The following is a 144,179-nucleotide window of genomic DNA, read 5'->3' on the forward strand; positions in this document are numbered from 1 at the left end:
CAGTGGGTACACTGAGTTTTAAATGTGATGAGTAATGGTGTAGTGTAAGGTGCCAGGGAAATACACCATGGGGAACTCAACCTATTCCAGGGGTCTGAGAAGGTCTCCTAGAGAAAGTGATACTTAGGTGAAATGTGAAAACCAAAACTGAGTATCCTGAGTTATATTTAGGAAAAAATTCAGTTCTGAGACAGGACAAAGATCAACACACTGCAGTGAGTGGATATTGCTTTATCAGTGTTCTAGTTTACACTGAGGAAACAAGGTTGTTCAAGAGGTTTGTTACTGGCAAAGAAATATTGCACAAACTATGTAGGAACTTGAATATCTCATACAACCTGGAAATTTTCTCCAGCTCCTATCCCCTTAAATGCACCACAGTGCCCTCTTATGAACATAGCATTTCAGCCCTGAGGTTGAAGAGCTCCACAGAAAAATGTACCTTGATTTTGGACTTTGAAGCCATTACAAAATAAATGTTGAGATGCTTTAAATAGGTCTCATTAAGGCTGGTGTATGGTTCTGTGCCTTTCTGTCATGACTGTGGTTGTGAAGGATGGTTTTAGATGTATAATTAAAGTTATTCCAGAAAGCATGATGAATCAGTCACCAATTTTATGAGAATTTCAAGAACTTGGGCATAGACCTTCCTTTGCCTTCTTCCTGCTGCCACTCCACTGAAATTTATTTTTTCTTGAATATTTTCCAGCTGAATCTTGATGAAGATTCTATACTTTGTCCAACACACTGACTGCAGTGTGTTGATCTTTGTCATGCCTCAAAACTGAATTTTTTCCTAAATATAACTGGGCATACTGAGTTTTGGTTTTCACCTTTCACCTAAGTATCACTTTCTCTAGGAGGCCTTCTCAGACCCCTGGTACTTTTATAGCCAGGTTGCGGTGTCAAAGTGCTCCTCCCTCCTTGTAGACTAATTGTTGTTTAACTTCTGCCATGAGCTTGTGGAGACCTGATTCAATAATTATTAATCTTAATCTTCTAAGTTGACATCTTCCCTACAAATTTAGCCATTCCCGAATAAAATCTTATGTGACTAGTGAAAGAAGATTCTCCCTGTGCCTCTCCTATAAATAGTAAAAGTCCAAAAGAGCAAAGGAAAATATTTCTTGTAAATATGAAATGCAAATTACTTTTGGTTTTATGTCTGTCTGTGGATTATTATAATACGTAACACCTATTATCTTTTCTATTTACGTCTCTCCACCTTATCTACGCATTTTTAACACTCTGGATGGGCTGTGACCAGTATTTCCATTTCGTATGTCAGGGTGGTTATAAGTGCCTGTATCATATTACACCGCCCAAACTGTGGACTTTCTGTTCAGAGGGACAAGCAAGCATAATGATATCCATCTGGGAGGGAGCTTAAAATAGTGCCCATGCGTCATTTTGCAGTTAGGAATCTGGATATGGCTAATGGGGTGTTATCAATCAGGAGATAAAATTAAAATCCTACGTTAGGAACCGCTCCTGCCAGAAAGAGTGGATTTTGTAACAGCTGTTTTCTATTAGACACTATTGTGTTCTTTAGCAGCAAATTATATAGATTGGAAACGTATGGCTAACAGTTTCTCCAAGTGAGGTTGTAAATGAGCCTGTTGTCCTCTGATCAAAGATATTGCAGGGCAAGAAGAGGAAGCTCTGAGCACAGCCTTGGTGGACTTAGTGGGGCAGTTTTCTCCTCCCCTTGGAGACTAAATAGCTCCCTCAGAGGGAATAAATATATTTTTTGCTATTCTAGTGTGGGGAAGCGACCTTCTGAACTCTGAAAGAGATGGTGTTAAAGCTTTTACCTGTCTAGTGTCTCCTAACAGCCTGCTTTTGATTGGTTCCAGAATTTATTAAATCTTAAGAGGGAAAAAATTAGCTGGGGGTTGGGTAGAGGGAGGAGAAGGAGAGGAAGCATGGTACTCAGCAAGCACCAAGTGTCTCAGCTCCAAATGAAGATAAGTTGTTTGAAATGAACAGCTAAGAGCCAGTCCGTGCATTCTCCTGCTTATTGCGGCTCAGTAAATTAAACTTAGTATGCTCAAAGGCTGGCTCCATACTGATGTTCTTGCCTTATGGAAAATAACATGCTCCCTCCTGCTTTTTTTTCTGTCTCTAACAGATGACAGTAATAATGAAGACTAAAATCACTCAAGTCAGCGTATGAAAGGGAACTATCTATTTAAAAAAAAATAAAAAGACATCTCTTGTACCATCTGCTGAGGTACAATAATGTTTTGTAACAGGTTTTGGAAAGCACATTAAAAGGCTTCATCTGTGCTTGTCCTTTCCAGTTAGTCAAGATGTAGTTGTGTCTTTCCTGTCTGATGTGGATTCTTGAATCATGTAATTATTTCTAATTTATCTCTAAAATTAAGAGTCTCAAATACAATTTTAATTGGGATTTCATTAGGTACTTATTATATCATGTGTCAGATGATAGTTGATTATTCTGAGCATGGATAGAAAATCTGAAAAATATAGTGGGAGAATGATGGGTACCTCTGAAAGCTGATGGTGCTCAATAAATATGTCTTAAAAATAATCAGTTGATATATAATTAACGTAAGTAATTACTGCAATTAAACTCTATTTATGGAAATTTGCTGTGTTGTTTCCCATCATAAGCTTAAACATGATTGTTGTTCTTTTGCTCAAATAAAATTGATGTAATAAGAGAAAAACATAATAAACATAGGCCTGCATAACAGAGAGATGAAACGTTTTCTTTTCATTAGAGAGAGATGGCATAAAGGAAAAGGTATATGAGGCTTTAAAAATATTCTCTTTACCTAAAGAATTAGGAATATGCAATGCACAGTGTGAAGCAACAGGACTAGTAGGTAGGGTAAAGGTGTGTGGAGCTGGGTGAGGGAAGAACAGAGTGCTCATCTGAATGATCCAACACTGAGAAACTAGGACGGTGATTCTGGCCACAGATTCCTTCAGCATGTGGTTGTATTTTAATTTGTGTTTATATCCTCAGCACTTAGGGCAGTGGCTGGCTATAGTAAGTATTAAAAAAATACATGTTGCATGATTAAGATTTGGTCAAGTGACAATTAACATGAATGGTTTACAGGAGGATGATGGAAAAACAAATTAAGGAAAAAAAAAATCAACAGACTCAAGTAAATGTGTTCCCTTGATCAAAATAAGTATTCCTGACTTCTGAGAAAGAAGGGATAACAGGCATCAGATTTTCCCTCCCACCTGAATCAGCTTAACAAAATAACAGATGAAATATATGGAACAATGGTTTCAAGATACTGAACATCAAGCAATAAAAGACAATTTCCTGAGAGATGGGATGCAGATGAAAAGAGCCATATGATTACCCTAGGCTATTGCCTGGAGAGAGTTTCCAGATTGTAGCATGTGAGGGGGAACTCATGTGGAGTTGTTTTCCTGAGTTAAGGAGACAAAGCTGGGAATCTGGGGAGATGAAAGTAGCTAGAGTTTGTCAGGCAAGGGACCATAGAGGAGAGATCTGCATAGAGAAAGAACTTCAGCGATCTACAGAGGTCTCCCTTGAAGCTTTAGCTGAATAATTATCAGTACATGCTATTAGGGAAACTTCCTGAGGCCATGGAAAGAACCAGCTGAGAGAATTAGAACGAATAATCACCAGAACACACACAGGCTGGGAATAGTTCCTGTTCTTACCAGCTAGAGTAGAAAAGCTGACAAGAGAAAGTTATCAGGTGGAGTGTTCAGAAGACTTTAAACTCCGTAATGTGACAAAATTAGCTGTAGCCTAAAACATTGCCCTTTTCCCACCTACCAAAGCTTAAAAGAAAGACACAAAAGGAACAAATTATTTACAATCAACTATGTTTCAGACCAAAGCTCAAGAATATGTATAGGGATATACAATCATCTAGCACCTAAGAATGTAAAATTCACAATGTTTGGCTTTCAATTAAAAGTTACTAAACATGCAAAGAAGCAGGAAAATCGATCCATAAAGAATAGAAAAATCAGTCGAGAAGCCCAACTTCTTTATTGTAGAATGAGGAGGGAGGCAAGTCTTCTTTCCCCAAAACATGGCCCTTGAAATCAATCAAAGTAAAAAACAAATTGAAAAGCATTTTTTTTTAATGAAAAACTACTGAACTCCAGATAAAAACATTGGGAATCTATTACATTGTTGACTGGACCTTTTTCCCTTCTTGCCAGCTTGATTAGTAGGGTAGTTCTACTGTGCGTGGCAAGCTATGAAAGCCAGAAGCTTTGTTGCCAGAACAGATTCACTTGATTTTGTATGAAAGATGAAAAACTCACTTTCAAAAGCATTCTCAGTAAAAGTACTGATCTTGGAAGCAAGCATATCAGGAAGGCTAGCAACTTCTCATCTGAGCTGTCAACCCAGTTTGACCAAGCACCAGACCAATGAGCCAATTAGAAATAAAACAGGGAGATCCTAGCTATAAGACAGCCTTAGAGGGGATGGATACTTTTTTCTGTACATTCTTCTAACTACATTGTATATGCAGATGGGAGACCATCAAGAGCTCAATCTCTCTACATATCCTTGGCTAATTGGGAGGCTATATACCTGTAGAGTTGATCTACAAGAACCCAGCAGAAAATAAATGCTGGAGCATGACTGAAAGTTCTTAAACTTTGAATGAACCCACACACAGATCCAGTGATTAACAGTATAAGGTTTATTGGTTCAAAGAGTTTGATTAAAACCACTGATGAATCATTGGCGGACTATTAAGCTAAACAGACACAGGGATGACCTCAAGAAAGCCAAGCTTAAAAATAAAAACAAGACTTAAATTACTGAGCAGACACACCAGGAGCCACATGTGATAGGGGAAACAATTCTACAGATTTTCAGTGATAAGTTTCTAAAACAAAAACAGCAACTCTAACTCTTGGGGAAAATATAAGAATCTAGAATTACTATAATATATTATCTAAAATATCAAATTTTCAATAAAAATAATAAAACATACAAAGCAACAGGACAAGGCAAAACATACCCAGGGGAAAAAAGCAGTCAACAGAAACCGAGTGGGTCCAGATTTTGGATTTAACAGAGAAGGATTTCAAAGAAGCTATTTTAAATGTGTTCAAAGAACTAAAGGAAGCCACGTTTTAACAACTAAAGGAGAAGTATGGTGACAACTACTTAGCAATTAGAGTATATTAATAAAGAGAGATACAAAGTGCCAAAAATAAATATATGGAAAATTCTGGAGTTGAAAAGTACAATAAATAAAGATTTATTGAAGGAGCTCAGTAGAAGATTTGAAAAAAAGAAAAAAAACCAGAAAACTTCAAATAAATCAGTAGAAATTATCCAGTTTGAAGAACGGAGAGAATAAATATTGAAGAAAAATGAACAGAGCCTTGGAGACCTCTAGGTCAATAGCAAGTTTATCAGTCTACATATAATGGAATTCTCAGATGGATAAGAGAGAAAGAATGAAATAGAACATTTTTAGGAATAATGACAGAAAACTTCCAAAATGTAATGAAAAACATGACTCTACAGATTCAAGAATCTCAACAAACCCCAAGTAGGATAAATAGAAAGATTCACACATAGTCATGTCATAGTCAAACTGAAACATGAAGATAGAAGGAGTCTTGAAAGCAGCAAGAACAAAAAGACTCACCAAGTACAGAACCTCAATAAGATTAACAATTGATTTCTCATCAGAAATTATGAATGACAGAAGGCAGCAAAATACATATTCAAAATGCTGAAAGAAAATAAAATACTCTCAACAAAGAATTCTATATTCTAGGAAAACTTTTTCAGAAATGAAAGTGAAAAAAGACATTCTCACATAAACAAAGGCTGAAATAATTTTTTACTAACAGACTTGTCTTACAAGAAATACTAAAGAAAATCTTTTAGTCTGAAAAACATTAGATAGTAACTGAAATCCATGTATTTATTTACAAGAATAAAGAGCACTGGAAATAGCTAAATATATGGATAAATATAAAAGACTACATAAATATTTTTCTCTTAAATTTTTAAAAAGGTGTTATAATATATAAAGGTATTATGATATATAAATTATATATATAATATATAAATATATAAGATATTATATATATAATAATTGTAACTATTGTTGAGTTTATAACATAGATGTAATATGTATTACAATAATGGCACAAAGAGAGGATACAGGACAGTTTCTATATTTTACCAGAATTAAGTTGGTGTAAGTTTCAAATAGATTATGATTACTTAAAATGCATATTGTAATCCTTACATCAGTCACTAAGAAAGTAACTGAAATTATATAGTAAAAATATTAACTGAGGGACTTCTGCAAAAGATAGAGAGACAGGGACTACATTTACTCTGCTGCCTAAAATAACCAAGAAAAAACCCACTCAGACAAAATATGTGAAATGATGATTCTGAAGATGTAGGACACATGAAGGAGAAATTATAAGGGAATATGAGAAACTTTTAAGAATAATGGATATGTTAATTACCCTGCTTGTCATGATTGTTTCACATGCATGTACATATTTTCAATCTTACCAAGCTGTACACTTTAAATACATGGCATTTATTATCTGTCAATAATATCTAAATAAAACTGTTGAAACCATTTCTGTAAATCATGGGTCCATGAACTTAAAACATACACATGTGTAATACACAGAATTTTTTGGAAGAGGGGTTATAGAAGTAACTCATTTTAACTTGGAATTCTCCTTCTGGAATAATTCTCTAGATTTGGAAGCAATGTGGAAAATATTTTAAAAATAGATTATTTGAAGGATGCAAAAAAGTAGATTCAGTTTTTCTGGCCATAAGTTTGCCCTTTAAATTTAAGAATATGTTGAAAAATATCACAGAATACAATTTGAAAATAAAAACTATGTAATAACTCCACTGGCTTTGTAAAAAATAAACTTCTCTCAGACTCATGTAATCTCCTTTTTCAACAGAATAATATATGCAGGAAGAAGGAAGGGCTGACCTATTGTAAAATATTTCAGGTAAGAGTTTGTACTGGCTATGGTAGTTGAGGTTGGGGAGTAGTTTCAAGAAGGATATGAAGAAAAAGAATTTCCATGACTTAGTAACTAATGATAGTTCCAGTGGTCAAATAGAAGGAATCAAAAGTTTCTGACATTTCTATCTTGGATGACTGAGCAGGTGTGTTGTCATGAGATGAGATGATGATTAGAGGAACAGGGGTTGGACAGGGGAAAGGGGATGATTTGGTCTTAAGCATAATAGAGATTTTCTTTTGCATTACGTATTTGAGAAATATATAAGCACCGGTTTCTCATGTCTCTCCCCTGAAGCTGTTCATTCATTGAAAAATCTCTTTACGCATTAAAGCATGTTATGCCACATCCTGAAAATAGTATTCTCTTCTATAGCAATCATGGAAGTTTGAACTCAAGAATGAATTGTCTGGAGGCTTTAGGAATCAATCAGTTAGCATATATTTACTAAGACCTTTTCTATGCTGGAAATAGTGCCAGTTTCAGAACAATGAACAAGATAGATAATGTTGCTACCTTCATGGGCCCTTTTCCTGGGGACATGGAAACTGCAGAAGCATTATTCTGAATGTCAGAATGGAACATTTCACCCCTTGTTTTTACAGTCACTGTTAGAAATGGAGACTAGTTTGGAGGCAAGAGCCAGGAATACAGAATTGAGGCACTTCCTGTGGTCAAGAATTTAACTCACTGGGGCATATGACAGCTGTGATTCTACTTCACTCAGCCTTAAAGTTTGCTTCATTAAACTCAGGAAAATGTCTAGATTTCCTAATTACAGAAAGCAGGAGAGAGTATGTGGAAATTCTGGGTACATTGAGCCTATTCTTTAGAATCAAATTATGGCATAAGTTCTACCACAAAACCAGGCTATAGTTACAGCAATTACAGTGACAGTTCTTTGAAAGGCAGAATAAATGTGGTATTCTTTGGTTCTCTGCAATAAGATCTCCCTCCACATTACAGACTTGATATTTGTTTGGTATGAATGGTATTGATGTTAAACTTGTGCTAGAAAACCAACTTGAATTTGTGAGATACCCAGTTCTAAAGTGGCCTTTTCCTGAGGCCTTCTTGAATTTCATGTAGTAAACATTCACTCATGCTTCTTATTCTCGTGGGAGAAAGGTGATGGTATCATTAAAAATAATACACTACTTATTGCTCTATTAGTAGATTTGATAGCACTGGCAGGAATTATTACAACATTTCTTTTGCATATTTTTGACTCAATGATTTAAAAAGTAAACCATTAAATTGCTTTAAATAGATTTAATCTAGAATTTAAATTAGGTAAAGCAGGCTTTAATTATTAAGCAATAACTAATTATTTCAAAGATATTTTGGTTGCTTTAAGAATCGTTGCATATGATTACCAAAAATTAGTCAGCCCACACTAAATCTTGAAAACAATATATTAGCTTCGAGTTTATCAATGCTTTTTACAGCTGCCCTGAATTTAAAGGTATTTAAATAAATGAGATTCTTTTGAAGATTTGAATACTTCAAAACCGTAGTGATATTTGGCAGCAGTGAGAGGGTCACATATATGTATTATTTTGAGAGTTAATTTAGGGTAAGCTTTGAGATTTAGGTCACAAGTTTGAACCACAGTCACTTTCATAATGACCAATGTTTAATACCATCTGAGAACTACTTGTTGGCTCTTGAAATGATTGAATGGTCTCAAAGTAACTTTTATAATTATTTCTCACCTATTTTTTAAGTAAAATATTCTATCTGAAAATTGTTTAAGGCTGACTTAATTTTTCTCACTCTCTAAAGATCACAACTGTAACTTATAGAAAGACAGAAGAAATAAGAATGATTTATTTCTTACCTGAGAAAGAAATGTAAATAGAAATGTTATTTAGCCCAACTTTTAAAGTTTGATATTTTATTGTGTTGTCCTTTGCTTTTAGTTAGAGAGAGGTCATATTAATAAAATCTACCTGTAGAGGAGGGAAATACACCTAATTTTTTTTCAGTAAATGTTATCATTTTGTTATGGTTTGGATGTGTGTCCCCTGCAAATCTTCTGTGGAAATGTGATCCCTAATGTTGGAGATAGGGACTAGTAGGAGGTGTTTGGGTCATGGGGGCAGATCCCTCATGAATGGCCTGGTCCTGTCCTCATGGTAATGAGTTAGTTCTCACTCTATTAGTTTACAAGAGAGCTGGCTGTTTAAAAACGAGCCTGACACCTCTCTTCCTTGCTCCCTCCCACCGTGTAATATGCTGGTTCCTCCTTTACCTTCTGCCATGATAAGTTTCCTGAGGCCCTCACCCAAAACAGATGCTGACACCACACTTCCTATACAGCCTGCAGAACCATAAGCCAAAATAAACCTCTTTATAAATTACCTAGTCTGAGGTATTCCTTTATAGCAATGCAAACAGACCTGTACATATTTCATCCCCGGCTCTTTGAAATTTGGAGATCTAAGGGTGCATGTGTATAGCCAAGAAATCTTTTAAAGCTTTGCCTATTATTTGAACCACAGTTGGCACCTGAGTAATTTGAGACTTAATAATTATTGGCAGAGGCCGGGCACGGTGGCTCACACCTGTAATCTCAGCACTTTTGGGAGGCCGAGGTGGGTGAATCACTTGAGATCAGGAGTTTGAGACCAGCCTGGCCAACATAGTGAAACCTGTCTCTACTAAAAATACAAAACAATTAGCCAGGCGTGGTGGTGCATGCTTGTAATTCCTTCATGGGCCCTTTTCCTGGGGCTACACAGGAGGCTGAGGCAGGAAGATCACTTGAACCAGAGAGGTGGAGGTTGCAGTAAGCTGAGATTGTGCCATTGCACTCCAGCCTGGGCGACACAGCGAGACTCCATTTCAAAAAAAAAAAAAAAAAAACAAACAAATAACAAACAAACAAAAAAGAACTGTTGACAGAAAAAATAAATCTTTGGGCATAGCTACACCAAGTAGGGTAGCCACTTATGGCTACACAGGTTGTTCACAGAATAATTCCAGGGAGAGCCATTCATACAGACTAAGAATGGCACTCCTTTCTTAGAGTTGTTCATTGCTGTCAAATGTTCAGCTTCCACAAAGATATACCCAGTAACTTGTAGAAGTTTTCATTTTAGATTTTGTTTCATTTCTGTTTATTTTTCTACACCTTATTCAGAGAGTCAGAATCCTTTTACTTAGCATTATCAAACAATAATTATTTGCATCCCCATTGCTTCATTAGATCTGAGTTTGGTTTTTCACACAATGCCTGAGGTAGTGAGAATACCTTTCCCCTGCCAAAGCACTCACGCACACATGAGCAGGAGTTCACTTGTGCGCACACACACACCTACCCCAAAGACAATGTTAGTGTTTCTGTAACAAACATTAACATTTAAATCAGTGCTTTATTCCTATAGAACTGTTTTGTTTTCTTCCTCCTATTCTTTTTCTCTCTTGGTGCCTAAGAAATTTATGACAACCGAATAGTTAAATATTGATTTGAAATCATTATATGTGTTATATGGACAAGGTCATAAAAATGGAATTTAAGAAATATTAACCTACACTTAACCTTTTTTTCTTTTGATATGCTTACATTCCTAGTGTTTAAAGTTGCAGCTTCCCAAATTAGCATATTACATTTCATCTGGAGTCTCTTTTGAAACTGTTGGTTTCTAAAGCTTCTTTTACAGATGTAATATTAAAATAATTTTATAATTGCATAATTCATTTGCCTTCAAGTAAGGAACTTTTGTGTGTACATTGAGTGATTATTTGTTTGTATGTGCAGTTACAAGAGATACAAACCTAGAGAAAAATGCATGAAATTCTTCATTGTCAATTTCAATCAGTTCTCAGAACTTGAAACCCATTCAGAGAGTCTATCTCTGCACTTTCCCACTGTCAATTTTCTGTATAAATTCCTCACATAAACTGTAAACTTGGTTGTTCTCATAATAATTGGTTTGGTCTTTCTGCTATAATTTTTGTTATTCCTTTTTCTATTTGTCTAGAGTTATAGGTAGCACTTTTCTTCTTGGATTTCCTGCCTATAAGTTAGAGGTTTACCTTTTGAGACTCAAAAGAAATCACACTTGTATTCTTTTTCAATCCTTTTTAAATACATCCATACTCCTTTGCTGTTTTATGATTCATTCACCATTGCTTCCAATAGATATTGATGCAATTCAGCAAAACCACTCCCTTAGGTTTGCTGAGTTCATGTTTGGATTCATGCTTTTATCAACTGGGAGAGTTGACTGTAAATGCAGTGCTTGATCTATATGGAATGGCACCAGGCTTTCTGGAGAGTGCAGTTTCTAGAAATCATGTATGGTGTGTGGTTGACTAAGGCAAGTCAATAATATCACAACTTAAACATAAACAGCAGCATGAGCTCTGAAAAGGCATTATGACTGTAATTCATGTTAGTTATCATATTTAGTATATTATTACTATGAAATTTACTAGTACAGAATGTATTTGAGTGAAATTCACTGGCCAGACTTGATATCCCAATAACATAATGAGGGAAGAATTTGAGTAAATTAAGGAAAGATGTTCACATTAGAGCAGGAGTCCAGCTTGTAATCGCAGCTTCAGCCACAGCAGGACTTTCTTTCTAATCCTTTATCCCTCTGTCTCTTGAATATCCCTGTTACAAGCTAGTTGTTGGAGATAATTTAAGCTGTGGCAGCTGGATTTGTCTAAGTTGGGAAAACAGGCTAAATCGGGGAAAGCTGAAGGTTGTGCTGTTGCAAACCGTTGTCTCTCACAAAACTCTATCTCTATTACAGACATTTCTTTTAACTTATAATCCTTTATCTCCTATTGCCTTCAAGGTGGCTCTATGTGGATAAATGATGCCATCTCAAATTCAGAATGTCAAAAATAATTCACTGTGCTTTTTCTGCAATTGACTTTTCCTTGACTGCACTGTTTCTATTAATGATGTAATAATTGTTTTTCCCAGGAACTGAACATTAAAATCTCTCACATGTAACTCCTCTTTCTTTTTCAGTCATGATATCTAACCCCCTTCTACTGCATACTTCACATTTCTTTGCCAGTCAGTTCTTTATTTCTGGCCTTTAATACTTCTTACATGAAACTGTTCAGTAGTTAGATCAGGAATATCAGCACTCACTCACCTATTTCCCTTACAATCCATAATATACAAGTAGGTACATTAACCTTCTTTACTAAAACATGGCTATTGTCATGGCACCTCCTTGTTCAAAAACATTAAAAAATTTACAATTGCCTACCAAATTAAGTGTTAGGTCTCTAGTCTTGCATTGTAGACCCCAAGATAAAACTGCAGCTTATCCTTCTAGTTATATATTACATTTCTTCCCTTTATTAACCATGTTTTCAGCTAAAACAGACACATTTGAGGGGCTGTGTGATTGATTATGTGGGAACAATAAGGAGATGGATGGCGAGGAAATGGAGGGAGAAACTAGAGCCAGAATATAATCAAGTTTATATAATCACATGAGTTTGTTTTTATTCATCATCTACTAAATACAGGGCAGTATGTGTCAGTAAATGCTATGTGATAAGAGAATATAAAGGAATATAAGGTAGATTTTTCTGCCCATGAAGGAGCTATATTTTCACTAATAATATAAGATTGCATGAACTATTAAGCAATAATAAAACATTTAAATTGACAACAAGAAGACATGTCACAATGCAAAACATAATTGCTTGCCTGATGAATTTTACAATTTCTATACATTTTAAAGGACATAGAGATTAGACCGAGTGAGCTTTGTGGAACAGATGGGATTTGAATGTTTCAGAGGCAGGGTATTTTGATTTGAGTGCAGGGTGATAATAGAGATTGGTAAGATAAAGCAGGAGAGGCAGGTAAGGGCTCCTCATGATAACTATGTATGGAGCAAGTGCTTTTCAGCTAGTTGCATGATCATGAAGGGGATCCAGAGTGGGAACCAGGCCCTGCCCTGTGGAGGAAGACCCAGGTGAGGTTAGTAGTTTGCCGAGGAGATATAATTAGGAATTCACGAGAGGAACTTAAAGCAGAAAGGTTAGAGGAAAGAACTGAAATCTGGACCTTGATATTTGCTTTTATATCCCGCATTGAATCTTTCTGTAAATTCCATTGACTCTTTCTTCAAAAGATGTACCCAAATACTTTCTCCCCTATTTCCTAGTCCAAGCCAGCAATATTTCTCACCTGGGCTATTGCAATAGAGCCAGTATGGCCTCTGTCCTTTATTCTCACCTCCACTTCTACTCCCACTAAGCCGTGGTCTGTTACCACACTTGGCAGCCTCAGTTTATTTTCAAAAAGAGAGATCATTCTACTCCAGAACCCTCAGGATGATTCCTCATCTCACTAAGAATAAAAGCCCAAGTCCTTACCAGGGTTCACTGGGCTCCACCAGATCTAGTTCCCAGTTACCTTCTTACCTATCTCATTTCCCACCAGTCTCTACCTTATTCACTCTCTGCCTGCCACATTGGTTCCTTTTTTTGTTTGTTTGTTTGTTTTTGAGACAGAGTCTTGCTCTGTCGCCCAGGCTGGAGGGCAGTGGCACGATCTCAGCTCACTGCAAGCTCCGCCTCCAGGGTTCGAGCCATTCTCCTGCCTCAGCCTCCCAAGTAGTTGGGACTACAGGCACCCGCCACCATGCCCGGCTAATTTTTTGTATTTTTAGCAGAGATGGGGTTTCACCATGTTAGCCAGGATGGTCTCAATCTCCTGACCTCATGATCTGTCTGCCTTGGCCCCCAAAGCATGCTCCTCCTCAGGGCTTTGACATGTGGCTGCCTGCAGTGCTCTTCTGTCAGTTACCTGTTTGGCTCTTTCCCTCAATCCCTCAGATATTCCATGATCTTCCACCAGGGCTTCGTGTCCACCAGCCCATCACTTTCTACTCTCTTATCCTGCTTTAATTTCCCCCTCACAGCACTCATATGTCTAACACGGTAAATATTTATTCATTTGTTTATTAAGAACTCTTTGCAGTAATATAGAAACTTCATCAAGGCAGAGATTTGTTTTTCTCTACTGTATCCCAAGCACCTAGAACAGTGTCAGATACATATTAGGTGTCCAACAAATATTAAGTAAGCTGAGGGTAATACCATTGAAACAGATGAACTAGAAGAAATAACCCTGGAGCCATGATAACTTTCAAAGGAGTAAGAAGGTACAAATTAATTTAAAAATGTATTGAGTGTCATAAGTGCTCCAGGAACCATTCTAGATGTTGGGAATATAGTGTTCTGCTTTCATTCTCCCTGAAAGATACAGACCGTAAGCAAGTAAACAAATATAATTTACAGGAATTAGCCCTATGAAGAACATCTTAAAAATTGCGAAACAATAGAAAGTGATTGTGGAGTGTGGGGCATTAGATGGGGCTAGTTAGGCATACCTTCTCTGAGGGGATAACATTTGAGCTAAGACTTGAATCATAACGTTCCAGCTAAGTGACTTTTAGGGCAACAGTGAGCCAATGTTTTAGAGTTCCCTTGTAGTGCCACCGTAGGGTAGTCTTTTCTCTCCATGAATGACCCTTGCCCGTTCATGAGTATGCTAGCAGGGAGGGGCAGGGGAAGCGAGTACTCCTGCACTTTCCTTTTTTAATTTAATTTAATTTAATTTAATTTATTCATTCATTTATTTATTTTATGCTTTAAGTTCTGGGATACATGTGCAGAACGTGCAGGTTTGTTACATAGGTATACACGTGCCATGGTGGTTTGCTGCACCCATCAACCCATCATCTACATTAGGTATTTCTCCTAATGCTATCCCTCCCCTAGTGCCCCACACCCTGACAGGCCCTGGTGTGTGATGTTCCCCTCCCTGTGTCCATGCGTTCTCATTGTTCAACTCCCACTTATGATTGAGAACATGCAGTGTTTGGTTTTTTGATCCTGTGTTAGTTTGCTGAGAATGATGGTTTCCAGTTTCATCCATGTCCCAACAAAGACATGAACTCATCTTTTTTGTGGCTGCGTAGTATTCCATGATGTATATGTGCTACTTTTCTTTATCCAGTTTATTACTGATGGGCATTTGGGTTGGTACAAGTCTTTGCTATTGTATATGTGCCACATTTTCTCTATCCAGTCTATCATTGATGAGCATCTGGGTTGGTACCAAGTCTTTGCTATTGTGAATAGTGCTACAATAAACATACCTGTGCATGTGTCTTTATGGTAGCATGATTTATAATTCTTTGGGTATATACCCAGTAATGGGATTGCTGGGTCAAATGGTATTTCTAGTTCTAGATCCTTGAGGAATCACCACACTGTCTTCCACAATAGTTGAAATAATTTACACTCCCACCAACAGTGTGAAAGCATTTCTATTTCTCCACATCCTCTCCAGCATCCATTGTTTCCTGACTTTTTAATGATCGCCATTCTAACTGGCATGAGATGGTATCTCATTGTGGTTTTGATATGCATTTCTCTAATAACCAGTGATGATGAGCTTTTTTTCATATGTTTTTTGGCCACATAAATGTCTTCTCTTGAGAAGTATCTGTTCATATCCTTCACTCAATTTTTGATGGGGTTGTTTGTTTTTTCTTGTAAATTTGTTTAAGTTCCTTGTAGATTCTGGAGATTAGCCATTTGTCAGTGGATACATTGCAAAATTTTTCTCCCATTCTGTAGGTTGCCTGTTCACTCTGATGGTAGTTTCTTTTGCTGTGCGGAAGCTCTTTAGTTTAATTAGGTCCCATTTGTCAATTTTGAGTTTTGTTGCTATTGCTTTTGATGTTTTAGTCATGAAGTCTTTGTCAATGCCTATGTCCTGAATGGTATTGCCTAGGTTTTCTTCTAGGGTTTTTATGGTTTTAGGTCTTACATTTGAGTCTTTAATCTATCTTGAGTTAATTTTTGTATAAGGTGTAAGGAAGGGGTCCAGTTTCAGTTTTCTGCATATGGCTAGCCAGTTTTCCCAACACCATTTATTAAATAGGGAATCCTTTCCCCATTGCTTGTTTTTGTCAGGTTTGTCAAAGCTCAGGTGGTTGTAGATGTCTGGCATTACTTCTGAGGCCTTTGTTCTGCTCCATTGGTCTTTATATCTGTTGTGGTACCAGTACCATGCTGTATTAGTTACTGTAGCCTTCTAGTATAGTTTGAAGTCAGGTAGCATGATGTCTCCAGCTTTGTTCTTTTTGCTTAGGATTGTCTGGGCTATATGGGCTCTTTTTTGGTTCCATATGAAATTTAAAGTAGTTTTTTCCAATTCTGTGAAGAAAGTCAATGATGGTAACTTGATGGGGATAGCACTGAATCTATAAATTAGTGTGGGCAGTATGGCCATTTTCACCATATTGGTTCTTCCTAGCCATAAGGATGGAATGCTTTTCCATTTGTTTGTGTTCTTTCTTATTTCCTTGAGCAGTGGTTTGTAGTTCTCCTTGAAGAGGTCCTTCCCATCCCTTGTAAGTTGTATTCCTAAGTATAGTTTATTATTACTTCAGAATCACAAGAAAGATCATAGGACTGCTAGAGTTTTCATGGAAAAGTCAAGGGAAGGATGACTTCTACTAACTAGGTTTAAAGAGATAGCAGGAGACAAAAATAATGATGATTTTAGGAATACCCTCCGTTAGCCCTATAAGCTCATTGTGCTGGTGAAAACTCTCTTTCCTTAGCAGAAGGTAAGCCACAAGACAGCAGAATTCTTTACCATCTTACTCACCAGTTTCCATGGCTGCTGCATTTGTGCAGATTGTATGCTACACAATGGCACCACAATTCAAGAGGATGTGATTAAAATCACAGACATCATAGATGTGCATGTTTATTGCCAAAATTATTCAGCAAAGGCAGTACAACACTCTCTTTCAATAAAATCAGGATATACAATGATTTCCAAACAGATATAAGTAAAATATCTTAAGGAAGTGAATTCTTAAAAAATACCTCCCAAGCTAATGATGGCCTGATATCTAGAGCCTTGAAGATTTCCTGACATATAGTATATACTCAATAAATATTTGTGAATGAATGAATCCAAATTTCCTACTAATTACTTTTCTATAAATCTATATATTAACATGATGGCTAATATTTTTTAAAGCTCCAGAATTATTATATACCAATGAGGAAATTTGCAAAGTAGCTAGTAACATAATTAATATACAGAAATCAGTAGTCAGTAGACAAATGGAACAGATTAGAGACCTGGGAAATAAAGCCACACATCTACAGCCAAGTGATCTTCAACAAAGCCAACAAAAATAAACAATGGAGAAAGGATAGTCTATTCAATAAATTGTGCTGGGAAAACTGGCTAGCCATATGCAGAAGAGTAAAACTGGACTCCTACTTCTCACTGTATATAAAAATTAACTCAAGATGGATTAAAGATTCAAGATGGATGTCACAATCTCAAATTATAAAAATCCTAGAAGAAAACATAGGAAGTACTCTTCTAGATATTGGCCTAGGCAAATAATTTATGACTAAGTTCTCAAAAGCAAATGCAATAAAAAGAGAAATTGACAAGTGGAACCTAATTAAACTAAAGAGCTTCTGCCCAGCAAAAGAAACTATCAGCAGTGTAAACGGACAACCTACAGAATGAGAGAAAATATCTTCAAAGTATACATCTGTAAAAGGACTAATATCCAGAATCTGTAAGGAACTTAAACAGATCCACAAGCAAAAACTAAATAAGCCCATTACAAAGTGGGCAAAGGACATGAACAGATACTTCTCAAAAGAAGATATATATGTAGTGGCCAGAAAATATATGAAAAAATGCTCAACATTACTAATCATCAGAGAAATACAAATTAAAACCACAATGAGATGCCATCTCACATCATTCAGAATGGTTATTATTAAAAAGTCAAAAAATAACAGATGCTGGTGAGGTTGCAGAGAAAAAGGAATGCTTATATACCCTTGGTGGAAATGCAAATTAGTTCAGCCACTGTGGAAAGCAATTTGGAGATTCCTCAGCATACTAAAAATAGAACTACCATTTGATCCAGGAATCCCATTACTGGTTATATACTCAAAGGAAAATAAATTGTTCTACCAAAAAGACACCTGTACTCATATGTTTATTACAGCACTATTCACAATAGCAAAGATGTGGAATCAACTCAGGTGCCCATCAGTGGTGGATTGAATAAAGAAGATGTGGTACGTATACATCACAGAATACTATGCAGCCATAAAAAAGATCAGCATCATGCTCTTTGCAGCAACATGGATGCAGCCGGAGGCCATTATCTTAAATAAATTAACACAGAAACAGAAAACCAAATAACTCATGTTCTCATTTATAAGTGGGGGCTAAACGTTGGGTACACAGGAACATAAAGATGGGAACAATAAATACTAGGGATTCCAAAAAAGGGGAGGGAGGGAAGTAGGGCAAGGGTTGAAAAACTACCTGTCTGGTACTATATTCACCACTTGGGTGATGGGATCATTAGAAACCAAAGTTTCAGCATTATGTATTATACCTGTGTTACAAACCTGCACATGTACCCCCTAAGACTAAAATTAAATAAAATTTAGAAAGAAAGACAATAAGCTTGGGAAATCTTCTCTGAAGGAAATGTAAAAGTTTAATTTTATGGATTGAATTGTGCTACTCCCACCCGCATTCATATGTTGAAGTCCTTATCCCAAGTACCTCAGACTATGACTTATTTGGAAATGGGGTCACTGAAGATTTAATTAGAGAAGATGAAGTTATACTGGATAGGGTGGACCCCTTATCCCGTATGACTGATGGCCTTACGAAAAGGAGAAATTTGGGGACAGACTTACAGAGAAGGAGAATGCCATGTGAAGATGAAGGCAGAGACTGAGGTCATGCTTCTATAAGCCAAGGAATGCCAAAGATTGCTAGCAAATCTCCAGAAGCTAGGAGAGAAGGATGGAACAGATTCTTTCTCAGAGTCATCAGAAGGAACCAACCTGTTAATACACTGGTTTCAGACTTCTAGTCTCCAGAACTGTGAAAGGATATGAGAAAATATATTTCCATTGTTTAAGCCAATCAGTTTGTGATACTTTGTTACAGCAGCCCTAGCAAACTAATGCAGTAATAATACATGATAGAGAGCGACTTTAGATTAAGGGGTCAGGGAAGGGCCCTTGGAGAAGTTGACATTTAGGTGAGACCGGAACAATGAGAAAAAAATCAGCCTTGGAAGGACCCTGGGACAGGTATTCATTCAGAGGGAACAAGAGCAATCACTTAGAGGAGGAGAGTTGGGAGTCTTGTGACTGGTGGACTGGATAAATGACATTTTTTTTCCTGAATAAACATTTATTGACAAGTATTTTGGAAGAGTTAACACAGACTGAAACAGTAACCATGTTACCCCCAGAGAGTAACTTGAACCTTTTGGTGTTTCTGTGATAGGTCAGCATATGTCTGTTTTGATAGTTCCACATACCCAAGTACATAGGACTGAATTCAGTAGTTGTTCTCTTAATAGTATGAAATTTCAATTCAATATTAAAATGGCAATTTGAGGGATTTCTGTTTTCTACTTTTCAATTAATTGCTTTGTACAAATAGCAAGCACAGTGCCATGTGACTAAGACCTCTGCTAGTTATAGCTGGAAAGGAGAAAGTGAGATTATTGCAGTTTACAAGGGAACAGTCAAGAAATATGGAGGAGTTAAATCAGGGATCACTAAGAAGAATGAAGACCCAGGAGTAGAACTCACTTTTTCTAATCCCAGTTGCATGCAATTTCTGCTGGTCCTGCAACAGCCTCCTCCAGAATCTTCGTGGGCAGTGAATGCATTTTTGTTGATGTGAGAACATCAAAACAGTGCCTTGATTTGGAAAATATAAAGCAAAGGGGAAAAGGCAGTTTCTGGTAAGTGGAAGTAATTCTCGGCAGGCAAGTCTTATCCAGTTAGCGCTAAGGAATTTTGTTCATGTAGTGAGAATGAAAACACATTGAAACAAATAACCGAAGTTTTCCATAGCAGTTCCAGAAGACGAGGATATGGCTTGTTATTAATATTCTCCGCTTGATTGTTCCTTTCTGTTCTGCCCTGTGGCCCTACTCAAAGTGCCCTGTGGCCCTACTCAAAGTGCCCTGTGGCCCTACTCAAGCAGTTGTTCATTAATCTCCAGACAGGGCTGGAGGAGCAATTGGAGGAGCCCAGCAGGCTGGACACATGTGGAGCATTGGTGAGAAGCCCATGAACATGCCAGCCAAAGAGTGAGGCAGGCAAAGCTCCCCTTTCATGCCCTCTTTGTTTCCTTTTCTGCAGATGCCTCTTCTAAGAAGAAAATTTATTTTTAATGATGATTACCATGCATATTCACATGGAATTCTCACAACATACCTGGTACTTAAATATTTTTATGCCCAGTTTTCTGAATTGAACCTTGGGACTCATATACACAAGTGTATATAAGCCTTTTTTTTTGAGATGGAGTTTCACTCTTTTTGCCGAGGCTGGAATGCAGTGGTGCAATCTTGGCTCACTGCAACCTCTGCCTCCCGGCTTCAAGTGATTCTCCTGCCTCAGCTTCCTGAGTAGCTGGAACTACAGGTGCCCACCACCACACCAGCAGAAATCCTACTTTATGGGGCATCATAAACTTAGTACAAAGTTTGTTGAAAACGTGGACTTTTTGATCCATTCTGGTCTGGATTCACATTCCAGCCTCATCCCTTACTAGCTGTGGGAAATTGGGCAAGTTACTGAAAACTTTCTGTAGCTTGGCTGGGCGTAGTGCTTCACGCCTGTAATCCCCGCACTTTGGGAGGCCGAGGTGGGTGGATAATGAGGTCAGGAGTTCGAGACCAGCCTGGCCAACATAGTGAAACCCCATCTCTACGAAAAATAAAAAAAAAAAACTAGCCAGGCATGGTGGCGGGCGCCTGAAGTCCCAGCTACTCAGGAAGCTGAGGCAGTAGAATGGCTGAACCCAGGAAGCGGAGGTTGCGGTGAGCTGAGATCGTGCCACTGTACTCCAGCCTGAGCGACAGGCAAGACTCTGTCTCAAAAACAAAAAAACCACCTTTCTGTATCTCAGTTTTCCCATCTGTAAAATGGAGATAATAATACTAATAGTTCTTTTGTCCTAGGGTTTTTGGGAGGATTAAATGTATCACAATGTGTAGTGGTATTTGGAACACTGCCTGGCAAATGATGATGAAGTAGGAGGAGCATGAACTCAGGCCCATTTCACTTTAAGCCTCCAGTGCTGTTTGTACTATGCATAAGCTACTTCTCTTTTCAGAAGCCCAGCTTCTCTCATGACACCTGACTATTCTTCAGACATTTGCCTTCCTTCCCTCCCACCATAAGTTACCTTCCCTAAATGCCAGTTCTTCTGGAACTACCAGGTGTTTGGATTACTTAACCTGATGACTCACTGTAGGCTGAGATGTTACTGAGTGCTCCTGGCTTGATGGTGTGCTTTTTATTATGCTGGTGGTTTGAGTTGTGCAGGCTTGGAATAGGTTGTTTTAGAGGTTGAACAGCAACTGGTAGAGAGAGTGGACAGAGGATCCATGAACTGGGCAAGAGTTGGCTCTACTTTTCTGTGTAAAGGGAAGACCAATGTAGGAAGTACTGTCATTGCAGGAAATTCTAGATGACAGATCTTTGTGCCACCAGGCCTTTACTTAACTCTCAAATATCTCACCATTTGTTAAAGGCCTTCCTTACTTGTGTGTAGGCCAGCCAGATCTGGGGGCAGCAAGTCATCTGAATAAAAGCTGGTCACTCCAGAATCTTTGTGGAAACTGATTGACTATTTTGATAGTCTTTTTGTGACTGAAGCCATGTAACATTTTCATTCATAGGTTAACATATTTTGATGTTTGTTTTCTCGAGCTAAGCTGATTATTTATTTTAAAATTTATCTCAATCTATACCACAAGACTAGATGCTTGAACGATGGTTTGCCATATAAGCATCTTCTTATTCGAAAGTTTGTTTCTGCCTAAACCTTTTTAGGCTGGAGAAGATTTTGAAAGCAAACCCAGCCTGACCTCCTGATGGTGCAGAGGGTGCCCTGAAAGAAAAATTTTGGCAAGAATCAGGAAAGAAAACAAACCAATTTGGACCGTCTTCTACTGCTAAAAACTGAACTAAACTGAACTAAGAAGGGAGGCGGGCTAAAAGGCTACACATCTTTTAAGAAAACAAAGCGTGTGTGTATGTGTGTGTGTGTGTGTGTGTGTGTATGTATACACACTTTATTTCTGTTGACAGATGGGTCTTAGCTACCAAACTTGGAAGAAATGTAGGCAGTAAATCAGTTTTCCCATTTTATGACAGACTTTATCATGAAAGATGATTCTAAATGTAAACACAGTGGGTAAAATGCCACTTAGAGGGAATTTAATAAACATACTAATTTAGACCTCAGCAAGAGAGCACCTAAATATCAAGCATAATGATATACCAGAAATCAAATATTCAGGATATCTATTTTAATCTAAGAGGAAACAGAACTCTTTATCCTAATCTTGCTGTAAAGCCTTTGGCTTCCTAAAGTATGTGATCTTGTTAAATTAAAGGATTAAAGTGAATGCATCCTTACTTTGGTATGTACTTACAACTAAATAAATAACATGCTTGTTATGACTGCAAACAAAATGAATTAAGTGAAACAAGACAGACAGCATGGACTTGCTGATGTCTTTGTTTTTGACAGCCTCTAATCCTGGAAACAGGAAGATGTTGAGATGAATAAACATTCTTTGTCTTTGTGAGCTCCCAAGTGGTTAAATCTATGCCCAGAGTCATGCTAAGGAGTTCAGAAACTGTGACATCCAGAGACCTTGCATATGTATAAAGGAAATCTCTCCTTTCCATTGTCTTCTCTGTATCCTGCTTATCTGAAAATCCACTAATGCTTTAGTATTTGGGGCTCTCAAATAGAGTAAGGGGTGGGGGAGGGAGAAGAAAAATTCCTCGTGAGACTCTTTTGAAGAATTGTCCCCCTTGAATAGCGGTCCCAGTTTAGTCTCCATCAGCTGTCACTGAACCTTTCAAACAAAAGAAAAGACCCATTGCTTCCCATGAAACCTCATTTTCAGCAACATTTAGCCCAGAGGCCACAGATGTGTATCCCCTTTCTAAATGGAATGCTGTCCTGAGCCAAATATGTCAGCAGTTAAACAGCCCACAAACACACCACAAATATTTGTTTATTAGGAATCAAGATGTGAAGTGGGCTACAAAACTGAGGGCTAGATTATTAAGACCAGATTGAAAAGTGCTGTGGTGGTGCCTGGGTAAATATCACTAGTGGTACAATATTGAAAAGATTGGGAAGTCATCAACCAGCCCTTCAGAACTGAAACACATGATTTAACCACAAGCTGTACTTTATGAAATCTTAAACTGTAACACAAAGAGTGACCTAATTTAATCCATGTGGGCTACATGTTTGATGTCAACAGACTTTCCTTTTAAACAGTTCAGAGAATGCAACAGGGTCTTTAGTATTTAATAAAATCTGGACTGTTTCTTGCTAAGTCACTTATCTTGAGGGATTAATTATTTTTACATTATGATTGATATTCCATGGATTTTATGGGTTTTCCATACCTTTTTAGGCATGTCCTTTTTGCAAGGGACAATTAACCATAAATCTTAAAATGTTAGTCTCCCGCAGGTGTAATGGGTATGTAAGTAGGTCCTGAGGCAGACAGTGCTGCTCTTGCTGACGGGCTTGTAAGAGACACAGAATGAAGACAATAGTTGCTGTCAGAAGTAATATACATAATGCTTGCTTCATACAGAGGCTACTTGTGGACTTAACATGACAGATATGCACATATAGAAAAGTGCCTTCTAAACGACTCTTCTTAAAACAGTTTGATAATGCTTGTGGGCTGGAGCTTCCCCATAGTTTAGGTCCACGACATGTTTTTTGCCAGAGTTACATTCTGGCAACATGATTATAAGTTGTTTCTTCTACTAGGTAGACATCTAGTTAGCTGTTGACCTTTTTTCTTTAACATTATGATCATTAGCCTTAAATATTCAAGATGAGCACATTTCACAAGTGTATATGAGCCTTTTTTTTTTCTTTTTTTTGAGATGGAGTTTCACTATTTTTGCCGAGGCTGGAATGCAGTGGTGCAATCTTGGCTCACTGCAACCTCTGCCTCCTGGGTTCAAGTGATTTTCCTGCCTCAACCTCCTGAGTAGCTGGGACTACAGGTGCCCACCACCACACCTAGCTAATTTTTGTATTTTTTTTTAGTAGAGATGGGGTTTCACCATGCTGGCCAGGATGGTCTCGATCTATTGACCTTGTGATCCTCCCGCCTTGGCCTCCCAAAGTGCTGGGATTACAGGCATGAGCCACTGTGCCTGGCCCCTGTATGGGCCTTTTTAAAATGTCCAGTGGGACTAAGATTTCTGGTATGTCTCAGTCCATCAATAATAGTTGAAAGTGATACAGTGTCTGCCTTCAAGTAGCCCTGAGGACCTCTAGGTTGATAAAAGCAGGGATAAAATAACTAGTTTCTTCTTCTTCTTTTTTTTTAAAAAAAAAAAAAAAAGGTAAACAGGGGAAAACTCAGGCCTGTGCCCCACCCATAGCCATGCTCAATCTTGTAGAACTTCGCTACTCAACCTCATGGTCTGTAGACCCCAGCATCGACATCACCAGAGGATTGGTTAGAAATGCAGACAGCTGCCCTTCCCAGACCCTACTGAATCAAAATCTGCATTTTAACAGAAATCCTAGGTGATTCATAGGCACAATTTAAGTTCAAGAGGCACTGCTTTAGAGGACTTTTCGGCATGGTTTTAGGAGGCCATAACTAGTTGGGCTGATCCTTTAAAAAGTACCAAAGAGAAGGAAAATTTTCTTTGTTGGATATTGTCTTCGTCTGTTTTGTGTTGCTCCAAAAGAATACCTGAGACTGGGTAATTTATAAAGAAAAGACGTTATTTAGCTCACATTTTTCCTAGCTGAGAAGTTCAAGGGCATGGCCTTGGCATCTGGTTAGGAATTTCATGCTTTCTCACAGCATGGTGGAGAAGGTCAAAGGGGAAGCAGAGAGGTGAAAAGGGGGGTAAACTTGAGGGGCATCCTGGCTTTATAGCACCCATTTTTGAGGGAACTCATTCATCCCCATGAGAACTAATCCAGTATTTTAGTAGTGAGAACACACTCACTGTACCATAAGAGCAGAACCAAGACATTCCTGAGGGATGCACCCCCGTAATCCAAACACCTCCCACTAAGCTCACCTCCTAACACCTTCACACTGGGGATCAGATTTCAACATGAGATTTGGTGGGGACGAACCATCCATAACTAAGCCATTGTATCTGGATGTAACCCTGGAACATTAGAACAGATGAATTAGTATCAGGTGGTTTTGAGGTATTAAACAAACTATATTTTGAATTAAATAGTATAGGATGGTGTCCAGTATTGAACATGAACAAGAAAAGCCACTTTTTTTTTTATTCCTCTGAAAATGCCTGAGGCTGAGTACAGTAAGAAAGGAAGTAGGGTGGGCCCATTCTTGCTTCAGTTTTATTACAGCTTTAAAGTTGAACTCTGCTTTTCAATTTTGAATTTGAACATTCAAATATTTTGGACCAGCAGAGGTCTCATAATTTTAAGTTTTTCCTTTAAAAGAAAATAGATAGGAGGATTTTTTTCCCCAGGGCCAGACCTTTAACATCTTTGGCTAATAGTATATAAAAACACACATTCTACATACTGGAGGAAATTTAATGTTCAAACCAAATTATAATATATTATTATTTGTATTCACTCTGACGTTTATCATGTATAATAAAAGGAAATGCATCCTCATCAGATATCTTTCATTTTTAACTTATCAAAAATAAATTCACAAAGTAAAACATTTAAGAAGTAAAAGAGGTATAAAATGAAAAAAACAAAAAGCCTTTTTTTTCCTACCACTTCAGGCTCCCCTTCCAATACTGAACAAATAATTATAGTTAACAATCTGTTTTCAATATCTTTCCAGAGAAGTTTCAAAATTTTGCACACCCTCATCTTTCTCTCTGTCAATCTTTTTCTGATTTTAATGTTTTTAAAATTTGCACAATGGAATTATATCATACAGATTTTATAGTACCTTGCTTTTTTCACATAATTTGTTTTGCAGAACTTCTGTGTCACCATCTACATATATGTGTCATTAAAAATTTTTTTATTTGGAAATAATTTCAAACTCACAGAAAAGTTGCAAGAATAAGAATGGTACATTATACCCTTGCCAAGATTCATGTATTTGATAACATTCTTCCCTATCTGATTTATGATTTGAGCTCTGTCATCTCATTCTTCTGTCTCTCACTTTGTTTCTTTGTCTTTCTCTTTCTCTCTCTTTGTGTGTGTGTGTGTGTGTGAATGCATGTGTGTGTGTGTGTGTGTATATGGAAGGGTATATATTTTTTATCTGAATAATTTGAGAGTAAATTGCCTACATTATGGCACTTTGTCTCTAAATATTTCAGTGTATATTTTCTAAAAACAGGGAAATTCTCTTACATTGCCATTATATTATTATCAGCTTAAGTAAATTTGACATTGGTACAATACTTTATTATCTGTATTTCAGTTTTATCAGTTGACCTAACAATGACTTTTTCTAGCATTTGTTTTCCTCCAGTATGAAATTAAGTGTAGGACCAGGTATTACATTGAGTTGCCATGCCTTTTTAGTTAGCTTTACATAGGAATATTGCCTTGGCCTTTCTTTGCTTCTCCTCTATCCCTACCCACACATTTTAAAACAGAAAATTCCTTCTTATGGATTTGTCTGATGTTTCCTTAGGATTATATTTAGAATCTGTACTCCTTGAGCTGGGCGTGATGGCTCACGCCTGTAATCCCAGCACTTTGGGAGGCCAAGGCGGGTGGATCATGAGGTCAGGAGATTGAGACCATCCTGGCTAATACGGTGAAACTCCGTCTCTACTAAAAATACAAAAAATTAGCCGTGCGTGGCGGTGGGCACCTGTAGTCCCAGCTACTCAGGAGGCTGAGGCAGGAGAATGGGGTGAACCCGGGAGGCGGAGCTTGCAGTGAGCCAAAATTGAGCCACTGCACTCTAGCCTGAGTGACAGAGCGAGACTCCGTCTCAAAAAAAAAAAAAAAGAAAAAAGAATCTGTACTCCTTGCACTTATACTATGTAACTGACATGTCCTTTTCAAGATATTGCATCTGCAAACACGTGATGTCCTTATGTTAATTTTAATTATTCATCAAAGGGTTATCCATTTTTTCTACTATATGTTAATAGTTTCTACTTTCTCCTTTGCAATTAATAAGCATTCTGCCAGGAGATAATTTAAGGCGATACAATCCTGTTGCTCATTAAAATTTCCCCCTCAGTTTAGCTTTCTTTGACCATTCTTGCCTGAAATAATCTTTAGTATGATAGTTGCAAAAGATGACCTTCTGTCTTCAACACTCACTCAACATTTATCTGTTACACTTGGCATTCTACTGTAATCAAGAGCCGTCCCTTCTCCCTTAATTAATTTGCATACTCTTTCCCCCCCCCCAACTGATTATAATTCACTATTGAACTTAGTTTGAACCTCCAATTTTCCTAGAATTGACTACTGAGTGATCTTTCAACTGACTCCTCTGTCCTTCTGTCATGTTCTAATCATTTTTTGTTTTGTTTTTGAGCACTTTTCTATTTTCTCATATAACAAGATGTTCTAGGATAATCTTGTATTTACTCCAGCCTTGGAATCAGCCACTTCCCAAAGAGCCCTGATTTTTTTTAGTTAAGAATAATATTAGATAGCAAGTCTGAGAACTAGGTGTGCCTATTTCCACTGGGGTGCCTTCCATTCATGAGATGAATCCCACTTTGTTGTGATGTATAAAATAGACTTTATTTTTTAGTGCAGTTTTAGGTTCACAACAAAATTAAGTGGAAAGTACAGAGAGTTCCCATATACCATAGCCCCCCAACCAGTCTCCTCTACTATCAATATCCAGCACCTGAGTGGTACATTTGTTACAATCAATGAACTTACATTGAGATATCATCATCATCCAAAGGCTTTAGTTCAAATTAGTGTTGTTCATTCTGTGGGCTTTGACAAAATGTACAGTGACATGTATCCACCACTACAGTATCATACAGAATAGTTTCACTGCCCTAAAAAAATCTTCTGTGCTTTGTCTATTCATCCCTCCCTCTATTCTAACCCCTGACAACCACTTATCTTTTTATTGTCTCCATACTTTTCCCTTTTTGAGAATGTCATATAGTTGGAATCATATAGTAGCTAGCCTTTTTCAGACTGGCTTATTTCACTTAGTAATGTGCATTTAAAACTTCACCATGTCTTTTCATGGTGTTATTTCTTTTTATTGCTGACTAATATTTCATTGTCTGGATGTACCATAGTTTGTTTATCCATGCACCAATTGAAGGACAGATAGGTTGCTTCCAACTTGCGGCAATTATGAATAAAGCTGTTAAAAACCTCTATGTGCAGGTTTTTGTGTGGACTTAGTTATGAACTGATTTGAGTAAATACCAAGGAGTGCAATTGCTGAATTGTATGGTAAGAGTATGTTTAGTTTTATAAAAAATTGCCAGACTCTTTTCCAAAGTGGCTGTACCATTTTGCATTCCTACTAGCAGTGAATGAGAGTTCTTATTGCTCTGCATTCTTGCTAGCATTTGGTGTTAGTGTTTTGAATTTTGACCATTCCAAGGTATGCAGCGATATCTCATTGGTGTTTTAATTTGCAATTCTCCATTGACATAAGACATTTAGTATCCGTTTATATGCCTATTTGCCACCTGTGTATCTTTTTTGGTGAGATGTCTATTCATGTCTTTTGCTCATTTTTTATTCTGGTTGTCCATTTCCTTACTGTGGAGTATTATGAGGTTTTCTTTGTATATTTTGGATAACAGCCCTTTATCATATGTGTCTTTTGCAAATATTTTCTTCTGTGGCTTGCCTTCTCATTCATTTAATATTATCCTATTTATAAAGTGCTGAGTTTTTTTTTTTTTTGAAATGGAGTCTTGCTCTGTCGCCCAGGCTGGAGTGCAGTGGCACGGTCTCGGCTCACTGCAAGCTCTGCCGCCTGGGTTCACGCCATTCTCCTGCCTCAGCCTCCTGAGTAGCTGGGACTGCCAGCACCTGCCACCACACTTGGCTAATTTTTTGCATTTTTAGTAGAGACAGGGTTTCACCGTGTTAGCCAGGATGGTCTCAATCTCCTGACCTCGTGATCCGCCTGCCTCGGCCTTCCAAAGTGCTGGAATTACAGGCGTGAGACACCGTGCCCCGCCAAATTACTGAGTTTTATTTACTAATTATTTTTTAGTATGTTTGCACTTTTGTTCATGAAGAATATTTATCTGTGGCTTTCTTCTCTTTTAATGTCTTTGGTTTGTTATTAGAGTAACACTTGCTTTATTAATGAGTTGGGAAGTGTACTGTCCTTTCTAGTATTATTTGTTCCTTAAATGTTTGGAGAATTCACTCATGAAACCATTTGGGCCTGGAGTTTTCTTTTTTAAATTGCATTTTGAACACAGTTTTAAACTGTTAATACAACTTATTTAATAGATGTAGAACTATTCAGTTATCCATATAATTTTGGGTGAATTTATTTGATTGATGGTCTTTATTTATTTTTAATTTTATTGATTTCTGCTCTTATCTGTATAATTAACTTTCTTCTGCAGGTTTTGGATTTATTTTGCTGTTCTTTCTGTAGTTAAGGTGGAACTTTTGATTACTAATTTGAAATTTTTTAATATAAAAATTTAATGTTGGGAGGCTGAGGTGGGTGGATCACGAGGTCAAGATATTGAGAGCATCCTGGCCAACGTGGTGAAACCCCATCTCTACTAAAAATACAAAAAATTAGCTGGATGTGGTAGCACGTGCCTGTAGTCACAGCTACTCGGGAGGCTGAGGCAGGAGAATCTCTTGAACCCAGGAGGCAGAGGTTGCAGTGAGCTGAGATCTCACCATTGCACTCCAATCTGACGACAGAGCAAGAATCTGTCTCAAAAAAAAAAAAAAATTAATGTTGTAAATTTTCCTGTGAGTACTGTTTTAGCTACATCCACAAATTTTGACACATTATACTCTCATTTTGATTCATTTCAAAATATTTTTTAAAGTTGCTTTGATAGTTCCTTTTTGATCCAAATTTAGTAATATGTATTTTTGATCTAAAAGATATCATTTACTTTCCAAATGTTTGGAGTTTTCCAAGTGTCTTTTTATTACTGACTTCTAGTTTAATTCAGTTATGGTATAACATACTTTATGTGATTTGTATTTGTTTTTAGTTTGGTAAGGTTTACTTTATGGTTCAAAATATGGTTTATCTCTGTCAATTTCCATGTGCACTTGAAAAAAAAGTATGTTGTGCTTTTGCTTGATGTCATATTCTATAAATATCAATTAGGTTAACTTGGTCATCTATATCCTTCCTGATTTTCTGCCACCTTATTCTATCAGTTACTGACAGGAATGTTGAAATCTCCAGTTGTAATGACGGATTTGTTCATTTCACCTTTTAGTTCTATTGTGTTTTGTTTCATGTATTTTGAAGCTCTGTTGTTATGTGTTTACAATTTAAGATTATGTCTTGTTAGATAATTGATCTCTTTGTTATTATATAATGTCTTTCTTTATTCCTGATTATATTTCTTGTTCTGATGTCTACTTTGTCTGATATTATTGTAGCTATTCCAGCTTTCCTTTAGCTAATGTTTGCATTACATATCTTTTTTATCCGTACTTTATCTATATCTTTATGTTTAAAGTGGATTAGTTATAGACAGCATACAGATGAGTGTAGCTTTGAAATCTAATGACAATCTCTTTTAGTTGTTGTGTTTAGACTATTCACATTTAATGTGATTATTGATATAGTTGGATTAAAATCTACTATCTTCAAAGCACTTTCTATTTGTTCCATCTGTTGTTTCTTTTTTTGCTTTTTCCTCCTTCTCTTATGTTAAGTACACACTTTTTAGGATTCTATTTTATGTCCGGTATTGAATTTTTTTAAGCAATTAGGATTTACAATATATATTTCTAATTATTAGAATCTACCTTGGAATATTTTTAATGCCATTTCATGTATACTGTAAAGACCTTACAACAGCATAGGCCCAACCTGTCCTTCCCATCCTTTGTGGTACTGTTATGGTACGTTTTACTTCTACAAATGCTTTAAACAAACAATTCATTGCTACCAAGTTTTTGCTTTTCACATTTATCTTTCAGAACAATTAAAACAGAAAAAATGAATTTTATTTGCATTTATTTCAAGTATTCTTTATTTCTTTGTATATTGTATGTACGTGTATGTATATATACACATATATGTATATGTGTATACATATATATGTATATATAAATACATATACACACAGACACACACATTTCTGTGTTGTATCATTCCTCTTTCTTTCTTTCTTTTTTTTTTTTTTTAGGGGGAAGGTCTTCCTCTGTTGCCCAGGCTTCAGTGCAGTGGCACCATCATACCTCACAGCAGCCTTGAAGTCCTGGGCTTAACCTGTCTTTCCACTTCAGGCTCCTGGGTAGCTGGGACCACAGACACACACATTTGTTTTTTCTTTAATTTTTTTTTTTAAGGATAGGTCAGCTGACAATAAATTTCTATAGTTTTTGTGTGCCTGTGAACATTTTTAGATTTTTATTTCTTTATTTTTGAAATTCATTTTTGCTGAGTATTGTATTTTGTTTTGACATTTTCATCTCTCAGTATTTTAGAGGTATTACTCTATTATCTTTGAGTTTGAATAATTTTTGAAGAAACATCTATCTTTTAAAATCGTTTTTCCTTCTAAAGTAATGTGCCTATTTTCTCTGGAGGCCTTGAAAGGTTTTTCTTTGTGTTTTGCTTTTAGGAATTTAAATATGATTTGCCTATGGTGTGTCTTTTGTTTTCTTTCGTGCATTTTTTTGTATCTGTGGTTTGGCATCTATCATTAATCTTGAAAAATTCTTGGTTATTATTTTTTCAATTATTTCCTCTGTCCCATTCACTGTCTTCTCCTTCTGGGATTCCAGTCATTTGACATTGTCACATAGCTCTTGAATATTCTGTTCTTTTTTTTTTTCTTTCTGTTTTAATTTGGATAAATTTTTGACCCATTTTCTAGTTCACTGGTTCTTTCCTTGCCTGTGCCTACTCTACTTATGAGCCTGTTGAAGGCATTCTTCTTCTCTGTTACTATGCTTTTGAGTTCCATTTGATTCTTTCTATACTTTTCATCTAGGTGCTAAAATTACCCATCTGATATTACATGTTGTCCACATATTCCATTAGAGCCTTTAACATATTAATCGGCTGGGCGTGGTGGCTCATGCTTGTAATCCCAGCACTTTGGGAGGCTGAGGCAGGCAGCTCACCTGAGGTCAGGAATTCAAGACCAGTCTGTCCAACATGGTGAAACTCTGTCTCTACTAAAATTACAAAAATTAGTCGGGTGTGGTGGCGTGTGCCTGTAATCCCAGCAACTTGGGAGGCTGAGGCAGGAGAATTACTTGAACTTGGGAGGTGGAGGCTGCAGTGAGCTGAGATGGCTCCACTGCACTCCAGCCTGGGTGACAGAGCGACACTCCGTCTCAAAAAACAAAAACAAAAACAAGCCATATTAATCATAGTTATTTTAAATTGCATGTCAGACATTTAACATCTTTGTTTAATCTCACTCCAGTTGTGGTGGTAACTTGTCTTTTGGGAGTGTGTTTCTTCTTGCTTTTCATACATTTTGTATTTTTGTTGTTGCTGTTGTTGAAAACTTAACATCTAGTGTAGAATGTTAGAGACTGAGGTAATTAATTTTTGTACTTGGAAATAGCCATACAATTTCCTTCAACTAAGCCTTTAGTACCAGGATTTGAGATAATCTAATTGGCAGTTGGGCTGGAATTGAGGTTTGCTGTTGCAATGATTACTCTGAGTGTAACATGAGCTTTATATTTGTTTAGGGATACCTTGTGTGTAGGATAGGAGTTGGTTTGAGAGAAGAAGTTTTTTTTCAATGATTGCTCTAACCTCAGCCTCAAGTCTTCCCTTTGTTCTGTGCCTCAGAGAGGTCTGTCTCTTGCATGCTGCTTGTGACTCAGTGCTATTTAGCCAGGTAGTGGGGACTGAGGGGGCAGGGGGTTCTCCGTTGTTTTGTTCAGATCTCAGTCTTAGGCAGTCACTGTGTCCCTGTATCTTAGGAGTGTGGCCTTATCAGTTATCCTACCCTACCCCCAGTGATATTCTGAACTCTGCACATATTTCTGCTCTTCCCTTAGGGGTCCAGGTTTATTTCTTGTTCTCTTCTCCCCAGCCGCAGTGGGCTTTAACAAATGTCCTAAGTGTGATGGCGTTTTTGCTCTTTTCCGCACAAATTGAAGCTTTCCTCCCCCCACTCCCCATAGGTAAGACGGGAGAGAAGGGTCTGGGTAAATTTCTTGCCCTTCCTCCAATGATTGCTGTTCTCCTTCCTCAGTTCTGCACCAGAAGGAAGACTTTTTCAGGACTTCCGATTGCTTCTGTGAATGTTCAGTTGGACTTGTAAGGGAAAAAAGTCCCCTGTGTTTGTTGCCACTTCAGGCTTCACCCTCCCATCAGTTTACTATTGGCCTCCACGAATTTGCCTCTCTCTCTACCTGAACTCTTGTTACTGGTGTTTGACTGCATCTTACCCAGGTAGGTTACTGTTCATTTCTTGTGTCTCCCTGTATGTACCTCTTTCTCCCTGGATTCTGGGCCGGTTGGTTCCACTGTGACATTAGTATTCTAATAGATTCAAGAAAAATCATGAATTTGCTGTTTCTCTATTTTTTTCATTGAAATGTTGACAGTGATGCTCTTCTTACCTTTTTACGTCTCTGGGCTGAGATTAAAAGTCTGTTATTGTTTTAAAAATTATAGTAGTGGATATGTATTTTCAGGAAGAAATAAAATAGGACAAACTATGCATATTCCAGAGGCAACTTCCCGCTGTCAGTAGTAACAAAAAAAGAGATTGAGGAAAGCAAATAATGAGTAAAATACGGTCACATTCACATAGGATTACAGAGGGTTGGGTATGATGTTCTGAAATACCAAAGAAAAATATATGCAGCACCAATTCTTCCTTTGAGAGTTATTTACAAAACTTCTTAGAAATCAGTGTTTTGCAACCATGTAGGGGGATGCCCAAAAGGAGGTATCACTGGCTGAGTCAGTATAATTTATGGATTCCAAACTTTTCTGCTTTATTACCTCTAAATTGTCATTAAAATCTAAATAATAAGTGCTATTTATTTTTGTTCATTAAATGACTAATTTGTCCTTCAGAATCAAACATGGACACTTTAATAAAATGTTACTATAATTAAACATAATATTAATGTAGAGGGAGCCCAGGACGTGGAGGCAATAGAAGGAAGAAAGGAATATTCATTTGGAAATAACTGTTTTTAAAAACAAAAATACCTCTAGAACACTGAACAAATATGAGCCATTCTTAGCTAAGAACTGATGGATTAACCCAGGCAAAACAGTGAGACCTTGTCTCTACCAAAAAATAAAGAGTAAAAATAAAAAATAGCTTGGCACAGTGGTGTGCACCTGTAGACCCAGCTACTTGAGATGCTGAAGCAGGAGTACCACTTGAGCCCAGGAGCTCAAGGCTGCAGTGACCTGTGATTGTGCCTCTGTGCTTCAACTTGGGCGACAGAGCGAGACTGTCTCTAAAACAAACAAACAACAACAAAACAAACTGGTGGATTGTTAAGACTGTTGGCTAGTGGAGAAAGAACTGGCTAGTGGAGAAAGAAGAGCCTGGAAACTGGAGCTTTCTTCTCTGTGTAACTTTTAGTAGATTAATTCATATTTCAAAATCTCACGTATTCTAAATATCAAAAGATCTGTAACATTCTTCCTGCAGTAATGATTGCTAGAGTATGGATACTGTCTCCTGATACCTATGTCTTCTGAAAGCCTGCATAGATACCCATAATAAACTATTGTCTACAATTTGTTATATGGCTTCACAGGCTACGCCTGATCCGTGCACTTTTCCTCACGTTTCACCTGGTTATATACTAGGTATTTGCAGTTCTCAAATGTTCATGTTGTTGATTGATACAGGCTGTCCTGAAGTTAGACTCTAACCTCACCTGGAACCCAGCTGAAAGCTGGAATTTTTACAATTGTGCAGAGTTTTCCTCTAGTGATTGAAAGTATGGTGGAATTACTTCATTGCCTCATGTTTTGGGGATAAAGACTGTTGGAGCGCACAGGCTCATATGACATAGTTTCTAGATACTCAAATGTAACTTGTGGAATATTACAAAAAATCTTATTTAAGTACTTTCAGAAGGAAAATGAAGTCTCTTTCCATGCCCTGAAACAAAGTAAAATGATCTTGACTATAGAAACACAAGGACTGTGTTGTATTATCTGCAGACACAGGGGAAAATATTGGAGGCTACATAAATTAAGTAGGTGTGAGCTGTTTGCCAAACTTGAGGGAAGTGAGTGCTCTCTGCAGAAAGAAGCATCATGGTAGAGAGGGAAAGAAGTCAGCTTTTTTGTAAGTACTCACGGTAGAGTCAGGAGCACCTGTCAGGGCAGCAGAACTGTAGCATCCTGACAGGTGTTAAAGGAAAGTTGGAGTCTTTGATTCATGGGACACAGTACTCAAGTTTCAAAGCTTTTGTCCAGTTTATATAGAAATATGGGCTCCGTTGGAAGAAAAGCTGGAAAAGTGGCAACATTCTAGCCAGACTTGCAAAAGTTGTTATTTCATGTGTCTGTTTCATGTGTCTGTTGAGCAAGTTTTGGAGGTGCCATTGTGCTTAGTGTGAAGAAGTTATTATTGATTAGTAATGCTTACTGTGAGCCTAGAATGGAGACTCTGATCCCTGGCCCATTGAAGATCTCCAAAAGGGTTACATTTCATTATTGAAGCAAACTTGGGACATTGTTTATAAACCAACTAGGAATACAGTCTTCCCCCCTTATTCATGGTTTTGCTTCCTCTGGTTTCCATTACCAACAGTCCACTGTGGTCTGAAAATATTAAATGGAAAATTTCAGAAATAAACAATTCCTAAGTTTTAAATTGCCTGGTGTTCTGAGTAGTGTGATGAAATCTCCTTCCATCCTGCTCCATCCCACCCAGGATGTGAATCACCCCTCTGTCTGGTGTATCTGCGCTGAAGACCCTCCCTCCCTGTTACGCACTTAGTAGCCATCTCTGTTATCAAAGTGGCTGTCATGGTATCACAGTGCTTGCGTTCAAGTCATTTTTATTTTTCTTCATAATGGCCTCAAAGTGCAAGAGCAGTGATGCTGGCATGTTGTTAATGATTGTCCTACTTTATTATTAGTTATTGTTGTTAATCTTGGACAGTACCTTATTTATATTAAACTTTATCATAGGTATGTATAGGAAATAACATATTATAGAAAGGATTCAGTACTATCTGCCATTTCAGGCATCCACTAGGTATCTTGAAACATATCCTCTGTGGATAAGGGGCAACTACCATAAAACGTGTATTTTAAAAAATGTTAAATGCTCAGAGATTTTACCTGTCCCCCTGAAATTTTTCAGGGCTCACGTTTGTTTTTATCTTCTTGCTGTCTAATTGAAAATTTTAAAAAACCCCTTTTTTCCACCACAACACAATTTAAAAATCTACTTCCCCTTTTTATTCTTCTGTAGACTTGAATGTAGAAAGCCTTTTAAAATGTGCATTTGTACAGGCTGCCCTATTTTTTTAGTTGCTGTACTAATTTGACTATAAGCTCTTTTATTTGCCTGAGTAATTTTAAGCTTTGCACCCACAGAGAAAAGGTGTTAACCAGATTCAGCAGAAAATAGCAGAGAGGACACTAGAATGCTTGCCTTGCTGTCTTGATGTCCATTTGAGCCAGAAAATAGTGCTAGGGCCACACTGTTGTTTTGAAGATGCGAGGGAGATTTTTGTTTTAATTATTCAGGCCATTTCTTTGAGTAGTGGTGGCTTTCAGTGGTTAGGGACCTGAGGTTTTGAGATGATGTTGACATCTCAGAAATATTTTTACTGCCAAGAAAGCCAACTGTACAGTGGCATACAGAAATATCCTCAGACATCTCAATCCACCTTTTTTCATAGGAGGTTCTGTATGTTCATTCATTCTACCCCCTGCTTGCCACTGTCAGCTTCACCCATTTAACTCTTCATTTCCCTCATCATCCCTAATGGTCTATTTGCTTACTTTTGTTTCTGTGGACATTTGGTTCCCTCTTAATGGATGTTTACAATCTCCTAATTGCATATAGGCTGTTGGCCTGTCAGGAGATTTTTTGTGTGTGTGATATTTTTATTCAGTTGCCTATCAATTTGTTTCCTTGCCTGTCAATTTCTATCCTTCAGCTTTTATTTTTTCTGTGATTCTTAAACTTTAGTGTACAAAAAAATTCATTAGGAATACTTATTAAAATGCAGGTTTTTAGACCTTTTTTCTCAGAGATTCTAATTACTAGATGGGAGGCCCAAGAATCTGTACTTTTAACAAATCACACAAGTAATTCTGATACAATAGACCAGAGCTCCAGCATTAGACTTTGAGAAATACTGCTCTTTGATGTTTAAATTATTTTAGAAAACTTACATTTTATCTTTGTGGGGTTTTTTTTTTTTTGCTTAATAAAAATAAAATCATTACAACAGCCTTAATTTTGTATAAAAACTCAAAGTGCAATATATGGACTGCATTCCAGCATTCCCATTCAAATGTACCACATTGCGTCTAAACCCCAAATACCAGTGCCTTCTGTTACCCCAACCCATGGTACACTAAGCTACTGGATGATCCTATTCCATGGCTGTGAATGGTTAAATCAAGTTTAAGCTCTGCCATTTTATTTGAAATCACTTTATTGTATGTGAAATTGTGCTTTTGGATCTGATTTCAAAAGTATTGTTTCTAAGCTTTAAATTAAATACCATTCAGAGCTATAAATAATAAGGAAAAGAATAGAATTTATTTCTAAAAGCTGCCCTTCTTGCCCTCACAAAATATTTATTTCCCTCATGAAAGTCCCAAGGGTTGGACAGGCCTAATTCAAGGCTAAAAGATAGCAGGGAGTAGCAAGTTTCCCAGTTACTGTGTGACCTCAGCCTGACAGATATTCACAGTGAAGAAAAATAGATGATTGGTAAGGGTATAATCTAGTGGACAGAATTCTAAGTCAATAATCAAATCTCAGCTTTATTCCTGACATTATGATTAATCTCTTGAAAATAATTTTACTGCTGTTTGTTTTCCTTTCCAATTCACAAACAGAGCAAAGAAACACCTCTGGGTAGAATATGGCTCTCTGGGAATTTGACATCTAACAGAAAGATATCTGATAGCCAGAATGATAGTAGTAAAAATAGGCATAATTAGTTTAACAAAAAAATAAATTACCAGCACTAGTTGCCAATCTTGAAACTATTATATAAGTTTGTCTCTTAAAACTATATTATAGTTTAAAATATGTTTTAAACCATGTTTTGCACACATGATTATTTGAAGGGAAGCATAGCACAAGGTCAAAAATTTAGATGCTGTATTTCTCATAAGTCTCTTAGAAGCAATTTTATTATGATAATACCAACGGGCTTCTGATTTTAAAAGGTGTTGAACTCAACATTTATTGATTCAGCATAATGAATTTATTGTAAAGTAAAATAGTAGTAGTGTGTCCCTGCACTCCAAATACCATTTTTGGGAAGCACTAGACTTGATCACAGAAATAAAAGAGGAAAGAGTGCTGTAAGTATCTGCGGTGTAACAACTTAAAATGAGTAAATGACTGTAAATTAAGGAAATTAAGATAGATTAAGAAGAATATTAGAAGATTTTTATGTAATAGAACTGATACTCCCACTGTACTGTGTGTCACTCCATCTGATCTCCCACGGCACTTATCTCAAGGAGATTGTAATTATGTGTTTCTGTGTCTTTCACTCTCATCAGACAGCAAGTTCTCTTGAGGCAGGAGCTATGCCTTAATTATCTGTACCTCGCAGCAACTAGTGCAATGCCTAGCATATAGCACACAGTCAGTGTGTATTGGTGGATAGATTGATGGGCACATGGAAGAGTGAATAGAACATTATACTGAGGGAATAAAATACACAACACAGATGGAAACATTAGATTCACATCAATAACTTTCTTCAAATTAAAAAAAATAGGAATTCTGAAAACCTTGCGTTTTGGAATCTGAGAGTAAAGGGTCTGAAATTTCCAGGAAAGCAAAGTATTGTCCAAGTGATAGGTTTTCTCAAACCTGTGAGATGATTACTTTACTATCATCTCATTGCATGATAATTTGGCTGGTGGTAGATGTTAGTCTTAAAATAATTCTTCCTAGGAAATAGAAAGTTATTGCACCATATGTTGTTTTAGATGAGAAGTCCGATGGCAGTCTGATTTTCATTCCCTTGTAGGTTGTATTTTCTCTCTGGAAACTTTAAAGCTTTTCGCTTATTTTTAATGTTTGGAAATTTCACGGTGATGTGATGAAATGGATATCTTTTGTTGTGCTGGGCTTGACTGAAGAGTTGAGTCCTTAAATTCTGGGAACATATTTTGACTGAGTGCTTACTGATGTTCTCACTCATTTTCTTTGTACTCTTATTCTGTGACTCCTACCATTTAAATTTTAGACTCTTGGACTACAAACTCTAATTTGTTTATATTTTCTCTTTTTTTTAGTCTTTTTGATCTACATGCTTAGTGATTTATTTTTACTATTCTTTAGCAGTCATATTCTTTATTTTAAAGCATTCTTTCTTCTTTCATGACTATTTCTTTTTCATAAACTACTAATCATCTTTTCCTAATGTGGGTTTTCAAATCTCTCCAAGGATGCAAATTCAACTTCTTATAAAAACCCTGAACTATCTTTAATTTATAAGTTGTCTGTTTCTGCTTCTTCTCTTTCTCTTTCTCTGTAAGAGCTTTCCTTATATGTCTATGTATCCGTGATTATCGGTTCATATTTAAGAGCGAGATGGTAAAAGATTATCAGCAGATTCAAATACATTGGCAAGAATATCTATATTCTCTTTGGAGTGAATGGTCTGGCAGAAGACTGGTGAATTGGGAGTCCTCCTTATGACTGAATATGGAGGTCTCTTCTGCTGTCATCTGATATCTTTAGAGAAGGCCTACAACTTTTTGATGTTGAACTCAAATTTATTCTGTATTGTGGGAATGGGCGGGATGGAGCTGTTGACAATTTCATATACAGACTTCCAATTAATCTATTTCAACTCTGTATCTCACTGCTGTGCTCACTTACCCCTCCCTGACCACATAGTATGTATATTGCTGAGTCCCAAGCCTCTTTCTGGTTCTTTTGGATCAATGGACAGTATTCTCCACTGGATCCCTCTTCATACATTATCCAGCATGTAGCTTCTCCTATCCTCTTTCCCTATTCCTGGAACCTCTTTGATTATTCCACAACTTTGTTGAGAACTCTTATTTCACTATTGGCCCATCAATTTTGTTTACTTTTGAGGGTTTAACCTCATTTTTTTCTTTTATGATAATTTAAATGACTTTCAGGAAGGAAAAGATAAGCACTTATTATGTATTCACTATCTTTAATCAGTTATGGCAGCATTTTAAAATAAAAGTGCTTGATAAAATTTGGAAGCACTATGTACTGTGAAGAGTTCTCCATTTGGAGATTCATAAAGTTCATTAGCATAGTAGTAAGGAGAAGTCCTGCCAGAAATAAACATGTTAAACCACAGTTATCCCAATGTTTCCTGAACTTATTTTTACCATGGAATGCTATTTTATGAAGAAAACCTACTAAAACCTGCTATATACAGCATTCCACAAATTATAACTTAAGAAATAATACTCCAGAATACCAGTTACAGACAAGAAATGATAAAATATAATTTAAATAATCAGAAAAATATAATTTTAGAGTTAGAAGCAAGGGCACACTCCTCTCCGTATTTTTCTTCTTTCTAAAAGATGGGAAAGCTAAGTTTTATAAAGTAGCTTACTTTGTTCTGCCTGTATGGGTCTCTTTCTTTTCTCTGAACAAGATCACGCTGTGATTATTTGACAGCAATGACCTTTAAGCTGTAGGACGTCATCAGATTGAACCTGTTAATATCTACCATTGCACTGTTAGGTGTGATCATCCTGCTCTCTACCTGAAGGTGGGGTTCTTCACCCAAAGGAACTATCTCAGAACCCCAGAGCTAGTGTAGAGTGAGCTCACTTGGCAATGGGGCAGATAGCAAGAAGTTCTGTTCTCGGCTTACCTTCCAACCCTACAAGGTCACCATATAATGGCTTAGGTTGGTTTTGGAGAGTAGTATTTCCACCTGTGATTATCAGTTATCTTTGTTTTTCTTCTCCTCCTCCTACTCCTTCCATTGCTCCTGTTTCTTCTCCTTTTCTTTTTCTCACTTCTTCTCCTCTTTCTCCTTTCCTCCTCCTCTTCTGTACTCCTTTTCTAGCCACCTCTTACTCCTTTTTTTTTTCAGCTTATTTGGGACACTGATGGAAAAATTTCTCATAATCTTTTATAGAAGCTTATAAAACAAGCAAGTAAGATTTGTAAGGCAATGAAGTGCCATTTGATGGCGGGATTTGTAGGCGTTACATGTGGGTTTTCTCTTGGAAGGGACACAGAGATCTTGGCATACTTTGTTTAAGAACAATAGCCATTATCTATTAATTCCATGTGTGTTCTTTAAAAAAGAAAATCATTTTATGGGAGGAGTGGGACCTCAGGTTTTTATATGAAAAGTGGATTTCTCTGAGGCTCCCTTTTTACAGGGTCATAAAGCATGTTTGAATCCTAGTCAGGAAGTTCATCTAAGTTTCCTAAATCTCAGTCCAAGTTTCATCTTGTATTGCTTTTTGTATTTCTTAAATTTCTAGTAAATTAAAGCTATTTTTGTCCAAACTGCCCAAGCATTATGACTCCTGCTTTTTTTTTTTTAACTTAAGTTGAGTGTTAGGATAGTCTACTGCTTTGATCTCTTGGGGTTTTATATTTTCCAACAACCTGGAGATAAATAATTGTGCATTCATTAATTCCTTCATTAAAATATTTATCAAGAAGATACTCTTCTAGGTGTTGGTATTATATCAATGAACAAAAAAAATCATAATCTCCTGACTTCAAGGAGTTTTCATTCTACCGAGTGGTGGTAGGGAGAGATACAATGAATAAGTATGCAAATTAATATGTAGTATAGTATTATAAGTTGATACATTTTAGGAAGAAAAATAGGTAAGGATAAGGGAATGGAGAGTAATGGATATGCTGGAGGGTGATCACAGAGGTGACCTTTGACTGAGCTTGATTTAGTAGTTGTATAATGTTACTGAATGTGACTTGTATTTTGGGTAAGGTGGGTAAGAAAGGTCTTTCCAGTAAAGTGGAATTTAAGCCGAGACTTGAATAAGGAGAGAGAATGAGCTATGCCAGTATCTGGAAGACAAGGATTCTGGGCAGAAGAAATAGCAAGTGTGAAGGCCCTGAGATCAGAATGTGCTTTGATATGTTTGAGGAGTAGTGAAGACACTGATTTGAACTGTAGTGGAATGTACTAAAAAGAGAATGGCAGAAGATGAGGCCAGAGAGGTGAAAAGGTTAAAGCTCATGTTGGGCATAGAAGGCTGAATGGGTGTATTTATCCAATGCCTACACTCCCATCGTATCTAGGAAATAACTAACTTGCTTTTGATTTTATAGGCTTATAGGCAGAAGGAACTTGCCTTGTCTCAGATGAGACTTTGGACTGTGGCCTTTTGAGTTAATGCTGAAATAAGTTAAGACTTTGGGGGACTGTTGGGAAGGCATGATTGTGTTTTGAAATGTAGGGACATGAGATTTGCAAAGGGCCAGGGGTGGAATGATATGGTTTGGCTGTGTCCCCACCCACATCTCATCTTTAATTGTAGCTCCCATAATTCCCACATGTCATGAGAGGGACCCAGGGGGAGGAAATTGAATCATGGGGGTGAGTCTTTCCTGTGCTATTCTCGTGATAGTGAATAAGCCATACGAGATCTGATGGTTTATAAAGCGGAGTTCCCCTGCACATGTGCTCTTGCCTGCCACCATGTAAGATGTCCCTTTGCTCTTCCTTCATCTTCTGCCATGATTGTAAGGCCTCCACAGCCGAGTGGAACTGTGAGTCCTCCAAACCTCTTTTCTTTATAAATTACCCAGTCTCGGGTATGTCTTTATAGGCAGCATGAGAACAGACTAATACAAATGGAAACATGTAACAAAATTTCAATATATTTGCTATATATTTCTGTCAAAAATACAGATATAATTTGTTCTAGATATAGAAAATTAGCCCATATTGTCCAGACCAGACTGACGTAAATTCATGTAGAGAGTTTTTGTGGTTTTACTTTTGGAGCTGAGGCTAGGACAGGAAGGAAACTCTTCTCATATGCTTATGTGTCACTCTATTAAACACTGGTGTACCTCATGTAGATAATTCTCAGCCAAAGGTGCACTCTGGATTATGGAAGAGGGTAAGGTATCTGTAGTTGTTAAATTTCACCTTAGCTTATTCTGAAATGGCCTTGAAAATGTGCAGTGACTTTGTCTTGGCCATCAAAGATAGAAGTCTCTGATGCTACTCTATTTGAGCATTTGTTCACTTTATCTTGATGTCGGTTATATTGAAACAGTATTTGAATGATGTGGGGAAGGACACTTTTTTCTGTTTGTGGTTCTGGAGAGTATCTGTTGCATGCTCTTCAGGGAACAAGCCACACAGGTTTCATGTAAGAGGAACTTCAAGTGTTGTGAGAATGAGAGAAATGGAAAAGAAAGGTTCAGCAGTAATCAGACATATTTAAAAAAAAACCCTCCATAGGATGACTGAGCAGAGTATCTATGTCTGTACCATAAAGTACAGTATGGTAGCATTTAAAATTTAAAATTTAAACTTTAAAATATTGTAATGTGTCACTTAAAATTGGGGTTATGTCTGACAAATGTGGTGTTAGGTGATTTCACCATTGTGTGAATATCATAGAGTGCACTTATACAAATCTAGATGGTATAGGTTACTACGCACCTAGGCTATCGTGGTGTAGCCTGATGCTCCTAGGCTACAAGCTTGTACAGCATGTTATTGTACTGAATATTGCAGGCAATTGTAACACAATTGTAAGTATTTGTGGTAAACATATCTAAACATAGAAAAGATACAGTAAAAGTATAGTATTATATCTTATGGGACAACCATCATTATATATGATTGGTTATTGACCAAAGCATCATTATGCCATACACAACTGTACAAGCAATTATTTTTTAATTATAAGAGTCATACACGTTTAAAGTAAAAAAAAAAAAAAAAACATTCTGACTACTGTTAGCAGCCGTGAATTCATATGGGTCTGCAGCAACCTCAGTTCTTGCCTCCTCGGAAGAAAGAATTCGACTGAGGGGCCTAAGGCAGAGTGAGAGATGGAGGCAAGTTTTAGAGCAGGAGTGAAAGTTTATTAAAAAGCTTAAAGCAAGAACGAGAGGAAGTAAAGTATACTTGGAAGAGTGTCAAGCTGGCAGTTTGAGAGATCAAGTGCACCGTTTGGCAGTTGAGTTGGGGTTTTATACATTGGCATACTTCCGGGGTCTTGCATCCCTTCTCCTCAATGATTCTTCCCTTAGAGTGGGCTGTCCACATGTGCAGTGTGTTCACTGGAGTTGTACAGATGCTCAGTTGAGGTGTCCTTCTCTTGCCAGTCAAATGTTCCTGGAAGGTCATATACTAGTTAAACTCCACCATTTTGCCTCTTAGTGCACATGTTTGAGCCCACTCGCCCAACACCTAAGATATTTTGGGAAGCTGCTGATCACCAGTTTCAGGTTTTTTTCTATTTATTGGGAGACTGCCTTTCTCTGGCACTAGCTGTGACCAATTATTATTTTAGAGCGACAGTGTGACAACTGCCTGACCATCACCTGTTGGTTACCTGATATTCCTGGTGGGATGGGGGCTATCCCCTACCCTGCTTATGCCTGTCTAGCTACCTACAATAACACTATTAGATAAATGTAAGGTCAAAATAAAAATTCTTCTTCTAGGCTCACACCCTAAATAACAGTCTTACATTTCTTGTGTTTAGTTATGTTCAATACAAATATACCTATATACCTAGTGGAGGATTATTTATCTCAGAGTCTGAATATTGAAAAGACCCTAAGTGGAATTAATAAAAGCTTTAAAATTTTTTTTAAAAATGTTTGAAACCATCTTTGCGAAAATTATATCAGCGGAAAACGATGTCAGTGAAAGAGATCTGAGTTAACCTATTACCCATCCTGCCTTTCTCTTAATTATTTCTGGGCTATTTGGCTAAGCCAACTTTGGAAGACATTTAGCCTATAGTTTAAATTATCATAGGCCTTGCCCCAAACTCAACTGCTTTTGTAAAACTAGCAGGAGGCCTTCAGCCTTGTGGGAAGGGGAGGAGCCTGAGTGCTGCTAAGGTGCAGACATAAATGATTATCGGCCATTATTCCAGAGACTATAAGATATGCAACTTCTCCAATTACTCCTTCAAATAACATTACTATTGTAGAACCTAAGATTGGCCTTTTTCGAGATCTTTTTAGGTATTTTTTTGCATGTCTGACACCCACCAACCTCACGCCTGTGGCCCCACTCAGAGGCAATTCAGCCCACAGGAAGACAGCTCCCATCCTCTATGATTTCATCTCCACCCCAACCAATCAGCAGCAAGTACTCATTACCTGGTGACCCCCCACACCACCCCCAAATTGTCTTTGAAAAACCCCTTACCTACAAGCTCTGGACAAGATGATTTGAGGACAAACTCTATCTCCCGCATGGCATGGCCAGCTGGCCCCATGTCTATTAAACTCTTTCTCTTCTACAATACCGTAGTCTGTTTTTATGCATCAGACAGGAAGAACCCCTTAGACAGTTATAATACTAGTTGAATGATGGAAGAATGTTAAGCTCATGTTTCTGTTACCTTATCATGGAGTAATCAGCTTAATCTAAATGATCCATTAGTGACATCAGAGCCGCCCAAGCTATGAGATGCAGATCAAATGATATGCAACACAGGAGTTGGTTGCAGTTGTTACAAACAGGAGACGGAAATACTGGGTAGAAGAGGGTGGTTCCCTGACAAAGGCCCCACCCTCAAGCCTGAAGACTGACCTCATGGCCCTAAATGAGGACAGGCATTCCTGTTTTCATGCCCAAAACATTGCCTTTTGGCCCACCACACCTCCTATTCTGCACCCATATACACCCTGAGCCCCAGGCTCCAGAAGAAGATCTGCAAGCTAGAGCAGCAGAGAGACAGTGGAACAACATGGCAGAGAAAGAGAGAAGAGGAGTGTATTAGTCCATTTTCATGCTGCTGATAAAGACATACCCAAGACTGGGCAATTTACAAAAGAAAGAGGTTTAATTGGACTTACAGTTCCATGTGGGTGGGGAAACCTCACAATCATGGTGGAAGGCAAGGAGGAGCAAGTCATGTCTTACATGGATGGCAGCTGGCAAAGAGAATGACAGCCAAGTGAAACAGGTTTCCCCTATGAAACCATCACATCTCGTGAGACTTATTCACTACCACAAGAACAGTATGGGAGCAATTGCCTATGTGCCTACAACACATAGGAATTATGGGAGTACAATTCAAGATGAGATTTGGGTGGGGACACAGAGCCAAACCACATCAAGGAGGAATGTCTGAATGCTGAAAGGAGTCCAGCTGGGGGCATTCAGAGAGGAGTCGGGCCAATGGGTGGCCCAGCTCCAGGGAAAGATCATCTTCCCACTCCATCCCCCACCTCCAGCTCCCCATTCATCCTGCTGAAAGCCACCTCCACCACTCAGTAAAACCTCACATTCATCCTTCAAGCCCGTGTGTGACCCGAATTTTCTAGGACACTGGGCAAGAACTAGGGATACAGAAAGCTGTCACACTGGCCCTCTGCCTTTGTGAAAAGGCAGAGGGTCCATTGAGCTGGTTAACACTCAAGCTGTCTGTGGATGGCAAAGCTGAAAGAGCTTTGTAACAATGGGGTTGCAGGCACTCACTCCTAGACACTACTGCAGGGCCTGAGCCCAAAAGCACTCTCTCCAGGCTCTGCACCTGCCTGTCTGCATGCTTCCCCTCCTGCAAGGGGTTTGAGCAATGAGGTGACCAAACAGGTGAGCCATACCCCTGTTGCACGTCCTGCGAGGAGGATCAGGGAAGTCTCCCGTTTGCTCTAGCAGTCTTGCTCATGATGCGTGAGTTGCCATAGTTTTCAATTATTTGTGTATGTTGATATGTAAGTCACATTCAGTAAATATATATTCACATTCAGTAAATATATATTCAGTAAATATATACGAGCAGGGTTGCAATCTCTTTTCTGAAATCCTTAGGCCAGTTTTATGCTGGAATAAAGAATTTTTCAGAATTTTAGAAAGATAGTTTGGTACACTGTTAAAGGAAACCAGAGCCAAGCAGTAAAGTGGTAAAAACAGATTTTATTCAGGAACTAGTGCAATATGGGAAGAGAGTCCTCAGTCTAGAACTGAGCTTAATTCCAAATACTGCATAGACAAGTGGGAATTTATAACCAAGGAGCAAGGTGAAGGTTAGTGAATGGGAAACTCCTAAGAAGAAACATCAGGGTAAGGGGAGATTCTGGCTGAACTGACTTAATAGGATTCTTGCTTCAGGCAGGCCAGGGTGATCAGATACCAAGGGTGGGAATGAGGAATTTGATCAAATACTGAGAGTAATGTGGTATCAAGGACGGAGGATTCTTGCTAAACTGATTTAGCAAGACTCTTGCTAAAAGGGTGATGCTAAAAGGAGCATTGAAGCCCAAAGGCCAGGGCCTGCTTGAGAAGAGGGTCCAGAGGAGGCCAAATAAAGTTTTGTCAAGAAGAGTCTTCATCAGCACACACCATATATTTTGTAATATCAGCAGGTTTGGTTTGCAATATCACTTAATAAAATACATTAATACCTCTTCAGTGAAATGTAGGAATAATCAGATTTTGCTGCCAACTGAATTATGAAAAACCTTCAATTTTCAGATCTGTTTGGATTTCAGAATTGGGAACTGGTGAAATATCCACTTTTAACTTCTTATAATAAAAAGAAAAATCAAGAGAACATATCTAAAAGATGTTGGCACTTGATCGAATCTTTCTTTTTTCCAAATAGTGTCTTCTTTTGGAGTTAAGAAATGTGGCCTCCAGAAATATCATTGATTATAGGTCAGATTTTAGCTATTTATATCAGTTACTTTATGAATATACAAAATAGAAGATAAACACAAATGGGCGTATTAGGAAGCCTGTACTGAGCAAACCTCACAGCCTGTAATGAGAGACCTTGGTATAGTACAGAGGAGGGTCTTTTTAAATAACAGAATTTGGTTACAGTGTAGTAGGTTGGGGTATTATTTGGAAATAAAAGAAGTTTCTTACGTGAGGATTTTTGACTAAGAACACAAGTCCTTAATAGAGTAGTTTCCTAACCCATGCTTTTGTGGTTTCGACTGAGTGCGGTACAAGTCTAAAGGGAATGTCTCATATAAAACTGAAGCTTGCTTTTCTATTTCAAGTAGTTATTTAGATACTTGGTCTCTATTGTATGATCCTCTGATTTGAACATAGCTTGTCTTTCATTTTTATCCAGTTTCCATGACTCAAACCCTTACGTTAGGCCAGAATATGGTAATAGAGGCAATTATGCCATTGAGGATGCAGCCCAGCCCTCAGATTAAGGTTTCACACCTGGGTATCATTATTCTTCCCCATATCAATTTATTATTTAAGGACTTATTATTTGAAAGCCCTTATAGCACATAAGCAATTAGGGTAGCTGAGAGTCTGTCTGTATTAAATGTATTTATTTTGCTTTCCTAGCTTTTTATGCCAGAATAATTAAATCTCCTTCTAGTGTGTCAGCAGCAGACTGTTTTGAAACTGACAGCACTCTTTCCTCCCCTCTTCAATAACAAAAAACCCACATAGACTGACAGATTAATAATAAACACAAAGAAAGGAAAGAGAAAACAGAACACATACTAGTTGAGAGGATATTTCTCCTTTCAGTCAGCACTGAAGTACTGAATATATCTGATTTTTTTAAAAAACAGATTTTTACATTCTTAGTGGTGCTACTGTTGACTGTGTAAGAAACAAGTTACTCTTTGGAAATGCATATTCAATGTAGCAAATTTGTGCAATAGAGTATGTGAGTAATAAGGTATTATACTCAACATTTAAAATGACCTGTTTCATAGGACATTTTTGGGATAAGGAAATGGGTTGGCTTGACCTCAAGGGAATATTCATTTGCATGCACTTTGGATGCAAAGAACACTTTGCAAATTTTGAATATTACCATGTGGCTGTTGTAGCAGAATAGCTGGTCTCTTTTCTAAAGAGTATATTTGCATATGATAGTTTAACAGCTTTTCCCTTTTGTTCCTAGAAGATTAAGTCTCAGTCCTAGGAGAAAATAAATTAAGGGTGGTTCCTTACAATTTGAAAAAGCATAATTTGAAGATAAGAGGAAACTCTGAAAAGCAGCTTTTACATCCGAAGGCTCAGACTAAGAAGTACTGTTTTTCTCTGAATGTACCAGCATTGCTGTTCCTACTTTTTGGTGTGGTTGTGTCTCTAGAAGCCCTGTGAAGTCTAAATAACTCCTCAAAATCTTCTGCATCTATTGTTTGTCTACTTAGTGAAATCTAACCTTCAGCATTTCACTCTCTTGGTTCAGGGCCTTGACCCTTTGCTTAAAATTTAAATTTCCTTGGTGGGTTCATGGGAGAACACAGAGATAAGTGTTCTCTGAACAACAGTGGTGACCTTAAGATGCTATATGGAAAAAGAGCACTGGACTTAAAGAAAAATTAGAAAACTGCATAGGTACTCTACCCTTGGAGGTTCTCAGTACTCATTAGCATCATTCAGTGGGAGAAATAGTCTTCTAATTTTTTTTCAGGTGTCTCGAACATTTGACCTCGGGATTTTTTTTTTTTTTCAGATAATACCTTTTAGAGTTCTTGGTACTAGTATCCACTGGACTATACTTAGGGATATGCAATTTCCTGGATAAATACCTTAGAACTGTTTGTTGATTGCTTAAACATACTCATTTTATCTTCACAAGAAGAGAATTTCTTTGGGGCTCTTCATAGTGGTGGCTCCCATTAGACTGTAGCCAAAGTTAAAAAATTATTCATAACACTTGTTAAAGAATGGTAAGGCCGACTATTCAGGACCATCACCATAGGTGTAGGGACCTTTGCAGTAGGGTTTTGCAGTGTGGGAGAGAGATTAGGTTCAACTCGGAATAAACAATGGAAAAGTGGGAATTTATAGCCAAGGAGCTAGATAGGAGCCAGTGGATGGAAAACTACTAAGAGGAAACATCAGAAGTAAGGGAGAATTCTGGCTAACCTGACTTAACAAGACTCTGGCTGAAGACAAGCTAGGGCGATGAGATATCAGGAACCCAATCAGATATGGAGGGTGATTAGTACTGAGAGGGAGGACTTTGGCTAACCCAAAAAGTCCAGGATCTTTGCTAAAATTAGAGAATTCAGAGAGGAACATGGAAGCCCCAAAGTCAGGGCCTAGTGAGAAAACAGTTCAGAGGAGCCTGAGTAGTATTTGGTCAAGGAGAGAATCTTTGTCACCAGCCAGGGACCATAGAATTCTCTTGTCTTGCTGCTGAGGAGCAAGTGTATAGGACACAGAGGAACTGGTGTGCTTCTTAAAGGTATCAGGTCAGCAATTAGGAAAACTCACTGGCTGACATTTTTAGTTTTGCCTATACTTTTACAAATATTATATAGAAAACCTTCGCTAAGCTTCAGTCAGTATCTGTAATCTATATTCCCCTGGAGCACCGCCAATTCTTTGTGATGACATTTGTTCTTTACCAAACTTTGTCTCCTTAAATGTTCTGAAGGACAAAATGAGGTTTAGAAATACCATACAGAAATTAGAGGACTAAACTTTAAAAATCTCCATTAGGTTTTCCTGTGTAGATATTTGTGACTGTTCTTCTGCTAAATTTGATTGTTTTATTTCTCTGTTTTTTTTTTTTTTCTTTTAAGTTTTGGAAAAGAAGCTAAGTGTCACATTGAAGCAATTTTCAGATTAATTAAAATAGAGAACACAGTAAGGTTCATCTATATTTTGTGCTTTGTTTGCAAAGCTTCTTAAAAATAATGTCTTTCACAGTTACTGCTAAATAGGCCTATAGTGGATGCAGCATCTTTCTACAATAGCAGATTAAACAATATTGTACTTTTGAATGAAATTAGGGAACTGAGGACTTGAATTGGCAACATAACAAAAGTCTGCTATCTCTGAGGGAATGTGAGCTATTGATTCTAACTAAAAATAATAATGGTACACTCAGAGACACCAGAATAGCTTTAAAAGCCACTGGGATGTGGTGGTAGTGGTGTAGATTATTCATGATTTAAAAAACAGAGTACAACATTTTGAAAACATTTCTGATATTTTGTTAACTATTTTAGTAGAAGACTGTTTTTGACAAGACTCTCATACTCTGAACAAGTTATTTATTGTTTTATTAAAATATAATACACTTGTGGCTTGCTCCTGATGGGCCTTTTCCAAAAAACAAAGTTATACCTAGAGAGTTCTGCCTAGCACACATCTGGGAATTAACTTCTGTTATTTCTTTAACTGGTAAAATTAGATTAAGTCATACATGTCAAATGAGAATCAAATAAGACATAGAATCAGGTGAGTTGAATATGTGAATAGTGATATTCCCCTCTATTACTTCCAAATGAACGCAAGTAAGAATTTTAAGAAAAATAATGTTGGTCACGTAAGGAGTGTTTGTTTTAGATCCAGGATATGTTTACAGGATGCCAGATATCTATGGAAATTTAAATATCTATGAATATTTGAAAAGCATTAGCTCCATTAGGACAGACATAGAGTCTGACTTTTCTCACTGTTATATTTCCAGCACACAGCACTGTCTTGTAGTTAGCACTCAGTAAATATTTATGGCATGGATAGGTGAATGAATAAATGAGTGGAATATTTGAATCCTTCTTTGGTTCTAATCCTAATTATTTGAGATTGTACAAACATAACAAGAGTATACTTTCAAACTGATTCATAGTTAATATGGGATACCTGGTGACCTAAGAAACAAACCTGACTTTCCTAACTACTGAAGTCTCATTTAGGAAAAAAAAATACAGGATGGCTGGCACATACTTAAACTAAAAAATTCTTCATTGTTGATCTGAAATTCAAATGTGAGTAGGCATCTGTGTTTTTTATTTGCTAATTCCTGGCAATTCTATAAAAACAAGAGTGATGTTGCTGGTGTCCGAAGTTAGTTTCTGTAGAAAACTCTCTCGGGGCCCCTTTCTGATCCCTTTGAATCACTCTGTCCACCCATCCTTCAGCTTTTCCAGACTTTGCTAGTAACTTCTTCCATCTTCAGTTTAGTCCAGATGATTGCCTTTGGGCTGGCTCTAGAGCCACCTTGTCCACAAGGGCAAGTTTTGCCCCCAGGATGAGGCTGAGTGTGGGGCTTGATCTGAAACTCCGTTCTTGCTTGGCGGCTTCTTCTCTATTCTGCTTTTCCCACTCCCTTATTGGCTTCTCCTGGGAGTACTTCCTTAATGAATCAACTACAGGTGCAGGATCTGCTTCTAGTATACCTGATCTAAGATGATTTTTTTTTAGGCTATTTACCTCTATGTAGAAAGAATGTTTACCACCAAAAAAAACAAGCAACGTAAATCTTTAAAAACATTCTCACTTGAAAGAAGTCTTTCACTTTTCACTAAGCTTTAGATCATAAGCAAGTACTCTGTTTACCATGTGGTCCTAAAGAGTAGCAACAGAACTTCCTTCACCGAATGGGCTGTGGTAAGAACACAGTGGGCCACAGAAATTCTCTTTGTCATGGTAAAATCAGAACTACAGCCAAAATGGAATTGGGTTAACATGCTGAGGTTGCGGTATGGACTCTCCTGAGGATGAGAAACGCAATTATGTCAGGTAAGTTAATGTATGTAAAGTTTTCTCTGGTGTATTGTTTCTACAAATAGCAAATATCCACTTTAGTCTTACCTTCTTTTTTTTTTCCTGGAGAGATTTGTGGATTGTGGTTGGGTCAGTCATCTTGTTCTCAGATTGAACCTGGATTGCCATCTAATTTATATGACCCAATGCATGTTGGCTGGGGATATTCCAATGGAGAACCGTTTCTTCATCATCTATTCCCGCAAATTACTCCAAAATTAGCAGCTTAAGACAACAGACTTTTATTATCTTGCACAATTTCTGATGGTCCGAAATCTGGCTCTTTACCTGGGTGTTTCTGACTTAGGGTCTTTCATGATGCTGCAGTCAGTCCTTCAGCAAGAGCAGCATTCTCTCAAGATTTGGCTGGGGTTGAGGGATCCACTTCCAAGCTCACTTACGTGGTTCATTGGGCTGCCCATGACATGACTCCCACTCCAGTGAGTGACCTGAGAGAGGGAGAGAGCTCGCACAGGAGGCACTGAAGACAGAAGCTGCAATCTTTTGTAATCTAATCTCACAAGTGACATACCATTACTTCTGCCATGTTCTATTCATTAAAATAGAATGAGTTACTAAGTCCAGCTCATATTAAAGGGGAGGAGAGTTAAGCTCCGCTTTTGAAGGGAGGAGTATCAGAGAATGTGTGGATATACTGTTTTTTTTTGTTTGTTTTTTTGTTTTTTGTTTTTTTTTTTTTTTGAGTTGGAGTCTAGCTCTGTCGCCAGGGCTGGAGTGCAGTGGCGTGATCTTGGCTCACTGCAATTTCCACCTCCCAGGTTTAAGGGATTCTCCTGCCTCAGCCTCCCAAGTAGCTGGAATTACAGGTGCCTGCCACCACGCCCAGCTAATTTTTGTATTTTTAGTAGAGATGGGGTTTCACTGTGTTGTCCAGGCTGGTCTCCAACTCCAGACCTCATGATCTTGGCCTCCCAAAGTGCTGGGATTACAAGTGTGAGCCACCGCACCCAGCCATGGATATCTTTTAAAACCACCGTAAGTGGTGTTCCCCAGAGTAGCAGTACTTGAATGGATTACTTTTATTCAGCAGATATTTAAAGAATACATTTATGTAGCATATATAAAGAGAGCACATATATGTAGAAATCTAGAAGCTTCAGATAAAAAGGATGAAGAAGACAAAGTTCCTACCATTAAGATACTTATGGCCCACTGGAGGAGTGAACCATTTATTATCACATTATTGCAGTGGAAAACCACTTTGTAGCAGAGGTTCTCAACCCTGGCTACAGAGTGGAATAGCTAGGGTGCTTTCTAAATATATGGAAATCTGATCCCACCGAACAACACTTAGTAAAAATCTTTGTGGATGGGGTCTGGACATCAATACTTTTGAAAGTTATTCAGGTGATTATAATATGGAGCCAGTTGAAAATTGTTTTCCAGCTTAAAATTTGCTCAGCATTTACTGTGATTTGACTTAGTTTGAGTTCCTCCAGAAGCTGACCCTGTGACAAATATTTTAGTGGAGGTAATTTATTCTGAGGTAATCCTAGAAATTGTTCACAAAGGAATGGGGAAGTGAGACAGGGAAGGCAAGGAAACCTATCCAGAATGCATTAGCAATCAGGTTACCACTGCGATGGGGAACTATGGAGACAGTGTAGATCACTCTTATTATTATTATTATTATTATTTTTTGAGATGGAGTCTCGCTATGTTGCCCAGGCTGGAGTGCAGTGGCACGATCTTGGCTCACTGCAACCTTGCTTCCCAGGGTCAAGTGATTCTCCTGCCTCAGCCTCCTGAGTAGCTGGGATTACAGGTGCACGCCACCATGCCTGGCTAATTTTTGTATTTTTAGTAGAGACAGAATTTCACTATGTTGGTCAGGCTGGTCTCAAACTCTTGATCTTGCGATCTGCCCACCTCGGCCTCCCAAAGTGCTAGGATTACAGGCATGAAGCACCGCACCCGGCTGATCACCCTTTAGTATTATACTTAGCCTACCTCTCCCACTTCCAGGGGCAGGGGAGATAAGGTATTTGTTCATCATGTTCATTACTCAATGAGTATTCATTATATCATGTTTATTACTCAATGACTGAGGCTGCTCCCCGGCAGAGTCACAGGTTCTTATAGCTGAAAGCAATCCAAGTCAGTCTGCAAGAATGTAAGAGCTGAGAGGATATCCGAAGGGCACTAAGAGTGTCTGCCATACTCCTTAATTTTTTAACTTGTAGGATGTATTTACTGCTTCCTTCTTTGAAAGGTATTTGGCTAGGCTAAATGAGATAATTAGCCTGTATAAATTTCCTAATACAATGACTAGGGGATAATAGGACATCAGTAAATGTTGGAGTGCTGAATAAGACCTTCTCTGTTACTTAGAAGTTTTTTTTTTTTTTTTTTTTTTTTTTCCTTGAGACGGAGTCTCGCTCTGTCGCCCAGGCTCGAGTGCAGTGGCGCAATCTCGGCTCACTGCAAGCTCTGCCTCCCAGGTTCACGCCATTCTCCTGCCTCAGCCTCTCCGAGTAGCTGGGACTACAGGCGCCCGCCACCACGCCCAGCTAATTTTTTTGTATTTTTTGATAGAGACGAGGTTTCACCGTGGTCTCGATCTCCTGACCTCGTGATCCGCCTGCCTCGGCCTCCCAAAGTGCTGGGATTACAAGCATGAGCCACCGCGCCCGGCCTACTTAGAAGTTTTTTTAAGCACGTGGATATGAAGATGATCATGTCACTTAAGTCAAGTGAAGTAGTGATCCTATATAGCTCAAGGTAATTCCAGGAATTAAGTGAATTTTAGCACTTATCACAGCAAATAACAGGGATACAGAGCTATGTTTGGGAGAGAATTTCAGCTTTGGATTTAGGCAAATCTGGGTCCAAAACTTGGCACTACTACTTATTAGCTGTTTGTCATTGGGGAAGTCACTTAACTGGTCGGATTCTTATTTATAAAGTGGAAATAATACCTACTTTACTAAAGAATTGCATCTGGAAAGATATAAAATAAAATCTGTAAAGAGTATAACACAGTGCTTAGTATAAGCATTTAGTTCCCCAGTGACCCCCATATTGTGTTTGGAATCATAGTAACATTAATTCCACTTTCTTACTAACTGCAAGCTCCCACCCATAGAGAAAATTCAGCAAGTTGCAGAGTTCTTTTACCAAAGTGTTTCTTTTTTAAATTTATTTTTATTATTTTTATTTTTTATTATTATACTCTAGGTTTTAGGGTACATGTGCACAATGTGCAGGTTTGTTACATATGTATCCATGTGCCATGTTGTTTTGCTGCACCCATTAACTCATCATTTAGCATTAGCATTAGGAGATATACCAAAGTGTTTCTAAGAACCCCCAGAAAAGTATCTTAGTTGTGCCTGCCAGTAGTCTTATTGCTGTTATGGCCAGGCAAACAAGGGCTCCCAGACACTGGTCTTGATTTACCAGTACATATCTGTTCCTGATTGTGTCAAACCTTTGGGATTAAACTCTGCTGACACTCCTTGAGTAGGGAAGCTGTACTCCTGCATAATAACAGTTATTAAGTATTTACTGTGTTTCAGGCACTGTTGCGTTTTATGTAAAATTTAAAAATCTGATCTGCAGAACAAACAATGTTATTGTCTCCAATTAACTGATGTGCTTGAGCCCAGCAGTTTGAAGTGACAGTGAGCCATGATCATGCCACTGCACTTCAGCTTGGGTGACAGAGTGAGACCCTGTTTGAAAAACTAAATAAAATAATAAAAAATAATAATTTTAAAAAGTCCTGCTTGGCATTATCCATGATTTTTAGATCTGTGGTTTGGTGTCTGTCTTTACTTTGGAAAATTCTCCACTGTCATTTCTTCAAATATTTATTTTGCTTTGTTCTTTCTCTTTTCTTTTGATATTCCAATTATACTTACGTTAGACTTTTATATATTGTCCTACAGTATTGAATTATCTGATTTTTTTCACACCTTTTATTTTTTCTGTATTTCAGTTGAGTAATTTCAGTTGACTCAGCTTCCAATATATTAATGTTTTCCCCTTGTGTTAAGTCTACTGATGAAACTGACATTCCTCATCTCTATTATCCTTCGTTTCTATTAGATTTGTTCTGATAGTTTCTGCTTCTCTGTTGAAATTGCCTACCTGATTTTGCATGTTATCTGCTTTTTCTATTAGAGCCTTTAACATATTAATTATAGTTATTTTAAATTCCTTATCTGATAGTTCTAATTTCTCTTCATATCTGTGTCTGATTCTGTTAATTTGTCTCTGACATTGTGCTTTTTTTATTCTTGCTTTACTGTAATCCTTATAATTTTTTTGGTTGAAAATCAGACATCTTGTGTAGGATAGTAGAAACTGAGGTAAATAGTTTTTTTGCTTGAAAATGAGTACACGTACACATTTTCTTCCCCTTTAGAGTAGGGATTTGTTGTTGCTGTCATTACTCTCAGTATACTACGGACTACAGATTTCTCTGGGATTACTTTATGTTTAGGGTGGGAGTTTATTTTCTAGAGGTTTTTCTCAATATTTGCTCAATTCGTAGCTTTAGATGTCCCCTTTGTTCTGTGTCAGAGAGGTCCTCTCTTTATATTCCTGCCTCTCTTGCAGCCGGGTATCCGGGTTAATTGCTATTTAATGCTTGTTGGCCTGATTGAGGGGTGGGGTGGGTGAAAGTGGCATTATCTGCTGCAGTTAAGCCTCAGTCTTAGGCAGCTGCTGTGTCCATGGGTCCAAGGGTTGGTCTTCTTAGAGCTGCTGCCCCATTCCCAGCTGTAGACCTGGGCTCAGCATATATATTCCTGTCCCTTCTGCATAGGTGAAGGTTATGTGTGTGTGTTTTCATTAAAATAGGTTTGTACCAGAGCCCTAAGGGTGACAGTGTTTATTGCACTTTTTCTAGCAATTTAAAACTTTGGTTCTGACGGGAAAATAATCTGGGTGACTGCTGTTCCCTTTTGCAAGTCTGCACCAAGAGGAACTGTTTCTCTAGACTTTCTCCAGTTTGTGTGTGTGTGTGTGTGTGTGTGTGTGAGGTCTGTGGGAAAGAGCCTATAAGTGTGTGCAAAATACTCTTATATCTTTAACTTCCCAGGGAGTGTTTATTCTTTCATGAGCCCACGCTTGGCCTTTATTAGTTTGTTAAAATTTTTGTTGAATTCTTCCCAGTGTCTGGCTGTGTGTCTCTTAGGTAAGCAAGTGCTGGTGTCCTGAATCTCCTTGAAAGCACCTGTCTTTCTGTACATTTTCAGTTTGTTGGTTGCCCTGAAGTTTTAGCCTTCTGATAAGTTCAAGAAAAATAATGAATTTTCACATTATCCGATGTTTTTTTGTTTTATTTTAGTAAGGGCGGGAGCATGTTCTTTTCGGTTTCCTACATCCCTGTCAAGTCCCACCTGTTTCTAAAGGAAGTTTTACCTTGTTAATGAGGCAGAACCAGGATACAAATTAGACAGTGATTTTAGGCTCCATATTCTGAGCCACTTGGCAACTGAGTTGCTTCATATGTCATTATGTCATTGTTAGTATATGTCATTTGATGTGATCTAAAATGTGGCACAGAGTCTGCTCACATAAGCTTCCTGGACTAAGATTTTGTTTAGGGATCCTACAACTCACATACCTTTAATTTAATCTCTGCAATATCATTCCCAAGTAAGAAAGCAGCAAAAAACTCAGAATTTCAATTTTGTGCTTTTAACACTACTTAACTGTTAACAAACTCCGCTGTTCTAAAAACCTGCTTCTGTTTAGTTCCCTTTTTTGACATATCCTCATCTGCCTCAACCATTTTTCTTTTCCCCAGTGCCTGCATATCTTTTGGGTCAAATAATTACAATGATAGCAAACATGTAAACAGCACTTAGTATATGCTAAGCATATGCAAATTTACTCCTCACCACAATCCTATGACAGACACTATTAATATCATCCCTGTTTCTAGATGAGGCAAACTGAGGCACGGAGAGGTTAAGGTTCACACTGCTGATGGTAGAACAGGGATCTGAATCAATATTTTCTGGTTCAACACATCAGGTTTTTAACCTAACTACTAATTATCTAAGGTTGCTAATTACTTGCATAACATTTCTCTTTTTTTTTTTTTTTTAGCGACTAATTGCTCTGAGCACATCCCTGATAAAGAAAACTACTGGCTGTGTTTTCCAATCTGGGATGATCCTGGCCTCTTAGTCAGTGTTCCCCACTTTTGCTCTGACCACTTAGCTTTTATGCATCGTTCCCATACTCCATGCCTTAAGGGTACTCTCTGACTCTCTCTTCTTTCTCACTTTCCCTGCCCCAGATGTTTTATACTGTTTTCTTTTGTTTGTTGAAAGAAACAAATTCCCAATATCTCTAACATATAATCTTTAACAAAAAACCTTAAATCCTCAAACTAAATAGAACTTAAGTGACCATATGGTGGGTTTGTCCAAGGTAGGGAAGGTGGATTTTTTTTTGTTTTCATATGTATAAAAAGGAAAAACATAATTATGTAATTATAATCATATTAGTTCATATATCTTTGTTAGAAATCTTGAATGCCATGATTGAGGGGGAAATTACTAAACCACTCCACATATTCACTTACCTCAATATTTTTTCACCCGAACAATGGAACGATGATCTCAATTCTGTTATCTATGAAGTCATTCTTTTTTGGTACTCCCCATTATTCATTCCTGTCCTTCCACCACCTCCATTTTTGATATATCACTCACTTTGGTTGCATCTGCCTTTAGGGGCTATTTCTAATGACAATGCTTAAGTGTAATATTTACCAAGTTAATAATAATGTGTAATAATGAGGAAAAGTGGCACAAGTAAGCTGCATTCATACATTACCTTTTAAAATTAATAAATGCTAAGAGAATTGAGGTGCTAAGCATGCTCAGTTTACATTCACTGAGTGTGTGCACTTGGTGACATTACCTTCTAATACATATTAAGGATAGATTAGTTACTGTGGTGTGTCGTTTATCTAAACATGATTTGTGACCTTAAACTTCCTGTTTGTTCTCATCTAAACTCACCTTAAGAGCCAAATTTAATGTTTTTTTCCTAGTGCTAGTGCTTATAGAAACCCATATTCTCTGACATTTAGAAAACATTGTTGCCCACAAAAGCCATTACAATCTAAAGAGATTAAATTAAAATTCATTTAAAGGATTCATATGTCCCCTGCACATTCTTATTTTAAGATTTTAGTGTAAGATGAACTTTTGCAGAATTCCCGATTTAAAAAAATCTTACAGGAGTTATACTTGTCTAAGCTCAGTTTTTCTCACCCTCTTTTTCTTCTTCCCGATAGATGCTGAGATAACATCCTAAATAGAATATTTGGCTAATTTTATAGATGGAAATTCTGATATAGAAATATCTGTTCAGGTCTTTTGTACAGTTTTTAATAGGATTTTTTTTTATTTTGTCATAATTTTTGAGTTCCTTATACATTCTGGTTATTAATCTTTGTTGGATAGAGAGTTTGCAAATATATTTTCTCACTCTGAAGATTGTCTCTTTATGTTGATGGTTATTTCCTTTGCTGTGCAGAAGCTTATTAATATAATGTGATCTTATTTATCTATTTTTGCTTTTCTTTCCTATATCTTTAAGTCTGTTTTATCTGATTTGAGTATAGCTATTTCTACTCTCTTTTGGCTTCTATTTGCATGGAATATCTTTTTCATTCCTTCCCTTTCGGTCTGTGTCCTTAAAGGTGAAGTGAGGGTCTTGTAGACAGCATATAGCTGGGTCTTGTTTGTTAATCAATTTGGACATTCTGTCTTTGGATCAGAAAATTTAATATATTTACATTCAAGGTAATTATTGATAAATAAAAACTTACTCCTGCCATTTTGTTAATTGTTTTCTGGTTGTTTTATAGATGCTTTCTTTCTCTCTTACTCTCTTGCTGTCTTTCAGTGATTAAGAAGTGATTTTCTCTGGTGATATGCTTCAATTTTTTTTACATTTGTCTTCTGTGTCTCTAGTACAGGTTTTTGCTTTGTGGTTAACATGAGGTCTACATAAAACACCTTATAGTCATAATGGCCTATTTTAAACTGATAGCAACTTTTGATCATATTCAAAAATTTTACACTTTTACTCCACCTTCTCTTTCCTTCCTGCATTTAAAATTTTTGATGTCACAGTTTACATCTTTTAATACTGTGTATCTTTTAAAAATTATTGTGGCTATTATATTAAATAATTTTTTCTTACCTTCACACTAAAGGTATAAGTGATTTACATACAACTATTATAGTATTACAGAGTACTCTGAATTGACTGAATTTGACTTGCTTTTACTAGTGAGGTTTTATATTTCGTATGTTTTCATGTTGCTAAGTAACATCCTTTTCTTTCAGCTTGAAGAACTGTCTTTAATGTTTCTTTCCATACAGGTCTAGTGATGATGAGTTCCTTCAGCTTTTGTTTGGGAAACAACAGCTTTATTTTTGAAGAACAGCTTTGCTGGGTAAAATATTCTTGGCATCTTTTCCTTTAGCACTTCAAATATGTCATCCCACTCATTTTTGTTTTGCAACATTTCTGCTGAGAAATCCACTGCTAGTCTTACTACTCCCTTGTGGGTGATAAGCTTCTTTTCTCTTGATAATTTTAGGATCCTCTCTTTGTCTTTGATTTTTGACAGTTTTATTATAATATGTCTTGATACGGTCTTATTTAGAATGAATTTGATTGGAAACCACTGACCTTCCTGTACCTGGATGTTTACATTTTCCCTCCAGATTTGGAAAGGACATTCCTCTTGGCACTGAGTCTAACTTGTGAGCATTGTTGACTGATGAGTAGTGCTTGTAGGTTAGTCAGAGTTGAGTCTTGAAACACAGGCACACATGGAGGGACTATGGCTCAGGGGTACAGGAAAGTAATGGCATTATTTATTAAAGTAAACTTTCTGTCCCTTTGTCTCTCTCTTCTCCTTCTTGAACTGCTATAACTCAAATATTTCTCTTTTGATGCTATCTCATAAATCCCATAAGCTTTCTTCAGTTCTTTTTATTCTCTTTCCCTTTTTCTCCCGTGACTACATATTTTCACATAACCTACACTTCGGTTCACAGTGTTTTCTTTCTGCTTGATATGTTTGGGGGTTGACACTGTCAATTGCATTTCTCATTTCATTTATTGTACTTTTCAGTTCCAGAATTTTTTTTTTTTTTAATTCAATCTCTGTTAAATTTCTCAATTTGTTCCATGTATTATTTTCCTGATTTTATTGAATTGTTTCTCTATGTTTTCTTAATGTTCACTGAACTTCCTTAAAACAGATATTTTAATTTTTTTATGCAGTTCTTACATCTCCATTTTTTGGGGGGGTTAACTAGTGGAAAATTATTATGTTCCTTTGGTGGTAATATGTCTCTTTGATTTTTCATGTTATTGTTTTACATTGATGCCTGCATATTTTTTGGAGCAGACACCTTTTATAGACTTAAAGGCTAGTTTCAGTATAGAAAGAACTTCCCCTAGAAGGGGATGTGAGAGAACTGGCTGCGTAGGGTGCAAAAGTTCTAGCATCAGTGAGGACACAGTTGTGTAGTCTCTATGCAGGTCTGTAAGCTGAGGTCAGTGTTGAGAAAGATTACAGGAATCCTCAGTGGCCAACACTGTGGATGTTTGCAGTGTTGACTGGGTTTTGGGAGTCTTTGGTAGCAATTGCTAGTAAGGTCTTCCTGGTCTCTTTTCCTGCCACTTTGGAAGCTGTGGCTGAGGACATTTCTTTTGGCACTGGGTCTAATTTGTGAGCATTGATGACTGATGAGTGGTGCTTGTAGGTTAGTCAGAGTTGAGTCTTGAAACACAGGCACACACGGAGGGACTATGGCTCGGGGGTACAGGGAGATAATGGCATTTGTGCTTGGTATGCAGGGTACCCTCCTGACGTGTTGGTAACAATATGTGATATACAAGTGCTTGTGAAGCATCTAGGGAACTGAGAACAGGAGTATAGGTGTGCACAGAGTAATAGTGGTTCTGGGAACGGGGCAGGGTCCTAGCTTTTATGGTGGCTAATTTGGTGCCCAGAGCATGGACATGCTCAGAGGGACCTTGGCTCTGGGACCTTGGGTCCAGGACCTGGAGTGTGAACTAGTTTGCTATGGTGATGCTTGCGGTGTCTGAGACATGGATGACTTTAGTGTAGCCACAGAGCTTAGGTCTAGAGTGTGGGTATTCATGAGGCAGCCACTTATTGGTGTAGGGGCACAAGCTGGGCTGGGAGAGGTGATGCCTCTATTCCTAAAGTGTCACGATTGTGGCTGCATCTTGGGGGTGGAAGGGGTTGCAGCCACTTCTCCCTCCTTTCAAGCTTCCTGGTAGGAATGACTAGTGGTTACTTCAGTGGCAAAATATGCAGATATCTTCTGTTCTGTGGAGCAGGTCATTGGGGACCATGGTGGTTCCTGTTGCATGGCTGATAACCACACCTTTCACTGTTTTTTGTTCCTAGCCATCTCCTGGCCTTCAGGTATCCTGATCTCACCAGCAATACTTTCTGTATGAATATTCTGTGAATTTTTTGTTCCCTGTGTTGCTGCAGATTCTTTAATTGGCCCCTGAGCCCTCTCAGGTCTATTTTTGTTTGCAGATAGCTGTCTACATTTGTTTTCTTGTGGGAGGATGAAGGCTGGTTTCTCCTACTTTGTCATTTTGGTGGTGCCACTCCAGTTGTATTTTTATATACTAGCAAAGAACAATCTGAAAATAAAATGGAGAAAACAATTCAATTTACAATAACATAAAAGTGAATAAAATGTTTAGGAATAAATTAAACAATGTGTAAGACTTGTACATCAAAAAACTATAAAACATCATTGAAAGAAATTGAAGACCTAAACAAATGAAAAGATTTATGTTTATGCATCAGAAAACTTAATACTCTTAAGGTAGAAACAGTCCCTACATTCATCTGTAGATTCAATGCAGTCCTGGTCAAAATTCCTAGCTGCTTTTTTTTTTCCCCTAGAAGTTGCCAAGCAGATCTTACAATTTATATAACAATGTAAGACACCTGACATAGTTAATACAATCTTGAAAAAGAAAAAAAATTGGAGGCCTCACATTTGAAGATTTTAAAACTCACTACAAAGCTGCAGTAATTAAGAGTATGTAGGCCAGGCGCGGTGGCTCACGCCTGTAATCCCAGCACTTTGGGAGGCCGAGGCGGGTGGATCACGAGGTCAGGAGATCGAGATCATCCTGGCTAACATGGTGAAACCCCATCTCTACTAAAAACAGAAAAAATTAGCCAGATGTGGTGGCAAATGCCTGTAGTCCCAGCTACTCGGGAGGCTGAGGCAGGAGAATGGCATGAACCTGGGAGGTGGAGCTTGCAGTGAGCTGAGATTGCACCACTGCACTCCAGCCTGGGCAACAGAGCGAGACTCCATCTCAAAAAAAAAAAAAAAAGAGAAAAAGAGTAGGTAGTACTGGCATAAGGACAGACAAATAGATTTATGGTATTGATTTGAGAGTCCAAAAATAAACTTATATTTATGGTTCATTGATTTTTGATAAGGATTCTAAGACACTTCAATGGAAAAAGAATTTCTTTTCCAGAAATGATGCTGTAAAAGGATGAAACTTAGCTCTTACCTTATACCATATATAAAAATTAACTGTAAATGGGTCAAAAGCCTAAATGCAAAATTGAAAAATTTAAAGAAAAACATAGAAATAAATGTTGGTGACCTTTGATTAAGTAGTGATTTCCTAGATATGACACCAAAAGCACAAGCAACAAGAAAAAAAATAGCCCAACTGGAACCCCTCAAAATAAAAAAAAATCATGCTTTAAATATCACCATCAAGTCAAAAGATAGCCATGGAATGGCAAAAAAATATTTGTAAATTATGTATCTGGTAAGGGACTTGTATCCAAAATATATGAAAAACTCTTATAATGCAACAGTAAAAAGGTACATACCCCAGTGAAAAATGGCTATTTCTTCAGTGAAGATGTACAAAGGGCCAATAATCATATGAAAATATGCTTAGCATCATAATTCCTCAGGAAAATGCACATTTGAGAGTGATCACCACATGGTGATACCGTTTTACCTCCACTAGGATGGCTATACGTAATAACAAATAATAACATAGTAAGAAATGTTGGCTGGGTATGGTGGCTCATGCCTGCAATCCCAGCACTTTGGGATGCCAAGGCAGTTGGATCAGTTGAAGTCAGGAGTTCAAGACCAGCTGGACCAACATGGTGAAACCCCGTCTCTACTAAAAATATAAAAATTAGCTGGACGTGGTGGTGTGTCCCTGTAATCCAGCTACTCAGGAGGCAGAGGCAGAGTGAGAAAAAGAAGGAATGTTGACCAGGATATGGAGAAATTGAAGTTATTATACGTTGCTGGTGGAAATATAAAATAGTGTACTTGGCTTTGGAAAACAGTCTAACAATTCATAAAAGTGTTAAACATGAAGTCATTATGTCATTCAGCAATTCTACTTTAAGGTATATACCCAAGTTAGTTGAAAATATATGTTTATACAAAAATGTGTAGACAAATGTTCATAGCAGCATTATTCATAATTGCCAAAAAGTAGAAATAACCCAATTGTCTGTCAACTGATGAACTGTGGTATATCCATACTAAGGAATATTATTTAGCCATGAAAAGAAATGAAGTACTAATAACTTCTACAACATGAAGGAATTTTGAGAACATCATGCTGAATGAAAGAAGCCAGTTACAGAGGACTACTAATATAGTTTGGATCTGTGTCCCCACCCAAGCCTCCTGCCTAATAGTAATCCCCAATGTTGGAGGCAGGGCCTGGTCAGATTATCCTGACTGGATTATGGGGGATTATGGGGGTGGATATTTCTCTTGGTACTGTGTCACAATATGGAGTGGGTTCTCATGAGATTTCATTGCTTAAAAGTGTGTAGCACCTCCCACCTCTCTCTCTTCCTCCTGCTCCAGCCATGTGAAGTACTGGCTCCCTTTTTGTCTTCTGCCATCATTATAAGTTTCCTGAGGCCTCCCCAGAAGCCCAGCCAATGCTGACGTGCTTACTGTACAGTCTTCAGAACTATGAGCCAATTAAACCTCTTTTCTTTATAAATTAACCAGTCTCAGATATTTCTTTACAGCAATGCGAGAACAGACTAATAATAACCACATACTGTATGAATTCACTTATATTAGATGTCCAGAATAGGAAAATCTCCAGAGACAAAAAAGCATGTTGGTGGTTGCTTAGAGTTTGGTATTTCAGGAAAATTGGAAATAACTGCTAACCATGTGGGTGTCTTTTGGGGTTCATGATAATATTCCAAAATTGATATGGATAATCTTATGACTGTACTTAAACTCATTAAATTTTACAGTTTTAATGGATGAATTGTATGGTATGAGAATTATATCTCAATAAAGCATTTATAAAAATAAATAAGCAAAGCATTTAAATAGAATAAACATTTCTTAAAAGCAAATATACAGTGGCTGATTAGCACATGAAAAGATACTCAGCATCATTTGTCTTTAGGGAAATGCAAATCAAACCACAATGTAATACTACTTCATACCAACTAAGATGGCTATAGTCAAAGTGATGGGCAATAAAAAGTACTGGTGTGGTTTTGGGGACAGTGATATCCTTCTATATTGCTGATGGGAATGTGAAGTACAGCTGCTTTAAAAAATGGTTTGGCAATGTCTCAGAAAGTTGAACATAGATTTGCCATTCGACCAAGTAATTCCACTCCTAGGTATATACTCAGGTTAATTGAAAACCTATGTCAATATACAAACTTGTACATGTATGTGCATGGCAGCATTATTAATAATAGACATGAAGTACAAAGAACTTTAAATTTCCATCAATTGAAGAATGGGTAAACAAAATGTGATTTAGCCATACAATTGAATATTGATTAGCCATAAAAAGAAATGAAGTTCTGATACAGGCTTTAACATAGATGAACCTTGAAAACATTATGCTAAGAGAAAAAAGCCAAACACAAAATACTACATATTACATGATTTTTTTTTTTTTTTTTTTGAGTTGGAGTTTCACTCTGTCACCCAGGTTTGAGTCCAGTGGTGTGATCTCGGTTCACTGCAACCTCCGACCCCCAGGTTCAAACCATTATCTTGCCTCAGCCTCCCGAGCAGCTGGGACTACAAACATGCGCCATTATACCCGGCTAATTTTTGTATTTTATTTATTTATTTTTTTTTATGAGACAGAGTCTTGCTCTGTCGCCAGGCTGGAGTGCAGTGGCATGATCCCGGCTCACTGCAACCTCCGCCTCCTGGGTTCAAGCGATTCTCCTGCCTCAGCCTCCCAAGTAGCTAGGATTACAGGCACATGCCACCATGCCCAGCTAATTTTTATATTTTTAGTACAGATGGGGTTTCACCATGTTATTGAGGCTGGTCTCAAACTTCTAACCTCAGGTAATCTATCTGCCTTGGCCTCCTAAAGGGCTGGGATTACAGGTGTGAGCCACTGTGCCTGGCCTACCTGATTTTATTTTTTTTTACATGAAATATCAGGATATACATATCTATAGAAACAGAAAGTAGATTAGTGATTTCTAGGGGCTGAAGAGCAGGGTGAGTGTGTAAAGAGTGCTAATGCTGGGCTTTCTTTTGAGTTATGAAAATATTCTGGAGTTAGATATTAAGGATACTTGCATAGCCTTATAATACACTAAAACCCACTGAATTGTATGCTTTAACAGGGTGAATTTTGTGGTATGTAAATTATAATTCAACAACAATAACAAACAAAACAAAAACACATTACAGACATGAACTGTTGCTGGCAAAGCTTGAAACCACCAGCCTATATCTGTCTATTTCAAATTCTGGATTCCAGTCTGCATGTGACTATTTCTCAGTACAACTGACTGTAATGGCAAAGGGAACTAATTATGTTCTTTTGGAGTGACAGAGTGCCCTGGTGGTCAGCACAGTCAAGGTGTATTGTGTCAGCAAGTTGTCAGAAGAGAGCATAAGGGCACTGCATATTGTGGTTGACACTTTTTGTTTAATTGAAACTATTTAATGATAGAGCATTTATGAAATCTCATTATTCAGTGGGTGTGGCATAACGAATGATTGAAAGTTTATATTTTTATTAAGGGTGGCAGGCAAGATGGCAATAGGAAAGGCTCCAGTCTGCAGCTCCCAGCGAGATCGATGCAGAAGGTGGGTGATTTCTGCATTTCCAACTGAGATACCTGGCTCATCTCATTGGGACTGGTTAGACAGGGGGTGCAGCCCACAGAGGGCGAGGCAAAGCAGGGTGGGGCGTCACCTCACCCGGGAAGCAGAAGGGATTGGGGAACTCCCTCCCCTAGCAGAGGGAAGCCGTGAGGGACTGTGCTGTGAAGAGCTTTTCTCATGGTCTTCACAACCCACAGACCAGGAGATTCCTTCGGGTGCCTACACCACCAGGGCCCTGGGTTTCAAGCACAAAACTGGGCAGCCGTTTGAGCAGACACTGAGCTAGCTGCAGGAGTCTTTTTTTCATACACTAGTGGCACCTGGAATGCCAGCAAGACAGAACAGTTCCCTCCCTGGTAAAGGGGGCTGAAGCTAGGAGCCAAGTGGTCTAGTTCAGCGGATCCCAACCCCGTGGAGCCAAGCAGGCTAAGATCCACCGGCTTGAAATTCTTACTGCCAGCACAGCAGTCTGAAGTAGAACTGGGAAGCTCAGACTTAGTGGGGGAAGGGGCGTCTGCCATTACTGAGGCTTGAATAGGCCGTTTTCCCCTCACAGTGAAAACAAAGCTGCCAGGAAGTTCAAACGGGGCAGAGCCCACGGCAGCTCAGCAAAGGAGTTGTAGCCAGACTGCCTCTCTAGATTCCTCCTCTGAAAGAAAGGCAGCAGTCACAGTCAGGGGCTTATAGATAAAACTCCCATCTCCCTGGGACAGAGCTTCTGGAGGAAGGGGCACCTGTGGGCACAGCTTCTGCAGACTTAAACATCCCTGCCTGCTGGCTCTGAAAAGAGCAGCAGATCTCCCAGCACAGAGCTGGAGCTCCCCTAAGGGACAGACTGCCTCCTCAAATGGGTCCATGTCCCCCATGCCTCCTGACTGGGAGATACCTCCCAGCAGGGGTCAAGAGACACCTCATACAGGAGATCTCTGGCTGGCATCTGGCCAATGCCGCTCTGGGACGAAGCTTCCAGAGGAAGGTACAGGCAGTGATATTTGGTGTTCTGCAGCCTCTGCTTGTGATATACAGGCAAACAGGGTCTGGAGTGAACCTCCAGCAAACTCCAGCACACCTGCTTCAGAGGGGCCTGACTGTTAGAAGGAAAACTAACAAAAAGAAAAAAATAGCATCAACATCAACAAAAAGTACATCCACACCAAAACCCCATCTGAAGGTCACCAACATCAAAGACCAAAGGTAGATAAATCCATGAAGATGAGGAAAAACCAGGGCAAAAAGGCTGAAAATTCCAAAAACCAGAACACCTCTTCTCCGCCAAAGGATTACAACTCCTTGCCAGAAAGGGAACAAAACTGGACAGAGAATAAATGTGATTAATTGACAGAAGTAGGTTTCAGAAGGTGAGTAATAACAAACTCCTCCGAAAACTACCCATTCTAAAAGAGCATGTTTTAACCCAATGCAAGGAAGCTAAGAACCTTGAAAAAAGGTTAGAGGAATTGCTAACTAGAATAATCAGTTTAGAGAAGAATATAAATGACCTGATGGAGCTGAAAAACACAACACAAGAACTTCGTGAAGCATACACAAGTATCAATAGCTGAATTGATCAAGTGGCAGAAAGGATATCAGAGACTGAAGATCAACTTAATGAAATAAAGACAAGATTTGAGAAAAAATAATGAAAAGGAACGAAGAAAGCCTTCAAGAAATATGGGACTATGTGAAAAGACCAAACCTACTTTTGATTGGTGTTCCTGAAAGTGACAGGGAGAATGGAATCAAGTTGGAAAACATTTTTCAGGGTATTATCCAGGATAACTTCACCAACCTAGCAAGACAGGCCAACATTCAAATTCAGGAAATACAGAGAACACCACAAAGATACTCCTTGAGAAGAACAACCCCAAGACACATAATCGCCAGATTCACCAAGGTTGAAATGAAGGAAAAAAATGTTAAGGGCAGCCAGAGAGAAAGTTCTGGTTAACACAAAGGGAAACCCATCAGACTAACAGTGGATCTCTCAGCAGAAACCCTATAAGCCAGAAGAGAGTGGGGGCCAATATTCAACATTCTTAAAGAAAAGAATTTTCAACACAGAATTACATATCCAGCCAAACTAATCTTCATAGGCAAAGGAGAAATAAAATCCTTTACAGACAAGCAAATGCTGTGAGATTTTGTTACCACCAGACCTGCCTTACAAGAGTTCCTGAAGGACGTACTAAATATGGAGAGAAACAACCAGTACCAACCACTGCAAAAACATACCAAATTGTAAAGATCATTGACACTATGAAGAAACTGCATCAACTAACGGGCAAAATAGCCAGCTAACATCATAGTGACAGGATCAAATTAACACATAACAATATTAACCTTAAATATAAATGGGCTAAATGCCCCAATTAAAAGACACAGACTGGCAAATTGGATAAAGAGTCAAGACCCATCAGTGTGCTGTATTCAGGAGACCCATCTCACATGCAAAGACACACAGAGGTTCAAAGTAAAGGGATGGAAGAATATTTACGAAGCAAATGGAAAGCAAATAAATAAATAAATAAAAAATAAAAAAGCAGAGTTGCAATCCCAGTCTCTGATAAAGCAGACTTTAAACTAACAAAGATCAAAAGCAACAAAGAAGACCATTATTACATAGTGGAAAAGAGATCAATGCAACAAGAAGAGCTAACTATCCTAAATATATATGCACCCAATACAGGAGTACCTAGATTCATAAAGCAAGTTCTTACAGACCTACAAAGAGACTTAGACTCCCACACAAAAACAGTGGGAGACTTTAACATCCCACTGTCAATATTAGACTGATCAATGAAACAAAAAATTAACAAGGATATTCAGGACTTGAACTCAGCTCTGGACCAAGCAGACCTAATAGATATCTACAGAACTCTCCACCCCAAATCAACAGAATATACATTCTTCTTAGCACCACATCGCATGTATTCTAAAATTGACCACATAATTGGAAGTAAAACACTCATTAGCAAATGCAGAAGAATGGAAATAATAACAAACAGTCTCTCAGACCACAGAGCAATCAAATTATAACTCAGGATTAAGAAACTCACTCAAAACAGCAGAAATACATGGAACCTGAACAACCTCCTCTTGAATGACTACTGGGTAAATAATGAAATTAAGGCAGAAATAAATAAGTTTTTAGAAACCAATGAAAACAAAGACAAAAAGAACCAGAATCTCTGGGACACAGCTAAAGCAGTGTTTAGAGGAAAATTTATAGCACTAAATGCACACAGGAGAAAGCAGGAAGATGTAAATTCGACAGTCTAACATCACAATTAAAAGAACTAGACAAGCAAGAGCAAACAAATTCAGAAGCTGGCCAAAGACAAAAAATAACTAAGATCAGAGCAGGACTGAAGGAGAAAGAGACACAAAAAATTATTCAAAAAATTAGTGAATCTAGGAGCTGGTTTTTTGAAACAATTATCAAAATATACCACTAGACAGACTAACAAGGAAGAAAAGAGAGAAGAGTCAAATAGAAATAATAAAAATGATAAAGGGCATATCACCACTGATCCCACATAAATGCAAACTACCATCAGAGAATACTATAAACACCTCTATGCAAACAAACTAAAAAATTTAGAAGAAACAGATAAATTCATGGACACATACACTCTGCCAAGACTAAACCAGGAAGAAGTCAAATCCCTGAATAGATCAATAACAAGTTCTCAAATTGAGGCAGTCGTTAATAGTTTACAAACCAAAAAAAGCCCAGGACCAGACAGATTCACAGCCAAATTCTATCAGACGTATGAAGAGGAGCTGGTACCATTCCTTCTGAAACTATTCCAAACAATAGAAAAAGAGGGACTCCTCCCTAACTCATTTTATGAGGTCAGCATTGTCTGATATCAGAACCTGGCAGAGACATAACAAAAAAAGAAAATTTCAGGCCAATATCCCTGATGTACATCCATGCGAAAATCCTCAATAAAATACTGGCAAACTGAATCCAGCAGCACATCAAATAGCTTATCCACCACAATCAAGTCGGCTTCATCCTTGGGATGCAAGGCTGGTTGAACTTACGCAAATCAATAAACGTAATCCATCACATAAACAGAACCAATGACAAAAGCCACATGATTATCTCAATAGATGCAGAAAAAGGCTTTCGATAAAATTCAACACCCCTTCGTGCTAAAAACTCTCAATAAACTAGGTATTGATGGAACATATCTCAAATTAATAAGAATCATTTATGACAAACCCACAACCAATATCATACTGAATGGGCAAAAGCTGGAAGCATTCCTTTTGAAAACTGGCACAAGACAAGGATGCCCTCTCTCACCATTCCTATTCAACATAGTATTGGAAGTTCTGGCCAGGGCAATCAGGCAAGAGAAAGAAAAAAAGGGTATTCAAACAGGAAGGAGCAAGTCAAATTGTCTCTGTTTGCAGATAACATGATTGTATATTTAGAAAACCCTGTTGTCTCAGCCCCAAATCTCCTTAAGCTGATAAGCAACTGATAAGCAACTTCAGCAAAGTCTCAGGATACAAAATCAATGTGCAAAAATCACATAATTCCTATACACCAATAATAGACAAACAGAGAGCCAAATCATGAGTGAACTCACATTCACAATTGCTACAAAGAGAATAAAATACCTAGGAATCCAACTTACAAGGGATGTGAAGGACCTCTTCAAGGAGAACTACAAACCACTGCTCAAGGAAATAAGAGAGGACACAAACAAATGGAAAAACATTCCATGCTCATGGATAGGAAGAATCAATATCATAGAAATGGCTGTAGAGCCAAAAGTAATTTATAGATTCAATGCTATCTCCATCAAGCTACCATTGACTTTTTTCACAGAATTAGAAAAAACTACTTTAGATTTCATATGGAACCAAAAAGGAGCCCATATAGCCAAGACAATCCTAAGCAAAAAGAACAAAGCTGGAGGTATCACGCTACCTGACTTCAAACTATACTAGAAGGCTACAGTAACCAAAACAGCATGGTACTGGTACCAAACCAGATATATAGACCAATGGAACAGAACAGAGGCCTCAGAAATAACACCATACATCTACAACCATCCGATCTTTGACAAACCTGACAAAAACAAGCAATGGGGAGAGGATTTCCTACTTAATAAATGGTGTTTGGAAAACTGGCTAGCCATATGCAGAAAACTGAAACTGAACCCCTTCCTTATACCTTATACAAAAATTAACTCAAGATGGATTAAAACCTAAATGTAAGACCTAAAACCATAAAACCCTTGAAGAAAACCTAGGCGATACTATTCAGGACATAGGCATGGATAAATACTTCTTGACTAAAACACCAAAAGCAATAGCAACAAAAGCCAAAATAGACAAATGGGATCTAATTAAACTAAAGAGCTTCAGTACAGCAAAAGAAACTTTCATTAGAGTGAACAGGCAGCCTACAGAATGGGAGAAAATTTTTGCAATCTATCCATCTGTCTAAGGGCTAATATCCAGAATCTATAAGGAACGTAAACAAATTCACAAGAAAAAAAACTCCGTCAAAAAAAAAAAAACCCATCAAAAAGTGGGCAAAGGATATGAACAGACGCTTCTCAAAAGAAGACATTTATGTGGCCAACGAACATATGAAAAACAGCTCATCATCACTGATCATTAGAGAAATGCATATCAAAACCACAATGAGATACCATCTCATGCCAGTTAGAATGGCGATCATTAAAAAGTCAGGAAACAACAGATGCTGGAGATGATGTGGAGAAATAGGAACACTTTCACACTGTTGGTGGGAGTGTAAATTAGTTCAACCATTGTGCAAGACAGTGTGGCGATTCCTCAAGGATCTAGAACCAGAAATATCATTTGACCCAAAAATCCCAATACTGGGTATATACCCAAAGTATTGTAAATCATTCTACTATAAAGATGCATGCACATGTATGTTTATTGCAGCACTATTCACGATAGCAAAGACTTGGAACCAACCCCAAAGCCCATCAATGTTAGACTGGATAAAGAAAATGTGTCACAATGCACCATGGAATACTATGCAATCATAAAAGGGATGAGTTCATGTCCTTTGCAGGGATATGGATGAATCTGGAAACCATCATTCTCAGCAAACTAACACAGGAACAGAAAACCAAACATCACATATTCTCACTCATAAGTGGAAATTGAACAATGAGAACACATGGACACAGGGAGGGGAACATCACACACCAGGGCCTGTCGGGGGGTGGGGGGCTAGGGGTGGGATAGCATTAGGAGAAATACCTAATGTAGATTTCAGGGTGATGGGTGCAGCAAACCTCCATGGCAAGTGTATACCTATGTAAAAAACCTGCACGTTCTGTACATGTATCCCATAACTTAAAGTATAATAATAATAAGAACAAATAGTTTCACATCTTTTGGACACGAAAACAAAAAGACCTAGTCTTTGCTAGCAGAACTTGGTGACTATAGTAAAAACTAATTTAATTGTATATTTAAAATAATTGAAAGAGTATAATTGGATTGTCTGAAACACAATGGATAAATGCTTGAGATGATAGATATCCCATTCAACCTGATGAGATTATTATGCATTGCATGCCTGTATCAAAATATCTCATATAACCCATAAGTATACACACCTACTATGTACTACTAGAAATTATAGTTTATGGTTTTTAAATTGAATGCATGATCTTGAAGAGATGTTTGTACACCCATGTTTGTAGCAGCATTTTTCACAACAGCTAAAACTTGGACACAACCCAAGTGTCCATCAGCAGATGAATGGATAAGCCAAATGTGGTAAATACATTCATGAAGTATTATTTAGCCTTAAAAAGGAAAAAGATGTGACATATGCTACAACATGGATGAGCTTTGGGGACATTCTGCTAAGTGAAATAAGTCAATCAAAAAGACAAATACTTATATGAAGTACTTGGAGTAGTTAAAGACATTGAAAGACAGAAAGTAGAATGATGGTTGCGAGGTGGTAGGGTATAGAATTTCAGTTTTTCAAGATGGAAAGTATTCTGGAAACTGATTGCTCAACAATGTGAATATACTTAACAATACTGAACTGTATATGTAAATCTGGTTAAGATGGTACATTTTATGTTACACGCACAAAAGAAGTAGAAATGGAAGTAGATTCTCAACTAGTACACTATTGTCATGTTGGCTGGGACAATTCTTGTTTATGTAGCGTATCCCTGCACATTGCAGAATGTGTGGCAAGCATCCCTGGTTTCTTCTCAATTAATGTGGTAATGTCCTCTAGTTATTGTCACAAACAAAGCAAAATAAAACAGCCCCAAACACTGCTAAGTGCCCCCATGATGATTGGGAGGGTTGGAGTGGATGGCAGCACTGGCCCCAAGCAGGTACCCGTGGATGAGGAAGGCTATAGGTAAAAAATAGAAACACTCCAGGCAAATGGACGAAGCTGTCTTAGCTCCACATCTTCAGTTCCAGAAATATCCCATGGCCTCCGCACAAGCTCAGAATCTTCTTATCCACCATCTAGTTTCTTTTCTCCCTTGCAGTCTCAGCTCAACCATCACTTCTGAGAGACACCTTCCTCAGCTCCTTCACTTCCTGCTTAGGTCAATTTTCCTGTATTATACCCTCGAAGAACACCATGTACCTCACCTTCATAGCACATATGCAGTTGTTTTACATATATTTATGAATTTTGATCTTACTTATTGGAATAAAAGCTCTGAGAAAAAAGAATGGGTAAAAGATATAAATAGACTTTTATCCAAAGAAGATACACAAATGGCCATTAAGCACATGAGAAGATGTTCAACATCTTTAGTCATCAAGGAAATGCAAATCAAAACCACAATGAGATACCACTTTACAATCACCAAGTGGCTCTAATCCAGAAAAGATAATGACAAGTGTTGGGGAATAGTGGAGAAATTGGAATCCTTATACACTGCTGGTGGGAATGTAAACTGGTGTAGTCACTTTGGAAAACAGTCTGGCAGTTCCTCAAGAAGCAAGATACAGAGTTACCATATGACCCAGCAATTCTACTCCTGGTTATATATAACCAAGATAAATGAAAAACATGTTCACAGAAAAACCAGCACACAAATATTCATAGCAGCATTGTTCATAATAGTGGAAACAAATGTTCATAAACTGATCAATGGATAAATAAGTGTTTTATATCCATATAATGAAATATTATTTGGCCATACAAAGAAATGAAGTATTGGTGAATGCTACAGTTTGGATGAAACTTGAAAACTCGATGCTATGTAAAAGAAGCTCATCACAAAAGACCATGTATAGTATGATTCCAAAATCCAGAATAGGCAACTCTTTGGAGACACTAAGTAGATTATTGATTGCCTAGAACTAGGAGGTTTGGGGAAATTAGAGTGATGGCTAAAGAGTATCGGGTTTAGTTTTGGAATAATGAAAATGTTCTAATACTGATGGTGGAAATGTTTGCACAGCTCTGTAAATATGCTAAAACCACTAAATTGTACACTTTAAGTGGTTGAATTTTATGTTAAGTGAATTATATCGCAATAAAGCTATTACCAGAAAAAAGTTTAAAAAAGAAAAAAAAAACAAAAGAATCAGGGGACTTCGATCAAAAATACATGTTCCCATTATTCAAGTTTCTATTCTTATCACAGAGAAAAGGACATAGCTAAATTTAAGAGTGATAATATTGTGGAACTGAAATAATACTATTTAATAACAAAAGAAGTGTGTAAGTTGAGGAACACTGTCACAGAATGACAGACATTTTCTATTTGTGAATATCCATGACCCCATGATGGGGCCATTCACTTACCAGGTATTGAGCTATGAATTAATTCTTGTCCACTTTTCTAATTACTTCGTGGATTTCAGATTGTGTAAAAATAACCAGTTTAGGATCCGTTAGGCAGCGGATTGATTTTGGCTAATCTCACGTCTATTTGCAATCACATTACAGACTTCCTTCAAGCTCTGTGTCCACACAGAAGCAGGGAGAACCTAAGGTACTAGAAAGAGTCAGAAAATGTAAATCACTCCCAGAAAATCATATTTTTTTCATGGTTTGGTTTTTCACTCTGGCCAATGGCAGTTATTCATCCTGGAAGCATTAGCTCACTCACAGAAAGCCTAAAGCCATAAAGGACTTGGTTCTGTCTCGAAGTTTGTGAAAGCAGCATCCTATAGCCACGGTTAGGTATCAGATTATTTGGAAAAGTTTCTAACAAATGGTAATTTAAGTAGGTAAACCAAATGTCTTTCACCTTTACTATTCAAAGTGTAATATGAGAACCATGAGTATCAATATTACCTGATAGCTTTCAGAAATGCATAATCTCAATCCCAATTAGGACCTCCTAAATCAGCACCTGCATTTGAACGAGAGCCCCAGGGATTTACATGCACTTAACGTTTGAAAAGCAGTTTCTAAAAGACTTTCTGCTCAAGTCCACACTATCATTCAGAAAGACATACCTCAACTACATCTGCTCCATTATCTTCCCCATTCACCTCTCTCACTGTGTGTGTGCGTGCATGTGTGTGTATACTACTCATCTATAAAAGAGCATGCTTTTCTTTTCTCTTCTTTAGGATCCTGAATCTTACTTGCTATCATTCTAAGAGGTTTTATGGAAAAGCTATGGTTTTCTTCCTTCAAGAGCTCCTTTCCCTTAACCTTCTTATGATAAGAGAATGCCTCTTACCCTCTTTTCTTTCACTTTTTTCATGTGGTAGGAGACGAGGTGACCCCATCTTGAGAAAAAGATAAGTAATTGTGAAAACGTTTCATGAGCTTCTGAATCGAGCCATGTCTGAAGACTACATTGTACATTATATTTATGTACAACAATAGGTTTCCCATTTTCACTTAATCTAGTTTAAACTGAGTTTCTATAAATCATAAATGAAAAAAATCCTGACAAGTACAGTAACCCATCAATTTTATTTTTCTGATGCCTCCATTCACTGAGGCATCAGAAGGGTCACCTGGCATTTAAAGAAAAACTCCAACATGAAAGCAAGCTTTTTTTTTTTTTTTTTTCTATTTCCAACTTGTTCCAATATGTTCAAGGTGCATGTGCAGGATGTGAAGGTTTGTTATATAGGTAAATAAATGTATGCTTTGGTGGTTTTCTGCACAGATCATCCCGTCACTCAGGTATTAACCCCAGTATCCACTAGATACTCTTCCTGATCCTCTCCCTTCTCTCACCCTGCCCTGCCCTCCAACAGGCCCCACTGTGTGTTGTTTTTCCACCATGTGTCCATGTGTTCTCATTATTTAGCTCCCACTTATAAGTGAGAAGATGCAGTATTTGGTTTTCTGTTTCTGCATTAGTTTGCTAGGGATAATGACCTCTAGCTCTACCCCTGTCCCTACAAAGGACATGATTTCATTCCTTTTTATGGCTTCATAGCATTCCATGGTGTATATGTACCACATTTTCTTTATCCAGTCCATTATTGATAGGCATTTGGGTTGGTTCCATGTCTTTGCTATTGTGAATAGTGCTGTAATGAACATATGCATGCATGTATCTTTATAATAGAAAGATGTATATTCCTTCCGGTATATACCCAGTAATGGGATTGCTGGGTCGAATGGTATTTCTGCCTCTAGATCTTTGAGGAATCGCCACACTGTCTTCCACAATGGTTGAACTAATTTACACTCCCACCAACAGTGTAAAAGCATTTATTTTTCTTCATAGCCTTGCCAGCACCTGTTGTTTTTTGACTTTTTAATAATAGCCATTCTAATTCGTGTGAGATGGTATATTATTGTGAGTTTGATTTGCATTTCTCTAATGATCAGTGATGTTGAGCTTTTTCTCATGTTTTTTAGCCACATGTATGTCTTCTTTTGAGAAGTGTCTGTTCATGTCCTTTGCCCACTTTTTAATGGGGTTATTTGTCTTTTTCTTGTAAATTTGCTTAAGTTCCATAAAGATCCTGGATATTAGACCTTTGTCAGATGCCTATATTGCAAAAATGTTTTCCCATTCTATAGGTTGTCTGTTTACTCTGTTGATAGTTTCTTCTGCTGTTCAGAAGCTCTTTAGTTTAATTAGATCCCATTTGTCAATGTTTGATTTTGTTGTGATTGCTTTTGGGATCTTTGCTATGAAATTTTTGCCCATGTCTATGTCCTGAATGGTATTGCCTAGGTATTCTTCTATGATGTTAATAGTTTTAGGTTTCACATTTAAGTCTTTAATCCTTATGGTATAAGGAAGGCATCTACTTTTAATTTTCTGCAAATGGCTAGCCGGTTCTCCAAGCATCATTTATTAAATGGGGGATCCTTTCCCCATTGCTTCTTTTTGTCAGGTTTGTTGAAGATCAGATGCTTGTAAGTTTGTGGCCTTATTTCTGGGTTCTCTATTCTATTCCATTGGTCTATGTGTCTGTTCTTGTACGAGTACCACGCTGTTTTGGTTACTGTAGTATGGTTTGAAGTCAGGGAGCATGATGCCTCCACCTTTGTTCTCTTTGCTTAGGATTGCCTTGACTATTCAGGCTCCTTTTTGGTTCCATATGAATTTTCAAATAGTTTTTTTCTAATTCAGTGAAGAATGTCAATGGTAGTTTAATAAGAATAGCATTGAATCTATAACTCTGTCTGTAGAATACAGGAGGGGGTTGCTGGAGGCCCTGGCTTGGAAGACCCACCCAGCAAGGAAGAATAGATTGGGGTCCCATTTAACGAAGCAGTTTGGCCATGCCTCAACAAAACAGCTATGCCATGCTGGGAACTGACTCTTCCCTAGTTAGCTTGGACTCTCCAAAGCTCACCAAGATGGAATGGCCAAGTCATCCAAACAACAAAGATGGCAGCCTGCTCTTCCCCCTGGGTACTCCATCCCAGGGAGAGATTAGGGCTCTGTCCATAGAATACAGGCAGGGGTGGCTGGAGGCCCTGCTGAGAGGTCCCACCAAGTGAGGAGGAATGGACAGGGTTCTCGCTTAAAGATTCAGTCTGGCCACGTTTTGATAAAGCAGCTGTGCTGTGCTAGGGAGTCCCTTCATTGTCCGGACCATTTTGACTCTTCAAGGCCTGCCAGCTGGAATGACTATGTCATCCAAACAGCAAAGATGGCAGCCTGCCCCTTCCCTGGGCACTCTGTCCCAGAGAGAGATCAGAACTCTCTTCATAATACTAGCTGACAGGGGTGGCTGGAGACCCCTTCCAGGATGGGTCAGTGTTCCATTTAAAGAAGCAGTCTGGCCACGTTTTGGTAAAGAAGTTGTGCTGTGCTGGAGGGAAGGGTCCCTTCCTCATCTGGATCATTTGGACTCTTCAAAGCCTGCAGGTTGGAACAGCTGAGTCATCCAAACAGCAAAGATGGCAGCCCACCTCACTCTCCCTGGGGTCTCTGTCCTGTCTCAGGCAAGCTCTACCCTGTTGTGGGTGGCTGGCTGGAATTTCAAGTAAGTGGGTCTTATCTTATGAGGTGCCATGGTAGTGGGGCCCACACACTGATGCTGCTCGGCCCTCTGGGTTCAGCCCCATTTCTAGGACTATGTATGGACCTCCTGCCTTGCCTCAGCTGCAGTCACCTTTATCAGGGATCCTGGAGTCGAAAGCTCCAGGGTCTCTGTGCATGCCTGAGCAGCTGTTCTGCCAAGACTCTACGTAGCTGTGTGTCGGATCCAAGGCCCTGGTAGAGTGGGCTCACAAGGGGATCTCCTGATCCAAAGGTTTCAAAGATCTGTGTGTGAAGCATGTTTTCCTGGGGTTGCAAATTCATTCACCACTTCCCTTGGCTGGGGGTAGGGGCTCCCTTGGTTTTGTGTCACACTCAGGCGAGCCATCACCGTGCCCTGCTTTTCTTCATTCTCTGTGGGTCGAGTTGTTTCCATGATCAGTCCCAGTGGGAGTACCTGGATATTTCAGTTGAAGGTGCTGTATTTACTTGCCCCTTTCATTCCTCTCTGTGCCATGAATCGTAGCTGTTTATAATCAGCCATCTTGGCCTCTTCTCAGATATTTTTTTAAATGAGAGACTTCTAAAACTTCTCAAATACTCAGAGTAATAAAAGAAAAGATCATGTCTATAATACAATAACCACATGCTATGTAAATAGAAAAACAAAAATACTGTCAGAGCTCTTGTAATTTATAAATATGCAATCAAGATAAACATACTGTTTTAAATGTTGCAAGAGAAAGTTGAGAAAAATCTTTCAGATAGTAAAATAAAATGATAGATCTAGAAGAATTGAGGAAAGAGAAACTGGATGATTAATTTAGGATTTTTACCTTCTCATTAAGAGTAATTCCAAAAAGAAAGAAAAGGAAAAAGAAAAGGCTAAAACCTATCAAATAATGTAAGAAAATTTCCCCAAACTGAAATCCATGCATTTCAAATAATACAATTCAATCGAAAGCCCATAATGGTGAATGGAAAAATTATTGAAGTACATCATCATGAAATTTCAGATCATAGATAAAGAGAAGATTATAAAACCTTTCATATAGAAAAAGAGATTGGGGCCATACTTGAATAAGACTTCTTAGTAACATTAGAATCTATAAGATGATGAAGATCTCTTTTCAAAATTATAAGGGAAAACTATTTTTGACCTAAAAATCTCTACTCAGTCATATTACCAGTCAGCATTTTTAGACATCCATGAAATAATAATTATAAGAAGAATAAGAGTAATTTCAATGCATCTTTTCCTAGAAAGCTCCTGAAGGACATGCTACAGAAGATGGGAAGGTTATCTATTACACATGGAATCCAGGGAACAGAGATTGAAAAACAGGAGAGTTGTAAAAAAGAGTCTCAGAACAACAGCTGTCACTCTGACAGGAGAAAGTAAAAGACTAGATAGGAGTAAATTGGAGAGATGTCAAAAAAAGTTTCATGGAAAAAAATTAACCAATATTTTATTTGATATTTTGGCATGCAGAAATATTATTAGCACTATGATAGAACTGTTGAACTATCTGGGGAAAAATAACAATAAATTCATAGAAAACTAAACAAATCAACGTGTGAGGAAAATTTTAACTACAGAAAAAAATCCTAAAATAACAGAAATCATAGCATATTACTTGGCTCTGCAATTTGTAATATTTACAAGCTAAAGATCTTGTAAACTAACAACTGATTTAACCAAAACCTGTGATAGAACTAAAATAGGATAATTGGATTATGGAAAGTAGAAGAATGGTGAGAAAAAACAGTTGTGATGGCTTATACTTGTAAGTCCAGCAACTTTGGAGGCTGAGTGAGTCAGGAGCCAAGAGTTTGAGGTCACCTTGGGAAACATAGCAAGACCTCATCTCTTAAAAAATAATAAAAAAAGAAAAACTTACTAGTCATGATGGCATGTGCCTATAGTCCCAGGTACACAGGAGGCTCAAGCAAGAGGATCAGAGGATCCCGGGAGTTGGAGACTGCAGTGAGCCATGATTGCACCACTGCATTCCAGCCTGGGTGACAGAGGGAGGCCTCAACTCTAAATAATAATAATAATAATAATAACAATGAAAAAAGATAAATGCTATACTGCCATATTAAAGTGGTAATATAGAGGAGGGACTTCAAGACAGCTGACTAGAATCATCTGGTACTCGCCTCCTCCACAAAGAATAGCCAGAATTTTGAGAAGACAATCATACTTGGAATAGATAAGCTAGAAGAGAACACTAAAATTCAACAAAGAAGTGATAGGAAACCTCTAAAGTGAGGAAGGAGGGGAAAGTAAGGCAGCCTACTAGCCTGGATTGGCTAGGAGCCTGGAGAGACTCCTCAATGCAAGGAAAGGTTAAGTGAGAGACTCTCAGTGGTCCACATCCCCTCCATGGACTCCTCCAATCCTAGCCATGGGATAGCCCCTAAACGCTTGTGGGCCTGAGACTAACATTGGGAACTGCCTGGAGACCATGTGAAGGCACCACTCCAGGGAGAGAGTATATGCTGGTTTCACACACACACCCCAAAGTCCCAAGCAGCTACAGTAAGGCACCATTTTACCCAGGGGCCCAACAGATTTAGCAACTCCATATCATAAGAGCCCCAGTGTCATTCCTTGCACACAGGCACCTTAGTGGCTGGCTGCTTCCACCAGGGCTGAAGTGTGAGCCCTTGTCAATGACCTCATTGCCCCCTGCAGCAAAGCTGCCATGCATTTTCACATGCCATGAGGACAAATTCCCCTGCTTACAGTAGCCACTGCTGTGGGCTGCTGCTTTTGGGACCAAAGAGAAAAGAAAAGCACACTCCCTAGCAGCCTGTTTATAGTGACTTCCATTGAAAGCAAGCCCACCCTCCCCAGTATCAAAGCTGCAGGGCAGCACCTCCTATACCAAACCTGAGCATTCTGCCAGGGATCTAGAGATCACCCCACCCCTGCCTACCTCAGCCAGCACCTGCATGCACTACCAGGAGGACTGAGGACTGGTCCACCTGACCTTGCTCCTCACTCCTCAGTGTCTGAGGACACTGTCCATGAGCTTGGGGATCACTTAGCCCAGTCCACCACCATAACCATCTGAGCACTTCTCACAAGGGCCTGAGGTCAGGACCACCCAGCCCATTGTTGCTACCACAAACACCAGGGCAGATTTCTTGGGAACCAGAGGATTGTCCTGTCATTGTTGTAGCCATTGTCCAATGCTATGCCTGCTGCCTAGGACCCAAAACCTACCCACCCACCCAGCCCATTTCTGTCACTACCAGCACCAAAGCAAGCCACCTGGAGGCCTAAGATTCAGCCACCCTGGACCTGGTAATTCCAGTGGCAGCACCTGCCACCAAGGAGCCCAAGAATAGGTACAATTCAGCTGCCACTGCCACCACTGGATCCCAACAATAGGCCCATATGGCACGCACATCTCCAAGAAAAGTTCATCACAGCTTCTACACCATAAGTTACGAAGGAAATTACAGTCACCACTCATCTGTTTATAGCCAAGAAATCATACAGAGATTATACTACTGCACACACCCAGAATTAAAGTCAGAGTGCTCTGTTCAACAAAAGCCATAAATATATCTTCAGGAAAAAGTCCCCCTATGAGAGCAAGTTCAAAATAGTGGAAGAAGCGACTGTTACACCAGATGCAGAGATATCAACATAAAAACAAAACAAATATGAAAAAGGAAGAAAATATGACACCTCTAAAGGAACACAGTAATTATCCAGCAACAGATTTCAATCAAAATGAAATTTATAAAATCCCAGAAAAAAATTCAAAATGGTGATACTAAAAAAGTTAAGTCTCCACCCAATATGATACAAAAAACTTCTGAAAATATATAAAAAAAATTTAGGGTATAGATGAGAAATGTACCAAACAGATAAATAACAGAAAAAGAACCAAACAGAAATTATAGAATTAAAGAATTTGTCAAATAAAACAAAAAATACCTTTGAAAGCTTTAACAATAGACTAGATAAAGCAGAAGGAAGAATTTTAGACCGCGAAGACTTATCTTTTAAAATAACCCAGTGTATTAGTCCATTCTCATGCTGCTATAAATAACTACCTGAGACTGGGCAATTTATGAAGAAAAGAGATTTAATTGACACATAGTTCCACGGGCTTTATAGGAAGCATGGCTGGGAGGCATCAGGAAACTTACAATCATAGCAGAAAGGAAAGAGGAAGCAAGAGTGGAGCAAAAGAGACAGAGATAAGGGGGAAGTGCTACACACTTATAAACAGCTACATATTGTGAGAACTCACTATCATGAGAACAGCAAGGGGGAATCCACCCTCATGATCCAATCACCTTCCACCAGATCCCTCCCACAACATTGGAGATTAACAATTCAACATGAGATTTTGGGTGTTGACACAGCACCAAACCATACCACCCAGTCAGACAAAAAATAAAAAAGATTTAAAAGAATGACCACAGCTTAAGTGACAAACAGGACACCACAGGGTAACAAAATATTCACATTTTCAATGTCCCAGAAGATAAAGGGAAAACAAAAGAGACAGAAAATCAATTTAGTGCCAGGTGCGGTGGCTTATGCCTGTAATCCCAGCACTTTGGGAGGCCGAGGTGGACAGATCACCTGAGGTCGGGAGTTTGAGACCAGCCTGACCAACATGGAGAAACCTTGTCTCTACTAAAAGTACAAAATTAGCTGGGTGTGGTGGTGCAAGCCTATAATCTCAGCTACTCTGGAGGCTGAGGCAGGAGAATCGCTTGAACCTGGGGGGTGGAGGTTACGGTGAGCTGAGATCATGACATTGCACTCCAGCCTGGGCAACAAGAGCAAAACTTTGTCTCAAAAAAATAAAAAAATAAAAAAAAGGAAATCTATTTAGTGAAATAATAGAAGAAAACTTCCCAAGTCTAGCAAGAGATTTAGACATCTAAGTACAAGAAGCTCAAAGATCCCCAATATATACAACTCAAAAAGATCTTCTCCTATGGCATGTTATATTTAAACTACCAAAAGTCAGAGACAAAGATGGAATTTTAAAAATAGCTAGAGAAAAGCAACTATCATTTATAAGGAAGTCCCCATCAGTCTAGTAGCAAATTTCTCAGCAGAAACCTTACAGGCCAGGGGAGAATGGGGTAATATATTCAAAGTAATAAAAGAAAGAAATTGCCAGTCAAGAATACTATACCCAAATTATCCTTCCAGGAAAATTCCACTAATTTACATTCCAGGACAGTATGACAATGTGGAAGACAGTATAACAATTCCTCAAGGATCTAGAACCAGAAATAGCATTTGACCCAGCAATACTATTACTGGTTATATACCCAAAGGATTATAAATCATTCTACACATGCACATGTATGTTTATTGCAGCACTATTTACAATAGCAAAGACATGGAACCAACCCAAATGCCCATCAATGATAGACTTGATATAGAAAATGTGGTACATTATACCATGGGATACTATGCAGCCATAAAAAGGAATGAGATCATGTCTTTTGCAGGGACATGGATGAAGCTGGAAGCCATCATTCTCAGCAAACTAACACAGGAACAGAAAACTAAACACCGCATGTTCTCCCTCATAAGTGGGAGTTGAATAGTGAGAACACATGGACACAGGGAGGGGAACAACACACCCCAGGGCCTGCTGTGGGGTTGGGGGAGAGGGGAGGGAACTTAGAGGATGGATCAATAGGTGCAGCAAACTACCATGGCACACGTATACCTATTTTTACAAACCTGCAGGTTCTGCACATGTATTTCAGAACTTAAAGTAAATTTTTTTTAAAAAAGATGCAACTACTCTAGTAAAAACTTTAAATTATTAAATGTATTTTAAAAGGTAGACATCCTGGTGAGGTTGACTAGAGAGAGCACCTCTTTTTTAAAATATCAAGGCAGAAGAAAGTATTACCTGCAGTAAGGAATAGGGAGAAACCTACTTTAAGCCTCTACATAGGCCCACAACAGAATCCTGAAAGGTAAATCTAGGGGCAAATCCACCTAGATGTTGTGCCAGGTGTGGAAGCTACCCCATGGTACAAAAGCAAAAAGCCACTGAATTTCTAGGCACCTCGGTAGACTTGAGCAATGAGGATTTTTTGGAAAGGATGAAAAGAAAAGCAATGTATTTGACTGAACTTGAATTCCAAGGTTTACTCTCTTAAACTGCTATTCAGAAACTACGAAGGCAAACTGCCAGGGTTGAGAAAAAGAAGTGATAGTTGAGTTTGTTGAATGAGAAAAGCAGAAGCAGCAGTAATAGAAACGTGAGCATGAGTGAAAGCTGAGGATTCCAAGAAACGACAAGAAAGACAAGAAAAGAACAACAGGGGAACCAAGAGATTATATTGCTGCTTGAAAATTGTGAAGATCTACATTATAGGCAACATTCCAGGTAAGTTTACATAAAGTTTGAAGAACCTGACCCTGAGCAATCCAATTTACCCTTTAAGTCTCAGTTTCCACCTCTGCAAAATGTAGATAAAACCTACTTCAGAGTGTTGATACGAATGCAACACTAAAATGATTTTAAATAGATGATAGCACTTAGGAGATTGTAAATTTCCATGGCAAAAGTTCCAGGATGAAAGGGAAGCCTTCTCAAGGGAATCTTGAAAACAGAAAGTTTATTGAGGTGACAGCAGACGAAGCTCACTCTTTTGCTATCAGTTTTCACTGAGGAGAATATGTCAAGGCCATCATCTGTTTGAATATCCCAATCTCTGGCACTTCAGATTGATAAAAATAACCTCTCTTAATGTACCTAGAAATTGAAGAAAATTTTCCCTCCAGATTTAAAAATATTTCCAATGGCACAATAATTTAAGCAAAGGTGAGTATTTATATAATAAAAATATAATGAAATAGTAGAAATAGGATTTTAGACAAAATAGCAAATATATGCCAGAAAAGCCTGTAAGTGATTTGTGGCAAGGGCTCCTGTTACTCCTATAATTTTTATATTATTTCACTACAATTTGGTTTTTCTCTCTCTGATTTTCATTTCTTTGGCTATCTATTTGAACCTTCTGATTTTCTGCTTTATTAGTTCCTTCACTGCATTGTAGTAGAGTGGTTTAGGATGTGAGGATAATAGGAATAAATATTTAACATGATAATACAACTAACTACTGCCATCTAATTTCCCTCAGTGTAAAGGAGTCTAGGAACAGTAATCATTCCACATTTTGTTGGATATTTCCACCTAGTTTCAGTGAGAATGGTTATCAAACACCGTTTAAGTCTTTTAGACAATTATCACAGGAAAAAACATAAAAGTATCATAAATTGAAGTCATTTGATGTAATTTTTCAAAGAGAAAATCTTAAATTTTTCTCTTTTGTGGGGAGGTGTCAATCCTTAAAGCATCACTGAATATCTCCCCTCTCCCCAAATCCTTATATTCATTTTATGATCCTGCAACTTCACATAGCACTGGTTAAATCAGGTGAGCTGTATCTAAGCTATTACCTAACACTGTCATTTGGTGAAGAAAATAAAGCAAAATGATAGGCTGAATGAATCTACATGCAACAGTTTGAATGGATATTTAAATTGCACTTACAGCCATTTTTGTCTTTCCTTTGGAGATTTTTTTTTTTTTTTTTTAATACTAACAAGAGAAAAAGCCTGACATTATCTCAGGGGCTTTGAAAGCTACAATGAATGGCCTACATTTAGGGAAACTGGCATTTGTTGTCTTGAATTTCTCATGAAACAACAGGGATTCCTGCCTAAAAATCACCCATTAATGCTATCCCTGTGTATTTGTTCAGCTTAGGGTTTCAAGTTCATTTTCAGTCTGAAATCCTAGCCTAATGCTTCCTTTAGTTTTAAATTTAAAAATGAAATTCAACTAGCATTAGTTTTTGAAAACTATTGAAAAAACAACAATAAATGGATCCTACACTATGCAAATTGCCTAAAATCTAAGATTTGGAAATGTCCAATAAATACAAGAAAGACAAACACCTAAGTATATCCTATATATCAAATGTACCATCTATCCTATGACTGTTAGGTAATGTGTAATTTGCATGACACTGAATCTGACTAATAACCTCTGGTAGATTTTTTTTCTTTTAAAGAGGCCTCTACAATGAATAAATATACATATCCAAGCTCTCACTATAGATATATTTGCTTTTTGGTAGAGGGAAAAACAGACACTCTTTTTTTTTTAACTTGAAAAATAATTTTTTTAAAAAAATTATACTTTAAGTTCCAGGATACATGTGAAGAACAAGTAGGTTTGTTACATAGGTATACGTGTGCCATGGTGGTTTGATGAAGCTATTGACCCATCCTCTAAGTTCCCTCCCCTCGCCTCCCACCCCACAACAGGCCCTGGCGTGTGTCTCCCCTCCCTGTGTCCATGTGTTCTTATTGTTCAACTCCCACTTAGAGTGAGGACAGGCAGTGTTTGGTTTTCTGTTCCTCTGTTAGTTTGCTGAGGATGATGGCTTCCAGTTTCATCCATGTCCCCACAAAGGACATGCTGTCATTGCTTTCTATGGCTGTGCAGTATCCTATGTTGTACATGTACCACATTTTCTTTATCCAGTCTATCATTGATGGGCATTTGGGTTGGTTCCATGTCTTTGCTATTGTAAATAGTGCTGCAATAAACGTGCATGTCTTTATAGTAGAATGATTTATATTCCTGTGGGTAAAACACACAGTTGAGTTGGCAGATCATGACTCTGAGTGCCATTTTTGGTGCTACATGTGCTTTCTCCAGAACCTTGTTTACTAGATACCTGGCGGTTCTGGTGATTGACTCTTGAGGAAAACATAATTCTCTAAGTTAATTCTCGAAATAAAGCCAGAAGCAAATATACTGTAACAGTTTGTAATGTGACAAACCTTTAACAATCACCTTAAATTAAGCTTTGAGTGATTTTCCACCTGCCTTGCTGTGCTTTCAAAAAGAAAATCATAAAACTGTTAGGGGCAGCAATTACTTGGGAAGACATGTACTGGGCAAACTTTCTTTTTTTTTAAATTATACTTTAAGTTCTGGGATACATGTGCAGAGCGTGCAGGTTTGTTACATAGGTATACACGTGCCGTGGTGGTTTGCTGTACCCATCAACCTGTCATCTACATTAGGTATTTCTCCTAATGCTATCCCTCCCCTAGATACCCACCCCCCAACAGGCCCCAGTGTGTGATGTTTCCCTCCCTGTGTCCATGTGTTCTCATTGATTAATTCCTACTTATGAGTGAGAACATGCAGTGCTTGGTTTTCTGTTCCTGTGTTAGTTTGCTGAGAATGATGGTTTCCAGCTTCATCCATGTCCATTCAAAGGACATGAACTCATCCTTTTTTATGGCTGCATAGTATTCCATGGTGTATATATGCCACATTTTCTTTATCCGGTCTATCATTGATGGGCATTTGGGTCAGTTCCAAGTCTTTGCTATTGTGAATAGTGCTGCAATAAACATACGTGTGCATGTGTCTTTATAGTAGAATCATTTATAATCCTTTGGGTATATAACCATTAATGGGATTGCTGGATCCAATGGTATTTCTGGTTCTAGATCCTTGAGAAATTGCTACACTGTCTTCCACAATGATTGAACTAATTTACACCCCCACCAACAGTGTAAAAGCATTCCTGTTTCTCCACATCCTTTCCAGCATCTGGTGGTGATCTTTTTAATGATCACCATTCTAACTGGCATGAAATGGTATCTCATTGTGGTTTTGACTTGCATTTCTGTAATGACTAGTGATAATGAAGTTTGTTTCATATGTTTTTTGGCCACATAAATGTCTTCTTTTGAGAAGTGTCTGTTCATACACTTTGCCCACTTTTTGATGGGGTTGTTTTTTTTCTTGTAAATTTGCTTAAGTTCCTTGTAGATTCTGGATATTAGCCCTTTGTCAGATGGACAAATTGCAAAAATTTTCTCTCATTCTGCAGGTTGCCTGTTCACTCTGATGACAGTTTGTTTTGCTGGGCAGAGGCACTATAGTTTAATAGATCCTATTTGTCAATTTTGGCTTCTGTTGCCATTGCTTTCGGTGTTTTAGTCATGAAATCTTTGCCCATGCCTATGTCCTGAATGGTACTGCCTAGGTTTTCTTCTAGGGTTTTTATGATTTTAGGTCTTATGCTTAAGTCTTTATTCCATCTTGAGTTATTTTTTGTATAAGGTATAAGGAAGGGGTCTAGTTTCAGTTTTTAGCATATGGCTAGCCAGTTTTCTGAACACCATTTATTAAACAAGAGACCCTTTCCCCATTGCTTGTTTTTGTCAGGTTTGTCAAAGATCAGATGGTTGTAGATGTGTGGCGTTATTTCTGAGGCCTCTGTTCTGTTCCATTGGTGTGTATATATACAATATATATATTATATGTATATAATATATATACTGTATATATATTTTATATATATATTATATAATATATAGTGTATATATATACAATATATTATATATAGTGTGTATATATATATATATATTATATATACAGTCTATATATATAGTACCATGCTGTTTTGGTTATTGTAGCCTTGTAGTGTAGTTTAAAGTCAGGTAGCATGATGCCTCCAGCTTTGTTCTGTTTACTTAAGATTGTCTTGGCTACACAGGCTCTTTTTTGGTTCCATATGAAATTTAAAGTAGTTTAAATTTAATGAAGTTTAAAGTAGCCTCCTTGAAGAGGTCCTTCGCATCCCTTGTAAGTTTTATTCCTAGGTATTTTATTCTCTTTGTAGCAATTGTTAATGGGAGTTCATTGATGGATTTGGCTCTCTGTTTGTCTGTTATGGGTGTATAGGAATGCTTGTGATTTTTGCACATTGATTTTGAATCTTGAGACTTTGCTGAAGTTACCTATCAGCTTAAGGAGATTTTGGGCTGAGACGATGGGGTTTTCTAAATACACAATCATGTCATCTGCAAACAAACAATTTGACTTCCTCTCTTCCTATTTGAATACCCTTTATTTCTTTCTCTTGCCTGATTGTCCTGGCCAGAACTTCCAATACTATGTTGAATGGAGTGGTGAGAGAGGGAATCCTTGTCTTGTGCCAGTTTTCAAAGGGAATGGTTCCAGTTTTTGCCCATTCAGTATGATACTGGCTGTGGGTTTGTCATAAATAGCTTCTATTATTTTGAGATACATTCCATCAATATCTAGTTTATTGAGTGTTCTTAGCATGAAGGGGTGTTGAATTTTATGAAACGCCTTTTCTGCATCTGTTGAGAAGATCACATGGCTTTTGTCATTGGTTCTGTTTATGTGATGGATTACATTTATTGATTTGTGTATGTTGAACCAGCCTTGCACCCCAGGGTTGAAGCCGACTTGATCGTGGTGGATAACCTTTTTGATGTGCCACTGGATTCGGTTTGCCAGTATTTTATTGAGTTTTTTCACATCGATGTTCATCAGGGTTATTGGCCTGAAATTTTCTTTTTTTGTTGTGTCTCCACCAGGTTTTGGTATCAGGATGATGCTGGCCTCATAAAATGAGTTAGGAAGGAGTCCCTCTTTTTCTCTTGTTTGGAATAGTTTGAGAAGGAAAGGTACCAGCTCCTTTTTTCACCTCTGGTAGAATTTGGCTGTGAATCCGTCTGGGCCTGGGTTTTTTTTTTTTTGAGTTGTAGGCTATTAATTACGGCCTCAATTTCAGAACTTTTTATTGGTCTATTCAGAGATTCAACTTCTTCCTGGTTTAGTCTTGGGAGGGTGTATGTGTCCAGAAATTTTTTGTTTCTTCTAGATTTTCTAGTTTACTTGTGTAGAGGTGTTTATAGTAGTCTGTGATGGTAGTTTGTATTTCTGTGGGATCAGTGGTAATATGCCTTTTATATTTTTTATTGTGTCTATTTGATTCTTCTCTCTTTTCTTTATTAGTCTGGCTAGTGGTCTACCTATTTTGTTAATCTTTTAAAAAAATCAGCTCTTGGATTCATTGATTTTTTTTTGTTTCTCTATCTCTATCTCTATCTCTATCTCTATCTCTATCTCTATCTCTATCTCTATCTCTATCAGTTCTGCTCTGATCTTAGTTATTTTTTGTCTTCTGCTAGCTTTTGAATTTGTTTGTTCTTGCTTCTCTAGTTCTTTTAATTGTGATGTTAGGGTGTTGGTTTTAGATATTTCCCACTTATTCCTGTGGGCATTTAGTGCTATACATTTCCCTCTAAACACTGATTTAGCTGTGTCCCAGAGATTTTGGTACTTTGTTTCTTTGTTCTCATTGGTTTCAAAGAACTTATTTATTTCTGCCTTAATTTTGTTATTTACCTAGTAGTCATTCAGGAGCAGGTTGTTCAGTTTCCATGTATTTCTGCTGTTTTGAGTGAGTTTCTTAATCTTGAGTTATAATTTGATTGCACTGTGGTCTGGGAGACTGTTTGTTATGATTTTGGTTCTTTTGCATTTGCTAAGGAGTGTTTTACTTCCAATTATGTGGTCAGTTTTAGAATAAGTGTGATGTGGTGCTGTGAAGAATGTATATTCTGTTGATTTGGGGTGGAGAGTTCTGTAGGTGTCTATTAGGTCCACTTGAACTCCAGAGCTGAGTTCAAGTCCTAAGTATCCTTGTGAATTGTTTGTCTCATTGATCAGTCTAATACTGACAGTGTGGTGTTAAAGTCTCCCACTATTTTTGGCTGGGAGTCTAAGTCTCTTTGTAGGTTTCTAAGAACTTCCTTTATGAATCTGGGTGCTCCTGTATTGGGTGTAGATATATTTAGGATAGTTAGCTCTTCTTGTTGCATTGATCCATTTACTATTATGTAATGCCCTTCTTTGTCTCTTTTGATCTTTGTTGGTTTAAAGTCTGCTTTATCAGAGACTAGGATTACAATCCCTGCTTTTTTTTTTTTTCCTTTCTATTTGCCTGGTAAATATTCCCCATCCCTTTATTTTGAGCCTATGTTTGTTTTTGCATCTGAGATGGGTCTCCTGAATACAGCACACCAGTGGGTCTTGACTCTTTATCCAATTTGTCAGTGTCTTTTAATTGGGGCATTTGGTCTGGTTACATTTAAGGATAATATTGTTGTGTGTGAATTTGATCCTGTCATATTATGATGCTAGCTGGTTATTTTGCCGGTTAGTTGATTCAGTTTTTTCATAATGTCGATGCTCTTTACAATTTGGTATGTTTTTACAGTGGCTGGTACTGGTTGTTCCTTTCCATGTTTAGTGCTTCCTTCAGGAGCTCTTGTAAGGCAGATCTGGTGGTGAAAAAATCTCTCAGCATTTTCTTGTCTGTAAAGGATTTTATTTCTCCTTCGCTTACGAAGCTTAGTTTTGCTGGGTATGAAATTCTGGGTTGAAAAATTTTTTAAGAATGTTGAATATTGGCCCTCACTCTCTTCTGGCTTGTAGGGTTTCTGCTGAGAGATCCACTCTTAGTCTGATGGGCTTCCCTTTGTGGCTAATAGGACCTTTCTCTCTGGCTGCCCTTAAATTATTTTCCTTCATTTCAACCTTGGTGAATCTGCTGATTATGTGGCTTGGGGTTGCTCATCTCAAGCAGTATTTTTGTGGTGTTCTCTGTATTTCCTGAATTTGAATGTTGACCTGTCTTGGTAGGTTGGAAAAGTTCTCCTGGATAATATCCTGAAGAGTGTTTTCCAACTTGGTTTCATTCTCTCAGTCACTTTCAGGTACAGCAATCAAACATAGGTTTGGTCTTTTCACATAGTCCCATATTTCTTGGAGGCTTTCTTTGTTCCTTTTCATTCTTTTTTCTCTAATTTTGTCTTCACGCTTTATTTCATTAAGGTGATCTTCAATCTGTGATATCATTTCTTCTGCTTGATCAATTCAGCTAGTGATACTTGTGTATGCTTCATGAATTCTCATGCTGTGTTTTTCAGCTCCATCAAGTCATTTATGTTCTTCTCTAAACTGCTTATTCTATTTAGCAATTCCTCTAACTCTTTTTTAAGGTTCTTAGCTTCCTTGCTCCTTTAGCTTGGAGGAGTTTGTTTTCATCCACCTTCTGAAGCCTACTTCTGTCATTTCATTAGACTCATTCTCTGTCCAGTTTTGTTCCCTTTCTGGCAAGGAGTTGTGATCCTTTTGAGGAGAAGAGGAGTTCTGGGTTTTGGAATTTTCAGCCTTTTTGTGCCAGTTTTTGCTCATCTTTGTGGATTTATCTACCTTTGGTCTTGGATATTGGTGACCTTTGGATAGGGTTTTCGTGTGGATGTCCTTTTTGTTGATGTTGATGCTATTTCTTTCTTTTTGTTAGTTTTCCTTCTAACAGTCAGGCCCCTCTGCTGCAGGTCTGCTGGAGTTTGCTGGACGTTCACTCCAGACCCTGTTTGCCTGGGTATCACCAGCAGAGGCTGCAAAACAAAGATTGCTGCCTGTGCCTTCCTCTGGAAGCTTTGTCCCAGAAGGGCACCCAGCAGATTCTAGACAGATGTCCCCTCCATGAGGTGTCTCTTGACCCCTGCTGGGAGGTTTCTCCCAGTCAGGAGGCATGAGGGTCAGGGAGCCACTTGAAGAGGCAGTCTGTCCCTTAGCAGAGCTCAAGCTCTGTGCTGGGAGATCTGCTGCTGTCTTCAGAGCCGGCCAGCAGGAACATTTAAGTCTGCTGAAGCTGTGCCCACAACCACCCCTTCCCCTAGGTGCTCTGTCCCAGGGAGATGGGAGTTTTATTTATAAGCCCCTTACTGGGGCTGCTGCCTTTCTTTCAGAGATGCCCTCCTCAGAGGGGAGGAATCTAGACAGGCAGTCTGGCTACAGTGGCTATGCCCTGCTGCAGTGGGCTCCGCCCAGTTTGAACTTCCTTGTGGCTTTGTTTACACTGTGACAGGAAAACCGCCTACTGAAGCCTCCTAATGGTGGACGCCCCTCCCCGCACCAAGCTCCATTGTCCCAGGTCAAATTCAGACTGCTGTGCTGGCAGTGAGAATTTAAATCAGTGGATCTTAGCTTGCTTGGTTCCATGGGGTTGGGATCTGCTGAGTTAGACCACTTGGCCCCCTGGCTTCAGCCTCCTTTTCAGGGGAGTGAATGGTTCCTCTCGCTGGTGTTCCAGACATCACTAGGGTATGAAAAAAAAACTCCTGCAGTTAGCTTGGTGTCTCACCAAATGGCTGCCCACTTTTGTGCTCAACACCCAGGTCCCTGGTGGTGTAGGCACCTGAGGGAATCTCTTGGTCTGTGGGTTGCAACAACCTTGGGAAAAGCATAGTATCTGGGCCAGAATGCACCATTCCTCACAACACAGTCCCATACAGCTTCCCTTGGCAGGGGAGGGAGTTCTGCGACCCCTTTTGCATCTCCGGTGAGGTGACACCCCACCCTGCTTCGGCTCACCTTCTGTGGGCTGCACCCACTGTCTACCCAGTCCCAGTGAGATGAGCCGGGTACCTCAGTTGGAAATGCAGAAATCACCTGCCTTCTGTGTTGATTTCCTTGGGAGCTGCAGACCAGAGCTGTTCCTATTTGGCCATCTTGACAGCCACCAAAGGGTAGGTCTTATTTATTTTTTCTAACTATTTTTTATACCCATTAACTGTCACCCAGCCCCCACTCGGTTCCCCCACTCCCTGACTATGCTCCCCAGTCTCTGGTAACCATGCTTCTGCTCTATGTTCATGAGTTTAATTGTATTAATTTATATCTTCCACAAATAAGTGAGAAGATGCAATGGTTGTCTTTCTGTGCCTGGCTTAATTCACTTAACATAATGACCATCCATCCATGTTGTTGTAGATGACAGGATCTCATTATTTTTTATGGCTGAATAGTACTCCATTATGTATATGTACCATCACTTTCTTTTTTTATTCATCTGTTGATGGATACTTAGATTGCTTCCAAATATTGGCTATTGTGAATAGTGCTGGAATAAATATGGGAGTTAAGCTATCTCTTTAATATATGGATGTCCTTTCTTTTAGGTATATACCCAGAGGTAGGACTGCTGGATCATATGGTAGCTCTAGTTTTAGTTTTTTTTGAGGAGCTTCTGAACTGTTCCCCATAGTGTTTGTACTAATTAATATTCCCACTAATGCTGTAGGAGGGTTCTGTTTTTTCCACATCCTCTTCCACATTTGTTATTGCCTGTCTTTCGGATAAAAGCCATTTTAACTGGGGTGTTTTGATATCTCATTTTATTATGATTTGTGTTTCTCTGATGATCAATGATGTTGAGCCCCTTTTCTTATGCCTGTTTGCCATTTGTAAGTCTTTTTTGAGAAATGTTGATTCAAATCTTTTGCCCATTTAAAAATCAGATTATTTACAGCATTTCACTTTTATGAAAAAAAGTGATGGAATATTCAGATTATTAGATTTCTTTCCTCTGGAATTGTTTTAGCCCTTTATATATTGTTTATTAATCCCTTGCCAGATGGGTAGTTTACAAATATTTTCTCCCATTCGATGGGTTGTCTCTTCACATCATTGTTGTTTCCTTTGCTGTGCAGAAGCTCTTTAACTTAATGTGATCCCATTGGTCTATTTTTGCTTTGTTTGCCTGTGCTTGTGGGTATTATTCAAGAAATGTTTGCCCAGACCAATGTCTTTGAAAATTTCCCTTATGTTTTCTTGTAGTAGTCTCATAGTTTGAGGTCTTAGTTTTAAGTCTTTAATTCATATTTTCATTTGCGTTTGTGTGTGGCACTAGATAAGGGTCTAGTTTCATTCATTTGCATATGGATATCCAGTTTTCCCAGCACCATTTATTGGAGAGACTCTCTTTTCCCCAGTGTATGTTCTTGGCACTTTTGTTTAAAAATGCGTTTAATGTGTAGGTGAATGGATTTGTTTCTGTGTTCTCTATTATGTTCCATTGGTCTATGTGTCTGTTTTTATGCCAGCATTATGCTGTTTTGGTTACTATAGCTCTGTATTATAATTTAAAATTGGGTAATGCGATTTTTCCAGTTTTGGTCTTTTTGCTTAGGATAGCTTTGGCTGTGCTAGGTCCTTTTGTTTTGTTACATACAAATTTTAGGATTGCTTTTTCAGTACCTGTGAAGAATGTAATTGGTATTTCATAGGGAATGCGTTGAATCTGCAGATTGCTTTGGGTAATATGGACATTTTAATAATATTGTTTTTTCCAATCCATCAACATGGAATATCTTTCCATTGTTTGTCTTCTTCAATTCCTTATATCAGTGTTTAAAAGTTTTTTTTATAGAGCTCTTACACTTAAAGTGAAAGGAAAATTAATTCCTAGGTATTTAATTTTATTTGTGGCTATTGTAAATGAGATTACTTTTTTGATTTCTCTTTCAGATTGTTTGCTATAGGCATATAGATATGCTACCAATTTTTGAATGTTGATTTTGTATTCTGCAACTTTACTGAATTTATCAGTTCTAATAGTTTCTTGGAGGAATCTTTAGGTTTTTCCAATTATAAGATTATATAATCTGCAAACAAGGATAATTTGACATTTTTTGTTCCAGTTTGCATGCCTTTTATTTCTTTCTCTTGTGTGATTGCTCTTGCTAGGACTTCCAGCACTGTGTTGAATAACAGTGGTGAAAGTGGGCATCCTTATTTTGTTCCAGATTTTAGAGGAAAGCTTTTCAGTTTTTCTTCATTCAGTATGATACTAGCTGTGGGTTTCTTATATATGGCTTTTATATGTTGAAGTGTATTTCTTCTATGCCCAGTTTTTGAGAGATTTTATCATGAAGGGGTATTAAGTTTTATCAAATGCCTTTTCAGCATCAGTTGAAATGATTATATGTTTTTTATCCCTCATTCTGTTGATATGATGTATCACATTGATTGATTTGCATATGTTGAACAATCCTTGCATCCTCGGGGTAAGTCCTACTTGGTCATGATGAATGATCTTTTTCAATGTGTTGTTGAATTAGGTTTGTTAGCATTTTGTTGATGATTTTTGAATCAATATTTATCAGAGATATGTGCCTGTAATTTCCTTTTTTGATGTTTGTCTGGTTTTTGTATCAGGGTAATACTGGCCTTGCAGAATGAGTTTGGAAGTATTCCCTCCTCCTCCATTTCTTGGAACAGTTTGAGTAGGATTAGTTCTTCTTAAATGTTTGGTAGAATTCAGGACTGAAGCCGTCAGGTGCCAGGCTTTTCTTTCCTGGGAAACTTTTTATTATGGCTTTGATATTGTTACTTGTTATTGGTCTATTCAGGTTTTGGATTTCTTCATTATTCCATCTTGGCAGGGTTGCATGTGTTTAGTAATTTATCCATTTATTCTGGATTTTCTCATTTATTTGCATATAGTTGTTCATAGTAGCCACTAATAATCCTTTGAATTTCTGCTGTAACAGTTTTAATGTCTACTTTTTCATCTCTGATTTCATTTATTTGTGTCTTCTTTCTTTTTTTCATAGTCTGGCTAATGTTTTGTCAATTTTGTTTAACTTCTCAAAAATCCAACTTTTTGTTTATCATTAATCTTTTGTATTGTTTTCTTCATTTTAATTTTATTTCTGCTATGATCTTTACTATTTTTTTTCTACTAATTTTGGGGTTTGGTTTGCTTTTGCTTTTCTAGGTCTGTTGCATCATTAGGTTTTTCACTTGAAATTCTTTTTTTTCTTATTTAATGTAGGCAATTATAGGTGTAAACTTCCCTTAGTAATGTGTTTGTTGTATCCCATAGGTTTTGGTATGTTGTGTTTTCATTTTCATTTGCTTTATGAAATTTTTCAGTTTTCTTTTGAATTTCTTCATTGGCCCCCTGGTTATTTAGAAGCATGTTGCTTAATTTTCATATATTTGTATAGTTTTCAGAAATCCTCTTGTTATTTATTTCTAGTTTTATTCCACTGTGGTCAGAGAAGATATTTTCTCAAAATTGTTTTTGAATGTTTTGACTTATTTTGTGATGTAACATATCCTTGAGATAGTCCCAGGCAGGTCCAGAGGTACTGTCTGGGAGCCGGGGACTATAGTCTATAACCTGAGAAGTTGATATAGTTTGGATATGTGTCCCTGCCTAAATCTCATGTTGAACTGTAATCCCAATGTTGGAGGTGGGGCCTGATGGGAGGAGATTAGATCATGTGAGTGGATTTCTCATGAATGGTTTAGCAATATCCCTTGGTGCTATTCCCATGATAGTGAGTTCTTGTGAGATCTAGCTGTTTAAAAGTATGTGGCACCTCTTCCCTTGCTCCTGCTTTTGCCACGTGTTGTGCCTGCTCCCACATTACTTTCCTGCTGAATAAAAGCTCTCTGAGAACTCCCAGAAGCCAAGTAATGATGGTGCCATGCTTGTATTGCCTGCAGAACTGTGAACCAATTAAGCCTTTTTTTAAAAAAATAAATTGCCCAGTCTCAGATATTTCTTTATAGCAATGCAAGAACAACCTAATACAAAATTCTACCTTGGGTTCTATTGTATTTTGGCTGAGCTGTCACTCAAACCACAAGATGCAGTTTTTTCCCACTCTTCTTTCCCCTTTCCAAAGGCAGCGGAGCCTCACCCATAGCCACTGCCACCACAGGATCATGGGGAGTACTGCCAGGCTTTTGCTAATGTTCCCTTAAGGCCAAGCCCCCTTCAGTCAGCTTGTGATGAATACTTCCTCTTGTGGGACTCACAGTTAAGGGAAGTGGACTCCCTTGTGGCTTGGGGCAGGTCCAGAAATGCCATCCAAGAGCCAAAGCCTGGAAATGAGGACCCCAGGAGCTCTCTTGGTGCTCTACCCCACTGTAGCCAAGCTGGTAACTAAGGTGTAAGTCAAAGTCCCCTTTAATTTTCAAACTGGTAGGTTTTATTATTCATATAGGCTATATGTTGTTGAAGGCAGCAGCACAGTTAGCAAAAATAAGAGCTGGAGTGGATGTCTTAGTGGTTGAGGGGCATGTTTTGCTTCTTTGTTTTATTATGCCTAACTGCTTTCTAACACAGGATTGCCAAGTTAGTATGGCAAGAGGACAGGGGAATCTGATCCCAGTCCTCTCAGATGTGTTTTGGCACCTTAAATGGAGAGTTCCTTCTCTTATATCATGTCCCCCATTCTCTATTCCAGAAAGGATACTTACTCTGGTCTCCAGGTGCAGTTATGAAGCCTTTCTAGGTTCCTATTACGACCTACATTTCTTTGATTTGAAGGTCCTTTATCTTCTCCCAAAATCCTTTCTGAAACTTTGTTACCTTTGAACTTATCTGTTTCTTGGAGAGTCCTTCTTTATCTATTTTCCACAAGTTTTAGAGACTCCACTTCCCCAGAATACTTTAGGGTTTATTCAGTGTTTTTAAGTTAGTAAACAGTAACTACATGTTGTAGGATTATGCATGAACCAAGTGTTCAACAGATGAGAGAACATAAGACCTTATGTGGAAGATCTTATGTGGAAGGCAATTCTCTGTCTTCCTCAATTCCTCAGTGTGGAAGGCATTCTCTGTCTTCCATGAACCATGTGCAGTGTAATCTGTAGCTTACCAATATACCTCTGAAAACACATCCAGAAATTCAATTGAAATGCCAAGGCTTCACTTCTTGAAAAACCTAAAATTCATTAATAGGCATATTTTACTAATTCTAACTGGTAAAGCTTTAGTCTTGTTGTAGACCCTTGCAAATCAGCTATGGAAAACTAGTTTTCCATGTAAAAGCCTGTGCTTATGTTTACATGCTGAGAAAAATTTAATTTGCCCTCTGAACCTCTTTCAAGAAAACTTCAAATGTGAAACATGTATTCTATGGTTTTTTTGGCTGCATATACTTCCAGACTTATTATTAAGTTTATAAAATTATGTGATCAATTGTCATAAAATTGGATCTTTGGTTGTCTCTTAAGTAAACTATATTGGCAATCCTTAACTTATGAGCATAACACAGTGTAAGAATAGAATAAAAATAGTTGGAATCCAAGATTTTCATAACTTGAAACATGATATTTATTAATTTGATGATTTGTGCACTAACCATTTAGCGTGACAATTAGCTTGTTAAATAAAGCTTCACTTGGATTTGGTATTTGGGAGCCAAGGGAAAGTAGTTTGTAAGAATCTCAGTCAGGGCCGGGCGCGGCGGCTCATGCCTGTAATCCTAGCACTTCGGGAGGCCGAGGCAAGCAGATCACGAGGTCAGGAGATCAAGACCATCCTGGCTAACACGGTGAAACCCCATCTCTACTAAAAATACAAAAAATTAGCCAGGCGTGGTGTCGGGCGCCTGTAGTCCCAGCTACTCGGGAGGCTGAGGCAGGAGAATGGCATGAACCCGGGAGGCGGAGGTTTCAGTGAGCCGAGATCGCGCCACTGCACTACTCCAGCCTGGGCAACAGAGTGAGACCCCATCTCAAAAAACAAAACAAAACAAACAAACAAAAATAACCCAACTCAGTCAGGAAAATCCCTGTAAAAACTAGTTATTTCTATTAGTTTTTCTGTGAATCATCATCATGGAATCTTTTTAATCAAGAAAAATAGAGATTTGTTATTTATTACTCAGTGAATCTGAGCTATTCTCCATAGAAATTCAGAATGTTCAGAGAAACATTGCCATAAGGACAATCTAGAAATTTGGAATTATGGGAACTAACTGTGAAGACAATCACAAATTCACAAATTAACTATTTAGCTCATTCATTTCTTGCTTTGGTTATACTGACAGAGCAAATATGTTTGAGAATGAGTGTTTGAGGGTTTTTGCCCTCTTAGATTACTGTTGCATTGACCTATAGCGGTCAACCAGTCAAGCCCAAAATATAATGGTTGAAAACAACAACTATTTCTTTTTTCATTATTCTTTGTGGATGTGCAATTAGGGCTGGGATTTGGTGGGATGGTTTGGCTCTGTACCACCAGATACTGGACTAGGCTCAATGTTGCATTTGAGCCATGGCTGGGGCAACTCAGGGTACTCTCTTCATGTTCTTAATTTCCAGGAGGTTAGCCCAATCTTTTCCACATAATGGTAGAAGAGTTCCCGGTAGGCAGAAAAGGTAAGTGCTAATGCACAAACGTTTATTTAGCTTCTGCTTGCATCATGTTTGCCGATATTTCATTGGCCTAGCAGAGTCGTCACAGGACAGGACTATATAGGAAATGGCTATAGAAAAGAATTATTCTCCAGAATTTATAGCAAGGAGTAAAAAATTGATCACAATTACTAACACAAAACACATTAAACTCCTTTCTCTTTTAGAAGATGAGTATTAGGTCAGATCAGGTGGGCAAACTATGGCCTGGGGAACAAATCTGCCTGCCACTTGTTTTTGTGAATAAAATGTTATTGAATCACAGCCACACCTATTTGTTTACATATTTGCTATAGTTTGGTTGTTCGAACCCCCCCACACTTCTTGTTGAAATTTGATGCCCAGTGTTGGAGGTCTAGCCTAATGGGAGATATTTGGGTCATGGGGGTGGATTCTTACTTGGGGGTGAGTTAGTTGTTACAGAGAGCCTGGCCCCTCTCCCCTCTCTCTCTTTCTTCCTCCCACTATGTGATTTCTGCACACACCAACTCACCTTCTGCCTTCTGCCATGAGTAGAAGCAGCCTGAAGCCCCCACCAGATGGAGATGCCCAACCTTACCTTTCCAGCCATCAGAATTATGAATCAAATAAACCTTTTTTTCTTTACAAATTACCTAACCACAATTTTTTTTATGGCAACAAAAAATGAACAAAGACAGCTTTGTCTGTGGCTCTTTTGCTCCATAATGGCAGAGTTGAGTAACTGCTACATAAACTGTATGGCCCACAAAGCCTAAAATATTCACTCTTGAGACCTTTACAGAAAAGGTATGCTGATACTGAATTAGATAATTTACCTTTTATCTGTCTCTAAATGGTAAAGCAAAAAGATTTTAACCGAATACTTTTTAACTGTAATCTAGTTCCAGGGGTTAAAATTGAATAGTCTTTTGGGGAATAAAAAGTTAGGATGGGAAATGGAGTATTCCCAGTGTCCCTGAGACAATGATCTTTTCCCTAAGAAAGAAGATGTGTAAGAAGTTACTACTAAGATAGGTTGTATTCGGAGAAAAAGACAGGGAACTAATCATTTCCATGTATGTGTATGTGTGTTTAGATCTTATGGTCTAGCACAGCAAGTTAAATCATGAGAAAGTCAATTTTCCACCCACCTCCTCGCTTGACAATTTGAAGAGTTTCTGATTTTTACAAACACCCAGTGAGTGATGGAAACCAGTGGATACTGCCAAATAATCTTATTAGATTATATATTATACTATTGGAGAGCTGGTACAGAAGGTGACACATGCACATGGGTGCAGGTGTCTGCATATGTAGATTTTCATTGTCTTCTATATTATTAGCTCTAATTGGAGATGTTTCACATAGGAGAGAAGTAATCTTACATGCACATACAACAAGCATAATATGATAATTTAATATGGTATATGCAATATATAATATATGTAATATATCATTTGGTATAATATATAGAACAATTTGATATAACAAATATACACATAGAGAGATGAATAGACATATAGGTAGATAATATTGTAATAACATAATCTTACCAGGCATGAACATTTCCTCAACTCATTTTCATTCTTACTACCATCATCACAAATATGCATCTGATGGTAGTCTATGAGAAAAAGGATTCTGATTTTGTAATGCATTATCTTTATATTTTGTTGAAATATTTTGTTGAAGTTTTCTGTTGAATGTCACTTCAAATCTCTTTGACTCAGTCTAATTTCTATCAAGTTCTGAGTCTCGAGCAACTAATTTGTTTGACATCAATGTATATATAGGTTAGTATTCTATACCAGGTAAATGTCAACATTAGGTCAAGATACTGTTTAACAGTCAAGGATCAACACAAGTCAGAACAGGAGAAAATACATACTTTAAATGTGGCCTTCAATCTATGACTATTTTATTCGTCTTAAAAATTTAATGGTTAACATCTTTTAAGTTTGATATGGAGTTTTCTTTTGATCTGATGTTGGTGGCATTGTCAAGATTAAACATATTTAACCAATGTGAAGTTCTTAGAAGAAATGAGGCATATACTGTTTGCTATTATTGTTGTTACTTAGCTTGCAATGAATATTAGTCTTGTAGATTCATGTTGATATCTACTACTGTGTTCACATATATATGTAAGTATATTTTTATTAGATTAATGTGTATATACATACTCAACCCTATAAAAATATTAAAAACCTAGAGAAATAGGGCTGAGAGTTAGCTCAGAAAGGTGAAGTGAGAATAAAAAATGAGAAACAAATAGTTGTCATCTGGGAGAACTACAAGCAAGATGGAACATATGCAAGGAATTATTGCTGTGGGTGTTGAATATTTGTGGATTTCCCAATTCATCCTATATTGTAGATGCCATCTGGGAGTGGACATGGTGGTTTAAAGAAAAACTTGATAAGATTGAACATAGAATTTTTCTATCAGTTTTTAAAATAGACTTCATTTTTTTAGAGAAGTTTTAGGTTTACAGAAAAGTTGGCCATAAAGTGTAGAGATATACATCCCTTTTCACCTACCATCTTCCACCCAATTTCTCCTATTATTAACATCTTGTAATAGTGGGGTGCGTTCAGTACAATTGATTAACCAATGTGGATATTTTATTGACTGAAGTCAAGAGTTTACATTACGGTTCACTCTTTGTGTTGTACAGTTTTGACACAGGAATAATGTCATGTATCCACCATGACAGTATAATATGGAATAGTTTCACTGTCCTAAAAATGCCCTGTGCTCTACCTATTCATCCCTCCTCCTTCACTCTGAACCTCTGGCAACCACCAATCTTTTTACATCACTCAAAAATTGCCCCATTACATCAGAATGAATAAGACCTATTATTTGATAGCACAACAGGATGACTATAGTCAATAATAACTTAAGTGTATATTTTAAAATAACTTAGAGAGTGTAATTGGATTGTTGGTAATTCAGAGGATAAATGCTTAAGGGGATGGACATCCCATTTTCCATGATGTACTTATTTCACATCGCATGCCTGTGTCAAAACATCTTACGTATTAGATAAATATATACACCTACTATGTACCTGCAAAAAATTTTTTTTAAAAGACCTATCAGTATCTATAGTTTTGTCTTTTCCAGAAAGTCATATAGATGGAATCATGCAGTATGTAGTTCAGACTATCTTCTTTCACTAAGCAATATGCATTTAAGGTTTTTCTATGTCTTTTTATATCTTGGTAGTCTATTTCTTTCTATAACTGAATAAGATTCTTTTATCTGGGTGTACCACAGTTTGTTTATCTATTCACCTATTGAAGGACATATTGGTTGCTTCCAAATTTTGTCAATTATGAATAGACATGCTTATTTGAAGGCTTTTGTGTAGACATAAGGCTTCAATTAGTGTGGGTAAAAACCTATGAGTGTGGATTCTGGATCTTTTGGTAAGCCAGTGTTTGGCTTTGAAAGAAACTAACCTATCTTTCAAAATGGCTCTACCATTTTGCATTACCAACAGTGATAAATGTGAGTTCATGTTGTTCCATATCCTCTTCAGCATTTGGTCTTGTCAATATTTTGGATTTCAGCCATTTAATTTGCAGCTCCCAAACCATGTGTGATATTGAACATCTTTTCACATACTTTTTTTTTGCCATATGTGTATCTTCTTTGGTGAGGTGTCTGTTCAGATGTTTTGACTACTTTTAAATTGGGCTGTTTGCTTTCTTATTGTTGAATCTTAAGAGTACTTTGTATATTTTGGATACAACTGCATTATCAGATATGTATGTCTTTTGCAAATATTTTTTTCCAATTTGTGCTTGTCCTTTTATTCTGTTAACAGTGTCTTTTGCAAAGCAGAAGTTTTTAATTTCATTGAAGTTTAATTAATTATTTTTATTTTATGGATCATATTTCTGATATTGTATCTAAAAAGTCGTTGCCAAACTCAGGGTCAGCTATGTTTTTCAGTGTTATTTCCTAGAAGTTTCCTACCAGCTTATAGGGAAATGATCCTTGCAGCTCAAAACTTTGTCTTCTTCAATGCTTTTCTCTCATTATATAATGCCTTTTTCTCTGTTGTCTATACTTAACTAAAGAAAACCTAACCATCCTTCGAAGAGTCAATTCAAGGCTCACAGCCTTCGAAACTTGTCCAGATTACATCAGACCACTTTGATCTCCTTTTTTGAACCCCTGAAGCTATGGCAATCTATACTACATTGTTCAGTACTGTATTATACTTTGCTTTTAAAAAATTATTTTCATGTGTTAATCATATCTTGCAGGCAAGATAACTTAGAAATTATTCATCCTTTATAACTACTAGCAAACTTAGTGTGGTTTCGACCCAGAACAGGTTCTTAAAAAATGCCAGAAACCACAAAACACAGTGAAATTGTTAAAGGCTTGGGTTTTGAAGTTATAAGGTTTTTATTACACTTGTGCAACTGATGCCTATATGATCTTGGCAAACAAATTACTGAACCTCTCTGACTTGAGTATATTTTTCTGTGACAAAGGATAGGAATATTATCTACCTAATATGGTTGATGTAAGTATCAGCATGAGATAAATACATACAAAGCTCTTAGCATATATCCCGGCACATGGTATGTGCTCTATGTTGATGTTATTACTACAGTTGTTATTTTTATAAACAAAGTAGACTGACTACAGCATGAATGAATTAGGTTAGTTATAATGAAGATAAAAATATATCTGTGGCCTTTATATCTCATTATTATTATTGTTATGTTTAAAAGTACATGTTATTTAAAACTTGAACAAGAATCCTTTTGCCTTTGTCCTTCCAAATTGGATTCCGCTTTCACAACTGCTACTAAGTATTCAGTTTAATGATCACATGTACAATTAGTGATGAACACATGACCCAAGTGAACTTAGCCAGCCTTAAGGTAGTTCCTTTTTCTCCTTTATTGAGAAGAGGGTTTTTCTTGTTTCTTGCACAGAAACAATGAAGAATAAAGCCTCATTTGATCTTAGAGCCCTGAAGGTAACTATTATCATGGATAGCAGTGCAGAGAGGTGAAAAGACCCTGCATGCTTGATAACATGTTTGAGTGTCTATATAGGTGAGAAAATTTTACTTATTGTTTAAAATCATTTTGAGACAGATTGCCTATTACTTGCAGCTGAAAGCAGCCGAAATAGTAGCTATTTATAACTTCTTTCTGCTTAATATAGACTGAGGTAAGAAATAGTCTCCTTCTGACTCAGCAGTAAAATCAGTAAAAATCCTGTAACCATCTCCCTTGGAAATGAGAGCCTAACTACAGGTATATGTATAATATTAATCATAGAACATCACTTTCTCCTCCAAAAGTGTGAACTATTGTTAAATCAGCAATCCACCCTGACTTGAGGGACAGCGAATAAAGAGAAGCTCTGCATGTGAAGGTGATAGGAGGATTCACCCACAGAGAGCAGGGAGCCATGCCTCTTTTCTGGTAGCCAAAAAAGTTGAATGTAGTCTGCCTTGAGGTCGTTTCACTTTTTTCCCTAGATTGTCTGATGGTAGCTGAAAGCAATATATCTCCCTTAGAATGTAACCTCCCATAAGCTAAGGAGCTGAGCATTAACATGACGGAGAGAGAACAGGAAAGGAAGCCTGTATTCTTTCTTGGAGCTGTTAATAATATACTGGACAAGGGCAATAAATAATTGATAGTCGTCACCTCACTGTTTCTTAGTTATTCATAGGCTTCAAGATGGTCCTTTATCTTAGCGCCATCTAATCGTGTTACATCACATGCACTACTCGTCGCCAACATTAATATGTCTGCCAGTGACATGTGCTGCACACCAGCTTTTCAGAGCTATCACAAACTGCTGATCTGTGCCAGTCAAGAGCAATGCAATTGTCACTCACAACAGAAATATTAATGCCAGACAGAATAGTGTAAATAATACAAAAAAAACCTCCAACCCCAATGATAAATCTCCATAATTAGGGAAAGGTCTCTTTCATCACATCCACTGTACGATTCCCCTGAATGAGAATTGCAGTAGTTGAGAGGGAAGCAGGCTCAATTCAGTCAGGCTGAGCACCTACATTCTTTTGATTATGTACATTGCAGAGACAGAGTAGGTGTGTGGATTCTGGAGCAAAGCAATGGGAGATTGTAAGGGAATATTTTAGATTTTTCTTCCTGATACCTTTATATACACCTGCAGAGGTACCACAGCAACCTAGCAGTGATTGCCTTTCATGACAAGGTGGCCACATTAACCCACATATGGTAATTTCTAAATATTGATTATAGGAAGAATGAGAGTGCCAAGTGGAGAGGTACTAAATTCAGAAAGGAGAAGAAGGCAAAAAATGTACTTTAATTGGCAGCTAAAACTGCTTAGACATTATACAGCTCATTTTATTCTCAAAGTGTTCAAGAGAGTGTGACCTAATGAATCCTTTTTATCAGAGGCAATAAGATTCCCCCATGCACCTGTGGCAAATGCTATCCAGTCTTCCTTCTTCCTTGCCAACAGAATCCCAATTTTGAACAAGATGGCAGAATGCCTGGCTAAATACTAGCTTCCTCAGCCTTTGTTGTAGCTGGAGGTGGCCAAGTCAGAGTTCTGGCCAATGGGATAGGAGTGGAGGACTGTTGGGGGTTTCTGGGAATATTTTTTGTTTTCCTGATAAAAAGAGCATATGTTTCTGGAGCCACCCTTCTCTTTTCTACCTCTCCCTGTCTTCAATGTGTGGAGCTAAAGATGCTCCAAGTACAGGTTGAGAGATGCACAGATACAGACCCTGACTTTGGTGAGCTGTGATTGATACCAGCAGTCAGTTGCTCTGGGATTCTTTTTATCTGAGAAAAATAACCCTCTTTTTTTTTTTTTTTTAAAGTCACTACAGGTCATATTTTGTTACTTTCTGATGACCACATTCTTAACTATATCACCTAATCTAAAAGCCCTTGCTAAAGCCCAACATTAAAACAAAACAAAAAATTAAAAAAAACCTCTTTAATAGTCACATGGAACTGTAATAAGAGACAGGAATATACTAGTAGAACTAGCATTTATTGAGAATGTGCTATATGCCAAGCACTTTCTTTCTTTTTTTTTTTTTTTTTTTGAGACGGAGTCTTGCTCTGTTGCCCAGGCTGGAGTGCAGTGGCGTGATCTTGGCTCACTGCAAGCTCCTCCTCCCAGGTTCACACCATTCTCCTGCCTCAGCTTCCTGAGTAGCTGGGACTACAGGCACCCGCCACCATGCCCGGCTAATTTTTTCTATTTTTAGTAGAGACAGGGTTTCACTGTGTTAGCTAGGATGGTCTCGATCTCCTGACCTCGTGATCCGCCCACCTCGGCCTCCCAAAGTGCTGGGATTACAGGCGTGAGCCACCGTGCCGGGCCAAGCACTTTCATAAGACTTTTACATGCACCAACTCATTCAATTCTTACAGTAACCTTATGGAGCATGTTCTGTTATATACCCATTTTATACATGGAACAAAGGCATAGTGAGGTCAAGCAACTTGCTTGAGGACCAAAGCTAAGAGGTGATGGAGCCAGGATTCTGGGTTCCATAGTCTAGGCTTTTTTTTTTTTTTTGAGACGGAGTCTCACTCTGTCACCAGGCTGGAGTGCAGTGGCGTGATCTCAGGTCACTGCAACCCCCGCCTCTGCATCCTGGGTTCAAGTGATTCTCCTGTCTCAGCCTCCCATGTAGCTGGGACTGCCGGCACACGCCACCATGCCCAGCTAATTTTTGTATTTTTAGTAGAGACGGGGTTTCACCATGTTGGCCAGGAGGGCCTGATCTTTTGACCTCGTGATCCACCCGCCTCGGCCTCCTAAAGTGCTCTGGAGTCTAGGCTTTTAACCACTATTTTCTGATATGTATTTTCCATTTCGTAAAAGCAGAAAAGCAAGTCAAAGTCTTAATTGATGAATCCATGCCTACAGATAAGTTCTTTTTGATGTGTTCTGACTATTGCTAGGGAAAAGATTCTTTTGTGAGATATGATTTCAAGCAATTTTTGTGTTGTGTAGCATTTTTGTTTTCAGAAGCTCTAAACAAAAAATCAATCCATCCATCCATCATATGGAGATTACCATGGCAACTATCTGCACTGCATCTAACATATTTGCATTGGTATATATTGAACTTGCCCGGTTCTTGAACTGTGGCATTTGAAACAACACAGTCTTTAAATTTGGATTATCCCAAAGTGGATTTCAAATCCAGCTGTATTGCTAATTTTTTTTCCTCTGAAGGCTAGTACATTTGTTTGTTTATTCATTGATCACCAAAAATGAGATAGTTCATGTCAAAATGTTTTGGAAGCTGTCAAATAAAAATCTATGTAAATATAAATAATTATTGTATTATGGGGGGATTTTAATGTGATAGAATAAGAATTAGGAAACCCCAATTCTTCTGGTTATGTCCTTGAACTACTACATGACATTGGGTGAGTCAATTATCCTTTCTGGGCATTGCTGACCTGACTTTTGTTCTCTGGGCTAATATAGCCCTCTTGCTCCGTTTACCTACCAGTTAATAAAAATGAACTAAGAACTTCAGTCATGTGTTTGGAGGTATTTATGCAGGACTCTACCCATCCTTGTTTTTTTCCAACTTGCTTTTACTAGATTTCATCTAATTCCAGGTCCAAATTCTTTCCTCTGTAACTCCAATTTTAATTTCTACTTTAAAAATGGCTAATAATAGATCGTATTTATTGAGTGCTAGCTCTGTGTCAGACACAATAGGCAATGTTTTGCTTCTGCTATCTACATACCTCAACTAAGACATTCACCTATAAGCAGTGGTATGGCTTAGACTGATTTCTTCCCTCTGGTTCTTAGTGGCTGGTGCCAATATTCACTGGTTACTTAATATTTTTTATACCATCCTTGACTATAGCTCTAAAAAGGCAGGTCCTACTGTTATTTCTATTTTAGCGATGAGGCTTGTATAAACACTTGTATTTGGGATTCCTGGTAGCCCAAGGAGCACCATTTCCACTTTTGTAATTCATGTGGTAACAGGTCCCTTGGTGCATCTACCCTCCTACCTATATATAGATAAACTACTGTGTGAGTTTGGTCTCAATCCTTGAGTTTGGATTCTTAGAATAGACAGAAAAAAGCCACAGATGTATCTTCCCTGTATTTTCCAAAGGTTGTTCTCTTGCATATGGCAGAGGATTCAAGTCATTTTGAGATCTGAATTAAAAGATACTTTAGCACTTCTAGAAAGATGTGTCTAAGCCAATATAAAAACTCTATCATTGTAAACCCTTCAACACAGTAAGACAAATACAACAATTTCTTTTAAAAATTTATTATGTGGTCAGTAAGTAAGAAAGGAAAATCACTAGATGCCAGAAAAAAAAAAAAAAGCAATACATCCATAGTAAGTTCATGAACCAGTGCTACAACAGTCCTGGTTTGGAGGAAGAGGAAGAGCAGATATTATATACCTGTTAATAGCTAAAGGCTGAAATTTTAAGATTCTGCTCACTGACCCAGAGAAATGACAAAAATCCTTTGCCTAGGATCTCTGTTTAAAAAGAAGTTTTATTTAGAGTCTGATTTTATGTTACCAGCATGGTGAGGAAACTCCAGTTGAATAGTGAACATAAAAGTTGGCCCTCAGCTAATATTAGCCCCAGAGCACCTGGCATAGACAAACAGAATCAGCTTGGAAGGAGACTTCCCAATTCAGGTTATATAGAATTCACAGAAAAACTCAGGTTGAAGATGACCTCAGAAAAGTTACAAAAAACTTGAGGTTATAATTATAATTGAGAATCGGCAGATGCAGCATATATACCCAAGTATACGAAAAGAAGAAACTATTATATAAAAGTAGTATATCTGCAAAATATTTTTAAAAATAACTTTTAAGGGCATAAAATATAATCATTGTTATAAAATAGAACCAGATAGATTAAACATCAGATCATACATAATTTAAGAGAGAATGGACTGAGAGATCAATTTGAAGAAATTAGGCCAATTACATTTCAGATGAAAATGATATGGAAAATATGGAAGAGAGGTTTACAAATATTTAGGGTAGAATAAGAAGTTCCAACATGTCTAAAAGAAATTTTAGAAGGAGAGAATCTAACATTCAAAGAGCATTGGGTTAGAATTTTCCAGAATTGATCAAATACATCATTTTTATTTTCAGAGACACAAGTTCTGACAACATAAATTAATCCATACCTGGAAATATCATAGAAAAACTATAGCACGCAGAAAAACAAAGAAAAAACTTAATGGCTACTACAGAGAAAAAAACAGATTACCTACAAAAGAAACAATGATTAAGGTGAAAGTGTATATAACTACCACAATAAAGGAAAGAAAACAATGGAATAATGTGTTCAAATGTCAGTTTAGAATAGTTGTTTTAAATTGCCTGTCTTCTCTGATAATTCCAACATCTCTGCCACGTGTGAGTTCTGATGTCACTTCATGCTGTGTTTTTTCATCTTTTAGTAAGCCTGGTAATTTTTTATTGAAAGCATGATGTATAAGTAAAAGTAACTGAAATAAATAGGCCTTTAGTGTGAGGTTATATGTTTACCCGACTAGAGGTTAAGTTGTGTGAACTGTTTACTGTTTGCTCTAGCAATAGGTTTCAGAGGCTCAAATTTCCTCATATACGTTTATTTTTGTCTTCTCTGTTGTCTTTGCCTTTCCATAGAGATTTCTTAGATAACATCTGAGGTGGACAGTTCTTTCAGTTGTATTTCCCTATGATTAACAGGAATCCTATAGATGTGTTGCTGAGCAGGGAGGAGGGGAAGTGGCTTACAGTCCTATAAATATGTCTCAGTCTTTTAGTGAGCCTGTGCCCCTGGACTGTGACCTTCACAAATGCTTTTTAGTTTAGTTTTGTTTTTTCCCCTTTAGGTAGGACAGGAAGTTTGGCAGGGAAGGCTGTGGGGGTGGGGGCTGGAGTTGGGTATTCTCCTTTTTCCAGATCAGTTAAAATAGTTTTAACTCTGGTAAAATAGCTTCTCTTGAGGGCAGAGAAGAGAGCACTCCAGGCATATTTCAAAATGGCTACATTTCCCTTCCTCCAGCACAAGAGGATTTTTCTCCAATCTTTATTATGAGAACCTAGTAGGATTCTTGAAGATAAAACCCATGTAAGTGTGGGGACTACCCTAAGACTGGGCACCCCTTAGTTCTTAACTCTCAAACTTGTCCACACTGAGCCTCTAGCAATTTAATTACAGTTTAGGTTTTCCTAAACTGGCACTACTTTCTGCAGAGGTTTCTACCCTGGCAAGGTTTGTTTTTCTCTATCTGCCTGTCTCCTCAATTTTGGAGGCAGTGATTTTCTTTGTTACCTTAATTCTCCGATGGTTCTAAGGCGAGTTGTTGATTTTGATTTTATTCAGCTTTTTTCTTGTTATATTGGTAGAGGTGATGAATTCCAAGCTCCTTACATGCTGTACTGGACACTGGAAGCTCCCACAGTTTAGAATATATCTGATAAAGTACCATTCAAGAAAAAGAGAAAATAAAAAAATTTTAGATGCCCCCTGCCAAACTAAACCCCAAACACTACTACAAAAAACAACAAATAAAAGAAATCTCAAAGACAAAAAAGACAATCCTGATATGGTTTGGCTTTGTTCCCACCCAAGTCTCATCTTGAATTGTAGTTCCTGTAATCCTCATGCGTCAGGGGAGGGACCCGGTCAGGGGTAATTGAATCATGGGGGCAGTTTCCCCTGTACTGTTTTTGTGATAATGAGTGAGTTCTCATGAAATCTGATGGTTTTATAAGCATCTGGCATTTCCCTTGCTGGCACTCATTCTCTCTCCTGCTGCTCTGTGAAGAGGTGCCTTCTGCCATGATTGTAAGCTTCTTGAGGCCTCCCCAGCCGTCCGGAACTGTGAGTCAATTAAACCTATTTTCTTTACTAAGTACCCAGTCTTGGGTATTTCTTCATAGCAGTGTGAGAACAGACTAATACAGTACCCCACCCTGCAAAAAGGCTGTTAAACTTTACCACTCACAGATTCTCAAAGAAAGAATATATTTTAGTAAGAAAGAAGTAATAGGACATAAAGAAACAATGAAAATAAACCTTTAAGCCTTTTTTTCAAAATTGGTGATTCAGAATACAGCAGATTTTTCTAATGGTTGGAACAGCAGAAACTTTACCATCCATGATTTTGGATTAATTTTGTGTAACCTATTCAAACACATTTCCATGATTCTCCAATATAATCTCTCATTTACTATCACAAGGAACTATTCCCCATTCTCTCCCCATTTCTACCTGCCATACCCATTCCCATGCTGTTCTTTTGCTTTGAATAACTTATTTTTCCCTGGTTACTTATCTATAATTAGGCTTGCAGGTTCAGTTATGTTCTGTCTCCTCTGTTTGGTGCTGAATTGTTTCCAAAATTTGAGTATTGAGAGGTCTTAAATCATGGGCCTTTTATGCATTGGTTCTGGAGTCTTTCATTCAGTGCTTTTGTTCATATTCTTAAAAGCCAATTTTTTCCAAACATTTCCATTAACAGCCTCCTTTTCCTCAGATGAAGTGTTATAAGGCTGTAGGATTTTTATCAAGTGAGATGTAACTTGTTTGCATCCCTGCAGATGGAGTGGAAGCTCCTCAGGTTAAGGAACCAAGATGTATTTATTCTTATACATAATAAGATCTGTCTGTCAATATCATAAAATGGGAGTGGCTATCTAATTTCCTTTTGACTAGTCAGACACAGAAACTTCAACCAAGTGATGCTTTTTGGGTCATTGTTTTCAGAAAGCCGTGAAACATGTCTTATCCTTCAGATACTCATCTGTCTTAATATTTGGTCAATTTGACTGCAGACTAGTTGATACCAAAATACCAAAATGATTTTTTAAATATTGTGTCAGCTAATGTATGGCTTCTCAAACATGCCCATGTGGCTTCAAGCATTTGCATTCATATTTGTGAGTACAAATTGCCTATATTTGAATGAGCAATTAGTAGACTATTGTATTAGTTCATGCTGCTGATAAAGACATACACAAGACTGGGCAATTTATAAATGAAAGAGGTTTCATTGGACTTACAGTTCCACATGGTTGGGGAAGTTCTCACAATCATGGCAGAGGGTGAAAGGCCACTTCTTACATGGCGGTGGCAAGACAGAATGAGGAAGAAGCAAAAGCAGAAACCCCTGATAAACCCATCAGATCTTGTGAGACTTACTGACTATCACGAGAATAGCATGGGAAAGACCGGCCCCCATGATTTAATTATCTCCCCCTGGGTCCCGCCCACAACACGCAGCAATTCTGGGAGATGCAATTCAAGTCGAAATTTGGGTGGGGACATAGCCAAACCATATCAGCTATTAAAAAGTTCTGCCAGAGAACAACTTAGCTCCTTTTGATGTCACTTTGAAGATTTAAATTGCTGTAAGAACTAAAAGAACACCCATCCATGACCACATACTAAGAAAACAGATATCCAAATGCACATATAAAGAATATTTTTTAAGCTTGAAATCTCACATTGAGCACACACACACATGCCCGTGCACACACACACACACACACACAATAGAAGCCTGTTCACATTTGTGAACAGGCTTTTATTTTATCTACATATTTAGATTGTCTTTACATTATCTACATATTTAGATAACTATTTGTTTGTCTTTTTTTTTTTTTTTTGAGAAGCAGAGTGCAAATTAACTACATTGATTGAACATTGAACTACCTTTTTCGTTCCTCTCAGAAGTAATCAGTTCCCCATGCTGTGTCTGGTCCTTGGTGATTTTGGCAACTCATTAGACCTATGAGCAATTGTAGGATAGGATGTATCAGTTGAGTTGGTAGAATGCTGGTGCAATCACTGATGTTAATATTGAAGTCATTTACTGACATGATGTCACTGCATAAGTAGTGACCTCATCACCCTGTAATTTGTGTTGTTTCCCTTTATTGATTTTTCAACTACCGTGTGCATGTTTATCTCAATGCTAATATAGTTTTATTTGAGAGATCTTGGAGTCATGAGCCTTTCACGCATTGGTGTCTGGAGTCTTTCAATGTTTCTTTCCATATTCTTGAAGGGTATTTTTTCCCAAACCCTTCTATTAGCAGCCTCCTTACTCTCACGTATAGTGTTGTAGGGCTATAGGATTCTCATCAAGGCTTCTTTTCTGCTTATTTCTGCTTTGTCCAACTAACAATGTTATCACTATTCATTTTTTTCTTTCTTTTCTTTTTTTTTTGAGACAGAGTCTTGCTCTATCACCCAGGCTGGAGTGCAGTGGCGCGATCTTGGCTCACTGCAAGCTCTGCCTCCTGGGTTCATGCCATTCTTCCACCTCAGCCTCCCGAGTAGCTGGGACTACAGGTGCCTGCCACCACGCCTGGCTAATTTTTTTTTTTTTTTGTATTTTTAGTAGAGATGGGGTTTCACTGTGTTAGCCAGGATGGTCTTGATTTCCTGACCTCATGATCTGCCTGCCTTGGCCTCCCAAAGTGCTGGGATCACAGGCATGAGCCACCACTGTGCCTGGCCATTTTCACTATTCTTGAAGCTTTGGTTTACAAAGGTTTGCTACTGTACTTCCAGGTTTAAAGTTTCAGCTATGTCCTCAATCACTCAGAAAGGAGGTAAAGCACATTCGAAGGTTGAGTCAATGGGGAAACAATTAAAAAAACAGTTAATATGTGACTTCTCATATCTCAAACCAACATGAAACACTTTCAGATGAGCATCTGTTAAATAAGGATAAACCTGTGTTCAGAATAATGTCCATTGCTTTAGTTTAGCAGGAATGACTTTCAACTTATTAACACTTTCAAGTTAGTTCTGAGAATCTGTATTCTCTCTCTTGAACTCCCTCTCTCTCATTTTCCATATGCAACTCTGACCATGCATGTGAAGATTCTATTTCAGTAAGTGAACTTTTTAATAAGCTCTTGAGAATAAAATATTAGGGATAACTCAGGAAATTAAAATTCTACTCAGGATAGTTTGGGTGAGGTCTGTTGGAAGTAATTATGCAAAATGTAAGCATACATTTAAATGATGTTTTAGCTAATAATGATCGTTTAGAAGTTTTGGAAATAGTTTTCTTTACCTTGATCAAATAAGAATGCAAATCTGAGTAATTCTTAGTGGGCCAATACACTGAGCAATTTTGTGGTAAGTCTAGTAGGTCAAAGCATCTGAGTGTGGCTTATGAAGCTAGATTTTGTGAGCTCAGATCTTACCATTACCATTTATAAACTGTATAAGTTAGAAAGTTACCTAATTTCATTTTTCCTGTTTTCTCATTTGTCACATGGGTAGATGATAATCTAACTGCAGAGGGCTGTTCTGAGGACAAATGAGTTAGTACCTGTAAATTACTTAGAGCAGGGCTGGGCACATAGCCCTGCTAGCAAGTACTCAAATATTAGTTTTAAAAGACTCAAATCAGAGCTATACGCTTTTGCAGATGTTTTGTTTTCCTGCAGTACAGATAGAAACTGCAAATCTTTAAAATATATTTAGACTTTGCTAGCTGACAATTTCTATAACAATACATCATATCATTATAAATTGTGATCCTATACTGTAAAATCTAGAAGCCACATAAAAGCTTAAATTTATAAGGCTGTCTCAGGTACCTATCAGTAATACTATAGAGAGCGTAGCACATAAAAGTGACAGTAAGCTTCAGCGTCTCTGCAATAACCATGGAATTCAAAGTTGTCTGAAAAGTAATTTTAAATTTACTAGTTTTCTAGACCTGTGTATATGGTAGTGGTAGTGGGGTCATTTATTAGAACAAAAGTTACTTATGAAGGCTTTCATGAATAAAAAGACAAAAATTACTCTAAATATTAGGCTTTTATGTGTTACCTGATAGCGCATTTTCTAAAAGAAGCAAGTTTCATGTTCTTAATAATTTGAGTCTTGAAACCAGAAGCTTGTTTGCTCCCTGGGTCTACCAATAACCATTAACCCGCCTAGACCTCAGTTTTTCTCATCTGTACAATGGAGATAATAATACATAGGTTTCTGAGACACAAGTTAGGTAATATGTATGAAAACACTATTTATATTATAGGATTCATTAGAACACTGTATGACTGTAGTGTTTCTAAAATGTTAAAGTTCTCATGGAAGTTATTTAGGGCTGCATAAATAAAGGAGTTCTGTCATCAAATGAGTTTGGGAAACACTATTGACTTGTAGCAGCTACTCTTAGGGCTCTGCAGGGATTCCTCAGGACTTCCCACTTCCATGCTAGAGCTGACTTCCCACTGCCTGTGCTGGAAGTACCCAGAATTCACCCACTTCTGGAGCAAAACCCTTCCAATGCCTGACAGCAGTTGTTATATAAATCCAGAGCTTTCTTGCCCCTCAGATGGGATAGATCTAAGGTAGAGATTCTAACCTGTGTCCCAGCATTTCCCTGTGGAATTACGCTCCAGTTGCCCTCAGTACCTGCTGACTTTATAACACACCCTTGATTGCTTGTCTTTTCTTCCTTTTTCACTTTTCCATTCCCTACCCTTGTTTTCTGCACCTCCTCCAAATACCACTAGCATTTGAATCCTCTTCTTATGGTCTGCTTCTGGGGGATCCCAAACTAAGACAATAGAATAGCATCCTTTGTGGAAATTCACAATTACTTTTGCATATTAAAGACTTGGAGAAGCCCAGAAACACTAACTCACTGACATTCTGCAGATTTTTAGTCTTCCAACCTTCCTTACATCATCTGTCAAAAGAGGAGTTTTGATCAGGTTAGTGGTTTTCAATCATTTTTTATCAATTATAAGCCCTTAAAGACTGAAATATTGTGTGGAACTGCAAATTACAAGGTATATATTTTTCATATGTATTTGTATAAAATTGTTTTATGCATGTAATTCATAACACTAACTTGTTATAAATAAATCAATGAGAACAATCTGGCTATTTGGAATAACACCTGAACTTTAAAACTGGGATTGTAAACAGCAATTGAAGTTTTTATCAGTCTCATCATTGAATTTATTTTTATATTTTATTTGGTTTGACAATGTTGGAATGTTACAATTAAATGCTTACAAGTCATACCAGTGTTTGAATGGTCTGTTGTGCAATTTCAGAAGTATTTTCAATTGAACTGAATCAAAACCTTGAAAGAGGTGGTAGAAACTGTTAACACCAAAGTTAAATCAATGACAGTATATGAACTGTCATACACCATCATTAGTAAGCTTCCAACTAAGAGTAAGTTCATGCTCATGTGCCTAAGTCAGTCATATTCACTTCTTTTATAGGGATATATGTTTCTAATATTCTTTATAACATCAAGAAATATTTAAAATAGTAATTTATATACTTTATATATTTAGTGCCTTTGCTTGTTAGAAATTCAAAAATTTTCCACCAGTCAGTTTTACAGATATTTATGCTTAGCATATTTTATTCGAAGACTTAGTTTGTGTCATTCTCCATAACATATCTGTAGTTGTAAGTCCTATGACATTATAACCCTAACATGCCAAACTGAACTTGTTCCACTTATTAAAGCTATCAGGTAGTGGAATCATATTGTGTTTGGAATATGCTTAGTTAATGAGGCTTATTTTATAAACAAGCACACATCTGCATTTTCATTTGAAATAATCATATAACACATATGCTTATTTTGATTAACATACCTAGTTAAGTTCCCTATGAAATGTGAATTATACTATTCTAGGCCATTAGAATCACAGATAATTCCCAAACTAGAAAATATAAAGAGAACATTTATTTGTGTGGCTTGTCCAGCTCTATTTGAATATCCTGGCATACAGCATCAGGGCTCATCTACACAACACATGGTTGAATATATTTTAGTAACCTTTTTTTTTTTTTTGAGACAAAGACTTGCTCTGTCACCCAGGCTGGAGTGCAGTGGCGCAATCTCGGCTCACTGCAACTTCTGCCTCCTGGGTTCAAGTGATTCTCCTGCCTCAGCCTCCTGAGTAGTTGGGATTACAAGTGCATGCCACCATGCCCAGCTAATTTTTGTATTTTTAGTAGAGACGGGATTTCACCATGTTGGTCAGGCTGGCCTCGAACTCCTGACCTCGTGATCTGTCCACCTCAGCATCCCAAAGTGCTGGGATTACAGGTGTGAGCCACCGCACCCGGCTTTTAGTAACCATTTTACATCTTTATTATTATTATTTTTTTGAGACGGAGTCTTGCTCTGTCACCCACGCAGGCTGGAGTGCAGTGGCGCAATCTCAGCTCACTGCAAACTCTGCCTCCCAGGTTCATGCCATTCTCCTGCCTCAGCCTCCCGAGTAGCTGGGACTATAGGCGCCCACCACCACACCCGGCTAACTTTTTGTATTTTTATTAGAGATGGGGTTTCACCAGGTTAGCCAGGATGGTCTCGATCTCCTGACCTCGTGATCCACCCGCCTCAGCCTCCCAAAGTGCTAGGATTACAGATGTGAGCCACCGTGCCCGGCCTTTAGTAACCATTTTAATAGAAGCTTTAGCTCCTGTGTGTCACATCATTTTTCAGACAGATGCTATATTAAAAATGGGACTAAATGCTTAAAATTTTTTTCTATTTTGTCTGTGTACAGTGTTTTTACAAAGTAACAAATCTGTCTTTTCTTCCATGAAGTTATGTAAAAATGAGCAAGGAAAGCTCTGCAATACCTTTTATCTTTGGCCAATTGATTTCTAAAGAAATGCACTAATGGGGGACTTTAAATTACTTCTTCATGTACCTTCTTTTTTATCTGAATTTTATTTTTCACATAAGGATACAAATTTTATTATTCAGCTCCGTGCCATCATAACATGCTTTGGAATGCCAACAGAGCAGGCTTTAGTAAACTCCACCTTGACCACTCAGTGTTACAGTATGCTTCTCTATGTGTATTTTTTATTTTTTATTTTTTACTTTGGATGATTCTTTAAGTGCATTTTCATTGTCAGATTTTAATTTTGTTTGTGTGTCTGCAAAGGCACGTCCTCAAAGCTTGGCCTCCACAGGAAACATTTTAAGATTCTCTTCCTTATAAGAAATTACAAATGAAATTAAAAATCAAGATTTCTTGAGTTCTCTCCTTCATTAAAAAAATTAATTATTTTAGAGATAGGATCTTGCTCTATTGCCCAAGCTTGAGTGCAATGGTGTGATCACAACTTACTGCAGCCTCAAACTACCAGGCTCAAGCGATTCTCCTGCTTCAGTCTCCCAAGTTGCTAGGATTACAGTAGCCTGTCCAGCTAATTTTTTTTTTTTTTATTAGTAGAAACAGGGTCTCCCTATGTTGCCCAGACTGGTCTTGAACTCCTGGCCTCAAGCAGTCCTAACACCTTGGCCTCCCAAAGCACTGAGATTACAGGTATGAGCCACTTAGCCCGACCCCACCTTCATTTTTATTATTCAGAGATTGTGTTTGTTTCCTGGGACCAGATATAGAAGATTTTGCCCCAGGCTTGTCATCTATTAAATAAAATTAGTGCTGCTCTCTCAAATCAAATATGGAGAGGATAAAATAATTGCGTTACAGTGCCCTTTGAAGACACAAAGGAACCAAATCTAATGTTTAGCTATGATGTTTGTAAACTAGAAGGACAGAGATGGCTAGGTTGTTGAGAGAATTAGCAAAAATTATATAGTACCAATTAAAGTAACAGAGCTCCGAAATAAAATGTATGTATTTGTAATGTATACTCAGCAAATATTTATTATTTATGCCGTGCACTGTCTAGGCTCTAAAATACAGTTGATAACAAGATAATCACCCTCTCTTTCCTTCTTGGATCTTACAGTTTTCAGTGTTACAATAAGGAAGTACAAGGTGGTATGGGAGCATATTGTGGGAAACACTAACATGGTCTACCTGGTAAAGGGAAGACCATGTTAGTTTATTTTAAGTTTGTTAGAATATTTATGCCATGAAATTTCATCCACAGTAATTGGGATCCATATGTTAGAAGCAATTTTCTCAGGTTTAAGAAAACTGTCACGTATAGGTCATGCATATTGGTAGAGTCAATGGTTTTGAAGTCAGCACTGTGTCTGGGTTTACGTATGTCATTAAGTTAAAACTAAGTTCTACATTCAGAACTGATATAGGTTCTAATTACTTTTGGTGCAAAAGTAATTGTGGTTTTTGCCACAATTAAAATGGCAAAACTGTAATTACTTTTGCACCGACCTCATAATATCATTGACTCTCGGAGAGAGCTTAAACCTCAGTTTCAAATGCAGACCTGAATTATTATCTGCTTCACTGACACTCTAGAAATGGATGATTGTGAAATAACTGCAATTGTACTAAAATAGTCACAATGGAATTAGAGAGCTGCTGAGTAATAGTTTTAGTACATAAATGTCTTTACTTCCTCTTCAGAAGCCAAATAGGCTTTCTTATAATGTGTTGATTCAGGTTTAAGATAGCCAGAATGCTATGAATGAGAAAACTGGATTTGGAAAGAAGTCTTCAGTACATATTTAATCTGCCTGATACTGGTAGTAACTTTTTCTCTCACTTTATTAACAAGGATATGTAATAACATATCTTACCTTACTCCCTCCAATTCCTAAACTCGTAATTTCAGACTTAGGTCTTAGTGTTCCTGAATGTGTCACTAATCAATTTTCTGAAAAGCCTTACAGTACTACTAATTTATGAAAGAGATAGTGTGAGTTTTCTGATGGGCTGCTTTAAGCTGCTGGGGTGTGGTGTTTGTATTGCTGTTCCAAGAGAAGAGAGGCAGAAAAAAGGGAGTGGGTGGGTAACCCAAGGCTCCTTTTCACCTACTTAGGGTTTTTCCTGGGGCCAGGCTTGTATGTGAGGCATGTTAAAGCTAAACTTTCAGGTCTTTTTATTATTGCTATAAACATTTGCATATGGTCCTGTTAGAAAAGGAAGAACAAGGAAAAATAAGCAGATGAAAAACAGGTCCGAGGGTAAAGACATTTTCAAGTATTTATGAGATCAATCACTCCACTTCCTATGTTTTACAGTTAGGGAAACTCAGCCCAACAAAGTAGATATATATTTATTCTTGAAATCAGAAACCAAATAAAAAGTCTTTTGTTGTTTATTTTGAATTAACAATAAACTTTTTCTTCCTTTTTCCCCTTTGCTGAAAACATAAGAAAAATCATTTGTTGAATTAATCTAACCTCGGGTAAATAGCTGTGACTCTCCCATGATGTGTGATCTCTAGGAGTCTTAACATTTTCTAGGCCTCTAATTCATGCAACAAATATTTCTAAGTGTGTATGTGAGGGTGGGTGGGTGGATGTTAGTGGTGATAACCACACACATGTATTTAGAATATCCAAGATGCATTTGGCCCTAAGTAATTCCTTCTTCACCTAGTTTCTAAACCCATGTGTATTTCAAGAGAATCTTAATCCATATGTTCCTGATTTACTTTCACTTAGTCATCTGCATGTTGTTGGTAAGAGTCCTTTGATGTCTAAGAAGACTTATGAGCAATTTTTATGGCCTCTATGGGCCTTTGTTCTTTCAAGAGGCAAGATGTGCTTTGCTTGCATGGATGGCACTCTTAGTGTAACAATCCAAAAGTTCCCTAAATTTGGAAAGAAGACAGAGGGAATCCTAATCTTGACCAAAGGCCCATGCTTTTTCTCAAGGCCAAAACTTTAGAGAAAAGGTCTCGTCTGACTCAAGAGAGGAATATGCTGTCAGCATTCCAGCATCACTTTATTTTGTGCTTTGATCCTTCTGTGTTGGTGCAAAGTGATTCCTCTTGGCTTTTTGGTAGGGATAGTTTATTAAAATATTATTTTGTGCTTATGGTCCCTTCATTTATTTTTCTTTCCTCACTTCACATGGGGGACCAGGCCCTTAATAGTCCCCTGCCTCAGAGAATTTTTTTTCTTTTGGTAGGGTTGAGAGCAGAATCCTAAACTTATTAAAGTCATTACCCCATTTAAGTTGTAATTAGGTAGCCCTGAAAGTATGGAGAGAGAGAGGGAATTATTTTTTAAGGCAGGGAGTCCAGGAAGGGTCATCCTTTTGGCTGAGATGGCAAAAGAGAATAATAGGTCCATTTGGAATGGGGCTCATATCCCACTTCTGGCAAAGTCCTGGAGAGGTGACAAAATCTCAGAAGTGATGACCAACGGAAGCACTGGGAGTTTAGGAGTTTAGGAGTTCCAAATGTAGTCCAAAGTTCAGGAGTTCCAAATGTTGTCCAGTTTCCTATATTCCATGCAAGGCAGAGAAGCAGCTAAGCTGCCTGTCACCTACAGGAACCTTATGGACTGGCTCACTGGGCATCTCAGGAGGGACCAGTGTGAACAGTGTGAGAATTCCCTGACACTCTGGTGCTATACAACACCTTGGGACCTCTTCTCCCTGGAGGGGCAATTATGACTAACACTGAATTTTCTTGAGTACAGTAGAATGAAGCTGTTATCAGATTGAAGATGACAAAGAAAATGTGGACATGTGACATACCTGAGTCTGTAATAAGATTTATTTGTGCTACACTCGCTTGTATTTATTTATTTATTTATTTGAGTCAGGGTCTTGCTTTGTTGCCCAGGCTGGAGTGCCGTGGCAAGATCACACCTCACTGCTGCCTGAATCTTCCAGGCTCAAGTGATTCTCTCATCTCAGCCTCCCTAGTAGCTGGGACTGCAGGCCACCATGGTCAGCTGTTTTTTTTTCTTTTTTTTTTTTTTCAGCAGAGACAAGGTCTTGCTATGTTGTCCAGGCTCGTCTTGAACTCCTAAGCTCAAGCAATCCTCCCATGTCAGCCTCCCAAAGTGCTTGGATTACAGGCGTGAGCTACCACACCCAGCTCTTTTTATTTTTGAATACTATAAATATCAGTCCATCTCCTAGGTGATACTATCAGGCTTTGGAATGGGGGAGGTGGTCAGTGATATAAAAGAAGCTGCCCTCCCTGCCTTCAAGTTACTTATAACGGAGTCACAGACAGAGGCAAGGCTGTCACACTGATTTTTGTCAACTTTTATAAAATGCCTTAATAAATTCTAAGCACCATAATAATTGCTTTAAATGGATGATGTCATTTAATCTTTGCAATAATTCTACAAAGCAGAAACTTTTATTATCCTCATTTTACAGATAAGGAAGCTGAGGTTTAGAAAGAGGGCAACTTCCCAAATATCATGCAGCTGGTAAATGATCAAGCCAGGACCTGATCTGAGTCCATTTGATTCTGGTTTCTATGCTCTTAATCCCAATTTTATACTGCTTTTGATAAGCTATAAACTAGTTCATATAATTAAATTTAGTGGACGGCAGGAAGAGGGAGTGACCAAGTTAAAAAAGAAGAGTTCAGTGAAGGCTGGAGTGACCAGGGATGGGCTCATGAGGAGATGAGGTTTAAAATGAGTCATAGAATAGTAAACTTGTAATATAACTTAAATACCATCTAATTTGTTCACTGACCTTTACAGATATGGAAACTGAGCCCTCACACATGGACTGAATTCTGACAAGCAGAGGATAAAGGCAGAACAACATGACTGAAGGTATGGAGGCGGGGTTGCTTACGGCATAGTCATTTTTACAGTAAGAAATCAAGCCAGAATACAACAGACAGTGATTTGGGCAGGGACGTAAGTTACAGTCAACACTTTAGGACAGTGTGGTGTGCAGAAATTGTAGAGATCTGTGAACTGTAGGCTATAGCCCTGGACATTATCTCAAAATATATTTCCGACCTTAGTATCTTGAGTGTTTGTCAAAAATATTTATTTCTGGATCCCACGATATATCTAAATCAGAAATTTTATCTTGATAGAAGTTGGTTTTTGGCATTTTTCACAAGCCCTCCACTCCAGCATCCTAGTGATTCAGATATTCACTGAAGGTTAAAAACTATTGCTGTGGACAGTGGGGTCAGGTACATGGCAGTCACAGGAGATTCTGGGACAGAGAACAGGCCTATGAGAGCTTATCATGTGGTAGAACATGGATTGGAGACTATCGTGATCAGCCCAGATATGGATGTCAGTTAGGATACAGCACAGGGCTTATCATCTTGGAAATAGCCTAGTGTCTAAGAGAACAAATAGAAACAGCTGAATAAAGCTTCATTTGGAAAAAAACAAACAAAAACTAATAGACTTGGTGACCAGATAGATTAGAGTGTTCAAATCATTTACTAGTCCTGTCATCTCTACCTCATAAATAGTTCTCAGCTGCTACTAGCTTTCTCCATTCTCATATCTTAGGCCTACCTTGCTGCTGCTGTCTTTCTTGCTATTTTCCCTAATTTAATCCTGTCTGCTGCCCCTGTCCCCATCCATTCCTCACTGTTGAGAGAGTGACGATTGTAAAATGCAAAACCTGCCATGTGACTGGCCTGCTTAAAAGTCTTTAATGCTTTTCTGTTGCTCTCAGAATAGCTTAAACTTACTTAAAAAGCATACAGGGCCCTTCATGGTTTGTCCTTTATGACTTCTGAACTCCTTTTTCTCTTGCCACTCCTTGTACCTCTTGGTCTCAGCTATGCTAAACTTGGATATCCTTTTCACAACTCTGAATCTTTGCACATGCTCTGCTCTCTCTTTCTGGAACACTGTTCCCCTCCTCTCTTCTCTAGTTAACTTAGATTTCATATCCTCCTGGAAGCCTTCCTTGACCACCACCACCCTGCTCCAGATGGGTTTAGGACCACCTCCTTTGTGTTCCCATTGCACTCTGTTTTTTCACCTAATGTACAAGCTCCTTGAGGGAAGGCCCTGTCTTATTGACGATTGTAACCTGGCACCTAGTATGGTGCCTAGACCATATAGGTCCACATGAAATATTTGTTCAGTGAATGAACAAATGAGTACTCAAAAGAGAAGGAGGAGCCAAAGATTTCACCAAGGTTTCATACCCCATTACCTGAAGGAATGATGTCAGAGCTCTTACTCATCTCTTCAACAAATTCTACCTTAATCTCAAAGAAGATACAGGGTCCTTTTCTTTGTCAGGGCAAAAATGTAGTGACAAAAACTCCAAAACCTAAACCATTTTAACTGTACTTGTTTCTTGAGCACTTAGAAGTTGACAGCTCTTCCAGTCAGAGGAATAATGGTCAGATTGTATATGACAAGACTGAACCTAGTATTATCAATTCTATCTTGGATAAATCATGTTAAGACAGAGGGCTACCCAGTTTTTCATTAAATCGCAGGGTTTTGCCATTTAAAAAGAACCTTTGTTCCACTGGGAGGGGGTAAGGCAGGGAACAGAGTGCCTTGATCCTGGGAAGAAGCAGCAACCTACTTTGGGTGTTGACTTTCTGTTTGTGAGATATATAGTCAGCATTTCTAATGAATCTGCTCGAAGCGGCTGGAATATTATGATTTATAGCACCTTCCCACTCTCTATCATAGCATTTTATTAGATGGATGGGAAGCTGGTAGTAATGAGGTTAGGAATGAGAAAACATCCATCAAGCCCTGCTACATCTTCTCAGGAAAGACAACACACTATCTCATATGTCACAGGCAGTGATCTAGGTCACGATGATATAAAATGCATGATTAAAACCAAGCATTTGACACTAGATAATAGGCATCTAGTTAAAAAATAGCTCTAGTGTTCCCGACTTTTAATTAAACCCAACTCGTAAATATGCACTATGGTAAATATACTGCAGAATGGGGCTTGTTTATATTCCACCACATAACAATTACCTCCAGAATGGGTGCTTTATTTCACTACATGGTGTTATTAGTCAGGCGATGGACTGAAATACAAATATTAAGCCAGTGATGTCAGACAGGCATGCCAGAGCAGAATCATACCGACTCCTGCTGTCCCCTCCCACCTTCCTTGTTTTCCTGCCTCCTTCCCTCTCCAATATCCTTTCACCCTCTCTACAAAGTTATCAATTTAAAATGAAACACATTTAGTCATTTCCAGCAATCTCTCACCATACCTTTGATTGCATTAGTGATAACTGGAAGAGAGAATATGTTTTAAATGCATAACTCTGGCATTCAGTAAATCTGTCCTATTAACAGGTTTATTCTTTGACAGAGGATTCATTTCTGAGAAAGTTTTAAAGATATCAAATCTGGAACTAATTAGTAATGCTAATATAAATGCTAATGTAAAATTAGATGACGAGGGGGTGGGAAACAGGCTAATAAAGCAGTCTAAAAATTTTTTATTAGGTACTTGGAAATTCTTGGCTGATAGAATGGACCATGAACAGAGCACTGGTGTAGGATCTGTCTGTCTGTCTATCTGTCTGTCTGTCTGTCTATCTATCTATCTATCTATCTATCTATCTATCTATCTATCTATCTTCTATCTATCTATCTATCTATCTATCTATCTATCTATCTATCTATCTATCTTTTAGAGAAGGGATCTTGCTGTGTTGCCCAGGTTTGTTTTGAACTCCTGGGCTCAAGCAATTCTCTTGCCTTAGCCTCTGAAGTAGCTGGGACTACACACATGTGCCACTGTGCCAAGCCAGGATCTAGATTTAACTCTAACATTAATTGATCATTTGACATTTATCTTGTCTTAAGATGAAACTTTGATGCGTTTTCAAATTTGAAAAATGAGGGGATTAGGTAAGACCTTTTCTAATATCTCTTCCCCTCTAGTGTCTATGAATCTGTTAAATCACTGTGTCCAAACTTCAATGTCGTACAAATCTCTTTGGGATCTTGTTAAGATGCAGATTTTGATTCAGCAGGTCTGAGATGGGACCTAAGATTCTGCATTTCTGACAAGCTCCCAGGAAATGCTGATGCCATTGGTCCATGGACTACACTTTGAGTAGCAAGTTGTTAAAATACAAGGATTATTTTTCACTGTTGCAACTTTTAAACTTCTGGGTCTTTCTTTTTCTCTCTCTCCAGTGTAATTACTTATTATTTATGTAACATCCATAAAACACCTACCTTCTTTAAATGGTATGATGTTAGAACTGCTATCTTTTGGCTAACAATATTAAGATCATTTCTGAATATATGATTACCCTCATGAAGTTCAGTTCAATCCAGTTAATATTTCTCAAGTGTCACAATCTAATTTAGTAACCTATCCTTGTGATCAGACAACTCTCTGTCAAAGCAATTTCTCATCCCTTTAGATCCAACATGTTCACATTTAAGCTTTTATCTTTCTCTGATTTCAAAGGAGATGAGGAACAGCTGATCACCTGTGGAAGTCATTTGTCCTAAATTGTCATGGACAGACCATGTGCTGTGAATAAACAGGAAGCCAACCAGCCAGGCGTGTCCCCTAAGACTTGTGCCTCCCCAGAATGGAGGAGCCAATGGTTTCGTACCCAGGATAGTCAAGCTGTTAACCAGCCACAAACAGCTGTGTCTGGGCTATTCTGTGCTGCCTGTGTGCACTTGGAATAAGGAGAGTGTATTAGTCTGTTCTTAGGCTGCTATGAAGAACTACTGGAGAGTGGGTGATTTATAAAGAAAAGAGGTTTAATTGACTCACAGTTCCGCATGGCTGGGGAGGCCTTGGGAAACTTACAGTCATGTCAGAAGGCACCTCTTCACAGGGTGGCAGGAGAGCAAATGAGAGCCAAGTGAAGAGGGAAGCCCCTTGTAAAACCATCAGATCTTGTGAGAACTTACTATCACAGGAATAGCATGGGGGAAACCACCCCCATGATTCAATAACCTCCCACCAGGTCCCTCCCGTGACTCCTGGGGATTATGGAAACCACAAATTAGCCAGGCGTGGTGGCAGGCACCTGTGGTCCCAGCTACTCGGGAGGCTGAGGCAGGAGAATGGCGTGAACCCGGGAGGTGGAGCTTGCAGTGAGCCGAGATCGCGCCACTGCACTCCAGCCTGGGCTACAGAGTAAGACTCTATCTTAAAAAAAAAAAAAAAGATTAGGTTTGGGTGGATACACAGCCAAACCATATCAGAGAGTTTCTTCCTGTATGAGATTTAACTTATTATTTTATTTCTTTCTAATGTGAAGATTACACCTCTATTCTCCTTTCCTTTATTTTCATTCAGTTTTGATATGATTGCCATAATTATGTATCAGCTATTACCAAGCACATTCTAATTACTCTATTTTTTGCTAGGATTGCTGGTACTGCATACCCTTTTGTTGATTAGCGAACTCTGAGGAGACTTCCTTGCACATGTCATGCTTTAGAGACAGTCTGATTTTACTTGATGAGTGATACTCAAAAGAACTATTATTTTGAACCAATTCACAAAATTAACATGTGATTTCAATTGGATTTTCCTAATGCAGTACAGCATTTTCCATTGCTGAATGTGTTATTGCTAGGAAAAGAATATCAACGTCATGATTTAACAAGAATACCAAAAAGAAAGAAAACAGTTAGGAATCAATATTGTGCTTTCAACTCTTAAAGATAGGAACCATGGTTTTTTTTAATTCTCTTTTTCTTTTTCTTTTTCTTTTTGAGACAGAGTCTCACTTTGTTGCCCAGACTGGAGTGCAAAGGTGCAATCTTGGCTCACTGCAATCTCTACCTACCAGGTTCAAGTGATTTTGCTGCCTCGGCCTCCCAGGTAGCTGGGATTACAGGCATGTCACCACACCCAGCTAATCTTTATATTTTTAGTAAAGACAGGGTGTCACCATGTTGGCTAGGCTGGTCTCGAACTCCTGACCTCAGGTGATCCACCCACCTCAGCCTCCCAAAGTGCTGAGATTACAGGCATGAGCCACCACGCCCAGCCAAATTTTCTTTTTTTTTAAAGGTGATTCTGAGTTCTTTATTGTTCTCAAACATACCTTCTAAATGTACCTTCTTGGAGATGTCTCAAAAACTTTCTTTTATACATAGCCCTGGTCCAGCACAGAATTTCACTGACATCTAGTCATTCCCCAACTTTCTGGATTATGCTTTTTAAAAACTTTTAAGTTCAAGGCTACATGTGCAGGTTTGTTATATAGGTAAACTCATGTCACAGGGGTTTGTAGTACAGATTATTTAATAATGCAAGTATTAAGCCTAGTACCCACTAGTTACTTTTCCAGGTCCTCTCCCTCTTCCCATCTTCCACCCTCAGGTGGGCCCCCGTGTCTGTTGTTCCCCTCTATGCGTCCATGTGTTCTCATCATTTAGCTCCCACTTATAAGTAAGAATATGTGGCATTTGGTTTTCTGTTCCTGCACTAATTTGCTAAGGATAATGGCCTCCAGCTCCGTCCATGTTTTTGCAAAGGACATGATCTTGTTCTTTTTATAGCTGCATAGTATCCATGTAACCAAAAAGCACTTGTACCCCAAAAGCTATTGAAATTTAAAAAATTGAAAAGAAGGAAAAAAGAAAACATTTTTCAAAATAATAGAAAAAATGATAAAGTATAATTTACAAAATTAAAAACCCATAACTGTACAACACAAAGAATAAACCTAATGTAAAACCCTATGGACTTTAGTTCATAATGTATCAATATTGGTTCATCAATTGTAACAAGTATACTATAGTAATGGAAGATGTTAATTATATGGAAAACCGTGTATGGGGTGCGTGTTGTGGGAGATGGGAGAGTAAATGAGGTGGAAGACAAAGGTGTTACTGGGAGCTTACCATACTTTCTGCTCATTTTTTTTCTGTAAACCTACAACTGCCTAAAAGTCAAGTTTATTATTTTTACAAATATATAAACTCTATCATGATCCATACAATGTTTATTACAAATTATCCCATTCTTGAATATAGATAGCTGAACTGTTTTCCATTTTACACAAAGAACTTTGCAAATTCAGCTTCAATTTCCATTTTTTATTGAAAAACGTCAGTACCTAATCACCTTTCCAGAAATTCTCAGGCAGCCACTAAAAGACCAGCATGCTTCAAAAATCTTAACTCTTTAGAATCTTCCCGAGTCCTTCCCCACATCACTCTTCATGTTTCAGCAACCTTATACGTCTTTTAGTACCCCAAATCAACAGGTTCTATACCACCTTGGCATATTTTGGAATTTTTCTCTTCATTTTCTTCAAAAAGCTGGTTCTTTCTGATTTTCCAGGTCTAGATTTCATTGTTACCCCATGATAAGGTCTTCCCAGACCTTTTAATCTAAATTTGAGCTACCCTGAGCCCTGTATCCCCACCCCAATTATTTTCTATTATTGTATTTTGTTGCCTTCATACCACTTACCACAATTTTTAATTACTGTTTTTTTTTTTACTTATTCACCATTGTTTTTGCCCACTAGACTATAAGATCCCTAAGAGTCTGGAACCATATATTTTGTTCATTAGTAATTACCCAGCACCCTGAGCAGTGCTAGGCACAGAGTAGAAGGTCAGCAATGGGGCAATTGATGGAGAAAATGATTTTAATATAAGATATGCAGGAGATAAAATACTAAAAGTTTATGTCATTAATCACCTTTTTTGGTAATTAATTTGACAAGCTTAATAAAATGGAGAGTTTTATTAAAGAAAATGTGAATTGCTAACAATAATTTAAGAAAGAATAGAAAATTTGAATGTTCACAGAATAAATTAAGAAGGTTGTTAAAGAACTAACTCTGAAGAAAATACCAGGTAAAGAATATTTTAAGGACAATTTTCCCCAAACCTTCAAGAAAAAAGCAATTTCTATATTATTTTAAATGTTATTGAGCTTAGGAAAAGATGAATTGATCCCCAATTCAAATTTTATGAATAAAAAATACAGCCAGTTCACTTAAGAACAAAGATTCAAAAATCCTAAATAAATAATAGTAATTCCAATATAGACTGTATTAAAATAATCTGCTATTAATATTTTATTAAGTTTAGAAAAAGATGAATTGTTCCCCAGTTCATTTTATGAATTGCAAAAATAGCTAGCTTACTTAGGAATAAAGATTCAAAAACCCTAAATAAATAATATCGACTCAAATACAACATTATATTAAAATACTAATACATTGTGCACATGCTGACTTTATCTGAGACCTGCAAAGAAAATGTAAAAGTAAAAAATTTATTAAAACAATTCATCATATTAAGAGATCAAAGAAAGAAAAATTTTGTGATCATCTCAGTGTATGCTAAAAGGCATTTGTGAAATTCAGTTTCAATGTATGAAGAAAATGTTTTGTGAAATAGTAATAGAAGGATATATATTTGGTATGAAGGAAAGTATTCTAAACCTAATGCAAGTATTCAAACTAAATGTGAAAAACTAAAGGAAGTATAGAGTAATATTGGAAAGTACATTTTACCCCTATAAGTCTCAATTTCCTTATCTGTAAAATAGAAATAAAAAACAGAATCCACTTTATAGGGTTGTGGTGAAGATTGTATAATGTTTGTAAATAGCTTAGCACAGTACCTCGCACATAACAGAAATTAAAGTTGCATTTATTTTCCCTGTTTATTATTAAAATACTGATGGTAGTTGCATTTTGAATAAGTATATAGATGCTTAAGGCAACTTAAAGGGAAAGGAATGAAGCAAGATGGTCAGAAAAGAGTGTGATACTTGATTTTGGGTTGCAAGAGCCCAGAATAGTGAAGCTAAGGAGGGAGGGCCTTGGATTTAGAAATCCACATTCCCAAACCTCAACACTGAATGACCTCATCCTAAATCCATAGCCTGGGAAATGCTGAGGCCAGTTGACTAGAGAAGAGGAACTATCATGGGAGTTACTCTGAGAAACAACCAAAACACTGAATGCATTTGGCTTACCTAATCAAGCCAAACAAGGTATGTGTGTGGAGTCCTCGCCTGGCCAGACTTTTTGAGAATCAAAATCATGTTGTCTGTGCCTTGAGACCTTGCTTGATAGTCATTTAGTTATAGTTTGAGGTAGTTTTGTGCCAATTTGGTGGTTAAAAATCTCATACCCCATTTGATTCTGTTTTCTAGGGAAGATGCTTTTGTGATATATCCCAGCATGCCGATGACCCCAAGGAGGACCACTGGATACCTAGCAAAGTAAGAAAGAGAATAGTTTTTATTCCAAGACTTTTAGGTTTGAGACTGGCCTCGGTAGGACATGTTGGGATGGGGATGCTGGAGAGTTATCATCCCTGTGACAAATATATGCCAACTAATAATGCAGGTCAATATTATTATTTAGCTTTGTTTTAGAATTTTTAGTCAGTAATATAATACAAGAAAAGGCAACTGTAAAAGTAATCACATAATTCTTACATATTATTTATAATTATGGATTATTAATTATATTAGAAATATAATTATTTTTAATTTTTAGGATTGGTTACCTGGAAAAACTAAAAGAATTGATTGTAAAGCCCTAAGGTCTAATAGTAGAAACAGAGTTCAATAAGGGAACTCTCATATACAAGAATTCAAGAGTTCTTACAGCTCAGCAGTAACTATCAAAAATATGAAGGAAAACATGCCATTCAGAATAACAACATAAATTTATTTAAATGAAATTTGGAAGATCTCTTTTTAAAAAGTGCAAAACATTTAGTAAAAGACAAAAGAATTAAGTAGTTATCTACCCTGTTCTCAGATAGGAAGAATCAGGATTTAAAGATATCAGAGTTCCCTCAATTTATATCAGTTATGTAAGGCCAATAGTATAGTGCATTTTTGGCTCTACCTGATGAAATGATTTGCAGTTATACAATATGATAAGCTGTAATAACAGCTATAACATCAATATAGAGAGGATAAGAGGTTTAATATATGCACTACCAAATATTAAGTGATAAATCTGCAATCAAAATAGTGTGTCAAGATTAGATCTATTAACAGAATAAAATCTAGTAATTGACACATGTATATGTTAAAAACTGTATAGTAAGCAGAGGCTGGGTGTGGTGGCTCACACCTGTAATCCCAGCACTTTGGGAGGCTGAGGTGGGTAGATCATTTGCGACCAGGGGTTTGAGACCAGCCTGGCCAACATGGCAATACCCCATCTCTACTGAAAACACAAAAATTAGCCAGGTGTGGTGGCGGGAGGTGGAGGTTGCACTGAGCTGGAGATTGCAGTGAGCCGAGATCGTGCCACTGCACTCCAGCCTGGGTGGGCAACAGAGTGAGACTCCATCTCCCACCAAAAAAACCCCAAAAATAAACAAAAAAAAGTGTATAGTAAGCAGAAATTATATTTAAAAAGGTGCTGGAAATTTGGCTAATTAGTAAGGACAACATAAAAAAACATACTTTACATTATATGATGAAATAACATTTAAATTTCAGATAGTTTATATATGTAAATATTAAAAATTAGATTACAAAGGTTACATTATAACCTTTAATTTATATGATATATAAAATATATACTGTATTATATAAACTTTATATTAGGATGTATTATAAATTTATATGAATCAAAGATGTGGAAATCTTTTATAAACTTAATTCTTTCTTAAAAAATTATAAAACCAGACAGATGATTCAGATTCTGTAACTATTTAATGTTTTCTTAAATTCTTAAATTTAAATTTAGGAAATTCAAATTTAAAATTAAATTTAAGAAAGCATACATTCTTTTTTTTTTTTTTTTGAGACGGAGTCTCGCTCTGTCACCCAGGCTGGAGTGCAGTGGCACAACATCGGCTCACTGCAAGCTCTGCCTCCCAGGTTCACGCCATTCTCCTGCCTCAGCCTCTCCGAGTAGCTGGGACTACAGGCGCCCACCACCACGCCTGGCTAATTTTTTTTTTGTATTTTTTAGTAGAGACGGGGTTTCTCCATGGTCTCGATCTCCTGACCTCGTGATCCGCCCGCCTCAGCCTCCCAAAGTGCTGGGATTACAAGCGTGAGCCACCGCGCCCGGCTGAAAATATACATTCTTAAAACTCACCATAGTAAACAAGATATGAAGACCTGGAGGAAAGCCAGAGAGACAGCTATTATGTGGGTTAAAATTAGCAAAGACAATTCTTCAGAGTCTCTGGAGATTGATCATGGGGCTTGCTACATATTGAGGAATATTTAAAAAGATCTATGGACTCTTTCACGAAGGTGTGGCAATTGAGTTAGGGACTGTCCCTATTTATTTACAACTCTGTGTTCTGGAAAAGCTGTTCTATTCAGCAACAGTTGAGTGCTAGATCCCATATCACTCAACTTCCTTGGGTAGGAGAGCTATTCTTGGTAGATTGGGGAGCTGGTAAACATTGGCAAATCCGATTTTTCACAGCCTTGTGCTACAGAAGATGATATGAGTGGGTGGCAGCAGTGTCCATTCCTCCATTTCCAACTCTTATGAAGTATATAGTATCTGGATGAGGAAACTGATGAAAAATACAGTCCCTCAATTCTACACAGCTCTGTGTTGCGGGAGAGCTGCTCTACTGGGGTTGGCAGCCAAGTGTCAGATCCCATCATCCCCAACTCCCTGGGGCAGAAAAGCTAATCTGGTTAAATAGTAAGATGGCAAAACTCAGCAAATTTTATGCTCTTTGACTCTGGGCTGCAGAAGGTCTATACAGGGCTGTGATGGCAACTGGGTGGCAGAACCCCACCCCCACTATCCTCTCACACACAACTGCTCCGTAGAGAGGATCCAGCTAGAGCAGTCAGTAAGTTCACTATTCTCTCTCAGCTCCTGCTTCATAACAAAATTTCTGCTTAGGGAAAGGGGAGAGTTAGAGAAATGCTGAAAGACTGGCCGTGACCCATCTGTGCCAAAGATCCCCACGTTATTTCAATCAGACTGTGGAATAATTTATGCCTCAGGGTATTAAAGCAATGGTGTGATCAGCTAGCAATAAATGATGGGTAACAGCTGGGTTGATACCAATAGAGTCAGACCTGGCAGAATTTTAACAGAGAGATTAAGGGAAGAAGAAGAAAGTCAAAGAGAACCTTGCAAAAACCATAGTTTTCCCTGGTGACTAGGAAGACCATGTACATGCCCAGGGCTGCCTGCATTGAGGAGCAACCAGAGAGACAGAACCATTAAGCTACAAGTTCCTGGTTGTATGCAGGGAAACTCATATACTTTGTAAACCATGAAAGCAATCTCCACCCCAATCACAGATTGAAGAGTAAAAGGTGAAAACCTCACTGGTTCACGGGGCTTGTTAAAACCTCTGATCAATCAGTGTCTGATCACTAAATGGTGATAACACAGGATAACCTTCTAGGAAGCCAGGCCAAAAGATAAAAATAAAAAATATTTGAGTAGGGACATCAGAGGCTGTATGCTGCAGAAAAAATAGACTTTACTGAACTAGCCCAGCATAGCCATTAAGCAAATATAAAACAACAAGAGAAGCCTCAACTAGCTTGTGGAGGTGGGTATAATCAGTCTGCAGAGCTGCTGCTATAGACAGGTGCAGAGCAAGATGGCGGAATAGAAGTCTCCACTGATCGTCCCCTCTGCAAGGACGCCAAGTTAATAACTTCTACACAGAAGAAACACATTCAGAAGAACCAAAAATCAGGTGAGCCCTCACAGTACCTGGTTTTAATGTCATATCGCTGAAAGAGGCACTAAAGAGATAGAAAAAACAGTCCTGAATTGTGGATGCCACCCACTTTCCTCCAAGGCAGCTGCAGCAGTGGATGGTGTGGAGAACATCTCTGGGCACTGGGGGAGAGAGAACACAGCACTTATGAGGCATTGAACTCCGTGCTGTCCTGTAAGAGTAGAAGGGAAAACCAGAAGAAACTCAGCTGCTGCCTGCCCATTGAGGGAGCATTTAAATCAGGCCTGGCCAAAGTGGGAGCACAGTGGTCCACCAAACATGAGCTTTCATTAACCTTACCACCATGGGCTACAGTGCCCTATGTCTCTAAATGAGCTTGAAAGGCAGTCTAGGCCATAAGGACTGCAACTCCAACTCCTAGGCGCTTCCTAGTGCTGAGCTAGGCTCAGACACAGTGGACTGGGGTCGGGGGGGCGGGGCACATGACATACTGAGACACCACCTGGGGCAACCAAGGGAGTCCTGGCATTATCCTTCCTCTAACCCCAGGCTGCACAGCTCACAGCTCCAAAAGAGACCTCTTTCTTCTACTTGAGGGGAGGAGAGGGAAGAGTCAGCAGGACTTTCTTTTGCATCTTGGATATCAGCTCCAGCCGCAGGGCACCAGTCAGAGTTGTGAGGCCCCCATTCCTGGCCCTAGCTCCAAGATGACATTTCTAGACATACTATGGGCCAGAAGGGTACCCACTACCCTGAAGGAAAGGACCCAGTCCCGGCAGCATTCATCATCTGCTAACTGAAGAACCCTTGGGCCCCAAATAAGCAGCAGGATACCCAGGTACTACATCGAGGGCCTTGGGTGAGCCTCTGATACTTTAACTAGTTTCAGGTGAGACACAGCACATTACCAACTCTGGTGGCTTGAGAAAAGCAGGGGGAAATGTGAAGGAGGATTTGTCTTGCGCCTTAGGTAATAGCACACAGCCACAGGGGTACAGAACACCAAGTGGGTTCTTGGGGTTTCTGATTTCAGAACTTGACTCCTGGATAGCATTTCTGGACCTGCCCTGGGCCAGAGGGGAGCCCACTACCCTGAAAAGTGAGTCCCACACCAGGCAGCATTCACGACAAGCTGACTTAAGAGTCCTTGGGCCTTAAGGGAACATTGGTGGTAATCTGACAGTATTCATCATGGCCTGGGGTGGTGGTGGCTTCAGGGTGAGGCTCCTTTGCCTTTGAAAAGGGGAGGGAAGAGTGGGAAAGACTGCATCTTGTGGTTTGACTGCCAACTGATGCACTATACAATAGAACACCAGGCAGACTTCTAAGGTTTTTGGCTCTGGTTCCTGACTTCTGGATGGCACGTCCAGACCCACTCAGGGGCTAGGGAACTTCACTGCTCTGAAAGGAAGGACACAGTCCTGGCTGGCTTTGCCCCAGCTGATTGTAGAGCCTCAGGGCCCAAAGCGAATAGGCAGTAGCCAGGGAATGATTACAGCAGGCATTAAGTGAGACCCAGTGATGTACTGGCTTCAGGTATGACCCAGTGCCATCATAGCAGTGGTGGCCACAGGAGTGCTTGTGTTACCCCGCATCCAGCTTTAGGTGGCTTAGAACAGAGAGAAAAAGAGACTGTTTGTTTGGGATACAGTAAGGGAAGAGAACAAGAGTCTCTCCCTGGTATTCCAGAGAATTCTCCCAGATCTTGTCCAAGATCATCAAGGTGGTACCTCTATGAATCTGCAAGATTCACAGCATTACTGGGCTTAGGGGTGCCTCTTAATGTGGACGTAGCTTAGAACACAACACTCCAGTCCTTTCAAATATCTGAAAAGCCTTCCCAAGAGGGACAGGTACAAACAAGCCCAGACAGTGAAGACTACAATCAATATCTAACTCTTTTTTTTTTTTTTATACTTTAGGTTTTAGGGTACATGTGAACAATGTGCAGGTTTGTTACATATGTATCCATGTGCCACGTTGATTTCCTGCACCCATTAAGTTGTCATTTAGCATTAGGTATATCTCCTAATGCTGTCCCTCCCCCCTCCCCCAACCCCACAACAGTCCCCGGAGTGTGATGTTCCCCTTCCTGTGTCCATGAGTTCTCATTGTTCAATTCCCACCTATGAGTGAGAACATGCGGTGTTTGGTTTCTTGTCCTTGCAATAGTTTATTGAGAATGATGTTTTCCAGTTTCATCCATGTCCCTACAAAGGACATGAACTCATCATTTTTTATGGCTGCATAGTATTCCATGGTGTATATGTGCCACATTTTCTTAATCCAGTCTATCGTTGTTGGACATTTGGGTTGGTTCCAACTCTTTGCTATTGTGAATAGTGCCGCAATAAACATACGTGTGCATGTGTCTTTATAGCAGCATGATTTATAGTCCTTTGGGTATATACCCAGTAATGGGATGGCTGGGTCAAATGGTATTTCTAGTTCTAGATCCCTGAGGAATCGCCACACTGACTTCCACAATGGTTGAACTAGTTTACGGTCCCACCAACAGTGTAAAAGTGTTCCTATTTCTCCACATCCTCTCCAGCACCTGTTGTTTCCTGATTTTTTAATGATGGCCATTCTAACTGGTGTGAGATGGCATCTCACTGTGGTTTTGATTTGCATTTCTCTGATGGCCAGTGATGATGACCATTTCTTCATGTGTTTTTTGGCTGCATAAATGTCTTCTTTCGAGAAGTGTCTGTTCATGTCCTTTGCCCACTTTTTGATGGGGTCGATTGTTTTTTTCTTGTAAATATGTTTGAGTTCATTGTAGATTCTGGATATTAGCCCTTTGTCAGATGAGTACGTTGCAAAAATTTTCTCCCATTCTGTAGGTTGCCTGTTCACTCTGATGGTAGTTTCTTTTGCTGTGCAGAAGCTCTTTAGTTGAATTAGATCCCATTTGTCAATTTTGGCTTTTGTTGCCATTGCTTTTGGTGTTTTAGACATGAAGTCCTTGCCCACGCCTATGTCCTGAATGGTATTGCCTAGGTTTTCTTGTAGGATTTTAATGGTTTTAGGTCTAACATTTAAGTCTTTAATCCATCTTGAATTAATTTTTGTATAAGGTGTAAGGAAGGGATCCAGTTTCAGCTTTCTACATATGGCTAGCCAGTTTTCCCAGCACCATTTATTAAATAGGGAATCCTTTCCCCATTTCTTGTTTTTGTCAGGTTTGTCAAAGATCAGATAGTTGTAGATATGCGGCATCATTTCTGAGGGCCCTGTTCTGTTCCATTGATCTATGTCTCTGTTGTGGTACCAGTACCATGCTGTTTTAGTTACTGTAGCCTTGTAGTATAGTTTGAAGTCAGGTAGGGTGATGCCTCCAGCTTTGTTCTTTTGGCTTAGGATTGACTTGGAGATGTGGGCTCTTTTTTGGTTCCATATGAACTTTAAAGTAGTTTTTTCCAATTCTGTGAAGAAAGTCATTGGTAGCTTGATGGGGATGGCATTGAATCTATAAATTACCTTGGGCAGTATGTCCATTTTCACAATATTGATTTTTCCTACCCATGAGCGTGGAATGTTCTTCCATTTGTTTGTATCCTCTTTTATTTCATTGAGCAGTGGTTTGTAGTTCTCCTTGAAGAGGTCCTTTACATCCCTTGTAAGTTGGATTCCTACGTATTTTATTCTCTTTGAAGCAATTGTGAATGGGAGTTCACTCATGATTTGGCTCTCTGTTTGCCTGTTATTGGTGTACAGGAATGCTTGTGATTTTTGTACATTGATTTTGTATCCTGAGACTTTGCTGAAGTTGCTAATCAGCTTAAGGAGATTTTGGGCTGAGATGATGGGGTTTTCTAGATATACAATCATGTCATCTGCAAACAGGGACAATTTGACTTCCTCTTTTCCTAATTGAATACCCTTTATTTCCTTCTCCTGCCTGATTGCTCTGGCCAGAACTTCCAGCACTATGTTGAATAGCAGCGGTGAGAGAGGGCATCCCTGTCTTGTGCCAGTTTTCAGAGGGAATGCTTCCAGTTTTTGCCCATTCAGTATGATATTGGCTGTGGGTTTGTCATAGATAGCTCTTATTATTTTGAGATACGTCCCATCAATACCTAATTTATTGAGAGTTTTTAGCATGAAGGGTTGTTGAATTTTGTCAAAGGCCTTTTCTGCATCTATTGAGATAATCATGTGGTTTTTGTCTTTGGTTCTGTTTATATGCTGGATTACATTTATTGATTTGCGTATGTTGAACCAACCTTGCATCCCAGGGATGAAGCCCACTTGATCATGGTGGATAAGCTTTTTGATGTGCTGCTGGATTCGGTTTGCCGGTATTTTATTGAGGATTTTTGCATCAATGTTCATCAAGGATATTGGTCTGAAATTCTCTTTTTTGGTTATGTCTCTGCCAGGCTTTGGTATCAGGATGATGCTGGCTTCCTAAAATGTGTTGGGGAGAATTCCCTCTTTTTCTATCGATTGGAATAGTTTCAGAAGGAATGGTACCAGTTCCTCCTTGTACCTCTGGTAGAATTCAGCTGTGAATCCATCAGGTCCTGGACTCTTTTTGGTTGGTAAGCTATTGATTATTGCCACAATTTCAGAACCTGTTATTGGTCTATTCAGAGATTCAACTTATTTCTGATTTAGTCTTGGGAGGGTGTATTTGTCAAGGAATTTATCCATTTCTTCTAGATTTTCTAGTTTATTTGCATAGAGGTGTTTGTAGTATTCTCTGATAGTAGTTTGTATTTCTGTGGGATTGGTGGTGATATCCCCTTTTTCATTTTTTATTGCATCTATTTGATTCTTCTCTCTTTTCTTCTTTATTAGTCTTGCTAGCAGTCTATCAATTTTGTTGATCTTCTCAAAAAACCAGCTCCTGGATTCATTAATTTTTTGAAGGGTTTTTTGTGTCTCTATTTCCTTCAGTTCTGCTCTGATTTTAGTTATTTCTAGCCTTCTGCTAGCTTTTGAATGTGTTTGCTCTTGCTTTTCTAGTTCTTTTAATTGTGATGTTAGGGTGTCAATTTTGGATCTTTCCTGTTTTCTCTTGTGGGCATTTAGTGCTATAAATTTCCCTCTACACACTGCTTTGAACATGTCCCAGAGATTCTGGTAGGTTGTGTCTTTGTTCTCGTTGGTTTCAAAGAACATCTTTATTTCTGCCTTCATTTCATTATGTACCCAATAGCCATTCAGGAGCAGGTTGTTCAGTTTCCATGTAGTTGAGCGGTTTTGAGTTTCTTAATCCTGAGTTCTAGTTTGATTGCACTGTGGTCTGAGAGACAGTTTGTTATAATTTCTGTTCTTTTACATTTGCTGAGGAGAGCTTTACTTCCAACTATATGGTCAATTTTGGAATAGATGTGGTGTGGTGCTGAAAAAAAAGTATATTCTGTTGATTTGGGGTGGAGAGTTCTGTAGATGTCTATTAAGTCCACTTTGTGTAGAGCTGAGTTCAATTCCTGGATATCCTTGTTAACTTTCTGTCTCGTTGATCTGTCTAGTGTTGACAGTGGGGTGTTAAAATCTCCCATTATTATTGTGTGGGAGTTTAAGTCCCTTTGTAAGTCACTCAGGACTTGCTTTATGAATCTAGGTGCTCTTGTGTTGGGTGCATATATATTTAGGATAGTTAGCTCTTCTTGTTGAATTGTTCCCTTTACCATTATGTAATGGCCTTCTTTGTCTCTTTTGATCTTTGTTGGTTTAAAGCCTATTTTATCAGAGACTAGGATTGCAACCCCTGCCTTTTTTTGTTTTCCATTTGCTTGATAGATCTTCCTCCATCCCTTTATTTTGAGTCTATGTGTGTCTCTGCACGTGAGATGGGTTTCCTGAATACAGCACACTGATGGGTCCTGACTCCTTATCCAGTTTGCCAGTCTGTGTCTTTTAATTGGAGCATTTAGCCCATTTACATTTAACGTTAATATTGTTATGTGTGAATCTGATCCTGTCATTATGATGTTAGCTGATTATTTTGCTCATTAGTTGATGCAGTTTCTTCCTAGCCTCGATGGTCTTTACAATTTGGCATGTTTTTGCAGTGGCTGGTACCGGTTGTTCCTTTCCATGTTTAGTGCTTCCTTCAGGAGCTCTTTTAGGGCAGGCCTGGTGGTGACAAAATCACTCAGCGTTTGCTTGTCTGTAAAGTATTTTATTTCTCCTTCACTTATGAAGCTTAGTTTGGCTGGATATGAAATTCTGGGTTGAAAATTCTTGAAGAATGTTGAATATCAGCCCCCACTCTCTTCTGGCTTGTAGAGTTTCTGCCGAG

Source organism: Hylobates moloch, unplaced genomic scaffold, assembly GCF_009828535.3.
Source record: "Hylobates moloch isolate HMO894 unplaced genomic scaffold, HMol_V3 SCAFFOLD_10, whole genome shotgun sequence".
Taxonomy (NCBI): domain Eukaryota; kingdom Metazoa; phylum Chordata; class Mammalia; order Primates; family Hylobatidae; genus Hylobates; species Hylobates moloch.